This window comes from Hemitrygon akajei, chromosome 5 (genome assembly GCF_048418815.1).
Source record: "Hemitrygon akajei chromosome 5, sHemAka1.3, whole genome shotgun sequence".
In the NCBI taxonomy this organism is placed as follows: domain Eukaryota; kingdom Metazoa; phylum Chordata; class Chondrichthyes; order Myliobatiformes; family Dasyatidae; genus Hemitrygon; species Hemitrygon akajei.
In genome coordinates, this window is record NC_133128.1 from 190,623,372 (window position 1) to 190,767,550 (window position 144,179).

The 144,179-nt window shown below is 39.8% G+C and overlaps 1 protein-coding gene across 1 annotated transcript; it reads left to right on the top strand.

The window, feature by feature from the left end:
• Positions 1-92,982: 92,982 nt before the first annotated feature.
• en1a (engrailed homeobox 1a) lies at positions 92,983-97,112 on the top strand. The gene is made up of 2 exons (XM_073044697.1): positions 92,983-93,800; positions 96,395-97,112. Exons 1-2 carry the CDS (start codon positions 93,296-93,298, stop codon positions 96,712-96,714), a joined length of 825 nt encoding a protein of 274 aa, XP_072900798.1. The 5' UTR covers positions 92,983-93,295; the 3' UTR covers positions 96,715-97,112.
• Positions 97,113-144,179: the final 47,067 nt, after the last annotated feature.

A 144,179-nucleotide genomic window follows, 5' to 3' on the forward strand; every position in this document is an offset into this window, starting at 1 on the left:
CTTCCTCTGACTCCATGCATCCGTATCTTATTTATAAGTCTCTTGTGTAGCACCTTATCGAACGCCTTCTGGAAATCCAAGTATATGATATCCACCTGTTCCCCTGGATCCACTGCACTCATTATGTCCTCAAAGAACTGCAGTAAGTTTGTCAAACAGGACCTGCCCTTTCTGAATCAATGCTGCGTCTGTCTAATGGAACCACTCCTTTCTAAATGTTTCATTATTTCTTCCTTAATGACATCTTCAAGCATTTTCCCAACTATAGATGTTAAGCTAACTGGCCTATAGTTGCCCGTCTTTTGCCTACATTCTTTTTTTAAAAAGTGGTGTGACATTTTCTGTCTTCCAATCTGCCAGGACCTGCCTAGAGTCTACAGAATTTTGGTAAATGATTACCCACGTGTCTACTATAACCTCTGCCAATTCCTTCAGCACCCTGGGATGCATCCCATCAGGACCAGGGGACTTCAGGCCCTCTAGTTTGCACATCACTATCTCTTTAATGACAGTGTTTTTATTGAGGTCCTCACCTCCCATTTTGTCCATAACATCATTCTTTGGCATATTAGACGTGTCCTCCACCGTGAAGACTGACACAAAATAGTCTTTCAATGCCTCGGCCATTCCTTATCACCCAATATCAAATTCCCCTTTTCATCTTCCACGGGACCTACGTTGACATTAGCCACACTCTTTCGCTTTATATAATTATAAAATCTTTTGCTGTCTGTTTTTATATTTTGTGCTAATTTACTTTCATGACAAATAACAACAAATTTCATGACTTATGCCAATGATATTAAACCTGCTACTGATTCTGATACAATGATCTGTTATGTTGAAACTTCTGCTGGCTTGTATTCTGCTCACATACAACTATCAGCAATTACGTCACTAAAGATGCTCCATCGGTGAGAACGCCTCAATAACGCCCATGCCTTTTTGTATAGGTCTATTACCACAGAGCTCTGATGTGTACAAGCCCGACTTCTTGCATATGAAATAAGTTAATGGACAGAAGAAATATCCTAAATTTTGAGCTTGATCCATTGAGCATGTTGAGTGTATGGCTTTGATTAAAAATTCCTGCTGTATGGTGTACAAAGTAAATTTATTATCAAAATACATCAACATCACCATATAGAATCCTGAGATTCATTTTACTGGCGGGCATTCTCATTAATTCCATAATAGAATAATAATCATAATAGAATCAATGAAAGATCACACCAACTTGAGCATTTAACCAGTGTGAAAAAGACAAAAATCTATGCAAGTACAAAAATAAAGAATTAATAATAAATGCATAACCAATAAGTATCCAGAACATGAGATAAAGAGTGCTTGAAAGTGGGGGACATAGGTTGGGGTAACATTTCAGTGATGGGGCAAGTGAAGTTGAGTGAAGTTATTCTCTTTGGTTCTAGATCCTGATTGATAAGGGTAATAACTTTCCTGAACCTGGTGATGTGAGTCCTGAGGCTTCTGTACCTTCGTCCTGATGGAAGTAGTGAGAAGAGAGCATGGCTTGGCTTGTCAGGTCCCTCACGATGGTTGCTACTTTCCTGCAACAATGCTCTGTGTAGAAATGATCAATGGTGGGGAGAGCTTTACCCATAATGGACTGGGCCATATTGATCGCTTTTTGTGGGATTTTCTACTCAAGGGTATTGGTGTTTCCATACCGGGCTGTGAAGCAGCCAGTCAATACACTGTCCAACACACATCTGTAGTCATTTATCAGAGCTTTAGATGTCATGCCAAATCTTTGCAATCTCCTAAGGAAGTAGAGGTGCTGGCATGCTTTCTTTGTAATTGCACTTACGTGTTGGGCCCAGGACAAGTCCTCTAAAATGAAAACACAGTGGACTATAAAGTTGCTGACCCTTTCCACCTCTGATCCTCCAATGAGGACTGCCTCATGGACTTTGGTTTCCTCCTTCTGAAGACAATAATCATCTCCTTTGTCTTGCTGACAATGAAAAAGAGGCTATTGCTACGGCACCACTTAGACAGGCCAATATCTTAATGGAGATGTTCCTTCAGTTGTGTTGGGTTTTGCCTTTCATGTAATTATTTAATGGTGAAAGAAACTCTGCTTTGCAAAATCCTGCAGTTCAAAGCATACCAGAATGACACAGGAGTCTTTGACAGGACTATAATGCCGGATACCAGTTGACTAGTCAAAGCATTGAAAGCATTATTTTGGAATTTCTGTGGTGTGCTCAATTATGTTTCTAGTGGTTTCACATGCTCTGTTAGATTGGAGGCTCAGCTGGAATCCACAATGCCTGAATACAGAAAAGTCCTTGAGTGACCTTGCAATCTTCATTATGACTCAAATAATGATTGACATTTTTGGTTGCCTGAGGATGAAGACTTTATGGTTGTTGCTTGGTTAATTGAATTTGACCTACACAGTTCTATGCCTGTAGTCATTAATGATGCGCACATCGAGGGAACTCCCATGAAGTACATCAGAAGGTGCTTATCTTTCCAAACCAACTTTCCTCTGGTCCTGCTCTCCTTAGTATTGATATGGGGTGGCACGGCTGCACAGCTCTTTGCAGTACCAGTGACCTGAGTTCAATTCCCATCACTGCCTGTATGGAGTTTGTATGTTCTCTCTGGGTATTCCAGTTTTCTCTCACAGTCCAAAGATGTACCAGTTACAAGATTCACTGGCCATTGTAAGTTGTAACCATCAACCACCAGACTCTGGAGGAAAAGAGGATATCTACACTCATTCTATTTCAGGTGTTCCCACAACCGATTTAAGGACTCCTTATCTTGTTATTTCATACTCGTTACTTATTGCTATTCACTTATATTTGCATTTGCACAGTTTGTTGTCCATTGATCCTGTTTACAGTTACTGTTCTGTAGATTTGCTAAGTATGCCCATAGAAAAAGAGTCTCAGGGTTGTATGTGGTGACGTGTATGTACTCTGATAATAAATTTTACTTTGAACTTTGAAGGTTTGAATTTATGTACTCATAGTAGATGATCGCATTGACATTAGGCTTTTCCAGACGAATTATTGATTGACATATGGCCCTTCAGTGAAGCCTGTGTCCCTGGCAATACTTTCCACCCAGGCATCAGGGTGGCTCGTGAACTTTCCATCTTTATAGCACCTTTGAGCCTCCTGCCATTTCTATCTTTTTCACTTCTTTACAGTGTTTTCTTCCCACCCCTCACCATCAACATACTCTGCATTTTCCAGTGAGCTAATCTTTCTGCTTTAATTGAAACTTCAAAGTAAACTTGTTATCAAATTATATGTCACCACATGCTACTCTGAGATTCATTTTTTGCAGGCATTTACAGTAGATATAAACACAATAGAATCAATAAAGAGGTACACACAGTGTGCAAAAGATGACAAATGGTGCAAATACAAAAAGAAAATTAAAATAATAATAAAAAATAACTAAGTAATGATATGGAGAGCATGAGTTGTCAAGCCCTTGAACATGTGTCCATTGGCTGGAGAATCAGTTGTGTGCTGAGTGAGTGGAGTTATCCACTTTGGTTCAGGAGGCTGATGATTGAGGGGTAATAACAGTTCTTGAAGCAGGTGGTGTGGGATCTAATGTTTCTGTACCTCTTGCCCAATGGCAGCAGCAAGAAAAGAGCATGGCCTGGATGGCAGGCATCCTTGATCATCAATGATGCTTTCCTGGGGAAACAGTGTTCCACTCAAGAATTTCTCACAATCAGTCGTATCACCGGTGAAGAAACGATTCCAATTGCTCCATTCTTCATTGCAAACCCAGACTAGTCCTGTATCCCATAAAGATCAAAACTCAGAACAATTAACAAAAATGAACTCTTCAAGTAATCCAAGTAGACTTTTACATGTCTATAGCAGGTGCGGAACCCATACAGTGGCATAGGTACCCATGCGTCTCACTTCAATTCACATTCTCGTTCCCTTTACATAAAATTCTACAGGTACCCTTGGGAAAAGGGGTGTGTGGGGGGCTTACACTGGTCCCCTGTCACAGCAAAGCATTTATTTCTATGCACTCTACAATTTTTAGCCTATTAACTCTGCATATAGAGCAATTCTGACTGAGAATCATAACCTACACATTAAATCAAAACCAAAATTCTACTTAGCTATTTGTTCCAAAAGCTGACTTTATTTCTCCACTATACTGTATAGCTGAGGAATATTGCTTTCATCATGATGGCCAAATGAAAGCAAAGAAGTTGTGTCTAATGGTACAAAAATTGATTCAGCTTTATCCCAGTGATCTTCTTGTGAGTTGATTTTATTAAACTGCCTTCTATCAATCAAAATTGACTTTTCTTCTTCAAAGCCTCACTATCCAGTATCATAGGTCAATCTATATATTAAGAGCAATTCTTTGGGGATGCTTCAAAAAGATGCAGAGGACAGCTGACAAGGAAATTTATCATGACATGTGTCATCAGTATTTAAGTAATTGTTCTAAATATTTCCACAAAACTAGACGAATGATTGACAGTTACCTGGGGAAATCTGCTTCGAAGAAATGCAGGTGGCAATCTTTAAATAAATCTCAGTCATTATGAAAACCAAAACAAGGCACTCCTAAACTGCAGACAGTAGATCTATATTAAACCACAGAGAAAATACCAGGGAACAAAATTCATTTGTATCATTAAGAGTGTCATTGTGTGGCATTATTTTGTGTCAGCAGTTTTTGAGTACTTCTAAAAGTTTGTTTGTAAGATTATGCCTATGAGTGTCAGTAAATTTTAATTAATTGGATGAATGAATATAATTAAGATGCTAGTTTGTAGACTGGCGGTGTAGTGACATCAGCACCAGACTTTGAGGCAAATGGTTTTGGGTTTGAATCCAGCCTATTTTCCATCTGCGCTGGGTTGAGTGTTGAATTCCTTCTTATGGTTGCAAGACCCTGTTGGACATTATGTACTTAAAGTACTTTGCTTTCAGTAAGTTGCTCGTTGGCCGATTAGCTTAAGGAGCTGGACTTGGTGCAGATCGTGCTGCTGCCTGTGTCGGAGGAGCCAGGGCGCAGAAGTGGCATGCAGTCGAACAGCAAGTGATTGCCTTAGTCACTTTCCTTAAGATTGCTAGAACCCTACTGGTCATTGCTAATATGAAATGCTGCAAGTCTGAGTCACTGATTAGTTGGCAACCGGCCGGTGAGCTGTGCGGCCTCGGTTGTAGCAAGGACTAGGCCAGCCACGGTGTTGCTGGCTGGAAGAGTGGCATCCACTGGGGGCACTGTGGTGTCGCATCCAAGCTGGAGTCGTTGCTGCTCGCCACCACCCCCACAGAGTTCACTTGGCAGAGACAAGCTATATTGTGTCCGACTGCAGACGGCTGAAACATTCATGGACTCAGGGTCTTTTTTTTTAGAGTGACTGTATTTTATTGATATTTTATCTGTGCTTCTTATCTTGTATGTGCTATATGTGTGTTGTGCTGTACTTAGAATGGGGATTGAGTTCTTATTTACGTTATAGTACACCTTTTAACAGGAGCTTAACACCTGCAGCAGTTCTTTCACAATAAGCCCCTTTATATTGGACCAGAGGTCCGATCAGCGTCAGGAGCAGAGCACTTCAAAGTGTTTACTTACAGGTTGGTGAAGCTGGTGTAATAGGAGAGCTTCATGGGCATTTGGACATTCCAGTCTTGGGAGCAGATGTTCAAAGCCATGTCAAATATTAGTTTCATTATCATCACCATATTGTATGATGTGGTCAGTCATGGTCTTTCCATAACCATAATTATTCTTGGCAATCTTTCCTATAGAAGTGGTTTGCTATTGCCTTTTCTGTGTAGTATCTTTACAAGACGGGTGACCCCAGCCATTATCAATACTCTTCAGAGACTGTCTGCCTGGCGTCAGTGGCCACATAACCAGGACCTGTGATATGCACCGGCTGCTCGTATGACCATCTAATCCCCCATGGCTTCACGTGACCCTGAATCAGGGGGCTAGGAGGTACTTAATGAATACTTTGCTTGAGCATGTAGATATTAAGGAAGAGGATGTGCTGGAGCTTTTGGAAAGCATCAAGTTGGATAAGTCTCTGGGCTCTGATGAGATGTACCCCAGGCTACTGTGGGAGGCAAGAGAGGAGATTGCTGAGCCTCTGGCGATGATCTTTGCATGCCAGAGAAACAGGTTAGAGGGGTTGGTCTTGGTTGTCCATTGTACAGTGCAGGCAGGATGGCAGATATGGCAGTGGAATGCTCCTCCTGTAGGATGTGGGAATTCATGGAACCTGATAGTCTCCCTGATGACGACACCTGCAGCAAGGGCAGCCAGCTCCAGCTATGAAAGACCACAGTCAAGAGCTGCAGTTGGAGATGGATGAACTCAGGGTCATCTGGGAGACAGAGCATTTGATAGATATGACTTTGAGCAGGTGCTTACACCCAGAGTGCAGAATTTGGGGAGCAGATGGGTGAACACCAAGAGAGGTAAAGGAGAAGGAAGTCAGTGCGGGGTTCCCCTGAGCCATTCCCCTCAGCAACAGGTATACCCCTTTGGATACTGCTGAGGGGGATGACCTATCCAGGCAAGGCAGCAGCAGGCAGGCCAATAGCACTGTGGTCGGCTCTGGGCCTCAGAAGAGTAGGGTGAAGTCAGGTGGAGCAGTAGTCACAGGGGACTCGATAGTTACAGGGACAGATAGGAGATTCTGCGGCAGCAAAGGAGACACCAGGATAGTGTGTTGCCTCCAGGTACTAGGGTCCAGGACGTCTCTGAACGGTTGTAGAATATTCTTGGGGGGCTGGGGGTGAGCAGCCGGAGGTCGTGGTACATATTGGTACCAATGACACAGGTAGGAGAGGGGTAGAGGTTCTGCGGAGTAAGTTAGGGAGTTAGGAAGCGAGCTAAAGAGCAGGTGGCAATCTCTGGATTACTCCTAGTGTCAAAAGTTGGTGAAGGTCGGACAGGAAGATAGCATAGATGAATGAGTGGCTGAGCAGTTGGTGCAGGGGCCAGGGTTTCAAGTTCTTGGATCACTGGAACCTTTTCTGTGGAAGGGGTGACCTGTACAAGTGGGACAGGGCACACCTGAACTGGAGGGGAACCGATATCCTGGGAAGGAGGTTTGCTAATTCTATTGAGGAGGGTTTAAACTAGATTTTCAGGGGGGTGGCAACCAAAGTGCAGAGACAGAGATAAGTACATGGAGCTTAGAAAAATAGAGGGCTATGCGCTAGGGAAATTCTAGGCAGTTTCTAGAGTAGGTTACACGGTCGGCACAACATTGTGGGCTGAAGGGCCTGTAATGTGTGTAGATTTTCTGTCTATGTAAGTTGAGCAAATTACCTGGTTTTATTATGGTATTTTGACTTTAAGATGGCACTCAAAATTGACCCTAGTAAAATTTAATATAGTTCCAGGAGGACAAATAGTATCACCGTACTCAAACATTCTCAGAGACTCAAACATTTAGAATGAATAGAGTTAGACAAGGACCATGCATGATATCATTGAATAATGTAGCAGAACCGAGCAAGACTTGCCATCTACGAAACAGAACAAAATATGTTGGGAGTACTACACATAACCTTCAGTGGAGGGACAATTATAGGTTTATGACTTTGTCATTCCTCAGAACTGAAAATATAATCACAAAAACAAAATTAGTTAACTGGCTGCAGATTGCAAATCAATTGATAAATCCCCAGAACACAGTACTTCTTCACCATGTAATGTAATTGAATGAATCAAGTGCCAGTTATTATTTAAACGCTAACTTGCACTTTAATTTTTGGCACAATGCTCCTGCTGTGTATTGGGCTTCCTGAGAAGGGTAATTGAAATGAGTGAAGCCTCCAGTTTTTCAATTCTCACTTTTTAAAAAATGATTCCATATATCTCACTGCAACATAAATATCCAATTAGATAGAAACTAGCATTGAATAGAATGTATGAACAAATATGGAAGGCATCCACAATTAATCACAATTATGCTGGTTTGATAAAATGTTACAATTCATCTCACTTCACTTCTGCTGGCAGTTTGTTCAACACTCACACCACCCTCTGAGTGAAGAAGTTTCCCCTCAGATTTTCCTTAAATTGTTACACGAACGTGGCAGTGGACAAACCTAAGTGCAGAACACGGGCATGTAGGCAGAGTCGGGAGGCATTATTGATGAGGCAAGTGTGGAATCGGTATTCAGGAGTGACGCTAGACTTAGAACTAGCAGTCCTAAGAACCGTGAAATGAGGTTACTCACTCCAGAGCCGACCAACAAACTGGCAGCTCCTTGTTGTGATCACAGGGTCTTTATCCTGCATTTTCTGATGGAAAGCAGGTGTGTGTAGTTAGTGGAACCTGGGAATGATTGGAAACTAAACGAGAGGATTGAGGCCCAATTCCTGAGATAAATAGCAAGGTGGGGCATTGCCAGAAGGGACCATGACATAAATATTTCACCTTTCATTCTAGACTTGCCCAACCTCAAGGATAAAAGCCTTCAAGCATTCACCTTATCTATACACCTGATAATTTTGTGTACCTTCTCAAGTGAATAAAGTCCTACCTATTTATCTTTTCTTTATTATTCTGGTGCTCAATTCCTCGCAACACGCTTGTAAATTTTCATTCCACTCTTTCAAGCTTATTTACATCTTTCCTGTAGGCTGGTGACCAGAAATGCACACAATGCTGCAAATTAGGTCTCTCCAATGTCTTATACAAGCTTAACACATATCCTGTACTCAATTCTTTGATTTATGAAGGCCATTATGCCAATTCTTTCTTTATGACTCTATCTACCTGTGACGCCACTTTCAATGAATTATTCCCAGATCTCTTTGTTCTACCACACTCTTCAGTTCCCTACCATTTGCTGTGTGAGTCCTACCTTGCTTTGTCCTTCCAAAGCACGACGCCTCACGACTTGTCTGCATTAAATTTCATCTGTCATTTTTTGTTGTATTTTCCTGACTTCTCCAGATCACTAGGGAAAACTTAATAGCCATCCTTGCTGTCACCTATGCCCTCAATCTTGGTGTCATTCACAAACTTGCTGATCCATTTTACCACATTATCAACCACATTGTTGATATAGATGACAAACAACAATGGATCTAGCACCGATCCCTGCAGCACACAACAAGTCACAAGGCTCTAGACAGGCAACCATCTCCTATCACTCTGTGGCTTCTCCCACTATGTCAATGTCAAATCCAATTTACTGTTTCATTTTGAATGCCAAGTGACTGAACCTTCTAGATCAGCCTCCTGTGTGGAACTTTGTCAAAGAACTTTCAAAGCCCATGTAAACAATATCCACTGCCTTTCCTTCCTGGTAACCTCCTTAAAAAGCTCTATAAGATTGGTTAGACATAATTTGCCATGCACAAGTTCCTGTTGACTATCCCTAATCAGGCTTTGTCTATCCTAATACTTATATATCCTCTCCTTAAAGTACCTTTCAACATTTTACTGATGACTGACATCAAACTCACCATCCTATAATTCCCTCGCTTATTCTTAGAGTTTATCTTAATCAATGAAACAACATTATCCTACAATCTTCTGTCACCTCACTTGTGTTAAATATGTTTTTAAATACCACTGCCATTGCCCCTGTAATATGCTGTAGATTTCTATGTTTCTATGACCATACTGATCTTCAAGAGGACGAATTTTGTTCCTTACTATCCTTTTTCCTCTTAATATAGCTATGAAGCACTTGGGGTTCTCTTTCATTTTGTCTGCTGGAGCAACATGACAAAGTGGAAGAAGTCGCCTGGGTCTGCAATAACCGTTGACACCATTGTTCCTAGTTGTAACGAGCAGAAAAGAAGCCATATAATCATTAGAGCTGGGTGCAATACACTGCGAGGACTGAGGACTGACTGAAGGTGAGAAAATGGGGACAAAGGAGTTTGAGTCATTTCTATGTTGTGATGAATTCAGTGGCTCCTGGATTGGTGTTGACCTTCTGTTGTTCTTCAATCTATACGAATGATATGGATTCATGAGGGAATGAAATGCCACAAATGCTAACTATTGAATCAAAACATTACTCAACAGTCATTGACTTATTCTGTCATTTTTTGGAGGAGATAATGGCACACAAAATGACATACCAGGACCTAACAGTGAGCATAAGTTAATTGTGTAATGGCATTTTTGGGAGTAAGGCCTGTGGAGGAGAGCGTTCTCAACTTTTTAGGAAAAACAATTGTTAAAACTTCAGGAGACTGCCGTGTTAAAGAGTATACATATTCCTAACACTCCTCCTGGTGACTACATCTTATAAAATTTGCGGCCAGTGTAATCATTCCTTGATACATTCCCCTCACTTTCTCAAAACAACACTGCCATGATATCAGACTCACCAGCCTATAGTTCCCGAGCTTATTCTTAGAGCCTATCTGAAACAATGAAACAGCATCATTTATCCTCCAATCTTCTGTAACCTCACTTGTTGTTAAGTATGCTTTATATACCTCTGCCATTGCCCCTGCAACTTGCTCACTAGCTTCACACAAGGTCTGAGGTGGCACCTTGTCTGGCTCCGGGAATTTATTCACTCTAATTCGCCTCAAGACAAGGAGACATTCCTCTGAAATGAATATGTGATCCATGACCTCACTACTCCTCTGAAAGGACTGTTTGGGGCCCTGGAAGTCATTTCCAGGTTAGGTGACACTTCACTATTAAGTCTGCTGAGGCCACCTACTGTATCTGATGGTGCTGCCTCCTCTACATCCCCTACATAGATTGGAGGACCACATCATCGAGCAGCTTTGCTCCATCCGCCGCTGAAGGCTGGATTTCCTAGTGGCCATCTATTTCATTTTGACTTTGCATTCTCATTCCAACATATCAGTCCATGGCCTTTCCTATTGTCACAAAGAAGCCAATTCAGGTTGGAGAAGCAATGCCCTAGGTTCCATCTAGGTAACCCCAACCTGATGGCAGGAACATTGATTTCACTACCCTCCTCCTTCTCTCTTTTTCCATTCTGGTTCTACACTGACTCCTCCTCTTCTCCTCACCTGCCCATTACCTCACTCTCCTGCCCTCTTCTTTCCCTTTCACCCAAGGTCCCCATCGTCTCCTATCAGATTCCTTCTTCTTCAGCCCTTTACCTCTTCTACCTATCACCTCCCTCCTTCTTACTTCATTCCTCCGTCCCCCAGCCAGCTACCTTCCCCCTCACCTAGTTTCACCCGTCACCTGCCAGCTTGTACTCCTTCTCCTCCCCCCACCCTCTTATTCTAGTTACTTCCTCCTCCATTTTCAGTCCTGATGAAGGCACTCTGCCCAGAAGGTTGACTGCTTATTCATCTCCATAGACGCTGCCTGAGCTGCTGAGTTCCTCCAGGGATTTGTGTGTGCTGCTCTGGATTTTCAGCATCTGCAGAATCTCAGTGCTTATTATAACTATCATGACGATGAAGTGAAGAGATTCGTCCTGGCAGTGACCCACGGTTTAAACATAGACTGCCGGTTAGGTCACTTTGCATGTCTAGAAACTTCAATGCAACATATTGCTATGCTTAGTTTGGGTCTGATTTGGGTCATAAGGCATACTTCCCCTTATTTCAAACCCTAACATCTGCTCCAGAATCTGATGCAGCCAGGGAACCCATTGTCCAAAATATTCCATCCAATTTGACTTTGGAAGTAATTTCCACACTATTCAGACAGAAGAAGCAGGAGTTATTTACACACATTTTCCAACTGGGAAATGGGTGCAACATGTCCAATTTCTATGTCATTAACTATAAAGCCATAGTGCTATTCAATAAAATGTATATGAAAACACTTCCCCAAGAATTTGCTATGCGGACACAACTCCAGAGATTAGCCTATAGTTCATTTCTCCTTATGTACATTCTAACCATGTACTGAAATGTGCTGTGGATTTTGGAATTACTGGAAACACTCAACAGGCTGACAACATCTGCAGAAAGGAAAAACAGCCAATGTTTCAGACCAAAGACACTTTGTCAGAACTGGCAAAGATTGAAAACAATTTGTCATAATGATAACTGTTTCCCTTTCCACAAATACTGCCTGACCTAATGAAGTTTGTCAGCAGGTTCACATCTGTATCATATTGATTTCATCTCGTGTAAACTGTGTTTACATCTATCTGAATGTAAAATGATTGTATGTCAGTGCAATAGAGAGGCTGAAAGGATAAAACTCACACCATACATTTTTAGTTTTATAAAATATAGTTTTAATTGTATTTATTCATCAAGATATAGTATTGTGCAAAAGTCTTAGGCACGTATATATAGGTTGGGTGACTAAGGCCATTGCACAGTACTGTAGTAATTTTATGGATTTCACTGTACTATGGCAACAAAAAAACCTACTTTCATGACATATGTGAATGATGATAAACCTGATTTTGACATGGGTCTCAGTTGTGGACTGAGAGTGGGAAGGGGGCAGGGAGAGGGGGAACCATGATTGGGAAAAGGGAAGGAAGAGTGGAAGGAGCGGGAAGCACCAGAGAGACATTCTGTAATGATCAATAAACCACTTGTTTGGAATCAAATGAACTTGCCTGGTGCCTCAGGGCTGGATGTAGCTTCACCCACACCATGCCCCTCCCCTGGCACTCCTTTTTTACCACCTGTCCCACACCCCTAAACCACAGCGCTCCATCCTCACCATTCCCAACATCCTTTACTCCTGCCGGATTTACAAAATTGATCCCTGGTCAGAAATAGTCAAATATAGTACTGTGCAAAATCTTAGGTACACTAGTTATATATTCTTGATTGGTCAGGGCTTGAAGGGCTACAGGGCAATAGCAGGAGATTGGGGCTGAGAGAAAAATTGGATCAGCCATAATGAAATGGAGGAGCAGACTCAATGGGCCAAATGGTCTAAATCTGCTCCTATATCTAAAGGTCTCATGGTTTTAAATAAGTGCTTCAGACTTTTTGCAAAGTACTGTAAATATAAAATGATTATAAATCAGTGGAATAGAAAGGCTCAAAAAAAGTTTAAAACTCACACCACAGTTTTTCTGGTTATAAAAATCTGTTTTAATTCATTTATTCATCAAAATGCATTATGCATAGAATATTCAAGTGCATTTTGATAGAGTTATAGAGTACTTCAGCACAGAAACAGAACGTTCAGTGCATATAATCCATGCTGACTTGATCATCCTAGTCCCATCGACCGGCACCTGCAGCCCAGCCCTCCACACCTCTCTCATCCTTCTCTTCAATAATTGGACCCGCATCTTTACATTGATGACATAAAAATATAATTATTATGGTGTAGGATTCACTGTTGATTAAAAAAATGCAAACTATATTTCAATGATACAGTTGAAAAATTAATTTATTTTGGTATGGTTCAGCCATAGAGTCACAGAGAACTACAGAACAGAAACAGGTTGTCCAACCCATCACATCCATGCTAATATTTTTGCTCATCTATACAAATCCCATCTGGCTGCTACCTGTACAACTTCAACATTATAGCTAGAGACTGCATCTAGTCTCATTGACTGATACCTTCCATACATCTCCCATCCATGTACTTATGCAAACCCACCTCCACAATTTCTGCTAGCAGTTCATACTACACTCTCACCACCCTCTCAGTGAAGTTGTTCCCAATAATGTTCCCCTTAAATATTTCATCTTTGACCCTTAACCTATGACCTCACACCACCTCAGTGGAAAAATCCAACTCTGTCTTTGTATACTTCTATCAAATCTCTTCTCATTCTCCTACATACAAGGGAATAAAGTACTAACCTATTCAAACTTTCGCTACAGCTCAGGTCTTCATGTTTTGGCAACACCCTTGTAAACTCTCTCTGTACTCTTTCAAACTTATTTACATCTTTCCTGTAGATAGGTGACCAAACCTGCACACAATTCTCCAAATTTGGCCTCTCTAACATTTTATATAACTTCAACATAACAATCCAACTCTTGTACTCAATACATCGATTTATGAAGGCCAGTGTGCCAAAAAGCTTTCACATTTTTGGACCACAGCTTGAGTATTTGGTCCATTACAGGAAAGATATAATCACATTGGAGAGGGTTCAAGAGAGATTTAGAAGGTTGGAATCTCCTGGCCATGAGGTGAGATTGAATGGGCTGGAATTATTTGTCTTGGGACTGAGGAGGCTGAGACAAAGACCTAATTGAAGTATTTTTTGTTTGTTATGTGCCATGTTGTATGATGTAAGTGACCATGGTCTTTCCATGAACATAATTGTCCTTGCCAAATGTTTTCTTCTGGGCAGTGTCTTTACAAGATGGGTGACCCCAGCCATTATCAATACCCTACAGAGATTGCCTGCCTGGTGTCAGAGGTTGTACAACTAGGACTTTTGATATACAACAGCTGTTCATACAACCGTCCACCTCCTGCTCCCATGGTTTCACGTGACCCTGATTGGAGCAGGGGGAGGGTGGCCAAGCAGGTGCTACACCTTGCCCAAAGCTGACCTGCAGGCCAGTAGAGGGAAGGAGCACATTACTTCCTTTGGTAGAGACATACAGTATTTCCATCCTGCCACCCTGAATTATTTTTTATTGAGATACATCAGCGAGCAGGCCCATCTAGCTCTTTGAACCCCACCTCCCAGCAATCCTGCAACTTAATTCCAGCCTAATCACAGGGCAATTTACAATGACTGATTAACCTACCAACCAGAGTGTCTTTGGACTGTGGGAGGAAACCAGAGCACCCGGAGAAAACCCACGTGGTCATGGTGAGAACGTACAAGCTTCTTACAGGCAGCATGGGAATTGAAACCAAGTTGCCTGTAGTGTAAAACACTGAGGTAACCACTATGCAAATGATAAGGGCCCAGAAAGAAGATGGATCTATTTCCCTTTAGAGGCACAGATTTAAAGATTAGCTGTATTGTCGCATGTACATTGAAATATTGATACATACAGTGAAATGTGTTATTTGCATCAATGGCCAACACAGTCTGAGGATATGCTGGCAGCAGCCTGCAAATGTCACCATGCATCCTGCACCAATATAATATGGCCACAACTTCCTAACCCTAACTTATATGTCCTTGGACTGTGCGAGGAAACCCACACAGTCGTGATGAGCATGCGCAGACTCCTTATAGACAGCAGTGGGGATTGTACCTCATTCACTGGCAATGTAAATCTAACTGCCATGGTAAATGGTGAGAAAAGATTAGAATGGAAATGAAGAAAAATATTTTTACCCAAAAGATCAAAGGGTCTGGAGTTCATTGCTTGAAAGGGAGAGAGATGCAGAAATTCTCTTACTTTTAAGAAAAATGTGTGTGCATTTGAAGAACTGTAACCTCCCAGATGCCAGGCTCAATATTCCTCTAACTCTTTTTTTGTCACGACGGCATGGACCAACCATTGTTCTGAACAGGACATTTCTACGTAGCCTGAAAATGGCGCGGCACTTTAAATGTTTTTTTTGGTAATATTCATATAATGGTGTCACCAATCAGAGATCCAGCAAATTATTAACAACGAGCTACCGACTTCTGTTCTGTGTTTATTGTTACAATTTGTAACTTGAAACACTGACAATGTAAATATTTTGAAGCTCTAAAATGTTTCAAAGTAAAGGTTGTGATACATTTATTGTTTAGAAAATTTGTGGATTATATTCATTAACACGTAATTAATTACAGGGTACATAACATTATTTCAAAATTATATTCGCGTTATACAAAAGAAAATTCCAGCTGCGTGGCAACAAAGGCTATGTGCACGGGGGCATTTCAGTTACCGTGTGGCCACACATCCGTGCAGATTAGACGGAATAGTACTTGGTCTGGAAGGTTAGATTAGGCTAGGTATCGCTTTGCAACAAATATGGATACAATTGGTAGAATGGTTACCTCCTTTCCTTCTCTATCATTAACTTTCTACATTTCCTTAACTTCATTCTGTGCTGGTGTTGTAGCTGCAAAGAATCAAGGTGATAACTACTTCCCACATCTCTCTCATTGGGTTATGGGGGAAACCTTTTAGATTTCCAATATTAAATGAGCAACATCAGATCTCGCATATCTTCCCTTTTTCATTCAGGAGATTACAATCTCATTAGGATCCTACAGTGTGAAGGCCATATGGAAAAAACTTGAGCAATCTTGCAAACTTAGTAACGACTTTTTCCTCAAATTCGAGTAGTTACAAGAAGAGTGCAAAAGAGCACAGGGGAGATTTGCCATTAACTTTTAGTTCTAAATGTGAACCCGAGAGAAAACAGCAAATGAAAATGACTTACTTACTGACTGATTACTGAATTATTTTTCTCATAAAAAGTCATCACATATTTCATCTGAGATGCTAATTTTGCACAAAGACACAACTTGATTATTATATGTTCATCTTCAACTTACACCAACAGTATCTCATCTCTTATAATTGCTCCAGAGTATCACAGCATCTGTCATGTCAAGCCATTTGATATGATGTATCTTTATGTCACAATTTTGACATGTTACTAACTCTGGCATACTACAACACTAACACTTCACAATGATATAAGAATTATATGGGCTTCTCATACCATGTGTCAGAGTCATTTATCAATATAAAACTGTTTTCAGATAAAGTTCTTCCTTTTCCTTACGTTATAAACTCAGTCAACTCCATCATGGGCACTAGCCTCCCCAGCATCCAGGACACATTCTAGGAGCGATGCCTCAAAAAGGTGGCATCCATCATTAAGGACCTGCATCTCCCAGGTCATGCCTTGTTCTCATTGCTACCATCAGGAAGGAAGTACAATAGACTGAAGACACACATTCAACCTCCTTCTTCCCCTCTGCTATCAGATTTCTGAATGGACATTGAACCCAAGAACACTGCCTCACTAATATTTCTTCTCTTTTTGCACTACTTACATAATTTAAATTTTTAAATATAGATACACTAACTGTAATTTGCAATTTTTATTGTTGTTTTTCAATGTACTGCTGCCATATTGCAGTACAAATTTCACGCATATGACCCTGCTATTAAACGTGATTCTGATTCTCTGTTACTCTCCGTTTAAGATATCCTATGTATGTCCTTATGCCGATACACAATTTTTAAAAAACGTCCTTTTCTTTTTCTACTGCTCCTTTCATTTGTTGCTTTTCTGCTTTTGGTTCTGAGACACATTCTTCTCCAAGAATTCTTTGTTCATGAGCAGTCTTGTCAGTGTTTCTCTACCTTATTGGAATATAGTAGCACTGTCGCAGGAACACAGAGTCCATCGCCAGGGACCCCTACCACTCAGGTGCTCTCTTCTCACTGGTGCTATCAGGAATATCATGACTCTCACCACCACGTTCAGGAACAGTTATTACCCCTCAACCATCAGGCTCTTGAACCAGTGGGGCTAACTACACTTGCCCCATCACTGAACAGTTTCCACAAAGTAAGGACTCACTTTCAAGGACCCTTCATCTCATGTTTTTGATATGTATTGCTTATTTATTGAATTGAATTGAATTGAATGATCTTTATTGTCATTATACATAGGTACAATAAAAATCTGTTTGGCTTCCTCTCAGGCAATCAAACAAAAGCGGTAGATAAAAACAACACAGTAATAGAAAAATGGTACTAAATAGATAAGTAGAAAATAAGTTACAGCAGCACCAGAATGTCACAGTAATGCACAAAGTGCCATTAGTGCAAGTAAAATTATTATTATTATTTTCTTTATCTATTTGCACAATTTGTTATTTTTGATACACTGGTAGTCAGACCTGTTGGTGTGGTCTTTCATTAATTCTATTATGGTTATTGGATTTATTGTGTATGCCCATAAAAAATTAATCTTAGGGTTGTATATGGTAATGATTATGTATTTTGATAATAAATTTACTTTGAACTTAAAACTTTTTTAGAGATTATTTTTACATTAGTAAAATTAGCCATGAAAGTTTTCTGTTAGTCCCATCCCAACCCACAGTTGCTCCTTGACTATAATTCACTAAAGCAGCTATTTCTTAATTTCTACTGACATCTTAAGGAATTACAGAGGCAGTTGATGCGAAAGGTTGTACTGAGTCCTATAGTACCAACATTCATGAGCCCAGAAAGAAGAAAGACACATGGAAAACTTGGCATTTAGAGACAGGAAGACATGTGGGCAGGCAGTTTCTCTTTTTCTAATATATATATATATATATATAGATTGTTGAAACATTTGTTGACGTTTTGATCCTAAATCCCATCCTGAGCTGTTTCAGGATTCCAATATCTCTAACTTGATCAGTTCATTTCTGTTATTGTGAAGACTGACTCCTTACTTGATCCTGAAACAGGAAAATGGAAAGGGATCATGGCAGGGTTAGGAAGAAGGAATGAAATCCTATCATAGCTGAATTCTAATGGAAAGAGGAAAATCCAGGCCTTGTTTTACACGTAACTGTTTTGGATACTTTTTGCTCCCCTCTTTCATTTCATCTCTGTCCTCAAAGCCTAATCATGAAATCGTGCATAGGAGACATCTAATGAGCTGAAAATTGTGCCAGGCTGAATGGTTCAGAATTCTGCACAGTATTGGCTCATGCATCCACTTGCAGACTGTGTATCCCTTGCAGCAACTTAGGAAAACTGAAAATAATTACAGAACTTCCACTTGAATTATAATTTCAATGCTAAACTTGGTTTACAAAGTAAGCACATGGTCCACTGGGTATTTTGTGAGATTCAAATATACAGATGTTCTGAGAAATCAATTGTTCTTGCCATATTCTCAAAAGAACAGTTTGAAAGAGAGTTCAGGATATTCACATAAGATTGGCTGTGTAGAACTCTCTCCTGGTGACTGTGTTTGAGATTAGTAACTGCAGAAAGCAAGTTTTATGTAAATATATTGCCTTAATTTTCTTTTATATTTCAGAGGTATTTATTTGTGACCTGTATAACAATTATAGTTTTATTTTCATTTAGTGCTTATTAGTGTTAAAGCAATACAGAAATAACTATTACATCTAATAGCATGAAATTCTACCTTTACATAAAACAGTGCCATCACTGAGCGCCTGTCTGTCTGCACTCATTCATTTGTTATGTGTAGTGTTAAATGATGTGGGCGATCATGGTCCTTCCATAACCGTGATTGTTCTTGGCAAATTTATCTACAGAAGTGGTTTGCCATTGCCTTCTTCTGGGCAGTGTCTTTACAAGACGGGTGACCCCAGTCATTATCAATGCTCTTCAGAGATTGTCTGCCTGGTGTCAGTGGTCGCGTAACCAGGACTTGTGATCTACACCAGCTGCTCATACAACCATCCACCCTCTGCTCTTATGGCTTCACGTGACCCTGATCCGGGGGCTAAGCAGGGGCTACACCTGCAGGCTATCAGACAGAAGGAATACCTTACACCTCCTTTGGTAGAGATGTTTCCAGCTCATCACCCCTTATCCACACTATTGCAGCCAAAATGCTTAAATTTTCAGGAAAATGCTCAAAAACAAAATTTGGTTTCATTTAAATCCTGAGCTATATTTTACCATTGAAAGCAGCCTGAGCTAACAATCTAAGATCAAAGGCAGTCTTCATCGCCAACAGCAACCACGATATTAACATTATACAAAAAGCTGTACGAGGAATCCATAATCATCGGGCACACAACAGTGCAATGACGAGATAACAGAACAACTGCAAAACACCAATGAGATTAAATGCGTCAACATGGACTTCAAAAAGAGAAATAAGGTTTGAAAAGCTTCTAAAAGTTTTTGAAAATATAATTGGTAAAACCTGTAGATGTGAGGTAGTTAGTCTTCTCAGAAACATTCTGGGAAAATTCCACACACTGAGTTTATAGAGGCACCAAGAAATACATAAGAACATGAGATGGTGAATGTTCATCCCATGGGATCCCATTAGTCATCCCATGGCTTCACGTGACCCTGATTCGGGGCAGTTGGGGGGGGGGAGGGAGGATATTGGCTAAACAGGCACTGCACCTTGCCAAGGATGTCCTGCAGGTGTGTGGAGCAAAGGAGCACCTTACACCTCCTTTGGTAAAGTTACCATCCGGCCCATCGAGCCTGCCCCACCATTCACTAAGATCATGGCTGATCTGTCCGTAAACTCAGCTCCATCTACCTGCCTTTCCCCATAACCCTTAATTCCCTTACTATGTAAAAACCTATCTAACTCTATCTTAAATATATTTAGTGAAGAAGCCTCAACTGCTTCCCTGGGCAGAGAATTCCACAGATTCACCACTCTCTGGGAAAAATAGTTTCTTTTCATCTCCATCCTAAATCTTCTCCCCTGAATCTTGAGACAATGTCCCATAGTTCTAGTCTCACATACCATATAACCATATAACAATTGCAGCACAGAAACAGGCCATCTCGGCCCTTCTAGTCCGTGCCGAACGCTTACTCTCACCTAGTCCCACTGACCCACACTCAGCCCATAACCCTCCATTCCTTTCCTGTCCATTTACCTATCCAAATTTACTTTAAATGACAATACCGAACCTGCCTCTACCACTTCTACTGGAAGCTCGTTCCACACAGCTACCACTCCCTGAGTAAAGAAATTCCCTCTTGTGTTACCCTTAAACTTTTGCCCCCTAACTCTCAACTCATGTCCTCTTGTTTGAATCTCCCCTACTCTCAATGGAAAAAGCCTATCCATGTCAACTCTCTCTACATAATTTTAAATACCTCTATTAAGTCCCCCCTCAACCTTCTACGCTCCAAAGAATAAAGACCTAACTTGTTCAATCTTTCCCTGTAATTTAGGTGTTGAAACCCAGGTAACATTCTAGTAAATCATCTCTGTACTCTCTCTATTTTGTTGACATCTTTCCTATAATTCGGTGACCAGAACAGTATACAATACTCCAAATTCAGCCTTACCAATGCGTAGTACAATTTTAGCATTACATCCCAACTCCTATACTTAATGCTCTGATTTATAAAGGCCAACATACCAAAAGCTTTCTTCACCACCCTATCCACATGAGATTCCACCTTCAGGGAACTATGCACCATTATTCCTAGATCACTCTGTTCTACTGCATTCTTCAATGCCCTACCATTTACCATGTATGTCCTATTTGGATTATTCCTACCAAAATGTAGCACCTCACCCTTATCAGCAGTAAACTCCATCTGCCATCTTTCAGCCCACTCTTCTAACTGGCCTAAATCTCTCTGCTAACTTTGAAAACCTACTTCATTATCCACAACGCCACCTACCTTAGTATCATCTGCATACTTACTAATCCAATTTACCACCCCATCATCCAGATCATTAATGTATATGACAAACAACATTGGACCCAGTACAGATCCCTGAGGCACACCACTAGTCACCGGCCTCCAACCTGACAAACAGTTATCCACCACTACTCTCTGGCATCTCCCATCCAGCCACTGTTGAATCCATTTTACTACTTCAATATTAATACCTAATGATTGAACCTTCCTAACTAACCTTCCGTGTGGAACCTTGTCAAAGGCCTTTCTGAAGTCCATAAAATGTCAATGGAATTACCAATAAATTATAAATAAATTACCAATGGAAACAACTTTCCTACTTCTATCTTATCTATCTCTTTCAAAATTATGTATGTTTCTACAAGATCCCCGCTAAGTCTTCTGAACTCCAGAGAGTACAGTCCTAGACAACTCAATTTCTCCTCATAGGTTAACCCCTTCATCCCTGGAATCAACCTGGTGAACCTTCTCTGCACTGCCTCCAAAGCCAGTATATCCTTCCTCAAGTATGGAGACCAGAACTTGCACACAGTACTTCAGGTGCAGCCTCACCAGTACACTGTATAGTTGCAGCATGACCTTCCTGCTCTTGAATTCAATCCATCCAGCAATGAAGGCCAACATTCCATTTGCCTTCTTAATAAACTGTTGTACCTCCAAGCCAACTTTTTGCGATTCATGCACAAGCACTCCCAAGTCCCTCTGCACAACAGCATGCTGCCATATTTCACCATTCAAATAGTAATCTGCTCTTCTACTATTCCTTCCAAAGTGGATGATCTTGCATTTACCAATGTTGTAATCCATCTGCCAGACCTTGGCCCACTCACTTAACCTATCTATATCCCTCTGCAGGCTCTCCACATCCTCTGTACAATTTGCTTTTCCACTCAGTTTAGTGTCATCAGCAAATTTTGCTACGCTACACTTAGCCCCCTCTTCCAAATTATCAATATAAATGGTAAACAGCTGCAGGCCCAGCACCAACCCCTGCAGCACCCCACTCACCACTGACTGCCAACCGGAGAAACACCCATTCCTACCAACTCCCTGTCTCCTATTGGTTAACCAATCCACTATCCATGCCAATACACTTCCTCTGACTCCCTGCATCCATATCTTATTTATAAGTCCCTTGTGCAGCACCTTATCGTACGCCTTCTGGAAATCCAAGTATACAACATCCACCTGTTCCCCTCAATCCACTGCACTCATGATGTCCTCAAAGAACACCAGTAAGCTGTCTAACAGTACCTGCCCTTTCTGAATCCATGCTGTGTCTGTCTAATAGAACCACTCCTTAAATGTTTCGCTATTTCTTCCTTAGTGACAGCTTCAAGCATTTTCCCAACTGCAGATGTTAAGCTAACTGGCATATAATTGCCCATCTTTTGCCTGCATCCCTTTTAAAAAGTGGTGTGACATTTTCTGTCTTCCAATCTGCCGGGACCTGCCTAGAGTCTAGAGGGTTTTGATAAATGATCACCTACACGTCTACTATAACCTCCGCCAATTCCCTCAGCACCCTGGGATGCATCCCATCAGGACCAGAGGACTTATCTACCTTCAAGCCCTCTAGTTTACTCCTCACTATCTCTTTAGTGACAGTGATTTTATCGAGGTTCTCGCCTCCCTTTTCGTCCATAACAAACTTCTTTGGCATATTAGATGTGTCCTCCACCGTGAAGACGGACACAAAATAGTCGTTCAATGCCTCAGCCATTTCCTTATCACCCAATATCAATTTTCCCTTTTTGTCTTCCAAGGGACCTACGTTGACTTTAGCCACCCTCTTTCACTTTATATATTTATAAAAACTTTTGCTGTTTTTATATTTTGTGCTAATTTACTTTCATACTCTATCTTCCTTTTCCTTATTTCTTGTTTAGTTGTTCTCTGTTGCTTTTTAAAGTTTTCCCAATCCTCCGGTCTCCCACTACTCTTTGTGACTTTGTACACGTGAGCTTTTAATTTGATACTGTCTTTTATTTCCTTAATTATCCAAGGCTGGCTCTCCCCACACTTACTGTCCTTACTTTTGACTGGAATATACTTCTGTTGAGCACTGTGAAAAATCTCTTTGAAAGTATTCCACTATTCCTCAACTGTCCTACCAAATAGCCTGTGCTTCCAATCCACATTAGCCAACTCCCCCCTCAACGCGTTGTAGTCTCCCTTGTTCAAGCATAATACACTAGTTTTAGATCTAACTATTTCATCCTCCATCTGTATGTGAAATTCAATCATACTATGATCACTCTTTCCAAGAGGATCCCTGACTACAATATCATTAATCTTACCTGTCTCATTGCACAGGACTAGATCTAAAACAGCATTTTCCCTTGTAGATTCACTAACATGCTGCTCAAGAAAGCCATCACGGATGCATTCTATGAAGTCCTCCTCAAGACTTCCTTGACCAACCTGATTCACCCAATCTACGTGGAAGTTAAAATTCCCCATGACAACTGCTGTTCTGTTCTTACAAGCCTCAGTTATTTCCTGGTTAATCGCCTCTGCCATTGCAATATTTTTATTCGGTGGCCGACAGACAACTCCCACCAGTGATTTTTTCCTTTTACTATTCTTAATCTCTACCCAGCTGGAATCAACATTTTGCTCCGTCGATCTTATATCGTCTCTCACAATCGCCCTGATCTCGTCCCTAATCAAGAGCGCCACCCAACCTCCTTTGCCTTCCTGCCTATCTTTCCGTATTACCTGATACCTTTGGATTTCCTGCATTCAGTGTATATCCCTCTAAGTTCCCAACCTGGGCTTTACGGATCCCTCGTTTATTGGATGGGGTCCATGGCATGGCATAAAAAAGTTTGGCAACCCCTGTCTAAGCTCTGCCCCTCCATGTAATATTCAAGTGCTTCTTAATTGATAGTATTTTACCTGCCTCAGCTATTACTCAGGCAGTTCATTCCTTATACTCGCCACCCTCTGTGTGAAAAAGATGCCTCTTAGCTCTCTTTTAAAACATACCCCTCACCCTAAACCTATGCCCCCTAGTTTTGTACTCTCCTATCCTGTGGAAAAGGTGGTTACCATTTACATTATCCATGCCTCTCATAATTTTAAACACTTCGGTAACAGTGTCTTATCTTCCAAGAAATAAAGACCTATGCCAGTCAACCTTTCTCTAGAAAGCCTGATTCAACTCAGTCAGCCTTTCTAGTCTTGGCAACATCCCCATGAAGCTTTCCTGCACCCTTTCCAGTTTAGCCATATCTTTCCTATAACTGGGTGACCAAAACAGTGCACAGTACACCAAATGTAGCCTCATCAAAGACTTGGACAATTGAAGCATAATGTCCAAAGTTCAATGCCCTGACTGATTAAGGCCAGAGTGGTAATGGCCTTTATCACCACCCTGTCGACCTGTGCTATGCACCTATACCCCTAGATCCCGCTCTTCCATTACCACTCCTAGAGTCCTGCCATCCATAGTATAAGTCCTATGCTGGTTTGACTTTACAAAATGCATCATCTTACACCTATCTGAATGGAAATCCTTTTGACACTTTTCAGATCACTCCTGCAATGGATCAAGATTCCGTGTAATCTATGATAACCTTCTTCACTATCAACAACATTTCTTAATTTCACATAATTCATAAACTTATTGATCAAGCTTTGTGTAAAATTAACATGCATAATATTAAAGGTTAATGCACAAAATTAAAATAAAAGCATGATATTGGAGCTAATGCATTGGATTGAAAATTATCAACAGACAAGAAACAAAGAAGTAGATCTTTTTTGTGACAGTCGAAAGGGATACAGCATGGATCATATATCAGCATAGATAATATGGAGAATATATATGTACAAACATTTGTATATAAAATAGTTAAATTAAATGAATAGTGCAAAAAATTAGAAACCAAAAGTAGTGAAGTAGAGTTCATGGGTTCAATATTCATTCAGAAGTTGGATGACAGAGGGGAAGAAGCTGTTCCTGAATCATTGAGTGTGTGCCTTCAGTCTCCTGTACCTCCTCCCTGATGGTAGCAATGAAAAAAGGGCATTATGTGGGTGATGGGAGTACTTAATGATGGACACCGCCTTTCTGAGGCACAGCTCCTTGAAGATTCTGAATACTACGGAGGCTAGTGCCCTTGATGGGTATATCAATGATTTGGATAACAGAATCAAATAGATTGCTGACAATTCTGGACTGGGTGAAATAATGAATTGTGAGGAGAATGCAGAGTGGCTTCAAGGAAATATACCCAAACTGAGCACATGGGCAAAAACATAGCAGATGCAGAATAAAATAAGACAAATGTGAAGTTGTCACATCTCTCCCAACTCCTGTCAGTCAACTTCATATGCCCACAGCAATTGTGCCCAGCTTTATTCTGCTCTGCCTAAAATAGAAAACGATTAAACATTTCATATACATGTCCTGGATTACAAAAGACTAACTTGCTGTGGTATATTTCTAGCTGCTTCCCCAATCAATAAGGTGGCTTTAAATATCTATTTTCATTACTCACTTTGGATGTGCAATGGATAACATTATGCATTCCCACTTCACTCATTTCATGAACTGACTCTATTGTGTGAAAGGAATACCAACAGCTGGTTTATAACCTTTGTGTTTGAGTATTAAGGGGACAACCATCTTTACTGGCCATTACAGCAGATGCAGCATAAAACCATCTTAAATGGGCATCAAGAGAATGGATAGCTTGTGTGTTGCAATTCCATTCAGTGCGTCCCTGAAGAAGATAACAAATTTGGCCTTTTGTACTCACATGACCTGTAGTCATCCCATCTTTTGCATTCCTATGATCATTCAAACCAGAATTCAAACCAGACCTATTGGTAGCCCCTACATGACTTGGTAGCATGGATGAATTCAAGGTGTCCTTACATTCTCTTTGGCCTTGTTCCATGGTGAACAGTGGAACCATGTCTGCGTAAAGCTGACCCGTGTTTCCATGAGTATCCATTTCACCTGTTCCCTCAAATATTTTTTCCACTGCATTAAATGATTTCCAAACAAACCTCAAAGTAAATATATCATGGTGAGGAAATTATATTTTCCTCACCATTATGCATTCCTGGGTAGGTCTGTAGTCCAGTGTAGTTGTTTTTTTCTGTGTTATTTTCATGTAGTTCAGTCTAGTTTTTGTACTGTGTCATGTAACACTATGGTCCTGAAAAATGTTGTCTCGTTTTTACTGTGTACTGTACCAGCAGCTATAGTCGAAATGACAATAAAAAGTGACTTGACTTGACTTGACCTACCTGTTCCTTATGCTTGGTTTTATTTCCCTAAACTGACAAAAACTTCACACCAATTTAGTTTCTCTAAGTTTCTTTCAGTGGCTTCTTGAACATCAATTAACAGAGGTAGTGCTATACACAGATCACTCTTTATTGAAAGGAGACCTTTCTCTCAAAGTTCTCAATATCATCCCAAGTGTTTCTTCTCCAATTTGAATGTCATGGGTCTGGACTTCCAAGTTAATGGAGGTGTTGCATTTTTTCCAAGGATGCTCTGAGCACTTCCTTGTATATTTTTCTTTGTCTGCCTTGTAGTATCACACTGGGACAGAGTTCAGAACAATGTATATGTTTTAGGTATGGAGATCAACCAAATACAGTGACAACACGAAGGTGAAGCTGTACCGGAACTGTGTTCTGTCCATACTCTTATACAGGTCAGAATGCTGCCGCATGACAGATGAGATCTTGCCAAGCTGTCGTCATTCTGCACCACAAGCCTCTGGAAGATCCTGTAGATTTTTTGGCCAAGCAAGATCTCCAACCACGCCTCTCTCCGTCAGAGTCATCGAGAGGACATGGCTACAATCATCATGAAGAAACATCCATGAGATGGATTGGGCATGTGATGAGAAGGGAGGCCAACTTTAACATCAAACAGCATGTCATTGGATCTCTGAAGGGCAGAGGAAACACAGGAGACCAAAGGCAACTTAGCATTGTACCACAGAGGCAGAAATTAGGACAATGAACCTCATCTGGGGCACAATAGAGAAGATAGGCAAGACAGATGGTCATGGAGGATCTTCATTGCTGTCCTAAACACCAGCAGTAAGTAAGTTCCGGTATGTTGCATGGTTTATTCAGTGGACTTGAACATCGCCAAGGTGTTCCACCAGCATTTTGTGTGTGTTGAGAGGAGACTGATTTTGTTTATTCTTGTAGTGAATTTGAATGATATTACAGAGGTAGCAAATCTTTCCAGTGCCTTGAAATGCCTGCTATAAGCAGTCCTGGTCTCTGAAGACACAAGAAATATAGATCATTGTTGCCTGGTGCACAATAAGTTTGTGCCAGGTTTGAGGCCCTCAGCTTCCAGTATTCCTTTCCCTCAACTAACTTATGGCTGTGTTAGTGCATTGAAGGTGGAGATGAGTTTTATCACTGAAGAGTGTTTCCTGAGATTTGGAAAGTGCAAAGCATCCATGTTTTGTCAGGCCTTAATGTTGAACTGAGACAGTAATTCTCAAGTAACAGATGCCTGTAATATCAAGGTATCGAAGCCCTACCACACAGTGTATGCAGTTCTTAAGAACTGCAGTTGTGCTTACATTTGGGTTGGCTGAAGTCAATTTTTTTGGTGATTGTCGAAAACATCAAAAGCTGGTGGTCACATCTCTCTGTTGTTTGGGGTACAACACATTAAAGGAGAAGATTGCTATGATCTTCTTGAAAGATTCCCATGATTTTAAATAGGATTTCATGCTCAGAGCAACAGATAAATTTTCAGTAAATTAGCCAAACGGGAATGATGGACATCAAGTTGATTCATAATTGGAAAAATGCAAGAATGCATGACAAAGAAAAAAAATGAGAAAGTTAGGATAAAATTAAGCAGGATGAACAAAGAGAAGGAAATTATTTAAACAGATATAGTAGAATTCCTTAAATATGTACAAGCAGGGTGAATAGAAGGAGCCAGCAGCTGCAGTGTATTGGATTGTATTTATTTACTTGTAGTTACAGTGCAGAAAAGGCCCTTTGAGCTGTATTGCCCAGGAACCCCCGATTGAACCCAGGCCTAGTCAAGGGGCAATTTACAATGACCAATTAACCCACTAACCAGTACGTCGTTGGAGGAATCTGGGAAGAAATCAGAGCTTCTGGAGGAAACCCACGCATTCCCTGAGGAGGACATACAAACTCCTTACAGGTGGTGTCAGAATCGAACTCTGAACTCTGACGACCCGAGCTGTAACAGCACCTCGCTAATTAGCTGAGAACAATATTGGAATATTTGGGGCATATTCAGGTTGGTAAGTCTTAACTTTTGGGATAGCGCTGACATCTCAGTTACAATCAGTCAATAAATAAATTGTTAGATGATGGAACCTGAAATTCCTGAGGTTACATTTGCTGATGATATGGACAGGAACGAGAGCAAGGCATGAGGAGGACACAAAAAATCCCCAAACGGGCATGGGCAGACGTTTGGCTGATGGAGTACAATGTATGAAAATTGAGGTTATTCACATTTGTAAGAAGAGAAGACTAGAACATCAGAGTCACAATCAGATTTAATACCACCAGCATATGTTGTGAAATGTCTTGACCTTGTGGCAACAGTACAATGCAATATATGATAATAAAGGAAAAATGTGAATTACAGTAAGTATATATACTGTATGTATTAAATAGTTAAATTAAATAAGTAGTGCAAAAAAGGTAATTAAAAAAAAGTAGTGAGGTAGTGTTCATGGATTCAATGTCCATTCAGAAATTGGATGGCGGTGGAGAAAAAGCTGTTCCTGAATTGCTGAGTGTGTATCTTCAGGCTTCTGTATCTCCTCCCTGATGGTAGCACTAGCAAGGAGAAGAGGGCATGTCCTTATGATGAGCGTCCTTAATGATGTATGCCACCTTTCTGAGGCATCGCTCCTTGAGAATGTCCTGGATGCTGGGGAGTTTAGTTCCCATGAAAGATCTGACAAAGTTTACAACTTTCTGCAGCTTATTTAGATCCTGTGCAGTATATCACCCCTTCCCCCATACCAGACAGTGACATACCAAATCTCCTCAAACTCCCAATAAAATATAGCAGCTGTCGTACCTTCTTTGTAGCTGCATCAGTATGTTGGGTCCAGGTTAGGTCTTCAAAGATATTGACACCAAGGAACTTGAAAACATTGCTTAAATATTAAATGACTACAGGGTGTTAAGGTAAACACATCAATAACAACAACAGGAATAAGCACTTCGGTCATTCATGTTTGCTCTGTGTTCAATAAAATCATGACTAATCCTCTTTTGGCCTCTGCTCCATGTTCCGTCATGTTTCCTCATGGACCATAACGCCCCTATAGATCAAAACTACGTCTCAGACTTGAACATTATGAATGATTTAGTCTTGACAGCTGTCTGACATAAAGATTTCCAAAGATTAATGATCCTCTGATAAATTCTGCTTCATTCCAGTTTTTAAATAGCCAGCTCCTTATTCTAAAGCTATGCCTGCTAGTTCTAATTCAAAGTTCAAAGTACATTTATTATCAAAGTATGTATACTTTGTATTACCTTGAGATTTGTTTCCTTGCAGGCAGCCATAAAACAAAGAAATCCAATTGAACCTATTAAAACAAAAGAAGACTGTCAAACCCCAAATCTGCAGAGAAGAAGAAACAAATTGTGCAAACAATATAAAGTAAATGGTATTCAGAACTGAAAATAATGACAATGAATAGGAAATCACAGCAGCTGATTCTGAAGCCTGTTAGTTGCAGGCCTCGGCCTCAGTTCAGTGCAGAGATGAGTAAATCTCATAGAGCAGCAAGCTAAAGTTCAATGCAGGGATGAGTAAACCTCACAGAGCAGCAAGCTGAACCAGCCCATCCCTTGCCTCTGGCCCTGACACCCTGAACTTTTTAATCTGGCCTGATGCTTAAATCATCCAAACCTTGGATCATTCCCTGCTCTTGGACTGGGACCCATGTCCTGCTGCTTCAAAATGTGTTTCTTCATTTCCATAGACGCTGGCCGATCTGCTGAGCTCCTCCAGCATTTTGTGTGTGTTGCTCGGATTTCCAGCATCTGCCGATTTTCTATTGTTTGTGGTCACACATCAGCTCATTCCCCACTCTCCAGCCCGGACTTTGCCACCTTTGAAACTTCAGTTCACACCACACATCCTTCTCCCATGAAGGAAATCATCACTCAGCACCTGAAATATCAAGTTGCATCATGTTTCAAAAGGTTATCTCTCATTCTTCTAAACTCTAGTGATTAGCACCTTAAGACCATAGGAGAAATAAAATATTCAACCCATTGACTCAGCTCTGCCATTCAATAATGGCTGATTTATTATCCCTCTCAACTCCATTCTCCTGCCTTTTCCCCATTACCTTATTAACCTAGAACCTATCAACCTCCACATTAAATATACTCAATGACTTGGTCTCCACAACTGACTGTGGCAATGAATTTCACAGATTCACCACCCCCTATCAAAATTAATTCCTTCTCATCTCTTTTCTAAGGGAACATCCTTGTATTCAAAACGGTGCCCTCTGGTCCTAGACTCTCCCACTAATTGAAACATACTCTGCATATCCATTCTATCTAAGCCTTTCAATATTTGGTAGGGCCAACCGGAGGAACCATTTTCTAAGGACAATATACCAAGTATTTGAAAGCCTTCTCTGAACTGCTTCCAATGCACCTCTAACCCTCCCTAAATGAGGAGATGAAAACGTTAGGCAACTTGGGCACAGTCCATGCATAATTATTGTAAAAGGAATCGATCGAATTTGGTATAATTTATTCATGTAGAATACACTTAATTAACAAAGGGTGAAGGGTAATAAGTTTAAGGGGTTCATGAGGGGAAACTTCTTTATTCAGAGAAAGAGCTGCCAAGCTCAATTTCAGAATTTAAGTGAAGTTAAAAGGTTTCAGCATGTAGATGGGCCAAAGGGCCTGTTTCTGTGCTGTACTTTTCTATGGCTCTATTACTTAAATAGAATCGCCAAAAATTTAGATGATGCTCAGCTTTTATTATTGGTATTTTAGTATTACATTTAGGGTGCAAAGTTCAGAAGATCAAAGTAAATTTATTATCAAAGTACATATGTGTCCTGAGATTCGTTTTTTGTGGGCATACTCAATAAATCTTTAGAATTATAACCTATAAAATAGTAATCTATAGAATAATAGTTATCTATCTATGTATGTAATATAAAACTTTTGCTCAATATGGAAAGAGTTAATCAGTTCATAAACACATGGATAACAAACCAAACAATACAAATACATTTTTCTCAAAATGTATTTGGCAAATAAGAATATGCAATAATTATAGAAATTCAAAGTTCAATGTTCAAAGTACACTTATTATCAAAGTATGTATAAATTATACAACTTTGAGAATCACCTGCTTACAGGCAGCCAGAAAACAAGAAACCCAAAACCCAATTAAAAAAAGAGACCAACACCAAATAAGAGAAAAAAATCACAAATCACACAAACAATAAAAGCAAGCAACAGAATTCAGAATGAAATTGAGTCCATAGGCCCAAATCCTGGAGCAGCCGGAGTAGGCCCACAGCCTCAGCCTCAGTTTATCATACCGCGGGGAAAAGCACCATCAAGCTCACAGATGTGGAACCCAGACCAGCCGGAGCAATCTCACAGCCTCAGCACCGCAGAGAGAGGAGTAAATGTCACAGAAGAGCGAGCAGAATCGGCCGACCCTTACCTTCACATTCTGTGTAATTGTGTATTTGCATTATTGGTTTACAAGTGAGCTTTCTGTGGACTTTCTTCCAACATAGACATTTTCTTCCTGTTACCTTCAGTATCTTTATCAGATGACTGAATAACCTTTTACTAGCCTCCAGCTCGCCCTGATCACGGTCACATGAGACCCTGGGAGCAGGTGGTGGGTGGTCATATGAGCAGCTGGCACATATCACAAGTCCTGGTTATGTGACTACTGTCACCAGGCAGACAATTGCTGAGGAGTATTGATAATGGCTGGGGTCACCCGTCTTGTAAAGACACTAATACAAATCAATCTGCAGATACTGGAAATGCAGAGCAACACACACAAAATGCTGAAGGAACTCAGCTGGTCAGGCAGCATCTATGGAGAAGAGTCCTGAATAAGCCTCGGTGCGAAACGTCGACTGTTTACTCTTTTCCAGTGATGCTGCCTGAGCTGCTGAGTTCCGCCAGCATCTTGTGTGTGTTGTTTTGTAAAGACACTACCCAGAAGAAGGCAATAGATATTTATTCATCCCCATGGGGAAATTCAACTTTTTTTCCAATGTCCCATACACTTGTTGTAGCAAAACTAATTACATACAATACTTAACTCAGTAAAAAAATATGATATGCATCTAAATCACCGTCTCAAAAAGCATTAATAATAGCTTTTAAAAAAGTTCTTAAGTCCTGGCGGTAGAATTGTAAAGCCTAATGGCATTGGGGAGTATTGACCTCTTCATCCTGTCTGAGGAGCATTGCATCGATAGTAACCTGTCACTGAAACTGCTTCTCTGTCTCTGGATGGTGCTATGTAGAGGATGTTCAGAGTTATCCATAATTGACCGTAGCCTACTCAGCGCCCTTTGCTCAGCTACTGATGTTAAACTCTCCAGTACTTTGCCCACGACAGAGCCCGCCTTCCTTACCAGCTTATTAAGACGTGAGGCGTCCCTCTTCTTAATGCTTCCTCCCCAACACGCCACCACAAAGAAGAGGGTGCTCTCCACAACTGACCTATAGAACATCTTCAGCATCTCACTACAGACATTGAATGACGCCAACCTTCTTAGGAAGTACATTCGACTCTGTGCCTTCCTGCACAATGCACAATGGCAAACCACTTCTGTAGAAATATTTGCCAAGAACAATCATGGTCATGGAAAGACCATGATCACCCATGTCGTATGACAAGGCTCATAATGATGATGGTAATTTATGCACTGAGTACATGATGCTGACATTACTATATAACATATTTAGCATGAATGACCATGAATGAATTTCTAGATGGAATGTAATACATTTTCAGCTTTGCAACTATTTTAAATCAGAAGAGTATAAACCTAGAGCTAATATCTAATATAACTCCATATGGATGCTGAATGAGACTCTGTAGAAAGGATAAAGTTGCCCTGATAGAGTATAATTCAAATGCCAAAGTAACAAAATATGACCAGATCATAGCTGGTATTTGTTTATTCATTACGTGTTATGTTGTATCAGAATCAGAACCAGACTTTAATCGCCAAGTACCTATGCACATACAAGGAATTTACTTCCGGCAGATGTTGTCTCTCTGCTCATAACAATAATAATGATAAATATAAATGAAAATATAGATTATACATACAGGTAGTGCAATCCAAGTAATAGTTAGCCGACAGTTAACCGGCAGTTAACTGTTCAGCAAAGTGACCGCAGTAGGGAAAAAACTTCTCCAGTGCCTATTAGTCTTAGTCTGGAGGGATCTGAAGCACCTACCAGACGGAAGCAGATCAAACAGTCCGTGCGCAGGATGGGAGGAGTCCTTTATGATGTTCTTAGCAAATTTTTCTACAGAAGTGGCTTACCATTGCCTTCTGGGCAGTGTCTTTACCAGACACGTGACCCCAAGCATTATCAATACTCTTCAGAGATTGTCTGCCTGGATGTCAGTGGTTCCATAACCGGGACTTGTGATATGTAAACACCAGGAAATCTGCAGATGCTGTAAATTCAAGCAACACACACAAAATGCTGGTGGAACACAGCAGGCCAGGCAGCATCTATAGGGAGAAGCACTGTCGACGTTTTGGGCCAAGTCCTGACGAAGGATCTCAGCCCGAAACATCGACCGTGCTTCTTCCTATAGATGCTGCCTGGCCTGCTGCGTTCCACCAGCATTTTGTGTGTGTTACATGTGATATGCACCAGCTGCTCATACAACCATCCACCACCTGTTTCCATGGCTTCACGTGACCCGGATTCGGGGTGGGTAAAGCAGGAGCTACACGTCGCCCAAAGGTAGTCTGCAGGCTGGCAGAGAAAAGGAGAACCTTACACCTCCTTTGTTAGAGACATATCTCCACCCCATCTGAGAGATATGCTCTCAGTATGGAAGAAAGCCCTCCAAAGAGCTTAGTATCAGAAATTTTCTTCTTCGCAGTCCCTACATTGAATGGTACTTCACACTGCGAGTTTAGTTTCTTTTTGACATTAAACTTTCAAATATAAATTGAGAATCAGGTCTGACAGGAATTCGAAGAGTGTCAACTAACTTAACAAGTGCCTGCTGCAGAGGTTATGAGAATATTAAATTTTAAAAACTTGTAAAAACTCTTTGGGGGGGGGGGAATTTACATTCGATACTACCTACTCCATGATGTAATTTACAAGTTATCATGAATGACAATGTGAAATAGATGATAATACCTATGGAAAGGTCAAGGTAATTGTAGAAAGGTTCAGATATAAGGCAATATATACGTAAGACTCAAATGCTTTTCTTGCATATTATGAAACAAATTATTCTGCAAAACTGTATAACTACATTAAAGTGATACTGTGCAATACACAAGATGTCTCGGAGTATCTTCACAGGAATCCTCGATGCTTAGCTACAAGAATGTTCATTCATAATTACAAAAATATGGATTCATTGTTACACACACAAAATGCTGGAGGAACTCAGCAGGTCAGGCAGCACCTATGGAAAAGGGTAAATAGTTGATGTCTTGGGCTGAGACCCTTCTTTGGGACTGAGAAGGAAGTGGGAAGATGCTTGAATCAAGAGGTGGGTGGAAAAGAAAGAGGCGAGCTGGAAAGTGATAGGTGAAGCCCGTGGGTGGGAAAGATCAAGCGCTGGAGAAGAAGGAATTTGATACGAGAAGAGAGTAGACCAGAGGAGAAAGTGAATGAGGAGGGGAAGTAATAGGCAGGTGAGAAGAAGTAAAAGGTCAGAGTGGGGAATCGAGGAAGGGGGAAGGAAATATGTCAATCGGAAGGAGAAATCGATATTCGTGCCATCAGGCTGGAGGATTCATTTGTTTTTCAAAGCGATTACAAAACCACATCTGATTATAAGTATTAAAAGCTATTTCAACTAAGCTATTTACTGTATAGAAAAGATAGTCTATACTTCTATTGCAAATAAGTTGAATTTATGAAACATAAATATATAGGTATACAAACAACAAAATTAGTTAACATAAGGATTGTAAAGAAAACTTTCAGCACACTGGCCTTCATAAATCAACGTACTGAGTACAGGAGATGGGACATTATACTGAAGTTATACAAGGCATTGGTGAGGCACAATTTGAAGTTTTGTGTGATGTTTTGGTCACCTATCTACAGGAAAGATGTAAATACAGTTGAAAGAGTACCAAGGAAATGTACAATGATATTGCCAGGTCTTGAGGACCTGAGTTAGAAAGAAAGATAGAATAGGTTAAGACTTTATTCCTTGGGACATAGATTGAGAGGGGATTTGATATACAAATTATGAGGGGTATAGATATGGTAAATACAAGCAGGCTTTCTCCACTGAAGTTGGATAGGACTACAACCAGAAGTCATGGGTAAAGGGTGAAAGGTGAAAAGTTTAAGAGGAACATGAGCGTAAACTTCTTCACTTTGAGGGTTGTGAGAGTGTGGAATAAGCTGCCAGCACCAGTGGTGCACGCGAGATTGATTTCAACATTTAAGAGAAGTTTGGATAGTAGGGATATGGAGGGCCATGGTCCGTTGCAGGCCTCCGTAGAGTACTGCTTTCAGTAACCTGGAGTTGTCCATGTGAGACATGTGGCCTGACCAGCGTAGCTGATTGAGCATCAAAGTGGCTTCAATGCTTGGGAAGTTGAGCCTTCTCCAGGACCTCATTGTTGGAGACACAATCCAGCCAGCTGATACCCATGATGGAGCAGAGACATGATTTGCTTGCGGTACAAGAGCCAGGTTTTGGAGCCATATAGCAGTATTGCGACAATGGCAGGCCTGTACACCTGGGTTTTTGTGGACAGATGCAGCAGCTGGTTCTTCCACATGTTTCTCAAGCATCTGAAGGGACTACTGGCTCTGGTGAGTCGATTCTCAATGTCCATTCCTACATAGTGTCATTGGAGATGTCGCTGCCCAGGTAGGTGAACTGCTCAACCGTGGAGAGAGAGTGGTCATCAATGGTGATCCAAGGTGGGTTGTAAATGTCACGAGGGCACTCTGTTGAAGGATCATTGTTTTCTTCAGACTGACTTTTAACCTGAAAGTCCTTGCAGCTTTGGTGAACTGAGTGACTGCAGTCTGTAGTGTGTCCTCTGTGTGCGTGAGAAGAGCACTGTCGTCCGCTTATAGTAGCTCGAGAATGGGCTCTTGCATGGTTTTTGTTTGGTGAGAAGACGGCAGAGGTTGAAGATATTTCTGTCAGTGCAGAGCCAAAAGTCGATGCTTTCTGTGGTGGTCTCTTTAGCTTCCCGTAGCACCACGCTGAAAAAGATGGCAAAGAGCGTTGATGCCAAAACACAGCCTTGTTTCATACTGGTACTGATGGGGAATGGGTCAGACAGGTTGCCGATGTGTTTAACCTGACTGCTTTGGCCTTCATGGAGCTGCTTCAGGATGGTGAGGAATTTCGGGGGACAGCTGAGCGTTGACAGAATTCTCCAGAGACGATCGTGGCTGACTGTATCAAAGGCCCTGGTCAGCTCAATGAATGTTGCGTACAGTCCCATGTTCTGTTCTATTCATGTCACTTCTCCTGTATCTGGTGCAGGATGAAGATCACGTCGGATGTGCTTCTGTTCACTCTGAACCCATGCTGCCTCTTTGTGAGGTTGCTTTCGACAATGGTAGGGATGACTCTGACCAAGAGAATTCCGACGAGGACATTCCCGGTGGTGGACAGCAGGGTAACACCTCTGTAGTTTGAGCAATCTGATTTCTACCCTTTGTTCTTGTACAGGAAGACCACTACAGCATCGCATAGGTCATTTGGGACAGAACCTTCTTCCCAACAGAGTGGGAGCAGGTTTGTGAGTTACCTCAGGAGAATGTCTCTGACTATTTTGTATGCTTCTGCTGGGATCCCATCAATCCCTGGGGCTTTATGGCATTTTAGCTTGGAAATAGTGACTGTGATGGTCCAGGCGGGCCATTAAGCTGAAGCCTGACTTCATGCTGGGGGATCATTTCAATGAATGCTTCTGTTACTTGATGATTATCCCCAAAAAGGCTCTCATAGTGCTCTGTTCATCACCTCGTGATGGCTTCCTTGTCCGTCAGCAGGCTGGAGCCCTCGGATGAGCGTAGAGCGGCGTGAATGTGGTGCTGTCTAGACCCGACTACCAAGCAGCCAAGCAAGAATATAAAGCTGCATGCTGTGTTTTTTCTATATCTTCATAATACATAATTATTAGTCTGGTTTAATTTTTTCCCACAAATAATATTAACATTGAAGACAGTTACTAACTCTATACTGCCCATTATGCCATGGGCATTTAGGACAGTAGTGAAGGTCCTCCATCGCTGGTGGTGTTCAGGGCTTCCTCCAATGTGCCAATAGTTTCCTCTCAGTTTTCACTACTGTCAGTCGTGCAAGATTCTGGAATACCGTTGCACTCAGATGTAGAAGGATTCTTCATTGCTGTTTCTGTAACAATTTTGTTTTACCAGTTTGGGTTGTTAGCTGAGCTGAACTCCTGAACCTGGAGGAGCTGTGGACCACTCTTATTCTGGCTTCCAACGGGTGACCCTACCAGGACCCAAAGTATAAAGCCCTGACTCCTGTCAACATAGATAGCTCTCCAGGTAATTGAGGTGTGCAAACCTCCAAACCACAGTAACCACAGCCGTGGATCAACCGCTAACTATGTTTGTAGAGGAGAATAAGTGATTAATAAATGTAATGTATATGGTGATAATCTTTGCAGATTTAATTCCTTCTCATTAATGTGTTCACCAATGTCTATTTAAATACCTGGACCTTAATGATTTAATACCAAAATGGTATAATAAATGTTATTTATTTAGCAATATAGCATGGAATAGGTCCCTCCAGCCCTTTGAACTGGGCCACCCTGGCAACCCCACAAGGCTTATTAACCCTAACCTAATCACAGGAAATTTACAGTGACCAATTAACCTACTAACCAGTATGGCTTTGGACTGAAACTGGAGCACCTGCAGGAAACCCACGCATTCCACCAGGAGTACGTACAGAGTTCCTTACAGAACAGGACCGGAATTAAACTCTGAACTCCAGAACACCCTGAGCTGTAATAACATCATGCTAACCCTTGTGCTACCGTGGCACCCTGACTCATTCTAACTCAGGTCTTCTTACCCTGAGCACTAACTAACTGGATTATGGTAATAGGACAACATTCCAGTAGAATAATAAACACAAGAGATTCTGCAGATGCTGGAAAACTTCAGGAACACTCACAAAATCCTGGAGGAACTCAGCAGGTCAATCAACATCTATGGAGAGAAAAAAACAATTCACATCAAGAAAATAATGTTTCATTTAAAAAAATTGATCGTTGAAAAGCAATTATATATGTCATTTTGACAATCCATTAAACTGCCATATGTTCTAAAACAAGACTTGCAATTACAGTGGATTCCAATTAATTAGGACACAAAAGAGACCAGTACATTTTGGCCCAGTTAACTGGCTGCCCCAATTAGCAGAAGTTTCATAGAAGTGGTTAAAAGGAATCAAAAAGACAAGCTACCATGTAGCTGAGTAACAATTTATGTGTTTCAATAAAATACAGAACAAATTAAAACAGTACCAATATCTCTACAGTGCTATAAAACTGTATTAGTTGCTAATAGTTATTGACAGAGGAATTCACCTGCCATCTAGTTTTGATTGACTGTAAATGAACAAAATCAGTGCAGACACTCATGTAATGATTGCGTCCTCCAACTTTCCTTTTCATTGTTACATTCAAGATGATTGTCGATACCTTCACAATTCCTAACTCGTTAAAGAAGTGAAACCATTTCATGTTCACTCCCTGGCATCTCCAAGCCTAAATGTTTGAAACCATAGTGAACAAAGCAGTTCAGAATTGTCTTACTACTTATTTCTCACTAACTATCAATGACAAAAATCACTGTTTTTTTGAACTGAAGCTATTTAAAAACTGATCACTCTAAATACAGTGCAGTGTCTAATGGCCAGGCAAATGCATGTGACTGACATTAGTTAGAAACTGTTTGGCAGCAATCTTCTGTCCCAATTAAGTAACACTGTGTCCCAAATAAACAAAGGGAATCCCACCTACTTTCTTAATTCAGTTTTTGTGCTTTAAGACGTGTCCCAAATAAGCAACTGCTCTGATTAACCGATGGCCCAATTAAACAGAATCCACTGTATTGACAATTGCTTGCAGAATAGTTACCCAACACAGCACAAAATCATAAAGGAAAAAGAAATCAATATGAAGTAAAATCCTCAAACTGAATTACTCAAATTAGTGTTGAATCTTTGCCTTAACTTTTTATTGCGGGCTGAAGCAATATGTTTTTCTCATTTGTCCAAATGCACCAATTAATGTTTCCAAAGCTAAGAATGCCTATTTTTGTCATTTGTTAAGCTGAAACATATACCTAATATATATTTATTCTTCCTAAGATGATGAATAAATTCATCAAGTTGTAAAGGATCAAACACAACTGTTAAGGTTTTGTAACTTCAAAACATTAAGTTAATTCAAAGGAAGACATGGGAGTCTAAAATGTGGGTCTAACGTCAGGTTTACTTTAAGTGAACTGCGCGATATCACATGGTAGCGTGATGATGTATGCAATTCACGTATTTTTACATATAGCCCATAATGAATTATTTAAATGAACGAGAATGCTCACTCAAACAATATATTTACAATATTATTCAAATACTACTTTGCTATAGCTTGCATGGTGGGTGGGGTTGATGCTTTTGCTGGGGGAGGAGAAGGGGGAGGGTTGGTGCTTTTGCTGTTGCGTGTGTGTGTGGGTGAGGGGGGCTTTAGGGTTCTAACATTTTTCTGTCATTCATTCGTCGCAGTTTTTTCTCTGTTTCATGGATGTCTGTGAAGAGCAAGAATTTCAGGCTGTATACCGTATACATTCTCTGATTAAATTGAACCATTGAAATATTAAATATTCAACAACTGAACGCAGATTTAGATTAAATGATGTCGAATAATACTGCGGCTTCACTATATTGTTTTCAAATTGTGGAATAATAATTTATTAGAAAATATGGAAGTTTATAACATATTTTGCCTGCTGTATATAATTTGGAGAACATTTGAGTTGCAACCTGGAAGTCCATTCCCAAGCATGTTGATTTCAATGGAATGGACTTTGTGTCTTGGGGTTGGTGATACGTCTCTACCGAAGGAGATGTAAGGCGCTCATTCCCTGCACTAGCCTCCAGCTCACCCTTAGGCAAGGTGTTCACACTGATCACGGTCACATGAGACCCTGGGAGCAGGTGGTGGGTGGTCATATGAGCAGCTGGCGCATATCACAAGTCCTGGTTATGTGACTACTGACACCAGGCAGACAATTGCTGAGGAGTATTGATAATGGCTGGGGTCACCCGTCTTGTAAAGACACTAATACAAATCAATCTGCAGATACTGGAAATGCAGAGCAACACACACAAAATGCTGAAGGAACTCAGCTGGTCAGGCAGCATCTATGGAGAAGAGTCCTGAATAAGCCTCGGTGCGAAACGTCGACTGTTTAGTCTTTTCCAGTGATGCTGCCTGAACTGCTGAGTTCCGCCAGCATCTTGTGTGAGTTGCTTTGTAAAGACACTACCCAGAAGAAGGCAATGGCAAACCATTTCTGTAGAAATATTTGCCAAGAACAATCATGGTCATGGAAAGACCATGATCACTCATGTCGTATGACAAGGCTCATAATGATGATGGTAATTTATGCACTGAGTACATGATGCTGACATTACTATATAACATATTTAGCATGAATGACCATGAATGAATTACTAGATGGAATGTAATACATTTTCAGCTTTGCAACTATTTTAAATCAGAAGAGTATAAACCTAGAGCTAATATCTAATATAACTCCATATGGATGCTGATTGAGACTCTGTAGAAAGGATAAAGTTGCCCTGATAGAGTATAATTCAAATGCCAAAGTAACAAAATATGACTCAGATCGTAGCTGGTATTTGTTCATTCATTACGAGTCATATTGTATGATCTAATCATGAATGTTCTTAGCAAATTTTTTTACAGTAGAGGCTTACCATTGCCTTCTGGGCAGTGTCTTTACCAGATGAGTGACCCCAAGCATTATTAATACTCTTCAGAGACTGTCTGCCTGGATGTCAGTGGTTACATAACCAGGACTTGTGATATGCACCAGCTGCTCATACGACCATCCACCGCCTGCTCCCATGGCTTCACGTGACCCGGATTCGAGGTGGGTAAAGCAGGTGCTACACCTTGCTCAAAGGTAGTCTGCAGGCTGGCAGAGAAAAGGAGAACCTTACACCTCCTTTGTTAGAGACATATCTCCACCCCACGACTAGACTGTTTACACCATTTTGCTTATATCTACGGAGACATTAAATATCCTGTTTAGTTGAGGGCTCTGGATATGCTCTCAGTATGGAAGAAAGCCCTCTAAAGAGCTTAGTATTAGAAATTTTCTTCTTCGCAGTCCCTACATTGAATATTTAATGGTGATTCACACTGCAAGTATAGTTTCTTATTGACATTAAACTTTCAAATATAAATTGAGAATCAGGTCTGACAGGAATTCGAAGAGTGTCAACTAACTTAACAAGTGCCTGCTGCAGAGGTTATGAGAATATTAAATTTTAAAAACTTGTAAAAACTCTTCGGGGGGGGGGGGATTTGCATTCGATACTACCTACTCCATGATATAATTTACAAGTTATCATGAATGACAATGTGAAATAGATGATAATACCTATGGAAAGGTCAAGGTAATTGTAGAAAGGTTCAGATATAAGGCAATATATATGTAAGACTCAAATGCTTTTCTTGCATATTATGAAACAAATTATTCTGCAAAACTGTATAACTACATTAAAGTGATACTGTGCAATACACAAGATGTCTCGGAGTATCTTCACAGGAATCCTCGATGCTTAGCTACAAGAATGTTCATTCATAATTACAAAAATATGGATTCATAGTTACACGCACAAAATGCTGGAGGAACTCAGCAGGTCAGGCAGCACCTATGGAAAAGGGTAAATAGTTGACATCTTGGGCTGAGAGCATTCTTTGGGACTGAGAAGGAAGTGGGAAGATGCTTGAATCAAGAGGTGGGTGGAAAAGAAAGAGGCGAGCTGGAAAGTGATAGGTGAAGCCCGTGGGTGGGAAAGATCAAGCGCTGGAGAAGAAGGAATTTGATACGAGAAGAGAGTGGACCAGAGGAGAAAGTGAATGAGGAGGGGAAGTAATAGGCAGGTGAGAAGAAGTAAAAGGTCAGAGTGGGGAATCGAGGAAGGGGGAAGGAAATATGTCTATCGGAAGGAGAAATCGATATTCGTGCCATCAGGCTGGAGGATTCATTTGTTTTTCAAAGCGATTACAAAACCACATCTGATTATAAGTATTAAAAGCTATTTCAACTAAGCTATTTACTGTATAGAAAAGATAGTCTATACTTCTATTGCAAATAAGTTGTATTTATGAAACATAAATATATAGGTATACAAACAACAAAATTAGTTAACATAAGGATTGTAAAGAAAACTTTCAGCACACTGGCCTTCATAAATCAGCGTACTGAGTACAGGAGATGGGACATTATACTGAAGTTGTACAAGGCATTGGTGAGGCACAATTTGAAGTATTGTGTGATGTTTTGGTCACCTATCTACAGGAAAGATGTAAATACAGTTGAAAGAGTACCGAGGAAATGTACAATGATATTGCCAGGTCTTGAGGACCTGCGTTAGAAAGAAAGATAGAATAGGTTAAGACTTTATTCCTTGGGACATAGATTGAGAGGGGATTTGATATACAAATTATGAGGGGTATATATACAGTAAATACAAGCAGGCTTTCTCCACTGAAGTTGGATGGGACTACAACCAGAAGTCATGGGTAAAGGGTGAAAGGTGAAAAGATTAAGAGGAACATGAGCGTAAACTTCTTCACTTTGAGGGTTGTGAGAGTGTGGAATGAGCTACCAGCACCAGTGGTGCACGCGAGATTGATTTCAACATTAAGAGAAGTTTGTATAGATACATGGATAGTAGGGGTATGGCGCACCATGGTCTGGTGCAGGTCAATGGGAGTGGGCAGCTTCAATGGTTCGGCCTGGATTAAATGGGCTGAAGGGTCTGTTTCTGCACTGTGCTCTTCTATGTCTCTAGTACTTTGTTATAAAGCAAAAATACCTGTCTGAATAAAATTAATTTATTTATCTTGGCACATATATTTTTCCATGTCTATAATTTGCCAAATGATTTGAATGTAATACAACTTCATTTTAAAGGCTGTCTTCTTGTTCTCTCCTTTGAGAGAGAAAGAGAGAAAAGAATCTTGGGCTTCAAAGATATAGACACAAGGACATTGTTACTAATAATAAAGTCAAAAGAAAGACAGCAGATGCTGGAATTCTGAAATCAAAACACAAAATGTTGGATATACTGAACAAGCCAAACAGAACCTGTGGAAAGAAACAGAATTAATGTTTTGGATTGAAGGTCCTAGAATTGGAAAAGAGAGAAAACGAGTTATTTTTAAGTTGTGTGTAGGGAAGTGGGGAATGTAAAGGGCAAAAAAACATCTCTGAATAGATGAGGACCGGATAATGTGGAATCCATCATCACCATCATTACGTGCTGTGTTGTACAACATAGGTGATCGTGGTCTTATCCATGACTGTTATTGTTTTTGGCAAATTTTTCTACAGAAACGGTTTGCCATTGCCTCCCTCTGGGCAGTGTCTGTACTAGACAGGTGTCCCCAGCCATTATCAATACTCTTTAGAGACTATCTGCCTGGCATCAGTGGTCACATAACCAGGACTTGTGATCTACACCAGCTGCTCATACAACCATCCACCCTCTGCTCTTATGGCTTCACGTGACCCTGATCCGGGGGCTAAGCAGGGGCTACACCTGCAGGCTATCAGACAGAAGGAATACCTTACACCTCCTTTGGTGGAGATGTTTCCAGCTCATCACCCCTTATCCACACTACTGCAGCCAAAATGCTTACATTTTCAGGAAAATGCTCAAAAACGAAATTTGGTTTCATTTAAATCCTGAGATATATTTTACCATTGAAAGCAGCCTGAGCTAACAATCTAAGATCAAAGGCAGTCTTCATCGCCAACAGCAACCACGATATTAGCATTATACAAAAAGCTGTACGAGGAATCCATAATCACCGGGCACACAACAGTGCAATGACGAGATAACAGAACAACTGCAAAACACCAGTGAGATTAAATGCGTCAACATGGACTTCAAAAAGAGAAATAAGGTTTGAAAAGCTTCTGAAAGTTTTTGAAAATATAATTGGTAAAATCTGTAGATGTGAGGTAGTTAGTCTTCTCAGAAACATTCTGGGAAAATTCCACACACAGAGTTTATAGAGGCACCAAGAAATACATAAGAACATGAGGTGGTGAATGTTCATCCCATGGGATCCCATTAGTTATCTCATGGCTTCACGTGACCCTGATTCGGGGCAGTTGCGGGGGGGAGGGAGGATATTGGCTAAACAGGCGCTGCACCTTGCCAAGGATGTCCTGCAGGTGTGTGGAGGGAAGGAGCACCTTACACCTCCTTTGGTAGAGTTATCTCCACCCAGTCACTCAAATGTGGAATTAGATTATGAATTAATCAATTTGTTTGATAGATTAATGAAGGCAGATAAAGAGAAGAAACAAACTAAGGGACACATAAAAGATGCGAAATCATGATCAGTTTTGGAGATTTGAGTATAATGCATCCACCTTCATGCTTATGAAGCTATCTCTGAACAAAGGCAGAGGGCGACATGCTATCTTGAATGTAACAGAAATATCCCCCTTCCAAATGAACAAGATGTGAATTTTATTTTTTTTTTGGAATGAATTTTAATCTATTGGGAAATCAGAAGCAACAAAAAATAAAAAAGTTATTGGTTTTATACATGATTACTGGCCATTACAGTGCTGGTATTTAAGGCAGCAGTGGAGATTCTCCATCTGTCTGTCCTTAGCTTCTCAGATGTGAAAGGATTCTTCATTGCTGTTTCTGTGATAGTGTTGTTTTACCAGTCAAGATTGTTAGCCCTGAGGTGACCCCGAACCTGGAGCACCAGTGAACCACTCTATCTTTTGACCTGTTTGGCATAGCTGACCCTACCAATAGACAAAGCTAAAAGCCCTGACTCCAGCCAATATAATTCTCTGGGTTGTTAAGGCACTCAAGCGTCCAAAACTGAGACAATGTTGTGGTCCTCGAGGAGGATTGGTTTCATACTCTACCTAGTTATTTTCTTTTAATAACCAGGGAAGCCATCAATTATGCAGTCTGCATTATCTCTGATGTATCAGCCCAGTCATTGGCTTCCCCACTGAATAGAAATTCAAGCACCTCAAACACAACCCAAAACTTATGGCCTACTGAAAAACAGTGATTCCTTTATTCTGCTTGCTTTAGTCGACTTATTACATACATCTTCAAGCTGTGGAGAGGTGTCACAAATGTTTTCACTACGAACCTTCTTCTGCAATTGAACCCTTGACTTCCTAACCAGAGGACCACAATCTGTGTGGATTGGAAATAACAAATCTACTCTTTGTTGACAATCAACTCTGGAGCACCACTGCTCTACTCTCTATATACCCATGACCGTGTGGCTAGGCATAGCTCAACTGCCATCTATAGATTTGCTGATGATACAACCATTGTTAACAAGACCAGGGGAGCTGATTGTGGACTTCAGGAAGGGTAAGATGAAGGAACACAAACCAATCCTCATAGAGGGATAGGAAGCTGAAAGAGCGAGCAATTTCAAGTTCCTGGGTGTCAATATCTCTGAGGACTTAACCTGAATGCAACATATTGATACAGCTATAGAGAGGGCGAGACGGTGGCTACATTTCATTAGGAGCTTGGGGAGATTAAGTTTGTCACCTAAAACACTTGAAAACTTCTGTGGGTGTACTGTGGAGGGTGTTCTGACTGGCTTCATTGCCGTCTGGTGTGGGAGGGAGGAGAGCTGCTGCACAAGATCTAAGTAGTTGCAGAAACTTGTAAAATTAGTCAGCTCTATCATGCGTACATCTTCAAAGAGCGGTGTCGTAGGATGGCAGTGTCCATCACTGAGGTTCCCTACCTACCACCCAGGACATGCCCTCTTCTCATTGTTACTGTCAGGAAAGAGATATAGAAGCCCACACTACTTATTTTAACTTAACTATTTAATAAGCATATATATACTTAATCGTAATTCAGATTTTTCTCTATCATGTGAACCTGCTGTAAAGTTTATAAATTTCATGATATGTGCCAGTGATATTAAACCTGATTCTGATTCTTATTCTGAAAATCAATTGGCATAAGAACTGCACTAACATCAGAGTCATCTCCCAGGCCATCAGCCCCAACATTAAGAGTCCATTTACACTCAGTTAACTCCCTAAATCAGGCTACATAATGTGTATGCCTCCTGAAACAGGATAAAATGCTACAAGGAAGTTCTCAAATCTTTCTTGAAAAAAGTAATAGCAACTGGGCTAACGGGAAAATTGGTCTGAAAATGACAGATGGAATTAAATGCAGACACGTATGAGGTGTTGCATATAGGAAGGACAAACTAGGGTAGGACTTACACAGTGAACGGAAGGGCACTGAAGAGTGCACTAGAATAGAGGAATCTGAGAATTTATACTTGTTACTGTGTGGCTAATGACAGATTCAACCATATTTAAGTTTGCTGATGATACCACTGTCATTAGCTGAGTAAAAGGTGGTGACGAACTAGCTTATAGGATGGAGATTGAAAATCTGTCTGAATGGTGCCAAAACAACAACCACTCACTCAATGTCAGCAAGACCAAGGAGCTGATTATTGACTTCAGGAGGAGGAAAGCCAAGGACCATGAGTCAGTTCCTCTTCGGGGGAACAAAGGTGAAGAGAGTCAGCAGCTTTAAATTCCTTGGTGTAATCATTGCAGAGGATCTGTCCTGGGTCCAGTGCAAAGAAAGCACGGCAGAAGAGTGCAAAGTTTCGGCATGGTATCTAAGACTTTGACAAACTTCTATAGATGTATGGTGCAGAATATATTGACTGACTGCATCAGAGCCTAGTATGGAAACACCAATGCCCTTGAATGGGCAATCCTACAAAATGAATTGGATGTGACCCAGTCCATCACGGGTAAAGCCCTCCCATCACTGAGCACATCTACATGAATTGCTGTTGTAGGAAAGCAACATCCATTATCAGGGACCCCCGCCACCCAGGTCATGCTCTCTTCTCACTGCTCCCATCAGGAAGAAGGTGCAGGAGCCTCAGGACTCAGACCACCAGGTTCAGGAACAGCTGCTACCCCTCAACCTTCAGACTCTTGAACCAAAGGAGATAACTTCACAGCTTCACTGAATGGTTCTCATAGCCTATGAACACACTTTCAAGAACTCTTCATCTTGTGTTCTTAATATTTATTGCTTATTTATTTATTATTATTATTTGCATTTGCACAATTTGTAGTCTTTTGTGCCTTGGTTATTTGTTCATCCTGTTGGGTGCAGTCTTTCATTGATTCTAAAGTATTTTACTTAGATTTACTGTGTATGCCCACAACAAAATGAATCTCAGGGTTCTATATGGTGAAATATATGTTCCTTGATAATAAACTTACATTGAACTTTAAGAATACAGATTCATAATCAAATAGTCTTACCCTAGAAAGGGGCACAAGACAGGGTTGTGCATGGTCACCGCTACTCTTCGCATTATATCTGGAACCATTAGCTCAATACGTCAGACAAAATGAAGATATCAGCGGAATTACTTTTAAAGGGACAGAGCATAAATTGGCTTGTTACGTGGATGACATTTTGATCTATCTGGGGCAACCAACATACTCTTTACCTAAATTGATGCAATCCTTTGAACAATATGGTCAATTATCAGGTTACAAGATCAACATAGATAAAACCCAATTACTTTCATATAACTATAGCCCACCAAGAGAAATTGAAAGTAGATATCCTTGGGCATGGCAAACAGAGTCTTTCAAATATTTGGGCATCATTATGCCAAAAGATTTGGCAAAATTATCAGAGTGCAATTATCAGCCTTTATATAAAAAAATTAAGGAAGATATGTCAAGATGGAACCTGATTCTTTTTTTAGTCTCAGTTCAAGGATTGAGTCTATTAAAATGAATATACTGCTCAGACTGTTATATCTCTTTCAGACCCTACCAATAGAGATTAATCAAAATCAATTCAATGAATGGAACAAGATGTTATCAAGGTATATTTGGCAAGGTAAAAGGCCCAGAGTTCATCTCAAAACTTTGCAATTAGCAAAGGAAAAGGGGGGATGGGACCAACCTTCTCTTAGAGATTATTATTTTGCAGCACAGTTGAGAGCTGGGCTATGTTGATGCAACCCATCATATGACACTCAATGGAAAAACATTGAGGAGCAGGTACTTCCCATCCCCATACAAGCAATTTTGGCTGATAACAACCTGCAAAGGTACATAAATACTATTGATAACCCATGTGTGAAATTGCCTCTTAAAATATGGAAAACTACTATAAAAGAATATAATCTAGAAGGAGATATTGCAATTCTTAAATGGTGTGCATATGACTCAGATTTTACGCCGAATAAACTGGATGCTAGATTTAAGGACTGGACAGCTAAAGGAATAACAGTTCTTTGCAACATAATGAAAGAAGGAACACTGTTCAGTTTTGAAATGCTTAAAGAGAAACACATATTAGAAAAACAAGATTTTTATCGGTATTTACAGATGCGACAATATGTTAATAGGATGCTTAAAAATGTAACCAAAGCAAGTACATGCTTGATAGAGCAATTTAGAAAAGCATATCATTCAGATAATGGTAGTAGAATCATTTCAAGCATGCATAAGGGTTTGTCAAATCTTAAAACACATTTGACTTCATACATTAAAACAAAATGGGAGAAGGAAGGATGGATAGTTATATCTGAGGAAGAATAGACAATAATATGGAGGTATCAATGGAAGTGTACTAGTTCACAGAAATGGAGGGAGTTTGGATGGAAAAACTTGATAAGATATTTTATTACACCCTCTCAGAAATCCCATTATGATAGTAACCTCCCTGTTTGCTGGAGAAATTGTGGAAATCAAAATGCAAATAATTATCATATTTTTTGGGACTGCCCTGTTATCAAAGACTATTGGAGGGGGATACACATGCCCTACAAGACATCTTTAAATGTGAAATACCCTTACAGAGTAAGACCATATATTTTGGGTACATACCTCAAGAATGGTTGAAAAGAGATAAATATTTAATAAATATACTGTTGGTGGCTGGTAAAAAGACTCTTACTAGGAAATGATTATCACAGGAGAGCCCAAATGTAAATACATGGATGGAAATTACAATGGGCATTTACAAAATGGAGAAGATAACAGCATCTGTTAATCATAAGCTGGAACAATTTGATTCATACTGGGAAAAATTGTTTAACTACATAATGCCTCATAGGCCTGATTTTATTCTCACAAATCAATGAATATGTTGTAAAAAAAAGATCACTCCCTACTTGTATATAGTTCTTTCCTTTTGCTTGTTTTTTCTTTCCACTCTTTTCTATAAGTGTATACCTCAGATAAATACTATGTGGAGATTTGTGACATGTATGATTATATGATATATATGTACAATGTCTGAAATACATCTTATGGAAATGTTTGTTTGATGATGAACTTCAATAAAAAAATAAATTACAAGAAAAATACAGATTCATAATTCAGTGAAAGTGGTGTCACGGGTAGATAGGGCTGTAAACCGGGCTTTATGCACATTGGCCTTTATAAATTGAAATCGTGAGTACAGGATAAACACAAGAGATTCTGCAGATGCTGGGAATAACACACAAACTGCTGGAGAAACCCAGCAGTCAGGCAGCATCTATGGAAATGAATGAACAGATAGTGTTTCAGACTGAGTCTGTTCATCAGGACTGGAAAGGAAAAATGAAGATGTCAGAATAAGAAGGGGAAGGAGGACACACTAGAAGGTGATAGATATGACGGCAGGTGGATGGGAGAGGGGGATGAATTAAGAAACTTCAACATAAAAGGTGGAAAAGGTAAAAGGGGTGGTGATTGGCAGGTGAGGAGAAGAGGTAACGGGCCAGAGTGGGGATCTGAAGAAAAAGGAAATGGGAGAAGAAAGAGCATACCAGAAGTTGGAGAAATCAATCTACATTGGACCTCACCAATGTGGTGAGGCCACATCAGGAGGACAGAATAAAGTATATGACCCCAACACGTTTGCAGGTGAAGTGTTGTCTCAGCTGGGAGGACTGATTGGGGTTCTGAATGGAGGTGAGGGAGGAGGTGAATGGACAGGTGCAGCATTTCTGCCCTTGCAGGGATAGATCTCAGAAGGGAGATTAGGGGGGAGGGATAAATGAATAAGGGGTCAGTGGGGGGAGCAATCCCTGCAGAAAACTGAGAATGGGGAGGGAGGGAGGGAGGTAAAGATGTGTTTGGTGGTAGGGTCCTGGTGTAGATGGTAGAAGCTGTGGAGAATGATGTGTTGGATGTGGAGGCTCATGGGATTGGGGAGGGTGAAGATTAGAGGAACTGTTAAGGCAGCAGGAAGATGGGGTGAACATGGATGTTCTGGAAATGGAAGAGATGCTGGTGAGGGCAGCGTCAATGTTGGAGGAAGGCAGAATAGGAATTGGGATGTTATGTTGAAGTTGTATAAGATATTGGTGAGGTCTAATTTGGAGTATTGTATGAAGTTCTGGTCACTTACCTATAGGAATGGTTACAATAAGATTGATGAGTACAGATGGACGTTGCTGAGACTTGAGGACCTCTGTTATAGGTGCAATGCCCTGGTTCACGTGGTTCAGATTTTTTCTCTGTTATGCTTTTCTGTTCTCTGTGTGAGCTGCTTGTTTGGTTTACTGTTGAAGATAAGAGATAGGAAAAATGTGTGCCATCCGATTGGGATGAACAGATTCAGGGGAGGTTTCTCTGGTGAGCGACACTAAGGTTGGGCTTGGGGCTTTTGAGGGGGAGAAGAGAGAAGACGCCGGAGAGAAGAGGTTGGAGGAGTCGACCCGGAGAAGGGCTGGGATTCGATGAAGCCCGAAGAATCAAAGGAGGATCGGCGAAGAGGAACCCGTGAGCTCCGGCTTGTGCACGTTAGACTGCTTCATTAAAGTGGGCCCTTTTCCTTTGTTGATTTTTCTTTACTAACCCTTTAGTAAAATTAAGTATTGTAAAGCCAAATCTTTTAATTGTATGCGGTGTACTGTATATTATTTTGTAGTACTGATTTGTAACAGGGTAACGAATCAGGCAACATCCACACAAGAAGGGGATTTGGGGATTGCACTTCAATCTCCCACATTTGGCAGGGCAGGAGGTTGTCTTCCCTAGACCTACGCAGCCAACGGAACCAGAGTGTTACACAGGGAGGGTTGAATAGGTGAGGACTTTTTTTCCCTGGAGCATAGGAAAATAAGGGGAGATTTGATAGAGTATACAAAATTACGAGGTGTATAGTTAGGGTAAATGGAAGCAGGCTTTTTGCATTGAGGTTGGATGAGATGAGAACTAGAGTCATGGGTTAAGAGTGAAAGGTAAGGAACAAGAGGGAGAACCATGCATCAGAGGGTGGTGAGAGTATGGAACAATTAACTGTGGAAGTGCTGCTTGTGGGTTCAGTTTCAATATTTAATAGAAATTTGCATAGGTACATGTTTGGGAGAGGTATAGAAGGCTATGGGCCAGGCACAGGTTGATGAGGCTAGGCAGATCAATACTTCAGCACAGATGAGGTGGGCTGAATGTATGTGGCAGTGCTCTATGACTCTATGATTCAGCTTATGTGACTGATCATCACAGCGTCAGGCCCTTCTGTCTTGAATTTGGCAGAGACAGCAGCTCACACATAGGCCGTATTAGCCACCTCAGAAGCCAGAATACTGGAGGGGAAGCCAGTTACCCTTGATCCCAACAGTCTGCCAAAGAAGAAACAGTTCAAAACCACCACTAGGCAGCATTTATTTTCCCAGCTGTAATTTTTTTTGTAGAAGGATGTTTCATGTTAAAATTAATTATAAATTACTTCCTAGTTCTTTGCCTCATGTAACCGAGCAGCAGGACTCTCTCTCTTCACTATTTGATTCCTCATTGAAAGAGATCGGTTTTGCAAGGGTTTACTTCCAGATTCTACCAAACTCAGGCCAACAGCAGAGCAGCCTCAACAGCCTCCTTTCACTCCACCCACTTGTCGACAATATCCCAGATATTGCAAACTCGAAGTTCCATCCAAGTAGTTGAAGACTCTAAAGGGTACTGGATCCAAATTTTTGAAGATAGAGACCATAATTCAATGCATTTTAGAATTATTTTTATGGAGTTGTTTACGGCAGAATTTAAGGTTTGGAACTGAAAGAAAGTTGATTTCAATTTGATTAGACAGGTCCTTGCAGATAGTTAGTGGAGTTGTGGATGGGGTAGGTTGTCGTAGGTTGATAAGATGCAGAGCTGGGCTAAGAAGTTGGAAGTACTGTAGATAGTGTTTGGACAGAAGTTAATAAAAGTGGATAGAAGTTGAGGTGATGTGGATAGTGTAGAAGGTTGTCGTAGGTTATGCTGAGACGTTCATAAGATGCAGAGCTGGGCTGGCAGGTTGCAAATGGAGATCAATCTGGGAAAGAGCAAAATGATTTGCTTTGAAAGGTCAAACTTGAAGGAAAGTATAGAGTTAATGGCAGGATTTTTATAGTGTGGAGGAAGAGAAGGAATTTGGGGTCCAGGTTCGTACATCACTGGTTAAGAATGAGCATGGTGTGTTGACCTTCATTAGTCGGGGATTGAGTTGAAAAGCCAAGAGGTCATGTTGCAGCTTCATAAAACCCTGGCTAGGCCAGACTTGGAAGTACTGTGTTCAGTTCTGGTCGCCTCATTATAGGAAGGATGTGGAAGCTTTAGAGTGGGTGCAGAGGAGATTTCCAATTGTAGGTCTAAAGGCCTGTACTGTGCTGTACTGTTCTATGTTGTCTGTTTTAATTGGAATCAGAATGAAATTTATTGTTGCTTTATGGCAGCAGTATAATGCAAGACATAAAATCTTTAAATTACAAAAATGAAGAAAAAGGAATAATAAGGTAGTGTTTACGTGATCATGGAGTGTTCAAAAATCTGATGGAGGAGAGAAAGTAGCTGTTCATTGTTTAGAAATTGTTGAGTGTGGGTCTGCAGGATCCTTATATATCATTCTTGGCAGTTGTAATGAGAAGAGGGCATGTCCGGGTAGTGAGGGTCCTTTGGGTGCTGCTGAGTTGAGGCTCTGACTTTTGAAGGTGACCTTGAAAGCAAGGAGGGTTATGCTGTGATGGAGCTGGCTGAGTCTACAGTCCTCTGCAGCCTCTTGAGTTCCTGTGCATTCGAGGCTCCACACCAAGCTGTCGTGCAGTCATTCAAAGCACTCTCTACTGCACGTCCACAGAAATCTGTAAGAGTCTTTGATCAACTGGCAGCAGTTAATTGTAGGTAAGTTGATATACAATGAGCAAAGAGCATTCAGACATGAAGCAGTGACCACCTCTGACCACAGAAAAGGTTCCCGAAGACTGGAGGGCAGAGAATGTGATCCCATGTTTAAGAAGGCAGCGGTGTTTATAGATACTGAGTAGGGAAATTGTTGGAGATGGCACTGGTGAAACACAGTGATGACTTTCTGGCAGCAAACAAAACTACTAACTACTCAATTAATCACACTCTTTGTGGACAATGATCACTGCAATCAATAGCCTGTAACAAATAAACTCTTCTTAGGTTACCAGTGGGCTACAGTTATCGATTATAACCGAAGTTCTGAAGGCAAACTCTGCCATCTTCATCAGGGTTGTTGCTGGTAACTTCCCTTTTGGTGTTGAGCTTTTGACCCCCTGTACCACTTTGCATTTCGGAGGTATGGACTGAAGACTGGAAGGAGCAGGATGGTTGTGACATGGTGTGTACGGGCCGAATCGAGACGGTGGGGCCCAGGCCTGAGAGCAAGGAAAGAGCAAATGATTGGCCGTTGCTGGAGGCTATTTCAAGCGGCAGAACTGAACTGAGGCATTGCCAAGGCAACGGGGCCCGGGCCAATGACTGACTGATTTAAATCCCAGGCCAGATTATGTGCCGAATTGAGGTCGCTGGTCTCAGGTCAGAGCATGTATCAAAGCAGCAGGGTCCAGTTCCGAGGGAGAGGAACAACCCACAGCTTTGCCAATTTAAACATCGGGGCAGATTGAAGAGATCAGGATGTCATGGCTAGAGGTGAGGGATGGGCCACTGTTCAGCTCTGCTCACGAGGTTTACTCATCTCTGCACTGAACTGGGGTTGTGACCTGCAACTAACAGGCTCCTGGATTAGCTGCAGTGATGACTGGCTTCATGGCTGTGGGCACACTTTTGAGAACTTCAGTTCTGAATGTTATTTACTTACATTTATTGTTTAAGCAATTTGTCTTCTTTTCTGCACATTGGGTGTTTGATGGTCTTGTTTTTTAATGGGGGCTATTGGGTTTCTTTGTTTTGTGGCTGCCTGTAAGGAGACAAGTCTCCTTTGATAATAAATGTACTTTGAACTTTGAACTCCAGCAGGTCAAATAAGTTAGCATGATTTTGTTGAGGGGAGGTCTTGCCTGACTAATTGAACTTTTGAGGAGGTTATTGTGCTGATGAAAAAGGGACATGGGGCATGGGTCAAAAAGCTAATAGTCTAAGGAATCCAGAGAAATTTGGCAAATTGTGTTGGAGGTAAGGGGGATGCTTGAGGTTTGTTTATCTGTTGGTAAGCATATGACCAGTGGCGTACCACAGAGACTGATTGTGGAACCCTTGCTGTTTTATATCCATTAATGGATGTATGTATTTGTTTTATTGATTTAGCGATACAGCACAGAGTAGGCCCAGCCCTTTGAGCCACCTCCCCGTCCCCACCCCCAGCAACCTCTGACACCCTAAGGAAATCACAGGATGATCTACAATGGACAATTAATCCACCCGGTACGTCTTTGGACTGTGAGGTGAAACTGGAACTCCCGGAGAAAACCCAGGCATTCCACATGGAGAATGTGCAGAGACTCCTTACAGAATGGTGCTGGAACAGAACTCTGAACTCTGGAACGCCACGTGCTGTAATAGTGTCTGATGCACCATCAATAACTCTCGGAGACGGGAGGTGAACGATAGGCTTTTATTAGCAGCAAAACGGAGCATCTCGGAGACTGAGGGGGGAGCAGTGCCTCCAATTGCCTTTATACAGGGGTCTGTGGGAGGAGCCACAGGAGCAGTCAGCAGAGGGGCGTGTCCAGACAGGTATACATAGTTTACCACAGTGTCATGCTAACTGCTGCGCTGTGGTCTTAATATGAATCTGGGGGCTTGTTATTAGCAAGTTGGTTCAGGGCTTTGTTGATCAAGAGGATAGTCTTTGGTTACTGAACAATAATAGTGAGTTGCTATGATGGTCATTTGAAGAAATGGGGGGATGGTATTCAATCCTAAAGAATGTGCTATATTTCATTAGGAGTTTGAGGAGATTTGGTTTGTCAACTATAACACCCGAAAACTTCTACAAATAAAATGTGGAGAAGATTCTGACTGGCTGCATCACCACCTGGTATGGGGTGGGGAGCTTCTGCGCAAGATTGAAATAAATTGCAGAAGTTTGCAAAATTAGTCAGCTTGTAAAATTAACCACGAAGCAGAGAGGCAGCTCGATAGCGTAGTGGTTAGAACAATGCTTTACAGTGGAGGTAAGGCGGGTCCAATTCCCACCGCTCAAATATTGTTGAAATATTAAGTATACAGCACCTCATTCTTTTTGTTGATACATTTTACCTTCCAAATCTGCTAAACTTGGACATCAGGTCCAATTTCAAATCAGTGACCCTGACACAATATCTTGTTCATGACATTGCCAAACATCACTATTGTAGAAAAAAATGCATTCTTTCATCCACTGTGTTCAGTTCTTTGTGTTTTGTGTTCTGCTGGTATATGGTAAATAATAAATCAATATAAAATCTTAGACCATGAGACCGTAAGACACAGGGGCAGAATTAGGCTATTTGGCCCATCGAGCCTGTTCCATCATTTCATCATGGCTAATCTATCTCCCTCTCAACCGCAATTTCCTGCTTTTTACCCAAAATTTTTTATGCCCTGACTAATCAAGAACCTATCAATGTCCACCTTAAATACATCCAATGACCTGAGCTTCCTGTGGCAGTGAATTTCACAGATTCACTATCTGGGTCCTGAGTGATGGCAGTCCTTAATAATGGGCGTCACTTTTTTTAGGCACTGCTCCTTGAAGATGTCCTGGAATCTCTGGAAGCTAGTACCCAAGATGCAGATGACTAATTTAACACCTTCTGCAGCTTCTTTTAGAACACGAGAGTTTTAGTTTATCGTGAGCTGACTCAGGAACTCAGTCAAATGCGAAAATTAAGGCCGACACTGGTAAAGCAAACTTAGTCTGATTTCATTTGACAGTGCAATTTCAGCCTCACGTGCAATAAAAAAACTCTGTAAACACTTTGCAGGCCGAGCAGCATCTGGGGTAATTGAAACAGAGTGGATATTTCAGGTAGTGGTCCCTTTGTCAGAACACAGGCAACATTTTAATAAATGCTTAGACTTGTATATTAACCACATTTTTAAAATCACTTTTGTGTTATAAGAATCAGTCCGTCTTCCCACATTCCCTCTATTTTACAACAGCTGCATGGACCACCATTGCTATGGGCAGAATTTTTTTTTACACAGCCTGAAACCTGCATGGCGCTTTAATAAAATATTATATAAAAGAAAATTCCAGCTGTGTGGCAACAAAGGCTACTTTCGCGGAAGCATTTCAGTTACTGTGTGGCCGCACACCCGCATTGCTTGGAGGGAACAGTGAAGGCTTCTTCCTGTACTTACATAGTATTAGAGTTAGCCACTCATGTGGTTGAGCTTCATCTATGCATTTAAGGAGACACTCGAGCTTAGTGTGAGATATAATCTACCAGATGCTTTAAGCATGCAAGTTAAGCTTTCTACCCTTCAGTTACCGCATAGCCACACTCTGTAATTTGTAGCCCTACATTTATGGTAAATTTGCAAAGGTTAAAATAATTTACAGTGTTATAATTAAAAGCATGGAAAGCCATTCATCTTTTCTTATACTTCTCATGCAAAATCTTAAAGAGAAATAATGAATGAATATTGCAAAAGTGATTAATACAAATTGAATAATAAAAAGGCTGAACCAATACAGAATTAATTTAACCTAGCTTGTGTTTTGTTTTATGTGTATGAATACAACTTAACATTCATGAACAACTTCTGCTAATAAGTAACTGTAATGAATGCACAGTTACTTTTCATCAGAGACTTGAAATGACAATAGTATTTTGTTGCCACCTACAGGAGGAATCTACATTTCATGTTAGGATGTCATTATTCTTCAAACCCAATGCAAGTAAAGTTCGAAGTTCAAAGTAAATTTATTATCAAAGTACATATATTTCACCATATACAGCCCTGAGATTCACTTTCTTGTGGGCATACTCAATGAATCCATCATAGAATAATAATCATAGTAGAATCAATGAAAGACCACACCAACAGGATGGAGAACCGGTGTGCTCAAGACAACAAACTGTGTAAATATGAAAATGAAGAAAAAAATAATAAATAAACAGTGAAAAATTATCGAGAACGTGAAATGAATAATCATTGAAAGTGAGTCCACAGGTTGTGGGAACATTTCAATATTGGAGAAAAGTTGAGTGAAGTTATCCCCTTTGGTTGAAGGGTCTGATGGTTAGAGGGTAAGAAATGTTCCTGAACATGGTGGTGTGAGTCCTGAAGCTCCTCTACCTTCATCTTGATGGCAGTAGCAAGAAAAGAGCATGTCCTGCATGGTGGAGTTTCCTGATGATGGATGCTGCTTTCTAGTGACATCGCTTTATGTATGTGTGCTTAATTGTGGGGGGAGGGGTCTTTACCCGTGATGGATTGGGCTGTATCCATTACTTTTTGTAGGCTTTTCCATCCAATGGAAATAGCATTTCCCTACCAGGCTGTGATACAACCAGTCAGTATACTTACCACTGCACATCGATAGAAGTTTGTCAAAGTTTTAGATGTCATGCTGAATCATTGCACACCTCTAAGGAGGTACAGGTACCGCCATGCTTCTTATGTTCTGCTGTGAAGCACGTACCAGAAAATCAAAATTATATTCAGACAGCCATTTGAAAGAACTGGTGTTGGCTTTATGCCAAAACTTTTGTGTATTTGCACTATGCGAGCAATTTTTATTTTTGAAATTTTGAAGTGTTTTTACTTCGATCCAAGAAGATGCCTGGATTTAATAGCTCATTTTTCAGACTATGAAATAACTATATATTGTTGGCAAATGATCTGAAGTAAGCTGGTGCAAGGCTGTAGTGCAGGAAACTCAGAGAAAAAAACTATCGGCATACGATGCTCGGCATTGCGCTCTTCCAAATTTCATCGCAGAAATTCAGGTTAGTTTAAAAAGGTGAACTAAGAGCTCAAAACAAACTAACACTAACATGAATAACTGAAAGGGAAAATTACACACTTTAAAATGTTTGAAGAACTGCCTGCTCTAACATTGATCCCTAGAATATCTTGTTAATTTAGCATTCACAGAAGAATTATAAGTAAAAGAAAAATCTCATCCACATCCGAAGAAGAAAGATTTCTTGTATTAGCAGCATTGAAATTCATAAACTTTGAACAATTATGGTAAAAAAATGCTCAATAACGTGTGAGCATCTAAAACGGAAGTTGTTACACCCTCTGTGCCTATGGATCATGTATGTAGGCATGGAAAGATTTTTGTTGTACAACATAAAAGTTTGGGTTCTCTGAAATGAAAATAAAAGTATAAAAATTAAAACTGTCATTGTCAAACTGCGGCTGTGAAATGGTAGCATTGAAATTAATGAGTTAGCTGCAGGAGAAATTTTTATATCAGTGCACTTAAGAATCATAAGATCATTTTCTTCTGATTTCCAACAGATACAAAGCCCAATAAAACAACAGTACCATTATTCTAAATGCAGAACTGGGTACAAACATATTGCAGATGCTCCAACACCTCGTGCATCACTAAAATGCATGGCAAAACTAAAATTGCTACACAAGGAGAATAAATAAACTCACACTGGAAAGCTAGGATATGTCCATGAAAATCACTGCTAAGCAGCCTTTCGAATCCAGCGTTTCTGGAAGTTATACACCTGAGAAAGACTGCAGATGCTGGACATCCAGCAGCACTCACACAAAATGCTGGAGGAACTCAGCAGGTCAGGCAGCATCTGTGGAAGTACAATACACAGTTGACATTTTGGGCTGAGATGCTTGTTTAGGACCGGAAAGGGAGGGGAAAGATGCAGAATAAGATGGTGGGGGTGGGGAAGGAGGTTAGCTAGAAGGTGATAGCCGAAGCTAGGTGGGTAGGAAAGGTAAAGGGCTGAGAGGAGAGTGAAGCACAGAAGAAAAGGAAAGGGGAGGTCATAGGCAGGTGAGAAGGGTGAGGGGCCAGAGGAGGAATAGAGAAGACGGGAGGGGAAGAATACTTTTGAATGGAAGGAGAAATCGATATTCATGCCATCAGGTTGGAGGCTGCTCTGAAAGTTAACACTTCACATCATATCTCATCTAAACCATATCGCAATATCAAAGAACAGAAGCCAAATGGAAATCACAGAATATGGAACTCGCAATAAACCCCATCACTCAAGATCTTACAGCATTTCAATAAAATCTTTGAACCATCTACTCCCAAAAAGAAGTTCTAAAATTTACCTTTTGTCTTTTATTGAAATAGAACAGGACAAAATATTCAGAAGATAATTCTCACTAAGTGTTAAATTAATTTTAACTTCATTCTTCCGTGTTCAGAATCAGAATCAGAGTCACTCTATTGCCAGTATGTGAAACAGGCCATAATTGATTGTGGTTCAGTGTCGAGCATAAAATACCATAACAGACCACACAATAGCGACCAACAGTTTACAACAGTGCAAACAGCCATGAGCAATCAACAATTAGCAGAATGGTCACATGAACAAACGTCAATAATCGAATGTAAATAAATGTGAACCTATGAACAGACTCAATAATTATCAACAAAACAATAAATATGAAAGGCTATGTAAGTCGCAATAAACCCCATCACAACAGAACAAGTTTAAGGGGAATATGAGGGGAAACTTCTTCACTCAGAGGGTCGTGAGAGTGTGGAGTGAGCTGCCAGTGCAATTGGCAGCTCTATGCTGTGCAGGGACAATAAGAGGACGCTACAAATAAAACAGGAACATCTTTAAGATACGTTCACAATTTTATGACTGAAGGTTCTTATTTTGCCCCATTAAATGACACAAAAAAAAACATATTTCATGAGTAGATTGTAACATAGTGCACTCAGAAGTAAATCTCACCTTGTTGCAATAAACACAAAATGCAGGAGAAACTCAGTAAGTCAGACAGCATCTATGGAGGGCAATAAACAGATGTTGTTTTAGAGCTAAAGCCATCATCTCCTTGATGACAAGGTTTCATGGCTGTGCATCCAAATTTATTCAATTTACAATTTATCTCATAACCAGGAATATTCTTCATTTAAATGAAGATGCAGAGAAACAATTTATTTAAGTGTAAGAGTCAAAATGATAGATGATTTTCTTATAAAGCTAAGGTATATTGGCAGGATGTGAAGGCCTGCCATCTAATGAAAGGCTCAAGCAACTTTATAATGAAAGTAAGTAATTTATTACTTCTGTCTCTGCTAAAGTGACAGTAAGATTATGTTTTCTGGTTTCTTTTTACAGATCTTTGAAATAGGTTTAGCAATCAAATCTTCAATCTACATTTAATAGAAAATCACGCTGTGTTGTGATGCACCATCAATAACTGAGACGTGGGTTAAGGTAGGCTTTTATTGGCTGGAAGAAAGCACAAGCAGCAAGTGACCATCACACAACATCCTGGAGACTGAGGAAGGGTCTGTGCCTCCAATCGCCTTTATACCGGGGTCTGTGGGTGGAGCCACAGGAGCAGTCAGCAGGGGGTCTGTGGGAGGAGCCACAGGAGCAGTGGGTCTGTGGGAGGAGCCACAGGAGCAGTCAGCAGGGGTCTGTGGGAGGAGCCACAGGAACAGTCAGCAGGGGTCTGTGGGAGGAGCCACAGGAGCAGTCAGCAGGGTCTGTGGGAGGAGCCACAGGAGCAGTCAGCAGGGGTCAGTGGGAGGAGCCACAGGAGCAGTCAGCAGGGGGTCTGTGGGAGGAGCCACAGGAGCAGTCAGCGGGGGTCTGTGGGAGGAGTCACAGGAGCAGTCAGCAGGAGTCTGTGGGAGGAGCCACAGGAGCAGTCAGCGGGGGTCTGTGGGAGGAGTCACAGGAGCAGTCAGCAGGGGTCTGTGGGAGGAGCCACAGGAGCAGTCAGCAGGGGTCTGTGGGAGGAGCCACAGGAGCAGTCAGCAGGGGTCTGTGGGAGGAGCCACAGGAGCAGTCAGCGGGGGTCTGTGGGAGGAGCCACAGGAGCAGTCAGCGGGGGTCTGTGGGAGGAGTCAGCAGGGGTCTGTGGGAGGAGTCACAGGAGCAGTCAGCAGGGGGTCTGTGGGAGGAGTCACAGGAGCAGTCAGCAGGGGGGGGGGGGGGGTGTCCAGACAGGTATCTGTAGTTCACCACATGTTGCTTAGGTAAATCCTAGGATGCATTGAGACACATCATCAGTGACTCTGATAACCTGGGGTCTTTCAACATCAGATGCCCTCACCCAGGCAGCACAGCCAGGGTTGATCGAGCCCTGGCTTGTGACCCAGCAGCACCAGCTGACAGGTCACACCTCTGGATCCACAGTCATCTGCCAGCTCCATCCAGCCAGATCGAGCCATTTGACAGTCCTGATGGCTCCTTGCTTTGCAGCTCCTGTAATGCCAAGGAGAGAGTAGGGTCTGCACAGCAAACAGCCAACAAAACCCAATGAAATATTAGTATGTTCAGATGAAATTCCACTTCCCCTAACTTAAATACAAATATTCACAAATTGAAGCTGCAGAAAATGGAATTTCAGATGGACTCATATTTTATTTGACAAAATGAATTAAGAATCGTTATCTGGAAAGAATAGTAATATATTATTTGTTCATTATGTGCCATTTTGTATGACATAGGCAAACATGGTGACCATGATTGTTCTTGACAAATTTTTCTACAGAAGTGGTTTGCCACTACCTTCTTCTGGACTGTGTCTTTACAAGACAGGTGACCCCGGCCATTATCAATACTCTTCAGATATTGTCTGTCTGGCCTCAGTGTTCACATAACCAGAACCTGTGATATGTACCAGCTTCTCATTCGACCATCCACCACCTGCTCCCATGGCTTCATGTGACCCTGATCAAGGGGCTAAGCAGGTGCTACACCTTGCCCCAGGGTGACCTGCAGGCCAGCAGAGGGAAGGAGCACCTTACACCTCCTTTGGTAGGGAAGTATCTCTACCTTGTCACTCAAATATATTATAGGAGGATAAATAAATGGGGAGACTATTCCACCAATGAAGGTGCTATCTAAGCTTACTGGTTACTTACCCATGAAGTGTGTTCTATCTTGTAAAAATACCCTCTTTCTCTGGGAGTGAGACCCTGTATACCATATGGCCACTGTGAGTGCCAGTGCCTGACTATGCTCTCAGAATACCTTTGTCAGCCGGTAAGGTGCCATCTCCAGTCAATGAAGAATTCTTATAAATGGCCCTGGTGTTCCCAAACATTCAAGAACTTGGAGGTGAGGGCCTCTGTTGGTCTGAGTTGACCATGGGTCCTAGCTGTCCAGATATGCGAGCCTGGGCAGTATAATATGGAGAGCAAGCTGTTGCCCATGTAGCAAGCTCCCCCTCTCCACGCATCTGATGAACCCAAAGAAACGGCAGAGACTGATATAGTTCAGTACCAGCAGCATTACAGGAGTTGCCAGTCAGCACTGAACTCAATGTGGGACTGCTTTAGGGATTTTTCCCTTGGGGTTTACTCCTGAAGCCTTCCCCATGAACCATAAGGCAGCCGAAGCTTCAACTCAGAGCTTCACTCTCCGAAGTGAGCTGCCAGCAACAGCCGACGAGCCCTATCTGTCCAAAGTGGCTGCTTTTAAGAACTATGCAATAATAAAAATACTAGCATAAAATATCTTTAAAAATTAAAAATTAAATTAAAAATCCTAAAAATAACACAAGGAAATATATACACATTTAAAAACAAAGGCATAATTTTAAAATGACTGAATTGAATTCAATTAAAGCAAGCATTTTCTGCAAATTGCATACAATTAAAGCAAGCTTTTTCTGCCGAGGTGGGGTGGAACTACAGGTCATAAGTTAAATGTGACAGATACATTCAGATACTGTTCATAGACTTCAGTTCAGCTTTCAACACAATCATCCCTCAGAAACTGATTGGAAAGCTGAGCCTACTGGGCCTGAACACTTCCCTCTGCAACTGGATCCTAGACTTCCTGACTGGGAGACCTCAGTCAGTCTGGATCGGGAGCAGCATCTCCAACACCATCACATTGAGCACAGGGGCTCCCCAGGGCTGTGTGCTCAGTCCACAGACAATAAAAGTTGACTTGACTTGACTTGACTTGAAAGGTGAAAAGTTAAAGGGGAACATGAGGGGAGACCTCTTCACTCAGAAAGTCATGAGAGTGTGGAATGAGCTGCCAGCACAAGTGGTGCATGCGAGCTCCATTTCAACATTTAAGAGAAATTTAGATAGATCTGTGACTCTAAATATTAAGTATGTGATTTTTTTTAAAAGTATTTGGAGAATATAGATATTACCAAGCATAATGAAAGAGATAGGGAAGAGCTTTCCATTAGAAAACTGCTCTCATGATGACTGCCTGCCCCCTAGATGCTTCTTAGCCAATAGAGAAATTTAGAAATTTCATCATTATTGTCTTGTATGAAGTATGGTTGAAGCTAACCAGGATCCCAAAAGACAAAACACCACTGAGATGAAAGCTTTCTAGATATGCTCACGTACAGCTTTATCCAAAGTCTTGCTATAGTTGTAGGATTAATAGTGAAAGACATAAATTTCCAGTGAGAAATCAGACATGGTTACAGAATTTGTAGGGCTGGATGAAGTTTAAAGACCATGAAGGGATTGAAACATGAGGATGAGAAGAAGAAAATGGAGGTGATGGATGGGATAAAGGAAGCCAAGCATTGTACGAACTGAAGTTTAATGAGAGTGAAGATGGGAGGTTGCCCAAGAGAGCACTGGAATGCACTTAGTATTTCCAGAAATTGAATTTCTGAAAGCAACATCTGCTCTAGCTGTAACACATTTTCTGGATAAGATCTTTGTAGTTCAAGGAATTCCTAAAGCTGTCAGGATTGATAAAGTACATTACTTAACTAAGTAGAATTCAGCCAATGTGAGTATATCCTAAATTTTATCATTGAAGATAACAGCATATTCACAGGTCACTGGAGTGGCGGAAAGATTCTTGGAAATACCAAAAAAAAGCTGTTTCATCTAAAGTTGAAAGGAAAGCATGCATTGTGGGGATTTATGAAGAATCAGTGTACCCTAACTACACGGGAGTATAGATGCGTTACCCACAGAAGCTGGGTGTACTTTTCCTGCTATTACTCATGACAAACTATAGGTGAATGCCACCATTATGAAAGACAATTATTAATTTAAGAACAACATGAAATAATCTGGCAAGGCAATCAAATCGCCCATAGGAAAGAATTTCCAAGAAGTTACAATGGAATCATAGTTTGGAATTGTGCCAAGCTCATCCAAGGTAATTTTTGTGTAAGTGTTTTAAACTGATTTGTATGCCAATACATAAATCATCATCATTATCATCATATGCCATGTCATATGATGTGGGTGATCATAGTCTTTGACCATGATTGTTCTTAACAAATTTTTCTACAGAAGTCATTTGCCATTGCCTTCTTCGGGAGACCCCAGCCATTATCAATACTCTTCAGAAATTGTCTGCCTGGTGTCAGTGGTCACATAGCCAGGAGATGTCATATGCACCAGCTGCTCATACGACCATCCACCACCTGCTCTCATGGTTCTACATAATCCAAATCAGTGGGGGAGTGGGCGGCTCACCAGGTGCTTCACCTTGGTCAAGGTTGACCTGTCGCCTAGCAAAGGGAAGGGGCATTTTCTGTCATTCATTCTTTGAGGTTTTCTTCTGTTTTGTGGAAGTCTGCAAAGAATAAGAATTTCAGGTTGTATACTGTATACATTCTCTGATATTAAGTGGAATTATTGAATCATTGATCTTCCAATCTCTTGTTCAAAAAAAAAATTACTTTACCTTTTCATTAGCTAGACTAACACTATTTCATGTACTTTTATGTGCTTACTATAACAGCTAACTAAACCCATGCTGTCTCCTGATCAGGCAGGCAAATCTTTCAAAAAGTTTGTGTTTTCTGAATGCCTCTGATATAATGATATTAGACCATATTATAAAGTGACAAGCCTTCACAAATGCATTTACTTAACGTTAAGTGCTTATACTGTATGAAAGCATATATTTTTCACTAATTACTTGAAACACAAATGATCAAACTGATGTCTTCTTAACACCAGTGTTTACATTGCCACATATTGGACCAGAATTTCTTCCAGAGGCAATCCATCTGTAATGCTGACGAATAAGCCAACCTGCTATGCTGCTGAGTGCAGACCGGGCTCACAAGAGTGAAGTATGACACATCAGCAAAACCTGCAAGAATAAATGCTGTTATGTGAAGGAAGAAAAAGCTCCACCCACAAAACAGCTGACAACCTACTTAACCAGCACTTTAACCTTTGAAGACATCTGAATCGTTTCAAGTACAAAAATTATTAAATCTATTTTAAAAAACTATTAAAATGTAAAGAAAAACAAAAGCTAATGTATTGAAAAACACTTAAGAAGGCTTAGGAATGACTGAAAGTATCTAACTACCATCAATTTGAAATATAGTTATTTCATACTTTTCTATTCTCTCTTTTCAGATCATCACTTATATATTCTGTGAATTCGTCCTCTACATTCTTGCTTACCCAGTAATATATAGAGTAGGGTGACCCCATGGTTATCATATCATTTTTTTTTACATGTACCTCTAATTTTGAGAATTCTACAAAGCCCTGCATTGCCACTCCTGATGGCCTACAAACAACTTTCCGTCCCTCGCTACTTCTTAGCTCCAACCAAAATGATACTACTTGTTGATTTTTCTGAGCTGAGATCCTTCCTCTCCAATACATTCATCTCATTCCATAAAATCATCACTTCTTCATTTCACACTTTCCACACAGTGCTGCAAAAGTTAAGTCCTGGAATATCTAATTGCAAGCCTTGGTTCCTTTGCAGCCACATCTTTGTAATGGCTGTTAGACTGTGCTCACTGGTTTCAAGTTGTACCTTGAGTTGAGGGACCACTTCGTTGAGCACCTCCACTTCATCTGCCACAAGCAGAACTTTCCAGTGGCCAACCATTTTAATCCCCATTCCCATTTTGATGAGTCAATCCGTGGCCTCCTCTTGTGCCAAGGTGGAGGAGCAACACCTTATATTCCATCTGGGTAGCAGCCAACCTAATGCCATGAATACCAATTTCTCCTTCTGGTAAAAAAAATTCCCACCACCACTTCCTCTATTCCCCACTCTGACCTTCTACCTCATCTCACCTGCCTATCACTTCCCCCTGGGTTCCCTCCACCTTCCCTTTCTCCAATAGTCCACTCTGCTCTCTCAGAGTTAAATCTAAACAAAATCCAGTGGGGGGAGGGGGCTTGAGTTAGAAAGTACACTGTGTGAGAAGGATTTGGGCAGACTAGTAGACTCATCACTATCACTAGACTATCATCACTAGACTACCATGCATAAAAGCGATTAGAAAGGCTAATAGAATGTTGGCCTATATAATGCAGTCAGTGCAGTTCAAGTCAAGAGACATTCTCCTTAAGCTGTATTACGCACTTGTGAGGCCACACATTGAATCCTGTGTACAATTCTGGTGTGAGGGATGTGAAGGCACTGGAGAGAGTCCAGAGTGGGCAACAAGACTCATTCCAGGTATATGAGCTATGAAGGAAGATTGAAAGAATGAAATCTTTTTAGCCTAAGTAGGTGCAGAATGAGAGGAGACATGATGGAAGTGTTCAAGATCATTAAGGGTATAATTAAGATGGATACCAGCTGTTACTTCAAAATTAATTCAACATCAAGGACACGGGGCCATAGGTGGAGACTGGTTAAGGGAAGATTGCAGACTAACAGCAGGAAGCATTTCTTCACACAGCGAATTGTGGACACATGGAATAAACTGCCTAGAGGTGTAGTTGAGAGTAGCACCTTAGAGACTTTCAAATCTCAACTCGATAGCTAATTCAGCACACTATGTGAACGGGAATTTGTGAAGCTTTGTTGGGCTGAATGGCCTGTTCTTGACAGAAACTTCCTAACTTTCTAATGTTCCCTCGGAATCTTTCTTCTCCGGCCCTTGAGCATCCCTACCCACCTGGCTTCACCTATTACCTTCCAGCTGGCCTCCTACCCTCCCCCCACCTATATTCTGGCATTTTCTCCCTTCCCTCCAAATCTTGAAGAAGGATATCTGACCAAAACATCGACCCATTTCAGCACGATATGACCCATATTGTGTCATATTGTGAAATAAATAAGACTGCTTATTTATTTCCATAAGTCCTGCCTGACCTGCCGAGTTCCTCGGAATTTTGTGTGTGTTACCTTGTTAGGAATGCTGCCTGCATTTCGCTTAACAAGCCTTCAGTTCTGCCTTTCTATCTCTTTTCCTTCTCTGACTGGATGGACAGAGTGATGCGTCTGCCCGATGGATTATCAGATGATTATGTCTGCCTACAGTGATCCTTCCTGATAGAGTTTATAATTACCCATTCTGACACCCTGTGTCATGATTGTGACGTCACTTTAAACTTCAAAATTTCAAAGTTCAATATTCGAAGTATATTTATTATCAAAGTATGTATACTTTCTACAACCTTAAGATTAATCTCCTTACAGGCAACCATTAAACAAAGAAACCCAACAGAACCCATTAAAACGAAAGAAAACTATCAAACGCCCAACGTGCAGAAAGGGAAGAAAACCAACTGTGCAAACAATAGAAGTAAACAAATAGCATTCCTTCTTCAAAAAGAAGCCAGAGTGTTGATAAAGAAAATGGAAAGTTGTGAATAGGGTGGCAAGAAACATACAGATGAGCTTCTATAGCTATGTAGTAAGAAAAGTTAGCTACAGTAAACATGGGTCATATCGTGCTGAAATGGGTCTTCAGGAAATTGAAGGAGAATATAATAGAGATGTAGTAGAGTCAACATGTAAAAGAACAACCAGAACAACAACCAACATAAACAGTAGAAAGCCCCACCATTTAGTCAAAACAAGTTAATGCAAACCAGAGGAAGTCATAAATGAAGAGTGTCCTCATTTACAAAGGTAATTCTGCACAGCATGGTAGAAGGAAAGACAAAATCAGATAATTGCCTAATGGTTATAGTGCAATGGAAGGTCATTTGGCCTGTTGCCTGGAACAAGTCTATATAAGAGGAATCTAGCCAGCCCCAATTTTCATTCTCTCCCAATAGACCTGGTTTTGTTTTTGGATACTTGTACAGCTTGAATCTGCTCCACTCTTATCCCTGGCAGTCACTCCAGACTCTAACCATTCATTGTGTAAAAGAATTGTTTCTTATGTCAGTTTTGATATTTTGCCAAGTATCTTCACTCCGTGTCTTTTAATTTTCATCCCTCTGCCAAATGGAGCAATTGCTCTCAATCTAAACTCTCTATAAACTTTGTGGTATCAAAAAACTTTTTAAGGCCTCCTTGTATCCTTCTGTGTTCCAAGGGGATCTCACTGGAATTCAGAAGAATGACAGGAGATCTCATTGAAACCAATCGAATGTTGAAAGGCCTTGATAGAGTGGATGTGGAGGAGATGTTTATTGTGGTAGGGGAGACTAAGAGCAGAGGACACAGACTTAGAACAGAGAGATGTCCGTTAAGAATGGAAATAAGAAAGAATTTCTTTAGCCAGAGAGTGGTGAATCTGTGGAATTTGTTGCCACAGATGGCTGTGGAGACAAGTTACTGAGTATATTCAAGACAGAGGTTGATAGATTCTTGATTAGTCAAGGCATGAAATGATACAGGGAGAAGGCAAGAGATTGGGTTTGAGAGGGAAATGGATCAGCAGACTCAATGGGCCAAATGGTCTACTTCTGCCCCTATATCTAATGGTCTTATGAGATCAACACTAACTACATCTGTCTATGCACATAAATAAGGACCCTCATCTCAGGAAACTTTTTTGTTAGATCTCTTCTACACCATTAAACATTTCTTAAGGTATTGTGTCCAGGAGTGAGTACAATAATTCAGCTGTGTGTGAGCTAGTGTTTTACAAATATTCAACATGACTTCAATGTTCTGGAAATCTATGTCTCTATTTATAAAGTGTCCATTTCTATATGATTCCTCCATTTTAACTACTATATCACTTTCACAGATCCATTCTCCCTCTTCCCTGGTTCCTGGTTTGGCACTGAGGATGTATTCCCGCAAACAAGATGGTTCTGAATGGAATCCAAGGTAAATGTAACATTACAGGGAACCTGGGTTCAATTCCCACCACCTCCTGTAAGAAGTTTGTACGTTCTCCCCATGACCACGTGGGTTTCCTCTGGGTGCTCCGGTTTCCTCCCACAGTCCAAAGTCCTACGGGTTGGTAGGTTAATTGGTCACTGTAAATTGTCCCATGACTAGGCTCGGATTAAATCAGGGGATTGTTGGGTGGCACAGCTTGAAGTGCCAGAAGGGCCTATTCCACACTGTATCTCAATAAATAAATACAGTCCTCTACAGAGGTCTGAGGTGCATATGTATAGCTAGGGTGCCTAAGACTTTTGCACAGCACTGCATTTGTCAACATGGAGTGCAGAATGATTTTGTAAACCTCTTGAGAGCAAAGGATGTTTAGAATAGCTGTGAGACAGGTGGCAGAAAGGAACGCCACAGAGTGGGGCAACGTGGGTGCAGACACGCCCGACCCTGAGACACTGGGAAAGCTCATTTTATTCCAAACCATTGCTTTATTGATCATTACACAATGTCTCTCTGCTGCTTCTCGCTCCTTCCCTTCTCCCTTCCCTTTTTCCCTACCATAATTCCCCTCTCCCTGCCCACTTCCCACTCTCAGTCCACAATAGAGACCCATATCAGAATTAGGTTTAACATCAACTCACAGATGCTATAAGATTTGTTTTTTTTAGGATAGCAGTGTAGCACAATACATAGAATTACTTCTGTACTATTGAAAAGCCTTAGGCACTGTAGCTATATATATGTGGGAAGCACAACTGGCAGTGCTGAACCCATGAGAAGCCATGCCCTCTCCATCTCTGTGGGCTGTGGTACTGGGAACTCCCCCGTGGCTCGGTATGGATAGACTGTACTGTACCGGTTGGGACGAACAATAGCAGCAGCATTAACATGTGAGGCTGAGAGGTGCATCCTGGCCAGCGTTGTGAGTGTGGACATGAACTGCCTGGATCAGATGGTTTCTCTTTCTACATCCTGTTTACCTGGCATTCTTCTGTGATGTCTGGCACTCACCATTCCGGCTATTTTAAAGCCATATGGAGAGCAGGGACTCATACCTGGTTACTAGTACCCAGGTTCCTTACACGGAAGCACGCAGCCTGAATGGATATCTTTTTCTTAAATTAGACTGGGCGGCACATTTTTTCAGAAGTGGTGCTTCCTCAGAAATCTTCTCATTTATGATAGACCGCCTGAAGCTGAACACAAGAATAATTTCAGTCTACATGATTCATGCAGGAATTTAGAGAGATAAGAAATTAACTTTTATTGAATCTAATGTGTGTAACACCCTGGGAAAGGTTTCCTCACAATAGGAGTGTTTATCCCCACAAGAATTGAAACTCCACCCCTCTCGACAGGGTCAGGACAAACCAGTGCTAATATATTAAGGACATGAGTCACTCCCACATCTGCCTCCAAAAACTCCTGCTTCACTGACAAATAACCATCTTACGGATAATCACCTGCACTAAGACCCCAGACCTCTAGTGCACTGAAGGGCATCAATGGTAAATGCCTCAAATACTGGTTGTAAAACGAATGGTACAGCATAGTGACCTGCAAACCTGTGTCAAGTATAGCTCTAGCAAAATCCTGCTTTCTCTGGGCGTGGAATTAAAATGTGTGGCCACAGGATCTCCCAGTGGCCGCACATTTTAATTCCACGTCCCATTCCCATTCTGATATATCTATCCATGGCCTCCTCTACTGTCAAGATGAAGCCACGCTCAGGTTGGAGGAACAACACCTTGTATTCCGTCTGGGTAGCCTCCAACCTGATGGCATGAACGCTGATTTCTCTAATTTCTGTTAATGCCCCTCCTCCCCTTCTTACCCCATCCCTGATTTATTTATTCCCCCCCTTTTGTTTTTCTCTCTCTGCCCATCACTCTTTGCCTGTTCTCCATCTCCCTCTGGTGCTCCCCTCCCCCTTTCTTTCTCCCTAGGCCTCTCATCCCATGATCCTTTCCCTTCTCCAGCTCTGTATCACTTTTGCCAATCACCTTTCCAGCTCTCAGCTTCACCCCAACCCCTCTGGTCTTCTCCTATCATTTCACATTTCCTCCTCCCTCTTCTACTTTCAAATCTCTTACTAGCTTTCCTTTCAGTTAGTCCCGACGAAAGGTCTCGGCAAAAAATGTCGACAGTGCTTCTCCCTATAGATGCTGCCTGGCCTGCTGTGTTCCACCAGCATTTTGTGTGTGTAGCCAGTAAGTTGGTGCTTGCCCTCAGCAGTGCCATGTTAAACCGGAAGACAGACAGACAGATAAAGGGCAGAATATCATGTGGCTAATGAAACTCCATAATAACTATTCTCCAACTACGTTTGTAGATATTCAAGCTTGCAGCTCACTGTCTTCTTGCATTCCCATTAAACTCGTATTATTTAGCAAGTGTTACCTCTGCTTATTCCTCTTAATAAAATGCAACATCTTCAATTTTTCTGCATTGATTTCATCCACTGTACACTCAGTCATTCCACCAGCTTCTCTGACAGCCATTACTATCATTTTCATATTTTAGTGGATTTCCAAGATTTCCATGTTCTGCAAATTTCAAAATAGTTTGCATCCACAAATATGACAGACTGTACATCAATAACAAGAGTTGTCCTAGTAGTAAATTCCATGTCCAAAAATTAATGCAATCAGAGAAGATTTTTTCATGAATGACCTGAGATCGTTCAATCAATAAATTCAATGAATTTACTTGCCACCAAGCTCACATAAAGCTTCTCAACAAAGAGACTGTTGTGTGTCTCAACACCATTGTGGATTTCCCATTTCCCAATATTAACTTCAGTCTGGGACAAGGAGGCTCAGGCAGTCAGCAACAGTGAGGTCATCAAAATAGCTAATTAGCCAATCACATTTTAACTCTCTTATAAAGCAAACATTATACATTTTAATTATATGTTTAAATAAGGAAGTCGAACAATAATTTGAAGGAAAATGTGAAATTATACTTGCAGTGAAATATAAATAAACATTAAAATTATTTTTAAATAATTAATTTTTAAGCTGTTTATTCTGAGAGTACTGTACTTCATATTTAGTTTCTCATCACTGGAGAAGTACTGGGTTCTATTTTTAGCTTTATAAACTGATTACATGCATCCTGATTCAACAGGGCTGAACTCTTTTGCCACTTTGCATAGGGATTGTGCTCTACATGACTCCCTCATTCATTTGTCCCTCCCACTGATCTCTCTCCTGGCACTTATCCCTGTAAGCATGGCAAGTGCTACACCTACCCCTACACTTCCTCCCTCACTACCACACTGGGCCCTAACAGTCCCTCCAGGTGAGGCGACACTTCACCTGTCCATTTGTAGAGGTCACCTATTGCATAGGTGTTCCAGGCATGGCCTCCTCGACATTTGTGAGACTCAACACTGATCGGAGGGCTACTTGGTCAAGCACCTTCTGTGGAATAGGCAGGATCTCCTGCTGGTACTCGTTTCAATTCGACTTTCCTTTCCCATTCTGACATATTCTATAGAAATCTTTGCCACAGGCAGCCGTGAAGGCCATGTCTGTATGTATATTTAAGGCAGAGGTTGATAGATTTTTGATTGGCCAGGACATGAAGGGATATGGGAAGAAGGCAGGAGACTGGGCCTGAGAGAAAAATTGGATCAGCTATAATGAAATGGCAGAGCAGACTTGATGGGCCAAATGACCTAATTCTGCTCCTATAGTTTATGGTCTTATACCTTTCCATGGCCTCCTCTACTGCCACATCCCTCTCATCCCTTCTCTTCTCCTCATCTGCCAAACACATCCCACTGGTTCCCCTCCCCCTTCCTTTTCTTCCATGGCCCATTGTCCTCTCCTAGTAGATTCCTTCTCCATCATCTCTTTACCTCTTCCACATAATACCTCCCATATTCTTACTTCACCCTCCTTCACTTACCTATCTTCCACATCACCTGGTCTCACTTATCACATGCCAGCTCCTCCCCCTATTTTCTTATTCTGGCATCTGCCCCCTTCTTTTCCCTATCTTGATGAAGGGGCTCATCCTGAAACAATGATTGTGATTCCCTTTCATAGATGCTGCTCCAGCATTGTGTGTGTGTTGCTCAGGATTTCCAGCATCTGCAGAATAATGCACCAAGAATAATGTAATAAGTGTTTAAGGTCTTGCAGATTCAGTAATTTTAAAACGCAAAATTTCTGCAAAGAAGTCAAAATCGTACCATATGGCAGGATAAACTAATGGTGACAACACTGTCTGAAATTTTATATTTAACTTCGCGAATATAAAGTCTAGAAGTTGCTGTTGGTTTAATGTAATGACATGAAAAACCAACAATTTAGAATTCAATCCGAGGACAAAATCTGGGCAAAGTTGTTAGGACATATTCTGGAAATATGCAATATAGCAAATATAAATTTCAAAAGCAACCAGTCTTTTGACCTGAATGTGGATTGTAGATTGAAATTAAAATGCAGCTCAGAACAATGGTCTTCCTGGAACGGCAGAGGGGGGTTGACTGCAAACCAAGAGGATAAGATGTGAAAGAATAGGACCTATCAAGTGTAACAGTGGGAAAGTGTGTATGGAACCAGAGGAAATAGCAGAGGTACCTAATGAATACTTTACTTCAGTATTCACTATGGAAAAGGATCTTGGTGATTGTAGTGATGACTTGCAGTGGACTGAAAAGCTTGAGCATGTAGATATTAAGAAAGAGGATGTGCTGGAGCTTTTGGAAAGTATCAAGTTGGATAAGTCGCTGGGACCAGACGAAATGTACCCCAGACTACTGTGGGAGGCGAGGGAGGAGATTGCTGAGCCTCTGGCGATGATCTTTGCATCACCAGTGAGGATGGGAGAGGTTCTGGAGGGTTGGAGGGTTGCAGATGTTGTTCCTTTATTCAAGGAAGGGAATAGAGATAGCCCGGGAAATTACAGACCAGTGAGTCTTAATTCAGTGGTTGGTAAGTTGATGGAGAAGATCCTGAGAGGCAGGATTTATGAACATTTGGAGAGGTATAATATGATGAGGAATAGTCAGCATGGCTTTGTCAAGGGCAGGTCGTGCCTTACGTGCCTGATTGAATTTTTTGAGGATGTGACTAAACACATTGATGAAGGAAAAGCAGTAGATGTAGTGTATATGGATTTCAGCCAGGCATTTGATAAGGTACCACATGCAAGGCGTATTGAGAAAGTAAGGAGGCATGAGATCCAAGGGGACATTGCTTTGTGGTTCCAGAACTGGCTTGCCCACAGAAGGCAAAGAGTGGTCATATTCTGCATGGAGGTCAGTGACCAGTGGTGTGCCTCAGGGATCTGTTCTGGGACCCCTTCTCTTTGTGATTTTTATAAATGATCTGGATGAAGAAGTGGAGGGATGGGTTCGTAAGTTTGCTGACAACACAGAGGTTGGAGGTGTTGTGGATAGTATGGTGGGCTGTCAGAGGTTACAGCGGGACATTGATAGGATGCAAAGCTGGGCTGAGAAGTAGCAGATGGAGCTCAACCCAGATAATTGTGAAGTGGTTCATTTTGGTGGGTCAAATATGATTGCAGAATATAGTATTAGACTATAGTACAAGACTCTTGGCAGTGTGAAGGATCAGAGGGATCTTGGGGTCTGAGTCTATAAGACGCTCAAAGCAGCTGCACAGGTCGACTCTGTGGTTAGGAAGGCATACGGTGTATTGGCCTTCATCAACCGTAGGATTGAGTTTAGGATCCAACAGATAATGTTGCAGCTATATAGGATCCTGGTCAGACCCCACTTGGAGTACTGTGCTTAGTTCTGGTCGCCTCACTACAGCAAGGATGTGGAAACCATAGAAAGGATGCAGAGGAGATTTACAAGGATGTTGCCTGGATTGGAGAGCATGCTTTATGAGAATAGGTTGAGTGAACTTGGCCTTTTCTCATTGAAGCGACAGAGGATGAGAGGTGACCTGATAGAGGTGTATAAGATGATGAGAGGCATTGATCATGTGGATAGTCAGAGGCTTTTTCCCAGAGGGGAAATGGTTGCCACAACAGGACACAGATTTAAGGTGCTGGGGAATAGGTACAAAAGAGATGTCAGGGGTAAGTTTTTTAGGCAGAGAGTGGTGAGTGCATGGAATGGGCTGCCAGCAATGGTGGTGGAGGCGGATACAACAGGGTCTTTTAAGAGACTTTTGAATAGGTACATGGAGCTTAGAAAAATAGAGGGCTATGGATAAGCCTAGTAATTTCTAAGGTAGGGAAATGTTTGGCAAAAATTTGTGGGCCGAAGGGCCTGTATTGTGCTGTAGGTTTTCTATGTTTCTATGTAAACACCCATTCAACTGGAACATCTACATACAATATGCATGAATGCAGCTCAGATTAACACTCATTTTGAGTGTGTTGGTGTGAAGATCTAGGTGTTTGAAATTACATGCAACCCAATGGAAGCATTCTGAATGCATTGTAACTATGAAAATAGTCCTGTTGTTACTTTTGTTCTTTAACATAAACAATATAATGCAATATTTGGTCAGGAGTCACTCTTCTTTCAAGAGTGTCTCCAGTATGATGCCTGCTTGTACTGAATGAGGACTTCTATATCAGTGTCTCTCCAGTGGCTTTCTTTGCCAGTCACAACAACTGTTATGTGTATATAATTAATATAGATGTAATGGAATGAATGCAAAATATAATAATCCAAAGATGACCAATAATATTCTGAATATTTTATAGATTTATAAAAGTAACTACAGCTACCTAACATGCAAATCCTGGTTTCATAACTTGAATTTTTAATTCCAAGAGTAATTAATGTGTAAGCATGACCAGATTTTATTTCTGCATTATATTGGATTTTCCCTCTGGCCCTATCTTCGATTCTGTGCAATCGTGTCTAAATTTCAGCACAGCATTTTTGTGAAGTCTCCATCAAGTTATTTGTATTCTTTTAACAACTTGTATTGAAACAGTTTAGTGCTCTTTAATTTGAGCTTGTTTTCTCATGACTTGCCAAATTTTCTGACTAGAATAGACAGAACACATTCTTTGTAAGATACATTTTATTTCCTATCATCTCCTTTGTATATTTCTGAATTCTCCACCAGCAACACTAATGTTAGAAATGCACAGTGATCAACTATTTTCACACCTGCCATTAGATAATATCACAAAACTTTTATTAGTATTGGTACTGGCATTAATGATTAAATATGAAGACGTGTGTAGAAGAAGGTACAAGATCCTTAGGAGGATCTTTGGCTACAGAGGCCATATGGGTGGAGCTGAGGAACGGGAAAGGTGTGACCACACTAATAGGGTTCTATTATAGACCACCCAATAGTCAGAGATAAATATAAAGGTAGATAAATCCCCCGGACCTGACATGATATTTCCTCGGACCTTGAGAGAGACTAGTGTAGAAATTGCAGGGGCCCTGGTAGAAATATTTAAAATGTCCTCAGCCACGGGTGCAATGCCGGAGGATTGGAAATAGCTCATGTTGTTCCATTGTTTAAAAAAGGCTCCAAAAGTAAACCAGGCAATTACAGGCCGGTGAGCCTGACATCAGTAGTAGGTAAATTATTGGAAGGTGTTCTGAGAGATTGGATATACAAGTATTTGGACAGCCAAGGACTGATTAAGGATAGTCAGCATGGCTTTGTGCGTGGTAGATTGTGTTTAACGAATCTTGTAGGGTTTTTTGAGGAGGTTACCAAGAAAGTAGATGAAGGAAAGGCTATGGATGTTGTCTATATGGACTTTAGTAAGGCCTTTGACAAGGTTCCACATGGGAGGTTAGTTCAGAAAGTTCAGACACTAGGTATCCATAGAGAGGTTGTAAACAGGATTCGAAATTGGCTGTGTGGGATAAGACAGAGAGTGGTAGTGGATTGCTTCTCAAACTGGAGGCCTGTAACTAGTAGTGTGCCTCAGGGATCTGTGCTGGAACCATTCTTGTTTGTTGTCTACATCAATAATCTAGATGATTATGTGGTAAATTGGATCAGTAAGTTTGCTGATGACACTAAGATTGGAGGCGTTGTGGACAGTGAGGAAGGCTTTCAAAGCTTGCAGAGGGATCTGGACCAACTGGAAAAATGGGCCAGTAAATGGCAGATGGAATTTAATGCAGACAAGTGTGAGGTGTTGCATTTTGGAAGGATAAATCAAGGTAGGACATACACAGTAAATGGTAGGGCACTGAGGAGTGCGGAGGAACAAAGGGATCTGGGAGTTCAGATACATAATTCCCTGAAAGTGGCATCACAGGTAGACAGGGTTGTAAAGAAGGCTTTTGGCATCCTGGCATTCATAAATCAAAGTACTGAGTATAGGAGTTGAGATGTTATGGTGAGGTTGTACAAGACATTGGTGAGGCCAAATTTGGAGTATTGGATACAGTTCTGGTCACCTAACTATAGGAAGGATATCAGTAAGATTGAAAGAGTGCAGAGAAGATTTACTAGGATGTTGCCAGTTCTTCAGGAGTTGAGTTACAAGGAAAGATAGAACAGGTTAGGACTTTATTCCTTGGAGCGTAGAAGAAAGAGGGGGGATTTGATAGAGGTTTACAAAATTGTGAAGGGTATAGACAAAGTAAATGTGAGTAGGCTCTTTCCACTTCGATTAGGAGAGATAAATACGAGAGGACATGGCTTTAAGGTGAAAGGGGAAAGGTTTGGGGGGAACATTAGGGGGAACTTATTCACTCAGAGAGTGGTGGGAGTGTGGAACAAGCTGCCATCTGACGTGGGGTAAATGCGGGCTCACTCTTAAGTCTTAAGAATAAATTGGATAGATACATGGATGGGAGAGGTCTGGAGGGTTATGGACTGGGTGCAGGTCAATGGGACTAGCAGAATAAAGTTTTGGCACAGACTAGAAAGGCTGAATGGCCTGTTTTCTGTGCGTAGTGTTCTATGGTTCTATGGGATAACTTCATTCAACTTCACTTGCCCCATCGTTGAAATGTTCCCACAATCCAAAGAGTCACTTTCAAGGGTTCTTCCTCTCATGTTCTTGATATTTATTGCTTATTTATTATTATTGTTTCTTGTTTTTGCTTTTGCACACTTTATTGCACCTTATTTCTCTCTGGTTGAAAGCCCAAGTTGAGCAGTCATTCGTTGATTCTGTTATAGTTCCTCTTCTATAGTTTTATTGAATATGCCCACAAACTTGAATCTCAGGATTGTATATAGCGACATACATACACTTTGATAATAAATTTTGGATTTTCAAAATTTGTTCACTGCAAGTAGAAGAACTTGTGCTGATGTAGCACCAGATATGACCCCAGTGGATCTCAAAGTTCTTAACAGCCAAGCGACCTTTGAAGTCTAATCAGTATTCCTAGGCAAAAGGTTGCAATTGTCCACTTGTGTCTGGTCAGATCTCATAAACATCAAGGAAACTGGATGTTTTGGTGATATAGTTAACCAGGTTGAAGCATGGTTTCTCCATGTTTTAGGGCTGAGTTTCTTTGTGTTTTTTTATTCTTGTTTTACCTTGAAATCTCATAAAATCCCTTCTTAGAGCAGGTAGGAATACAGTGTAAATTTTTATAATATCGAATTGCACAATTGTAAATTTCTGAAATAGAATCTAAGAAGAAAGACAGTTAAGTTGTCACTGCCAACACCAGTGATGACAACAACAACAACAATGGCAATGAGCGCAATGACAATGATAATGACATCAACAGTAACAACAATGACAACGGCAACGCAAACAATGACAATGAAAATGACAGCACCAATGACAACAACAGCAACGACAATGACAACAACAACGGCAGCAATGACAATGACACAGCAGCAATGACAACAATGACAACGACAACAACGGCAACAATGACAATGACAACAACAACAATGTCAACAATGATAATGGGAACAACAACAAGAACAACAACAATATTTCTAACACTAATATTAGGCACGTCATTTCATAGTAGTGTTTACAAACAAAATAATTGTTTCCAACTCACATTGTTAAATATTAAGGATATGAGGAACATTTTGTCTGAAGGATAAGATTGATGAGGTTTACTGAGGATCTTAAAGGAGGGTGGAAAGTTTTAGGAAGGTAATTCTAGAGCTCAAAGGCTTTGGCAGTTAAACATAAATACAAGAGATTCTGCAGATACTGGAAATCCAGAACAACACACACAAAATGATGGAGGGGCTCAACAGGTCAGGCAGCATCAAAGGAAATTATTAAACAGTCAACGCTTTGTGGCAAGACCTTTCTTCGAGACTAGAAATAAATACACCAGCATAAGCAGGTGGAGGAAGGGAAAGGAGGACAGCTAGAAGGTGATAGGTGAAGCCAGGCTGGTGGGAAAAGTTGAGGGCTGGAGAGGAAGGAATCTGATGGGAGAGGAGAGGGGACCATAGCAGAAAGAGAAGGAGGAGGGAACCCAAGGGAGGTGATATGCAGGTGAGATGAGGTAAGAGATCAGAGTGAAGTTTAGAAGAAGAGGGGTGCGAGAAGGAATTTTCTTTACCAGAAGGAGAAATTGATATTGATGCCATCAAGTTGATACAAAGAGGGTGGCCTCATTTTATCAGAAGAGGAGGCCATGGACTGTCAAATTGGAATAGGAATGGGAATGGGCTTTAAAATCTTTGCCACTGGGAACTTCTGCTTTTGGCGGGAGGAGTGGAGGTGCTCGATGAAGCCATCCCCCAATTTATGACGGGCCTCACCAATGTTGAGAAGGCTGCATTGGGAGCATCAGACACATAGACAGCTCCAGCAGATTTGCAGGTGAAGTATTGCCTCAAGTGGAAGGACTGTTTGGGGCCCTAAATTGAAGTGAGAGAGGTGAATAGGCAGATGTAGTGCTTTGGCCACTTATAGGGACAAATGCTGGGAGGGAGATTAGTGGGGATAGATGAATGGACAAGGGAATCAAAGTGGGGGTTGGTCCCTGCAGTAAGTAGAGAGAAGGGGAGGAAACAATGTGGTTGGTAGTAGGATCCATTTGGAGATGATGGAGAATGAAGTGTTGGATGCGGAGCTCATGGGGTGGGATGGAAGGACAGAGGAATTCAATCACTGCTTAGAGGGTGGGAAGATCGGGTGAAAGCTTATGTTCGGGAAATGGAAAAGATGCAGGTGAGTGCAGCATCAAAGGTGGAGGAAGGAAAATCCAGTTCTTTTAAGAAGCAGGACATCTCTGATGTCCTGGAAAAGAAAGCCATGTCTTGGGTGAGACGAAGAAACTGAGAAAAGGGAATAGCATTTTTCCAGAAGACGGGGTGGGCAGACGTAGAGACAAAATAACCATGGGAGTCGGTAGGTTTGTAAAAGATGTTGTTCGATTGCCTCTCTCCAGAGGTGGAGACAGAGATCAACAAAGCAAGGGAGGTGTCAGAAATTGACCAAGTGAATTTAAAGGCAGGGCAGAAGTTGGAGGCAAATTTGATAAAATTAAGAAGTTCAGCATGGGTGCATGAAGCAGCATCCATGCAGTCACCAATGTCGCGGAGGAAGCATTGAGGAGCATTACCATAAGACCATGAGGCCATAAGACATAGGAGCAAAATTAGGCCATCTGGCCCATCGAGTCTGTTCCTCCATTCAATCATGGCTGATATTTTTCTTTTCTCCTCCTCATCCCCAGTTCCTGGCCTTCTCCCCATAACCTTTGATGCCATATCCAATCAAGAACCTATCAATCTCTGCCATAAATGCACCCAACAACCTGGCCTCCATGGCTGCATGTGGCAAAAAGTTCCACAAATTCACCACCCTTTGGCTAAAGAGTTTTCTCTGCATCTCTGTTTCGAAAGGATATCCCTCTATCCTGAGACTGTGCCCTCTGGTCCTACACTCTCCCACCATGGGAAGCATCTTTTCCATATCTATGTCTAGGCCTTTCAACATTCGAAAGGTTTCAATGAGATCACCCCTCATCCTTCTCAACCAGGGAAGGCTTGGAACATGAAATGTTCTACGTAGCCAGTCAAGAGGCAGGAGTACCTGGGGTCCATGCAGGTGTCCATGGCTATCACTCAAGTGTGGAGAAACTGGATGGAGCTGAAGGAAAAATCACTAAGGGTGAGGACCAGTTCCGCCAGACAGAAGAGAGTGATGGTGCAGGGGAAATGGCTGGTTCATACATTGAGAAATACGTAGAGAGCTTTAGGGCCTTCTTGATGGGGGATGGAAGTGTTTCAGGACAGGATATCCATGGAGAAAATGAGATGGTCAGAGCCAGTTAGTGAGGAGATGGAGAGCATGAGACAGATGTAGGTAGGAAGGGACTAGACCAAGGAAAATAGAATGGAATCAAGGTATGAGGACACTAGTTCTGTGGTGCAGGAGCAGGCAGAGACCAAGGACAGTCAGGTTTGTGGATCTTGGGTAGGAGGTGCAGGGTTAGGGAACTGTGAGCCTGCTGGCAGACGAAGGGAGTTCTCAAGAGTTGATGAGGTCAGTGATGATGTTGGAGGTGGTCTTCTGATAGCAACTAAAAGTCTGTTCATTGTGATGATTGAATTTGGGTTAAGCAGATATCACGCAGCATTATACGCTTGGAGAAGATCACAGAGAGAAGTAAGGCAAAACAGCAGAAAGGTATGAAATTAAAGATGAGAACTTAGAAATCATGATGTTATTTAATCAGGAGCCAGTTGAGTCAGGAAATGATAGGTGAATTGGTCTTGGAGCAAGCTATGAGGTCAGTTTTTTAAAATTTATTTATTGGGATACAATGCAGAATAGACCCTTCCAGCCCTTCAAGCCACGCAGCCCAGCAACCCCCGATTTAACCTAATCATGGGACAATTTAGAATGAACAGTTAACCTACAACTGGTTTGTCTTTGGACTGTGGGAGGAAGCTGGAGCACCCAGAGGAAATCCACATGTGGATACAGGGAGAAAATAAAAACTACTCACAGACAGTGGCAGGAATTGAACGCGGGTCGCTAGCAATGTAAAGTACTGCTCCAACTATTATGCTACCATGCTGCCCTAACCATGTGAGTGAGTTTAAGCTTCTGAGGAGTAAGTTATGAGAATTTGGCTGGAGATCTATTGGAAAGGTCATGTCGGCATGTAGCAGAGACAGCAAGTGTGCTAATGACATAGACACAAAAATTAGTGGTTTTAATGATAACAAACATGAGGAAATCTGCTGATACTGGAAATCCAAGACACACACACACACACACACACACACACACACACACACACACACACACACACACACACACACACACACACACACACACACACACACACACACACACACACACACACACACACACACACACACACACACACACACACACACACACAGAGTTCATTTTGAGTGTGTTGCTTTTGGTGATAAATTTGATAGGTTCCAGCCAACAAGGTTCCACTTTAAAGGACTCTTCATCTCATGTTCTTGATATTCATTGCTTATTTATTCATTATAATTATTGTTTTTTGTCTTTTATATTTGCAAATGGTGTTGTCTTTTGCACATTGGTTATTTGCCCACCTTGTTGGGTGTGTTCTTTCATTGATCCCACTGTGGTTCTTGGATTTACTGAGTATGCCCACACAAATACAAATCCCAGAGTTATACAGGGTGACATATATGTACTTTGATAATGAATTTACTTTGAAGTTTGAACAGTGAACACAATCTGATTCAGTTTCAGACAGATGCAAGGGAAAGAAATGAGATTCCGTGTGGCTAGGGTACAGAGTGTATGATAGTAATGATGTATTTTCCCCCAGAATATTTATTTTGGAGGAAGTTCTGCTCACCTAGATCTAAAATTGATCAAAGTGTGGAGGGTTTAAGAGAAGTATTAGTTAAAAGGAGAGCTGGGTGTTGTCATCATCTGTGTAGAAGTTGGTGCCATATGTATTAGGGGGTCACAAGGTAGATAAGGAAAATTAAGCATCCATTGGATGTTTTATGGGTAACAGAGCCACTGAAAGAGAAGGCTTTGCTGCTGGTGTGCTTACAAGGGATGGGTAGGAGCTGTAATTAAGCAAACACCAAATTACATTTCCAGAATTGGTATTTTTAATTGACTGCTCTTGATATTGCAATAGTTAATTCAACCATTAATTACACTTTATAAAAGCTTGTATGTTTTTTTTCCGAAGAGGAATGTCACCCTATGGAGATCAGAAGAACTTTGAAAATATGAACCATATTTAGAGGGAATTGTTGACTAAAATCATAGGATTGCTGAAGAAGCTGGAGACAGAGTACAGACGTTATTTTAGGAATTGCTACGCCGGCAACATCTTTGAAAAGAGACTAACGGGAGTGACCTCGATAATCTTCACTGGTAAGTGGTGCCTTAATTTCAAAATGACACCATACTTAAGACTGGTCTAATGCTGGAAGACGCTTGTGGGTTGCACATATGGTTGTCAATGATGGACTACAGTATATCCGGCGTGCTGTTAGTTAAAGCATACTCGCAACAAATCAGATAGTTTGCTAAACTTTAAAATTGGATAAATTTGCGCGCAATCGGGAAATGAATCCTGATCAGAAATGCCCCCCTCACACAAAGTGAGACTGCAACTTTGGCAAAATCCGCCGAAGCGAAGCTTGTAGAAGAAACCCGACTCCAAGTCAACACTAAACATCCCCTAAATCTCAAAGATTTCAGTAGTTACTGGTGACCTAGTATGGTTATTGAGTTGATACAAGAATTAAAAGTATAGATATGTCGGCAGGGATGTCTGCAGTTAAAAAAAAAATCTGTACGTGTTGACGGAATAGGAAAATCATCGTGCATGTCTCTGTCTCTGGAACAACAAAATGGCAGATTGGGTGTAATTAGATATTTACAGTATCTGGTTTAAAACAAAACCTGTTGTAAATTTAATGTATCTGCACCCTTCCCGTGGTAAATACAGTACTAATCTGATAAACAAGACGCGACTTTACGTTTCAGCATAGCGGTGGCGCAGAAAGCATTATAACTCATTCGAAACTTAGTGATTCACCATGGATAAAATACCCTAGATCTGCAGAAAGTATTCTGAACTCGGTTGCCTTCAGTGAGTCGATGTTCTGGCGCCAACACTGTCTACGCTGAAACAGAAATGAGTACTTCAGCCATCTCCTTCAAACAATAAAAACATAATATAAAACAGTGATTTAAAAAATCCAGATCAAGCTGCCCGTGGCATACCTTTTCAGCCAGAAAAGAATGCCCTAATTTATCAGTATCATACGGAGGAAACCCTTTTCTGCTTTACACGTTTCCTGCACGCTCGCGACCCAGACACTTCGGAATTCGCTCTACAAATGTAGCACTCAATGGTTTGCACTTTACAAAGGCGCTATATCATCTTAATATTTCAAAATATTGGAGGAGAGTCCTGCTGTGGCTCTTAATTATGTAGAAGATAAACTTATACAATTTTGTTCTGGGAGTTGTTACACTGCATAGGAAAACCAGACACGTTCCTCAAAACTAGCAAAGTATAACGTTTCTGTGAACTACGAAGCTTTTAGGCCATGTGGCAATAATAAGTTAGCTATTGGTGGTGGAAAAGCTGCGCGTGGGGGGGGGAGGAGGAGTGGGGTTGGGTGGGGGGGGGGGTATGAGGAACAGATTGCAAAATCTACAAATGGAGCTTATTTTGAAGGGCCCATCTTCGAGAGTCCTGTTCAAATATTGTCCTGACCTCCAGAGCATTCACTCACAAAATCCGTCCTTTAATTACTAGGTTTAAATAATGAATCTGCAAAACAAAAATAACATCAAATAGATGTGCATGCGGATAGCGAGATACCACAAATGGACCTTACAATACTGAAACTTTGTAGAAATTGGAATGATACCGAGCAATCAGATTTTCACTGAGCTATCACATTTGAAACAGTAGATTACAATAAGAAGTGAGTATTGTCACATGCTGAATTTATGTACCTGCAATTAGTACGAATTGAAAATTGCGAATTGACAAAAGGAATGAGTTTGTAACCGCGGGCAGCAGGAATCTCATCTCGAAATATTCGGTGAGAGCATATTGCGCGCCCCCTTGGGGTTTACGGCCGGTACTACACTAATAACTTGCTCATCCGATATACAGTAGTTGCTGATTGATGTATATTACCGAAGATTAAGCATATTTATTCAATGATTTGATAGCACCATTTACATAGACTGTAAAATGTATATACATTCTCCCCAGAAGAATGGAGTTAAAATATATCTGATCGCAGTTGATTGTGGTCGCTACTCTGCCAATGGCTAATAAACATTGTACTCTGGTGCTAGACGTGTCATTAATTTAATTCACTAGAATATTTTAAAGAGCAAAGTATATTTTTACTGATTATGACATATGGTAGTTTAACGAATTCGCCACATTGCTTCAATAGGAGTATTGAAAATCGTGTATATATTTTGTGTGTCTTTTGCAATGAACTGTCTACGCGGAAGGACTATTAATTTATTTCAAATTAAAACAATTGACCATGAATTGTAATTACACAAAAAGTCATCTGTTTATAACCCGCTATAAAATTGATGTTAATTTATTTGTTGATGAAATGAGCCTTACTTTTCCAAACCGTGATTCAGTTTTGCGGCTTTTAATCGTTGACGTTCGAAAGTTTAGAAAAGCTCAAAACTTTTCGCAAACCTCGCAACGAGTAATTGTAGCACAATCGATCCAGTGGGATTTGTTTATTGCCTTCCTTTTCTATAGCGATAGCTCACGATATTCACATCAGCGATATAAGGCTTTTTTTTTACAGTCCTTTATCAGAAAACAACATTGACCTACCTCAGCAACACGCACAAAATGCTGGAGGAACTCAGCGGGGCTGGCAGCATCTATGAAAAGGAGTAAACGGTCGACGTTTCGGGCCGAGATCTCTCTTCAGGACTGACCTGCTGAGCTCTCCCAGCGAAATGAGTGTGTCGCTTTGGATTTCCAGCATCTGCAGAATTTCTCGAGTTTGTGATTGACTTTCCAAATAAGCAATAGTGAGTAATAAGCAATTGCAACAGCATTAAAAGATGATTTGATTTAATTTGTAACCAAATCGATATGTTTTTTGTTCGAATGGTTTGGATGGCGTATGTTGTAAGTTAAAGCATAAATATGTAACCAGATTCTGTCCGAAACACGTCAGTAGTTGAAGTGGAATACATACTAAGCGCAAATTTGAAACCACAAGATTGCAATCATCTATCCAATGCAATTGTGTAAGTGTTCAAATAGATTGTGCTCTACACTGCCAGAAACATCTAACATTTTATGTGCCCTTCGTACTGTATATATTCTTTCAAATAATGATTTTAAATTGGTTTAACGCAGATGAATTGCGCTAGGTGGCGCTTCGGGTCTTCGAGCCGCACCAGTAGATGAACAGACTTGTTTCACCTAATGAAGAGCAAACACTTTTTAAGGTATCCTAGTTCGCACGAATTATTTTGAGAAGATAGGGCAACGCATATATTTTCCTTTATTATTATTAATAAACTCCAGACTTAAGTGGCTGATTTCCTCGACCGAAATGAAAAATATACAAAATCAACATGCAACGAATCATACAATGCACCTACAATGCATCATTGTCACCGCCCTTCTCAGCGGAAAAAAAAACTTTGGAAATTCAGAAACGGTTCCGAGGTTTCCCGCAATATTTCCATTCCGGTCAAATAAATCTGCCACGTTATACTGAATGAAGTGCACTGTCACAATTCGCCTCAGGTGAGGTAAAGAATTTTTAAGCCTACCTTCGGAATTCCGCGTGCCTCTCTAACTACACGGGGAAGATGTTTTGATAAAAAAAACCCTGTAATTAAACATCAAAGTTTGAAAGGGCTGGAGGAAATGCTTTCCGATTGTAAATTATCGTACATGGCAAATTGGATCTATCGTCTGATTTTTTTTTGTGTTCCTCGTAAACCCCGAGTTGGTTATTTCGCTTGATTACCACTTACCTGTGAAGCGTAATCCCAACCATGATTTCAATACCTGAATCTTGTGCATTGTTTGTGAAATCAAGAGAAAGTGAGAATGGTGGCCTGCAGCTATTTACGGTTTCTTTTCTCATGCATCCATAACCGGGATGATTAATTCCTTGAGCTACCACTGGGCCGCAGCAGAATTACATCATGAAAAAGTCAGCTCCGACGCAGACTGTTTTATTCAACATCAATGGACTTTTTGTTTCTAAAAAGTATCACATTAGTATCAGTTTGCAAAACTTTTGCGATAAGTATTGAAAGGAAGTCTAATAATATGCGTGAAAAATCGCCGCAGCAGCTTTAAATACTATGGGCTGTATATAAAAAAAAAATCGCACTGTAGTTCATTTACCGTTCGGTTTGCCTGGTGCTAATTTGGTTACCGCTGCGATAACGAAACAAGGGTAAAACCTTTTGAAGTTTGTCTCGCAGGAACGATTAGTGGATACACTTAAAACTAGCAAACCAAAATTCAAATCTTTTACTCATTAGAGTTCAGTTCAAAAACAGTAATTCGATGAATGAGCAATATCATAAGAGAACTATTTCCAAGCAATTGGTATATTTATGGACTCCTCATCTTTTTTTTTCGGTCCTGATGAAGGGTCTCGGCCCGAAACGTCGACTGTATTTTTTCTATAGATGCTGCCTGACCTGTTGCGTTTCTCCAGCGTTTTGCGTGTGTTGCTTGGTATAATTATGGATTTTATTTAAGAAGGTCAGCAAACATTTTGGCACGAAGCATCGTCAAAACAAAGCGATCGTGGCAATTTGGACATCGACGTGCAGTTGACCCACGGACTGTGCGGGTTACGCCAATACACTCACTTCGTGTTATTTTGGCACTTTTTGGTGAAATTATTCATTTATTTTGTGTACTTCACTGCACGCTTCGTTTCTTTTGAGGTTTGTGCATCAGTACCATGAAGCGGCGGATATTCAAACGCGAAAGACACATGTAAGGTAAATGCTGGTCTGAAGCCACAGTTTACTTAATAAGCGTTAAAAAGTGTCGCCTGAATCGTCGCATATACCATTCACTGAAAACGTAATGCGTGCGTAAGTTTATATTTTGAACTCTCAAAGTACATGTTTCGCGAAACTCGGGGCTCGTCTGCTGTGCGCTTGGAGATGAAGCTGAGCGTTAAATGATTCGTTAGCTACACATTTTATTCAGAACTGAAGCCAGGCAGTACAAGCAACAAAGTCACAAACCGCGGCACGTGACTCTCGTATTTCCATACCGATCAGAGCTGTCCGGCTTCGGCTTCGTACTTCCAAAACACATTTACCGTCAGGGTGCTCGTTTGCAGACTAAATAAAAGCTTGAGCTCCCGTTGTAGGCTGAAATTCAAACCATTCCATCAAAATCAACACAAGAGGATGATTTTTAAGTATTTGCAAACTCTTATACAGAAATTAATGCAATTTGCAAAGGTATTTCTTTGCAAGCCCGAAAGCAAAAATGGCGACTTGATTACTGTAATCCTGATATATTTAATATGCACAAATATTTTGCAACAACCAAGTAATTGTAACGGTGCATATAATCGCATCAAGATTGTTCAGACAACGTAATTCTATTTTCTCAAACGTGCTATGTAATTAGATTGCATGAACACGTTATTACACTTTCTTAAACTAATGGGGTCTAAAGGTTCCTTTACAAATTGGTACCAAATCATTTGGATCCGAGTTGAATTAGTACAATGAAAGGACCGGCAGGTAATGACTTGCTGCCCCACACATTTCCGATGTCTAGCGTTAGGACATAGAATGTGTTCAGCTTGACCTTAGAGCTCCTAATTAGAATGGTGCATTTGTGGGAGAAATCCATTCGCATTCAGTTCAAACAAAAGCCCGAGTCACCGATTCGCTGTAGGAGCGACGAAATCCATTGTATGGCAACAACTCATTTACGTCCTTCAAGGAGTAGCCGAAAGTGATTTGATCACGACCTTTAGATAGGTTGGAAAGAGAAGTTATATATATTTCAGTGTCATAACGGACTGGTTAATAAGAAGAAATCACTGGCAAGAAGGCAAATTGATGAAAATATTTGCACTATTTTAGAATTACTGGTTTTAATAGTGATTTACTTTACGTGTCTTGCATAACCTATAGTTTTTATTACAAAGTATGTTCTACTCTGTCACGCAGACAGCGGAACACGCTCACTTGGAACCTATAATTTACATTTTGTATTTTTCATATTTAGGAGTAAATCACCTGACAAATCTCCGAGTCTTTATGTTATGATACACAGCTAAAACGTTTTCCTTCTTAGGGACCTCTGTGTATAAATTTCCTCGGCGGTTGTTGTACTTTCCTTAGCTCTAGGATGTATATATAGGATTTGCAATGGGTGTGTGCATTATATTCAATAATAAAAGCTATACGCCACCAGTGCATTTATCACCCCATTACTGTAACAAATCAAAGTTCCAATACGTGAAAGGTAAAATGAATTACCGACGTTAAGCCGTCAATAAAGTCATTTCTGTAAATGGTGTCTCAAAAGGCTGGGGCATTATTCAACCAGCTTTATCAGCAGCTTCTAAATTACGTTTAGGATCTCTCAGCGTGTAATATCGCCCTGCTTACTTTGATTAAGCGTCTTGCCAGGGAATACTGACAGTGCTTTTGACCAGATTTTATTCAGTCACATGTGATGAACGCCAAGCTGATCAGGCGGAATGAAGAGTAATTAAAACCTATAAATTATCTTTTGCAGCGCTTCTCAAGGCGTCTCTTGCAGTCGAGATAAGCCACCGATACTCCATTTACGGCATGAAAAGGACTGAATCCAACAATAGCTACGTGGCTAAATGGGATATTGATAGTGTCGTAATTAGAATTTAATTAAGTACCCAGGCTCGCTTTTGGGATAAAGATTTCAATTTTGCTAACTTAAATATAAATAAACCTTTGATTCCAAAGGAAGCTTGTTTTTGTGTGAAAAAGGCACCGTATTTAATTGCTGCTTATTGTTCGCCTACTTCGAAACAACGCTTTCATTATTTCCTACTTTTTAAAAGAATAGTGCACAATTTCAGCGGCTGCTTTGTACTCTTAACTTCTTTAAAAAAAAAGAAACTTTGAAGTGGCGGTATTGAATATTTGGCCGTTCGTTCTTATCTTTTTTTTGTTTATAGTGGCTGGTGTTTAGAATGTTTTTTCTTTAAACTTCTGGGGTCCTGTAACACACGCAGATTTATCCAAACGAAGGAATACCTGCGGCATGGCTTGCTTCATCTATCATTGTTCCACAATTGTTCGATTCTGAATATTCAAACGATCTAGCTTATTGTTTTGTAAAAAATGATTACTGCGATCTGAAACTGCATATTTCTATTTCATTCAAAAAACTCAGTGAGCTAAGGAAACATCTTTTCCCCCTGACTTTTGTAACTAGTGTCCTTTACAATTAGGTTACCCTGCTGTCATTTCGAGACTGTTACCAGCCTTAATACCATAAAACTTGCTGGTAGATTACCAGCAATTAATGGTAGATAATTGCTGGCAAGTTCAGTGGCAAGATCGTGTTTGTTTAATTTGGATCACTATTTCCTAACGCACTTGCACGCATTTTAAAATGCCCGGCGTTATACTGACGCCGAGATTGTTGTTGTAGGACGGGGAGCAAGTATTGAATCATTGCTTAGGTACAGGTATTTCGTCGATCCCTAACAAACACGTATATAATATTAATCAAGAATCATTGTTTTAAGAGTCTTGCTAATATTATTATTAGCTTTAAATTCTCTGCAGGTTTAAGTGAACATAAACCTCTATATAAAAAGAAAAATAAATGTACATTTCACTGAAGAAACAAGGAATTCTGTCATGATATATTCTTCTGTGATAAAAGAAATATGCAGAAATGCACCCTAGCTGCAAGTTAGACGTACTAAATTGCTCTGGAAAGAAAAAATGGTGCCCCATTTTCCGGGGATAATGTCTACCTTGTTTAGTTGCTTGGCTATCTTGAGTGAGCTTGTAATTTTAACTTCAGCATCCAAAAAGAAGTCAAGATACATCTTCTAACAAGTGGAAGAGGCATTCTATCTCACAATCCCATGACAGTCTTTCCAAGAAGGTCACTCTATTTTAACTTTACAGGTAAGCATGATCGAAAACTTAACAATCTTATTTGACTAGAGCTACCGATACATCAGTGTGTGCCGGTACTTCAGCACGGAAACCGGAGGGCCGGGTTTGTAACGATGAGGTGGAAAGTTACAACATCTGTGAAAGTCATTTTCCAATTAGTTTTACCTTGAGCGACGTAACTACATTGATAAACATATAGAGATATAAATCTATATAGTACCGTTTAAAAATACGACTGGCGTCACATCGTTAACGGAAGTACGTTTTGAATCTTGATTTACATTGAATTAATGAATTAAATCTGGTAGTTCTTCCGCGATGAAGCTCACAGCAAATATTGTACTCACTGTTTTTTTAAAATTAAAAGAGAATGCTGCTTCAGTTCTGTAACGCAAGTTAATATATTGCCCAAATTTCAATTATGGAAACCTAGGAAAACAACAAGACTTTTTATAGCAGTTTTGTAAGAAACTTTGCTTCAAAATGCAATAATTAATCTTTGGACGTCTCTTAGAAGTTTAGCTAAGATTGAAGTGTTCGTTTTCGTATGACCTTTGTTTTTTTCACGTTTGCTTATTGCAAAGACTCTGGGAAGTGGATCTGCAAGACCCAACGGAGAACCCCCTTATTACGTCTCATCTGGGTTTTTTATTTATTTGGGAAGCGACGTTTGCGATTGGCCAGCCCCGCCGCTGGCACAGGGAGTCCACCCCCGGGGGCCTGACGCTGAGCCCGCTGATTGGCGGAGCGCACGTGCCTGCCATTCACGTGCTTCCGGTTGCTGGAAAAAGTGTCTGAGAGAGGCTGCGATTTAGGAGTTTGCAAAAGCTCGCCCTGTCAGAGAATCGCCACGGACTCCAAACAAAGATCAGTGCAGTGCCAGCTTTGCATGGCACAGTAAGGATGAAAAGTGGAGGTGAAAGCACTGAAACACCCACCATGCCAAGTACATAGTGCAGCTGTCCTTCAAAAACGAGGGGGGGAGAAGACTGCCAAAAGACATCGAAGAAGGTGTTTGGCTTTCACCGTTTTGGATACGTCGCCGATCAAGTGGGGCAAGGATCAAGCCGGTGCAATTGACAGCTCGCAATATGGAAGAGCAAAAGGATCAAAACATTCATGTGGAGAGTAGGGAATCGAGCGAGGCGGATCGCGTTTCGCTCTCTCCGCCCTTCCAGTCGCCTCAAATACAGCCCCATCCAGCGGCGCAGCAGCCGCACAGAAACACTAACTTTTTTATTGATAATATCTTGAGGCCGGACTTTGGGTGTAAGAAGGAGCGAGATCGGGCGCAGACGTCCGGCAGAGAAAACGTCAATCCCCTTACGAGGCCGTCAAACACATCGAGTCTAAGTGCGGATTCAGATTGTAGTGACAGCTCCTCGCAGCCGACCAAGCAGTCCCAACCAAAGCAAAACGAAGGCGATGGAACTAATTCGACAAAGTATGCAGAAAACACTGGCTCAGCGCTTATGCTTATGGGGGCTAATGCAGAACCTTTATCCAACACGGAGGGAGTCAAAACGCCAACATCTGCGACTCTAATGTGGCCTGCCTGGGTTTATTGTACGAGATATTCAGACAGACCGTCTTCTGGTAAGAAATTATAATGCCTGTAATGCAAGCAAGAAAAAGTACAATCGGTCAACAATAAACAACTTTTTCTTTGTAAATCTACTGCAGGCAAATGGCTGTTTTTTAAAAAAAAATCTATGAATTCTGAAAGCAGTGAGCGTAGTTTTTAACCTTATAGAGTATTTATCCCACGCTTTTTGTGTGTGTCTGAACCAAGCGGCGCAATAAAAGAATGGCTTGTCACAATCCTAAAACAGAGAAGATTGTACCAGAAGTTAAACTTTTGGGTATTTCAGATCAATAGTGTTGAAGTTAAGTGACCTAAACAATTGGCAAACACAACGGTGGAAACAGTGACACGAAGCAGGACTTGAAGGTTGGGGCCTTGGCGTTGGTTAGTCTTTGCAGGCCGGGGAAATGAAACTATATCGTACAACATTCGCTGCAGATTCAGCCCGTTAACGACGATAAAATTAAAATAATCGAAATTTAGAGAATTTGGATATTTTTTCTTAAACCACGGCGCTTACTGCTTCAACTCATGAATGCTCGGAAAGGTTGTTCGCCGATGCAGATAGAATTAATTCAGTTCAGAGCCTACTCTGGCTAAAAAACTATAATTTGGTAATCATTTTAATTATGATCAACGGCCCGCTCTAGATATATTTTTATTATGTCAGTTCCCGATTTATTTGATAGCCGAGACAGTCATTTAATTATTATTTTGATGGTGTTGGGACCCAGTAAAGAAAAGGCAAATTCGAATTTTAATGATTTAAACTCTTCTTGAACGCTTATTAATTCTTGTTCATGAATATATACTCACATTTGCCCGCTCGAGGTTCTCACTGTACAAGGGGGAAAAAATAATGATTTTACTGAAAATAGCAGATTGAGGAATTTCTTATGGTCAGAGTAAAATCAAAAGCAGCAAGGAATCACATCAGGGTATAAATAGCGTAATCGGGACAGACCCTTCCTCAGAAAGTCGGGAATCGGAAAGCATCGATTAAGGAAGGTTTCTGGTGTATACGTTTAGTAAAGGTTTAACCGGCTGATTTATGCATTGGCCGCTGTGTGCGGCGGCCTGGCGGGACGGTTACGCTGGCGATTTGCAGAAGACGAAGAGAAATGCCCTGTCACTGAAAGCGATCCTGCAAACTTCTGCCTCCATGTAGTGTGAGTTTCAGCTAATCATGGCGCCGAGCTCCACAAACCGAGAAAAGCCAGCTTGATTGACTAGTTGATTGATTGATTGAGCTGTCAGGCTAAACATTTAGCAAAACGTCACTTTTTAGCTTTTCAGTCAAGGAGTAAAATGATTTTATTAACATTTACCAGCGCTGTTTAGGCTCGTTGTTCAATGAATGCGATAATTGTGGGAAATATAAAAAGTGATTTTACAGTCGTCTTAAATATTGACAGGGGGTTTTAACTGTAATCACACCAAGAAAACACAAAGCTGCTTCTACTGTGTTTATGTGCTGTTTCCCCCCACAATATCCTCTGCTCACACATTGCTGGTTAGTATAATCTTACATCAATGGTTGTAGGAGATGTTGTGACAGGATGTTATCTAATTTGGTATATCTGGATCGTATGAAGGCAACCATTCCAGCTGAAAGAACAGATTTCCCCGTCTCTGAAGGCGCTGTAATATTTTCTGTAAAATTCATACAAAAGTACTGTATTTTGTTACATGTGACTTTGGTTCTTTTTTTTGATTTTTGGTAAACTTCAGTATACAGGTAATAGTGAAAATTTACAGGATCTTCTCATTTTATTTAAGAATAGCCGATTTTAAGAGGGTAACAAACTGTGGGCAACACACCTAGAATGTGAATTGTAAAGAACAGTAGCTGCAGCCTAGAAGTTGAACTCTCTCCCGTTCTAACCAAGCCTATTGTAAACCACAAATTATACTTATTGTTCTTTAAAAGGCGGCGCAACTTACTCTTGTTCAGGAACAGAGCTATCTGCTCACTATTGTCCACTGGCAGACAGTACACCTCCACCGTATTTGAAAAGAACCGACTTAAAAGAAAATGCCTAATTTCTGCTCAAGGATGAAAATGAATTGGGGGTGGGGAGTTCCGTCCATGGGCAATGATTTGAATTTTCAGTTATTTTACCTTTACTGAAAAGTCATTCGTGCCTTTTCGCTATCTCCTAAAGAAACACTGCAGTGCTATCTCCTTCTTTGCACGCAGATGTACATCTAGTAACCATTGGTTAGCCAATGAGACTAAAAGTGCAAACCTTTATAATGTTAATAAACTTGTATATATCGAATGCCTTAAACAAAAAATAAGCGCACCCTGGCAATTCCTGCAGGACAAAGGATCAAACGTTGCTACACAAGATTCCGTACACGATTAAACATTAAATCAAATACGGATTCCCCGTGGCAGCATTGTTTTGTGGTGGGATATGTACTTTGCGCCATTTTGTTAATTTTAAGACCATAAATATGGCCGCCTATTTAAAGGGCGGCCGTACTCATTGATTTGTATATTTAGCGGTATAGGTCTCTGAAAGGTTTGTGGGAATAGATTTGAAAGGAAGAGTTTGAAAGCGTGACCATGTGTGTGTTTTTATTTACTGTTTCCCCACAGGTCCCCGAACTCGAAAACTGAAGAAGAAGAAGAGTGAGAAAGAAGACAAGCGGCCACGGACGGCGTTCACAGCCGAGCAGTTGCAGAGACTCAAAGCAGAATTCCAAACCAATCGCTACATCACCGAGCAGAGGCGGCAAACGTTAGCACAAGAACTCAATCTGAACGAATCCCAGATCAAAATCTGGTTCCAGAACAAGAGGGCGAAGATCAAGAAAGCCAGCGGCCTGAAGAACGGCTTGGCTCTGCATCTAATGGCCCAGGGACTTTATAATCATTCCACCACAACAATTCAAGACGAGAAAGAGGACAGTGACTGATATTCCGTTTTATTCTGTTGAAATAAAGGACTGTGACAGGTGCTATTTAAATTGGATCTGCGTGTATCTATATGGACTGAATTATAATACAAGCATTTTAAAATTATATATAACCAAACACATTATGACGTTGTATATATTTAATTTCAGGTAAGGAGATGCCGAGAGATCCCTGCTTGACCGAGATTTTATCATTTCCGTTCTCAATGTTGTCGCTAATCGTTTTAGTCAATGTCAGGTCTAGAGATTTTATGTGAACCCGGTCTTTTCTGAACTTGTTCAGAAACATAAACAGACTACGTAATGAATCGCCGCTACATGCCAAAGATTTTACTATGTTGAGAAATGATGTAGCTTCAAATAAAGTGTAGACTGTGCTCCGTGCACATTCTGACTAATAGTTTGGTATCGTACTCTTTTCTTTCTCTCTCAGCTCTGTATTTGAATTAGAGGGCCCGCAAAGGTGCGTCAAGGAAAGGAAAAGATAATTAATGATAGTAATAATAATTAAATACATCAATTATAATTCTTGGCTCATGTGACGTTTTAAATAGGAGGGAATTCTACCCTGTAAAATGTAGTGGATCTAACATCTTAAATATCTATTTCTCCAGAAGTGCGAATCTTATAGGCACATTGTATCACCTTTAATTCCTAATTGTCAGCTCGCTTCCTAAAAAAAATAGTCTCTTTTTCTGAAGCACCCTTAGACACACTTAATGGAGGGAAATCTGATGTATACAATGGGCAGAGTGATGTGGTTTCCCTCTGATTTTTCACATTTTCGAAAAGGCGTGCATCTTAGGCACTGTATGTTACCGCTAGAGCTCAGATTGCACCGCCTTTGCATTTAGGGCGTACATTTAAAACTACACCAAGGAGCTAACAGGCTTTTTTTCTGTATTTAAGACTGACAATAATTACATTTCAATTCCTGAAACAAATTAGTTCACAATTAATGAAGCACGTTTAGCGGTTGCATGATCATGTTTGTTTTGCACAAAAACTACACCTAAATATTTACAAACAAGAGAAAAACTGCGGATGCTGGAAATCTGTGTGTTGCCTAAATATTTACTTCCGACAGAAAATTACGTGTAAAAAACATTCGTACCCCTCTTTTCTAATCGGTATAAGCAGGACAAATAACCCCCATGGAGCGTCCAAAAAGAAAGAGCAGTAAGGAATAATATAATTAGATCGTCCATATGATTCGTGTGAAGTTGACTTTTTGGATTAATACAGGTTGTTATTTTTCAATCATTGTGAGCTGCCTCTTCATTAAACAACGATATAAAATATTCGATCCAAACTTCAGGTCAGCAAAGAGTGACGTGTCGCTTGCATTGAATCTGATGTTAGCTCCCTAACTCTATCATCTCATAGATTCCACATCACCGGTCCTTAGATGAGCAAAATAGCAAACTATTTACTACGTGGTGACGTGGTCAACATAGCAAATAAACAGGAAGGTCCCTTCTGATAATTATGTGTAGCCAAAATTGACCGATTTTTAAAAAATACTGTACAGCGATCAGGGGAAATGCTAAAATAACCACAATCGCGTGCTTACTAGACAGAAATTGATGAAATCTGATTCACTTCCAGCAACACAAAAGCAATAGCGTTGCTAGTTAACAACTGGAGAATGCTGAAAGACAGAAAAAGGAGATCGAATGTTGAAAATAAATCGTACACTATTTCGAAATGTTACTTGCCTGGGCGATGTTACATTATGATTCAGTAATCACTATGACAAATAATAGTATGGGTTTCTACAAATTTCCACATTATCGATTGACTAACGAAACCAGCGATTTTTGCATTATTTCACACATTCTGTGTCAGAAAATACTTTATGAACAGGAAAATCTGAAATAAATATGCAAAAATGCATTACCATCTAATATACAAACACGTAGATTGAAAATTGTAATAACCACAGTAAAATAAGCAGTTATACCTGATCCGTCAGAGAAAAAAACCCGCGTCTTTGTTATTTAAACTCTGGCATAAACAACTAAAATAGAAAGATGAATACAATTCAGTTCATTAGAAAAATTGTTTATACAATTGCCTCCCCATTACTATTAGATTTCTGAAGCGAATACAGACAACTGTAAAGATTCTTTCATAGACTCGCATTTTCTTAATCTATTGTGCAAATACAAAAAAAAAGTTCTACCCAAATCTGTTTAAATTATCCCCAATAATTTCAGTCAAAAGTCACAACCTTCTCGGAACGTAAATGTTCAAAGAGGAAGGGGGAATTAACAGTGTACTCACGGCAAAGGAGCACGGTATCTTGTTGACTCGCAACTCACGGAAATTACAATTTGCAAAATAGCCCGACACCTGTGGAATAGAGGTGCGGTGTCCTGAAAGATAACTTCCTTGTCTTGTTGAGGGTAATAATTGCTGCCTTCGATATTTGTGACCAACAGTGAAAAGTAAAGGGGGGAGGGGGGCGTAATATATTGTATTAAGTTGCATTTGATTTATTTTAGTTCGCGGAGAACATATAGTAACAGGCTAGCATCATGTTTTTGGCTGGATACATAGCCTGTTTTCTGAAGGATAGTAAAACAAAGACCTTCGTCATATTTCGTGCATATTTTCTGATTTGCAGGAATTGCTGCTTTGAAGCATTCCCAACGAGTGGGTGACGCATTGCTGAACATGCAATCTGCTGCTTCAACGCAATCCTTAAAAAACATCTTGCAAGGAATTGACAGATTTAGCCAATAAATACTTTAGTTCCTATTTAAAAGCAGTTCCATTATCCGAGAATTCAATTTATATGTTATGGGAACATTGGCCGGAATAAAGAAGAGACCTTTTGCTGGATTTCATATCTGTAGATGCACACACGAGGCAATTCGAATCAGCGCCCTCTAGCTTTGGTTGAAATCAAATTTTGTGCCACGAGCGGTGTAGCATATTTTCTCAATCCCACTTAATAATGCAAACTAACTTTCAGCTGTTGAGTTATTGTAGATAAACAAAACATTATGCTGATTAACAATTTAGTACAATGTTTAACACTTAGAACAGATGCTGCAAATTATCTTGTTTTCGTCGTTTTCTCTTTGTAACCAAAGGTTTATACACGAATGAAGTTTTTCCCCCCGCAAATTGGAGCTTTAAATCTATGTAGTGTACATTTTTAAAAAATAGACTACCTAAAATTTAATGGCTTTTAAATAGTTTCATGAATTTTAACGGGAACGGTCGACGTTTTCCAAGGAAGAAAATTAAATGTGTTAACACGTGTTCCCTTTCGCAAGAGCTTCAGATATTATGAAATGGACAATGTTCTATTAGAAGAGAAATGTATGGATTCCTGTCCACATTTTGATTAGTTCGCAGTCTATTTGTTTCATTTATTAAGACAACCAAAAACAAAGGGAGAAAGAAGGTCAGGTAAGGGAGTTTACGACAATGAATTTGTCAAAGAAGCTCACGTGCACTATGCCGTGAGCTCCAAAAAGATTAAACGTACAAGAGTTGATTCAATTCTTTATTTATGTTAAAAGACACAAGGTCTTAATTCACTTTTAATATTTTCCAATGATCACTTTTAAGAGAATCTTGAGAATTAAAACCATGCATACTGTGCGTTTTCAATATTCTTGTCATAAAGCAAAAAAAAATCATGTTCCGTGACAGATTGGTAAAATAAACCTAAGCAAAATAGGCTGGAATATAAAGTGGAAAGTGGATACTGGTCTCATAACGCGTTGAAGAAATCACAATAAACCTGGTTAGTATAGTAAAGTCTGAACAGTGACTCTTAGCTAACGACGGTATAATTTGTAGGTTTATGTGGAGAACCACGGTGCAAAATATGTAAGATTTATTTAATATCGTACTGAAATAAATAATTGTATTTTCACTGGGCTCTAGCTACATCATCCGTACAAAGTGAATGGCATCTCCTGTGGAACGTCTTAGTGAATATTACACCGAAACTGAAGTTGTCAAATAACATTCTGTTAGGTACTAACCAGTCTTCAGCTGCATGCCTAGTCTGAATAATACAAATACGTCCACTTATATGAAGGGTGTTCAAGGAGAAAATAAAGTTAGATAGCTCGGGAAGCGTCCTTGCCGCTTTACGTCCTGAAAGCCGGACTATTTTACAGTAATGTTGTGGGCGGCATTAGTGTTAACTGGTAGTTTGAATATTAATTCACGTTATGATCTGCAGTTATAAATAGTTATCATCAGAATCATAAATATGAGAATCTATAAGCCCGAAAACATTCTGTTTGCATCTGTCCACAGATTTGTAACACATGCGCAAATTTATTATTGAGGGGAAACAAGTTAAATCACAGCTAATACACTACAAACTCTGCAATTCAACTCTTCGGTCAAGATTATGTTCGTATGCTGCCAAGATATCCTTTGGAATTATACTCATATCATGTATTATATATAATAGATAGATGGATAGATGGATGGATAGTTGGATGGATAGATGGATGGATATATCCATATACTACAGGCCATATGTATATATTCAGTTTGATATTAATGTCAATATTCTTAGGGATATTATTGTCATATCTCAAGATTAATAATTTATACATTATTTGATAATAAGTATGCATTGAATCATTGAATAATTATATCACAGTGTACAGATTGAATATCTAATACACAGCGTGTGTAGTTATTTCCGTCCACTGGCAAGTATCTTAAGTTAACATGCCAGTTCCACTTTTAAAAGGCGCTCTGGAGGGTCCAATCTTATGTCTTCTGTCAGTCACCTTGTCGTTTGTGGCCCTTTCCCGGAATAACACTAGACGCGAGGAGGGGGCGGGAGCGGCGGCTTTCCTTTTGGGGGTCAAAGAGCAGATTCTGGACAAGTAGGACGCATTAAAAGAACACACAATGTCTGACGGTTATTAGTCTAATAAGAATATTTGGTTGGTGGTACAGTTAAAACCAGATCAGAGTTAAATAAGCAGTGGAAAACTGAACACGTTGGTAATTTATTGCTTACATATTTTATTTCTGGCTTTACAAGAACAATAATAAACCGATTGGACATATCTGGAGAGCTGCGCGTGAATGCATACTTTCATATTAGTGGGAAAATCAACTTTAGTTTGATTGTTATAGAATAATCAGATTCTTGAGCATCCTTCCTAACAATTATTGAAGAGAAATTTCCGATCTCCTAATTCTGAGTACTTCAGATTCCAACGTAATCTGGAACACCTATATATTTATAGTTTGAAATTTTTCCACGTCAAAAAAGCGACTTCCGGTTGCTCTACGAGATATGCAAAATATTCTGGGCAAATCAAAGTTACCTCGACATAGTTTGTTCTAAGTAATATGACTCGTGCAAACAGAAGCTTGGTTTTTGTGAAGGACACACCAGCAACTAAGCTTTTGCTATTGGAAGCGAAGAACTCTTCCCTACGTTGAATGGATGACTTCATGTCGCATATTATAAACTTTACACCAATGATACCTAAAAACCCAGGTGAAGAAAATATTAGCTATTTGATAGCATGTGAAGGTTGCGGAGCAAGATGCACTGTTAATAACGCACATGCTCCCACCCGTTCTTTCAATTTAAAAAAAAATTCTGGAAGTCAAATATATGCAGACACAGTTGAAACTAAAAGCTGAGGCAATCCCGCCATCGTATCGAAATATATTCAATTGGTACTTCCGATTTTCCGAGTTTTCCAAGACCTCATTTACTTTATTTTCGGCGAATGGTTGCCCAAATCATTATCGAATTGTGTATACAGAGCGCGTTTCTTTTAGCCAAGTCACCATTTCATGTAGTGACGGGGTTTTATGTACATTCGAGATAAACACCTCGACGTTAAAATCGTTTGTTTCGGTTCTTTCAGACCATCTGGCTGGTGGTTTACAATTCTCTGCTAATTTAACATTATTATGGCCGATGCGTTCAAAGAATGCATGATTTCAGAGAATCAAGGATCAGACGATTGCTCCGCTTTACCTGAAATCTTACATTTATTCAACTAGCTTGGTTGGCTACGTGCTTCTGACTGACGTGGTATAAACTACAAAGCAACGTGGCTGGAACTTTTTTTCTAAAACAGTTTCAAATCGGAAAGGACCTTCTCCCCACCTAATACAGTATATCCTACAACAGTTAAAAATGAACGACGTTTGTGAATGAAGTCTTTGGAAGGGTGTGTGGGTTAAAAGGCATAGGTGAATACAAGAACATCCTGCTCCACTTTTTCAACGCCCTTCCTTTAAATCCTGCCATTTAAGAGTTTCTCTTTAGATAAATGACACTGACAGAATTTCAGACAGTAGCAAAAGTTATCTAGGTTTATTTCTGGAAATGAACAACTGGTAAGTTGATTGGAATAAAGTAGTTTTCGTCGGCGCAGTTCGTATTTGCTCGTTCTGCCCAGTGAACCAAAAAAAAAGAGGTCACTCTGTTCGGAATTGTGTTCCAACAATTTCTACTTGCAGCACCAGCCGAAGAGGCGTGCTCAGGTTTATATGCTATCATTTGTCATCTAAAAGAAAGCACACAAATTAATGGGTCATATTAGTTAGAAATTTTAAATCAAGATGCATTAGTACGACATAATGGAACAGGTGAAAAAAGATTATTTTTAACTGCAGACATTTTACTTTTAATGAAGTATTTTAAAGTATCATAAATATTACGAGACAACTATAATATTAGAAACATGATTTTCCCTTAGAGTACAATAATTGTAGATATATGTTATTTGACGGTACTTATATAATTTGGATAAATTAACTATGCGAACTGTATTTGTGTCATTTTTACATTTTCATTATTTAAATGCAAAGCTTATTGCGAGAGAGACTACTTTGTGCTCCAGAAATGAGACCTGTGTTTTTTCTATTTGACTTAGAGCGATAATAAAAAATAAGGCAATCTCAATGAATGTCACGAACTGAATAATTTTCTGTTAGCGAAACGCTGGAATTAAATCCACCGGATGAGCAATCATATTATCTGCTTACATAATAAACTATTGAATTCTCTGCCATTCTATTTTTCTTCCACTGTTCGGTCACTTCAAACTTTTTCTAAGATTACGTCAAATTCCTGTAAAGGCACTTTTCTAATAGCACATATACTTTCCGTAAAATGGCATTAGCTCATTTTGTGAAGGAAGTATTGCAATTCCAATGCTTAGTTGCAAAGAGGTTACAAATTATTTTTTAAAATACCTTGTGTTGGCAGCAGTTCCGTCATTTGAAGTTTCTCTTGAATAACATTGCAAACGGCAAACGAATTATTGCAAGGTCTTGCTAAAATTATCAGTGACACCATTAATCAATATTGGAACGCAGTTACAGGTTAGAGGTTCAGACTAGCTAACCCAATAAAAGTTATCCAGTGGGAAGGTCAATTGTACAGCATTTTAAGTATAAAGGACACAATAATCCTACAAAAAAAAACTTTGGTTACAATCCCATCACAAATCATTAATTTTCAAAACTTAAAAACAAATCGACGACAAAGATGAGAAACTTTTCCGTGGCAGAAATTGATCGAAATGTAGATCACTATTGCATCGGAACAAGCAAGCACAGAAACGAGGTGGGGGGGGGGGGGGAATCATTTAAATTCACCTCACCATTGCAGACTGGAGAAGAGTAATTACTGACCAGGACAAAGTGACCCATGAATATACATGTGCTTCTACACAAAGGAAGAAAAAGTATTACTAATAATTTTCACGACAGTTGTATATGCTGACATGCCCTAAGGTGACCCGTTGTTGGCCACGTGAAATTTGCTACACAAATTAAGAAACATTTAAAAGTCAGATTTCAGAAACAAACACTTCAATAAATGTCATTATCATGCTGGAGAATACACTCTTATGCAGTCTATTGCAAGCGGCATAATAAGTGGCCAAGCAGTATCACTAAATATATATGTATATATATGTGAAGCGCAATTTGCAAATGGCTCGAGTTTTTGAGAGCAAAGAAAATTTGTAAATCAAATATCCTCCGTATTTTTGTCCGTATGGTATTCTTCGAAGAATATGTTAGAAATTATTTTTAACGAAAAATAATTTAATTCAAATCTTTCAAATAATTAAAAACAAGAGAAAACCCAATTATTTCTAAGCAAGTTGAATAACATTTTGTATTTGAGATGACGTTCAGATCAGTACTCTTGGTTGTGAATAAAGCAACGTTAACTTTGGGCGATTCAGTAACCTGCAACAGAATCTGTCCCATTTTCCATAGATATTTAAATATCCCTTGCAAGCAAACGGCGAAGAACCATAGAAGTTACACACGCATTAAAAAGATATGCTGTTTTTTGACTTCAACTTTGGTCCAACCAGACTAAAAATAGAAATAACTGGCCATCAATTGACTTCCCAAACATTCCGTCCAGAACGTCGCAGTTGACACGGTTGAATGCTAAATTGATATTGGCCTTTTCAATGACTAAGTATGAACACGGCCCTCAACTGATAAACAATTCTTTTAGCAACCTTATCCCTTGTATATGTAATAATATTCTTCAAACTTTATTGACTTATCAGAATATCAACTTTGACCGTACACCAGAATCACGGTAAGCTCGTTGACAAAAAAATAATTCGGTTTATTTCGCTCCATAAATAATAACAACTGGTGTTGAAGAATCACTCACGGAGAAACGGCTGAACATTCAAACAAAATACATCAACTTTACTAATTATAGTTATTTATTCTAGATCTGCCACTTTATTACAATAATATGCACAAACTGTATATCGTCTTTTGTTCGCACGACGTGAGATTTTAATACATTTTCCCTTCGTGAAGTTAGAATTCCAAATTGAATCTCGGCATTTGTTGTCATTAGGGTACTAAAATGTTCTTATAGCCTGAACAGCCTAGATTAGACGGAAAACTCGAGAAATACCACCAACGAAATACTTACGACATAACACACATAATATTAAATCCTAAAAATCATTTAATGCATTTAGCCGGCCTTTCAAGCGTTTTATTCGGACTGGGCATTTCGAAATTACTCACGTTGCAAATACAGTTTATTGTGACTAGCTGCGGTTTAAGTATTTGAACAAAGCACTACTATTTTCAGTTGAATTTTTTCCGGATGAAATGATGGATAAGTTTAACTGTCTCTAATGAGTTACAGTAGTAAATTGCGCAATGAGAAAACGTGCATCCCAACGAGTGATACATGTACAAGGTCAAGGTAAAGAAACAACTTTGAAGAGCAAGCCAGTAGGTTTACTTGTCTCTATGCTGGCACTGCAGTCTTGTTTGAATAAAATAGTCCAACAAGTAATAATCGCAGAGATTCTACACGCCCAGCCTTTACATGTTACTATTTATAAAGCCTTGCTTTATTTTGCTCGGTTACACAGAAAATTAAAATAAGCTTTATACTTAGGATTGTTTCCAGAGATCACCAAGGCATTGGCGAGAATTTACATTCTATGCCTGCTCGTTGTTCACTGATTTCAGACAACTTACCTGATTAAAAAAGAAACATTTGAATCAGTGCATATATACTGAACCACATGGATTAAATATAGTATTAGTACCTATATACCAATCCGCATTTATTAAACCAGGCTTGCGCAGAGGTTTAACTTCCTAATGAGATTCTTAAGATAGTTTGTTAGATTGCAGTTCAGGGCCACCATTTCGCTTCTATCCATGTGTTTTATCGTTAATTTTATTTCATCCTTAAAAATGCAGGATCAAAGGAGAGGATTGCGTGTTAATTGCAGAGTTAAAATTTCAGTGTTTAAATTAAACTAAAGATTTTTAAAAACTTGCATTGTTATTACAAATTGCAGTACAGTTGTTTGTTCAACTGCGGTGCTGTAAATGATGACGCAGGAAAGTACTCTTGTACACTTGTGTGTGTAGTATTCTGGCTGAAAAAAAAACAGAGACAGATCCTCGAAAGCAGTCGGAGAGTTCAATATTGAAATACTCCAAGCAATAATCAAAGGTTGTTCTCAATACAAATGAAGGGGTTTCAGAGGTGGGAAAAGTAAATTTAAAGAGGACAAGAATTCCTTCCTGATTTCACCAGCTTCTTTGATGATTTCGGATGCTGCCAGAACAGCTGAGTCTGTTTCTGGTAGCAATGCATCACCAGGATGCCATGTGCAGTGCATATGGTCACATACTTCTGAAGTGACTCCAATTTTCAGTTTCCTTGCAGCCATTTCTGTATTAGATGCAAGAAAACAGAAAACACAAAGATAAAAATAATTTTAAAACCATAGTCACCAGGATTGACAAATATCCTCATATTCCCCATCAATAACAACAAATTAATTTCATAACACTTGACAAGATTCATGAAAGCATTAAATGATTCAGCAAATAAAATGACTTGCTCATCATATTCTGCTTACAATAATATGGTTTACAATTTGATTGAGGAGAAGAAACCTGGCTCCCTTCACTCTCTCTGTAAGATGTTTAAAATCAAATAGACCAAGCTGATATGAATGGTACAACATATTGCTTCTCTCATAGATCTCCGCTCTGCTTGATTTCCTACACAGTGACTGCAAGAACATCTGGGAAGACACCAAGTGGAGAGCATTTCTCTTCACAAGGGAAGAGGGTAAGAAAGAAAGTCAATGCGGGCAAATGCTCTTCCTGATTCTAGGACTGATGTAGCATTGGGATGGAGGCAAGCTTATTTTCTTCACCAAGCCACGACATTTAACTCCTAATTAATATGAAGCTGGATACAGTCACACCAGCATAAGACTTTCCATTTAGAATGCATAATTGCTTTAACTTCAAAGCAATCATTTTATTTATGATGTTTACATCACATTGTCTGCCCTTTTAACTAATTGAATGCCGGAAGCTTAACCCATTCAAAAATACAGTTGATAACATTTTCCTAACTTGTTTTGTCTTTTTGACAAAAGTCTTGATTACAGGCTTTGGTTTATTTACATTAATAGTTTCAAAAGTAATGGTATTTCCATCTTAATGTTGAACCAACAAGTAACATCAGTGAATGGACAACAAAATATGTTTCCCTTGGCACTACACATTGAGTCCAGTACTACAGACCGAGTTGTAATTCTGAGTGGCTGTAACTTGTAACTAGGGAACATGGTTAATAGATTATTCTATGCAAGTTTTCGTAAAATGATGCTGGCATGTAAATGTATTCATGTCTGTTTAACAAGGGAGTATGCTGGAGTCTGCTCCATGATGCTATCATGTCAAGTTGAATGGACCATTTGCTGCTCTATATCCAAACAGGTGAAGATTTAGTAGTTTCTGTATTATTAGTCCTCTCTCCATGAATTTAGCAAATAACCTGGTAATTCTCCTTCTCAAGATCTTGCTGAATTTACTTTCTATTTTTGATCCTATTTTACAAACCAGTGCAAAAATCTTAGGCCAGGGTTTCTAAGACTTTTGCACAGTAGCATATTTGCTCATGTGGAGCAGAGTGTGAGTTTATAAATCTGGCAGGAGAAATGGATGTTAGGAATGGTGAGGGTGGAACACTGCAAGAGGGGTATGGGACAGGTGGCAGAAAGGAGTTCTGGGGCATTGGGGTTGGCGCAGGTGCCAATGCACCCAGCCCTGAGACACCTGGCAAGGTCATTTGATTCCAAACAATTGGCTTATTGATCATTACAGAATGTGTCTCTGGTGCCTCCTGCTCCCTACCCTCTTCCTTCCACTTTTCCAAACCATGATTCCCCTCTCCTTGCCCCCTTCCTATTCTCAGTCCACCAATGAGACCCATATCTGAATCAGATTTACCATCATTCACATATGCAATGAAATTTGTTGTTTTTTTCCAGTAACAGTACATTACAATGCATAAAGTAACTACAGTATTGTGCAAAAGTTTTAGGCATCCTAGCTATATATATATGCACCTATGAATTTTGAACAGTTTTGTGTCTATTCGAATCTTTTCCATTCTTCTTCTTTATTTCCTGAATAGTATTTTAGAAAATCTTACTTGGTCTTCATATTATGATCATTGGATGCATACTTTTAGCACTGGTTAGTATTTTAGCTTGCAAATGTAGTGGTTAGCATAATGCCTTACAGTACCAGAGACTGGGTTCAGTACCTGCTGCTCTCTGTAAGGAGCTTGCACATTCTCCTTGTGATCGTGTGGGCTTCCTCTGGGTGTTCCGGTTTCCTTCTACAGTGCAAGGTTGGTTGGTGAATCGGTCATTGTAAATTGTCCTGTGATTAGGCGAGGGTTAAATGGAGGGTTGCTGTATGACACTGCTTAAAGGGAAGGATGCTGTATTCCATGCTGCATCTCAATCAATCAATCAATCAATTAATTAATTAATAATAGATTAAAAATATACATAGCAATGTTTTTGTTTCAAATTATACCTTTCAGTGTATTTCTTCCCAAGATGGAGCCAAGAATGAGATGAGGTAGTTTAATAAGTTGCAAAAAGTATGGAATCAGAATCAGAGTCGGGTTTAATATCATTGGCATATGTCGTGAAATTTGTTGTTATGCAGCAACAATATATTGCAATACATAATGATTAAGAACTATATATATATGTATTTAAAAAGTTAAATAAATTTTGCAAAATGAGAAAAAAAAGTAGTGAGAGAGTGTTCATGGGTTCAATGTCCACTGAGAAATCAGATGCAGAGGGGAAGAAACTGTTCCTGAATCATTGAGTGTGTGCCTTCAGGCTCCTGTACCTCCTTCCTGATGGTACCAGTAAGAAGAGGGTATGTGCTGGATGATGGGGGTCCTTAATGTTGGATGCCGTCTTTTTGAGGCATTGTTCTTTGAAGACGTTCTGGATGCTGGGGAGGCCGGTGCCCATGATGAAGCTGACTGAGTTCACAACTTTCTGCAGCTTATTTTGATCCTGTGCAGAAGTAAAGATTAGATAGATGCTTTATTGATCCTAAAGGAAATGACAGTGCCACAGTAGCATTACAAACGTACAGATATACTAATGTTAGAAGAGAAGTAAGAAAGAATAAAAAGTATGCTACCTCAAACAGCCTAACAGGAGGGAGTCATCACTTCCTCAGCTTTAGGCTGACTCATCATAGAGCTTAGTGGCTGAGGGTAACAATGATCTCTTATGTGGAGCAGTGCAGTTGTCTTAGTCTATTGCTAAAAGTGTTCCTCTGTTCAGCCAAGTTGAAGTGCAGAAGGAGAGGAACATTGTCCAGAATTGTCAGGACTTTCCATAGGATCTTTAAGAACATAACCAAATACAAAATAACATGATAAGAGCATTGAATAAATGAATGTAAGAACACAAGACAAATGTAAATGTGCAGAATCACATGTGAGGTGTAAATGTGAGGTAAGAAAGTGAAAACAACAACATAAAGGCAAAAATGTATTTTCCTACAATGTTTTGTTTTTCACCCTTTCCAAGAACTGATTTGTTGTACTCATTACTTGATAATTCTCTTTGAAGTTGACATTACCTTTGCAATGTAGCCATTATAATTGCAGGTTCAGTGCTTAGGATATAATTTTCTAGCTGCGTTTAGGAATAAAACATGACAAATATAAGTTTGGTGAACAAGACATGGTGAGCTACTGCATTTAAACAATGAAGTAATTGTTGTTTATGACCATTGTGCGTATGATCCAACACTGACTCTGACCACATGGCACTATTTATACAATGTCCTTTTAACATATTTTTAGTTTTTCTCATTTTCCTTGCTTTGTGGTTGCCGATGTCAAAATATACAGTAGTTAGGTATTTTAACCAAGCACTCAGTTTCATGTGCAATGCTTAAGGGCAGTGTCAGAAAAATATTCAATTATGGATGTTAGTGTAACAGAGATCTACCCTGCCTCAACCAGGATCTACACATGCACACTCTTCAGAGGAAACCCATTGGCTAATGATTAGTGTGAGTGCTAAAATCATTTAAAATAGATTTGAAATAAAATAATTTGCCTAAACTGAAGTCAAATTCAATATCCAAATAATGGTATTTCATGCAGATCATTTTTAACTCTGCTCATAATATTAGCCCAGACTAAAGGTTTTTCTGAATGTTTTCCTGAAAAGAAGTATGAAACTTATGTAAGCAATATAGCTTGTGGTGAATATGTAGCTTATGGAAATTTCTTGTTTTTGAACTTGAATGGACATAGTGAAGTGGTCCTTTTGAATTCAATTTGGTAATTTTTGAAGCTTTTAAATGGTTTTCATGTATTTAAGATTATTCCAACACATCATTGTTAGTCTTCTTGCTTTTCTTTTTTTAAAGAATGGCAGAAACATTGTGATACCTGGTCATCTCGTAAATATTATGATGGATAAAAATAGTCCCATGGTTCACTACATACTGCCTTTCTACCTTTGGGCCATGGATTTGATTGCAGACTCAAATGATGGAATGAAAATCTCTTCTCAAAGCTGGCTATAGGGTTCACATATAAAATGAATTCCCATCGACCCATGAATCCACTATAAAACTGACTCACATCTCTACATAAATTAGCAATCTCACAGGAATGGCAAGGATTACGCAGGAAATGAAATATATAAAAAAACACTTGTGGGGGTTGGTTGCTTTTATAAGGTTGGGGAATAAGACAAATTATTACAGCAGGCAGGAGGAAGTTTTATATTTGATATTTGCTTTGTCTGACGCCCGATGCTTTGCTTGGTTACACAGTGTAGCTGAAATTCTAGCACCGAGTTAGTACTTTAAGCACTCCAACATTTGAACAATTGCACCCATCTACAAAGTCTATCTGTGTTATCATAATGAAGGAGTGTGATATGCATTGATAGGACATAGGAAATGAAATCTAATATATTTTGCAAAAATCTTCCAACATTGTTAATAATGTCCTTGAGGTAATACAATATAATACAATTCCACTTGTAGAAACTATTCACAAAATTCAAGTAACAAAATTATTTATGATATGAAAGGTATTTTAAATGCTGAGGTGTCAATTACTTTTATGAATTTTCATTTCTGAGACTGAAAACACACAGTACAACTTTAAAAGTTATTTCTTATTTGTTCTGGATAATTTACACATGGAATGCTTCAAACACATGATATGAATTAAACTTTAATTGAATGCAACTAAGTAGTACCAAAATAAATTTGCAGAAGTACAAATAAGTAAATAGCATTTGACTGTGACGTTCAAAGTAGAGGACTGGAATTGATCAGAATCAGGCATTGGTCACCAGCATTGGTCGTGAAATTTGTTGTCCATGCAGCAATAGTGCAAGGCAATACATAATAATAGAAACAAAACAGTAAGAACACACACACACACACACACACACACACACACATTAAATAGTTAAATTAAGTATGTAGTGCAAAAATAGAAAAAAACGTAGTGAGGTAGTGTTCTTGGGTCATGAAACCATTCATATTATTTTTATATTTTGCTCTATAATTTATTGTTATAAATATATTTTGTCCTTTTACAAAATATATGCTTCATATTTTAAAAAATAGATTATCTCTCACTGAATTTAGTTCAATTTCTATACTCAATGTCATCTATTTTTGTCTAGATATTTTCTAAACAAATGTAGCTGTATTCAATTATTATAATTCAGTAATTTGTTCTGTCCATTATCTTAACAAGTGATTAACCAAATTAGGCAATATTTTTATTAAAGTAGCATGTACAGGAAATTAATATGATTATGTCACCATCTTAGCAGGGCAGCAGAATCTCTGAAAGGCAGCAACACAGGAAGCCATTTGGCACTTTGAGACCATACTGCTTCTATGCCACAGCATTCCAATCATCCTCAAAATTTTTTTCAAGTAATTATCCATTTCTCTTTTGAACATCACTCAAATCTGTATCTATGCTCCACTATCCTGATAAAGGATTCCAAATGTAGTAACTAGTTGTTTTTCTTTCCATAGATGCTGTCGGACTGCTGAATTTATCAAGAATTTCTGGTTTTATTTCAGATTTTCAGTATCTGCAGCTTATTTTTTGTTTCATCCAGTATCGCATCTGGTGCTTTTGTGATCCCAGCCACTAACTGTATGAAAAATGCCTTTTCTCATGTCATTTGTGGTGTCTTTGCCAGTTACCTTGACTCGATGATTTCTGGTCCTTAACCTTGCAGCCAGTGGAAGAGCTTCCTTCCAATTAGTCTGTCTAGAGCAGGAGTTCTCAACCTGGTTTATGCTATAAACCCCTACTGTTAGCCAAGGGGTCTGTGGACCCAGGTTGGGAAGATTTGGTTTTAGACACTTCTTGAGTTTAATTGTCAGAGCCCTACTCAATCACCTCTGTTCCAAAGGAAAAAAAAACATTTATTTATTGTATTTACTTATTTAGCGAAACAGCGTGGAATAGGTCCTTCAGGCGCTATGAGCCACACTGCTCCAGCTTCCCCTGAAACACTTAATTAACCCAAAACTAATCATAGGACTATTTACAATGACCAGTTAACCTACAAGCTACATCTTCGGACTGTGGGAGGTAACCAGAGCACCTGGAGAAAGCCTATGCATATCCTTACAGAATGGCCCTGGAATTAAACTCTGAACTTGGGAATACCTTGAGCTGCAATAGTGTTGCGCTAATCACTACATTGCCATGGTGCACATCCATAGCATCTCCAGTTAATCTATGTAATTAAGTCTTCAGTCTCCACATCCTCTCTAAGGTCTTCAAATCTTCTCTAAGATGTGGTGCTTAGAACTGGAGCCAATAAGACATTTATTGGTTGAGCATGTGTTTTACAAAGACTCTCTGTCCTTCATAAAGAACTTCTTGCTCTGATACCCTTTTTGCAAAGCCTAATTAGTGTTCCATATGTTTTTGATTGCTTCCACTGGCTGGTTTATTCCATTAGAGCAAATTCCCTGCACCCTTTCTAGAACTACGCCCTTCTGTTCTACTTCCTCTCTCCTGATCTTCCTCCTAAAATTTAACATATTTTGCTTTTCTTCTTTATTGTGTCACTACCAATTCCATCACACAGCCTATATCCTCTTGAATATTTTAATGCAACTTATTTAATTAATGTTTAGTTTTCCATCTTTGATGTTGGACATAACCAAGGTCACTCCACAGTCCCTTAGACTACAAAATTCTGAAATAGAATATTATGGAATTTTAATTTTAATCCTATTAGATAACCATATTCTAAATCAACATTAAACACAAATGTTACTTCCAGTGACAGATTTTTTAGATGTATAAGTGTGTATAAATGAAGATTTCTCCACCTAATGCTAATAGGAATCCCAAGTTGAGGAAATTACGAACAAAAAGTCACCAATACTCAAACTTTGTAAATATGCCCTCAGCATCAAATACAGAAAAGGTACAATAATGTTAATAATAATATTTTCAACTCCAATTATTGGAGGTGATATATGTTTTGACTGGTTTAGCATTAATTGATTACTATTGGAACATATCCAGTAGATATCAATATATTGCATTACATACAGAATAATCTTTCCTTAGGAAAGTACAGAGACACCATTGAAAATATAATGCATTTAATTGTGCTTATTGATTTTATTGTGAATAAACAAAAGGTAAAGGAAAGTTCTCAAATGTACCATTTCTTGCTAAATTGTTACCACGCACAAGAGTAGACAATTGCATACGTAAGGAGGAAAATCTTTCCATGCTACTTTTAAAATAAAATGGTTAAGAGTATTCTAAAGTAATTCAATCCTAACTTTGATATTGAAATAAGTGCATTTCTCCAGTCTTGCAAAGGTTACATCCAAACATTCAGGATTCAGTATTTCTCCTTTACAAACAATAACAGGATAATTCTTGGTTTCTGCCATGGCTAATAATATGAAGTATGTGGTTATGAAGTCTGGAAATTCTGAGAATTAGCAGTTATTAAACATTTTTTAATAACAACAGGATAGCTTTATGATTAGGGAATTGTTTTCATGAACTTAAAAGGGTAGCAAAATAACTTTCAACTGATTGCTGAAAATGTTTTATATGAATCTGTAAGAATTCTTAAACCAAAAGTAAGAGTATTCTAAAATAATTTCAACCCTGATTTTGATACTGAAAGAGTTATGTTCAAACATTTTTCGATTCAGTATTTTTCCCTTATAAGCATGTTTTTCCCATCATGATTGTAAAAAAGACCACAGAAAATGTTAATGTTTGGCTGAAATCCACGTATTTACAATTTACTTCCATCATATTTTATTGTAAAAATGTCCTTAAAAGCATGAGTAAATGGCCAGGCTGAACAATATTTACTGAAGCATTATTTTAAAACATGGATAAATGGAACACTACACAAGTTAAGTAAATATTCTTTCTGCAAAATATCCAAATCACTTTGGGTTTGAATTACAGTTCATTAACTATCTCGAAAATTATCTCTATCTATATTTAACGATATATATTGAAAGCTACTCAGCTATAGATCTAATATAATCATTTTTTCATGGAACACCTAATAAATTCTTATAATTACACTAAAAAGATAATAATAAGTTAAATATCTTTATCATATCTTTTGTCTTTAAACCATCAAAATTCACCATGTAAAAGGTGCTAATCTTATTTAATTATCTTCTGGTATCTGGACTAACATCAGGAAGCATGCTTTCTAAATAGTAAATACTGTAAGTTCTTCAGCTATTCCATTTCAGTGACTTTCAAAATTTAAAAGTAGCTTGCATACCACAGATGTACAGTACCCTGTCGTGTTATGAAGGGCTCGTGTTGCTTGAAAACCATCCATCTTGTGAATTTCTGAAAGATGAAACGTTAAGAAAGTTTGACGAAAAGGTTTTTTTTCTTTTGTATTTTGTTTCTTTAGTTATTTGCACATACATATTGTAAGAGTGAATTCTTTCTTTGTATTCTTTTATATGGTGGTGATTTGTGAATTCTTTAAGGACAAATTTACATACCCAAACATAGGGTACACTGTATTTATAATTCTGAATAATTCCTTAATAATTCTTTCCACAGCAGTTTTTCTCAGTGGGTTGATATTGAAAATATTTGAATACTGTTGTATTTTCCAGTTTCTATGTAATTTCGGTCATGTTACTTTTTGACTAACAATGTGCAATTGTTATAAAATACAGATATTAAAAGGATAGTTGGAAAACAAACAAGCAATTAAACTGGTACAAATTCACTCTAGTTTCACCATCCTACCATTTAACTGCTGCATGGAGAATTAAAACAAAGAACTCTGGTAAAGTCTATGTTCTCGTGCACAACTGCCTTGAAGCAACAATGCAGGTTTAATTTATATGCAAATGAATACATAAATGGGAGAATAAGCTCTAGAAATAGCATGACAAGATGATAAAAATGAAATACATTTCAAAATTCCTTTTCTTGAAATATATACTGGCTGACTGGCAACTGGCCATCTTCTGATGAGATCAGAAGTAACTTTCACAGAATGGGGATGTGGACTGTAAGGGTGTTCTCTGGAAGTGGATGAAAGCCCCAACAAACATTTCTTGTGAGATCCAACATCAGGATAATTTCACAGTCTCGCTTCTGACTGCTTCGTCCTGAGTTGACCAGCACCATGCAAGGCTGATCAAAGGCCATCGGAAACATCAAGTAGGAGTGAATGGGGTTAAAGTATGCTAATACAGGAGCTAAATTTACTTTAATCCTGTTATAATACAAGTTAATGCAGAAGTGGTGGAGGGGCTTTTTGCCTCTCCCCACTGATTCAGTAGGACCCCTGCAAACCATGAATAGACTCAGCTTCCTATTCTTTCTGCTGTTGGGCTTACTCTTTTGCAGATGCACACACAAGCCCCTCCTTCTCCGTTTACTAAGTGTCAACACTCGGATGAGCAAGACTTCACAGTTCCTTAGATCAGTACTGTGTGACCTTCCACATTTAAGTACAGGACATTAGACTAAGCTTTCCATCTATTGTTTGAATTTGATTGTTTTTGGGGGAGGGTATTTCCAGATTGAAAAAATAACTTACCAACAGTTCTGTAATATGCATAACCATTTGTGCCTGTTGCCTTTTCAGAAATACTTCCAATTTTCTTTATTTTTGTTAAATTTAAGATTTTTTGTTTTAATTTTAAGCTTTATTTTAGTTAAATATAAGATTTTATTAATTGTAATTGAAGCCTAAAGATCAAATTTATGAATGTTTCCAATATTTCAAGAACAATTAAGGGCCAAATTGCTGCATTTTGTTTTTCAGATGTAAAATATGCAGGAATTGTCACTTTTGGGAGCTAAGGTAGAATCATGCCTGAAATATATTCATTAAGGCATTGACTCGGGTACGACTCAGGCATTCTTCATGACCACCTTAAACAGACATAAGACCCTTGCATGTGTTAACATCAGATTAAGGATAACTCCAAGAAATTGGTAAAAAAATGTAGAGTTTGCAGTGGATAAATTCAGCTAGTTTCTTAGGGTCTGCAGTGGCCTTATCAATGGAGTTTTAATGAACCCTCAGAGGCTACCTGAGACATGGTAAGTGAACTTTATTTTCATTTAAATGAATATAGAACCAGGAGAAGTAAATGTGCTGTGCAGCAATACTGTAGACCACTTCTGTTCCAGGATCATTCCATTCAAAATACACCTGAATTCACTGTCATCAGGATACCTAAATGGCACCCAGAGCTTACAGTTCTATGTTAATGAAATCCAAAGACCAATATTAAGTGATTCTTGAGTAAATCTGTCCAAGTTGGTATTGCAATAAATGCACACACACTAGTTCTCCACTCAGACTTATGAAATAAAGTGTTAGATGTACTTAAGTGAATCCAATCATGCTACAACGTGGAACGTTTAACTCCATTTGTGCTTTCATGAATTAGTGAAACCAACAGCTCATCAAATTCGATTCTTGAAATAATATTGTTTCTATCCCAGATATATCAGAATCAGGTATAACATTACCAGCATATGTCATGAAATTTGTTCTTTTGTGGCAGCAGTACAATGTCGTACATAATAATAGAAAAAAACAGTGAATTACAGTATGTATATATTAAATTGTTAAATTTAATAATCAGTACCGAAATAGAAATAAAAAAGTAGTGAGGTAGTGTTCATGGGTTCAACGTCCATTCAGAAATCGGATGGCAGAGGGGAAGAAGCTGAATCATTGAGTGTGTGCCTTCAGGCTCCAGTACCTCCTCCCGGATGGTAGCAATGAGAACAAGGCATGACCAGGGTGATGTGGATACTGCCTTTCTGAGTCATGTATGTGTATAAAAAATGTGTGTGTGTGTGAACTATTTTATTGGCATGATAAATATATTGAAACTTATTGCCATTCCATAACATCTCAAAGTTGTGTTAAGAAGTAACTAAAAGGAGAAACTCCAGACCAATTTAGAACATATATTTATATAATGACAGCGAAAGAACCTACTATACAATGGAGGCAAAAATAAATTTATATTTCTATATGTAGGAAAATTATTTCCATCTTTATATAAAATTCAAATAACTTACTACATCACCCAGACTGCTTTAGCAGAAACATTTTGTGACACATGTCTGCCACTTAGTGGCATATGTTAATATTTTTCATTATAATTCTCAATTAATGTTTCATGCAAGAAGATTGGTTATATTTTGGACAATGCATTGAAATTTTATTAGTATCTGTTTAAATGAAAATGCATTTGGCAGCTTGTTGTCAAATCTTGTCTTGAATTTTCATCAAGTAGGCAATTTTTGCCTAGGCTTTTCTTATACTTGAAGTTTCATAAATGAAGAGCAGTACATACTAATTTTCATAGGTAACATTCCAATAAAATTTATAGAATTATGGGCCACAAAAATACGAAGGAAAATGTGAAACATATTTTATTTGTAATGAGAGATGAAACTGGGTGCGCTTCCATTATATATTGACAACCTTCTTATTCATGGTTCTTAATATCTCCTAGCCCGTCTTCACTGCTGCTTTTGTCCAATAATTAAACATAATTTACAGATTGGATGCTATTGATTGGAACCTGATGAGGTTTTTAATTAATGGCATTTGAATCCAGACTTTATTGTCTCACGTACAGTGGGTAGTGAAGATGTAAATGATATGGTATTTAAAAGACTTTTTAGATTATAACTCGTTTTTTAATTGTGCAATCATTGACAACAAAATAGATAGAGAACCATTATAATGGGGTAAAATAACAGACAATTTAATTTTTATATTCAGCTTTAATTAAAATGAATTAAACAAGGTGAATTGTTTTTAGATTGTATTTCAGAATTAATTAGTTACGTGGCTTATTTATTTTAAAAATGTATCAGTTATGCAGTCACAAGTCTATTACACAGCATATTATAATCAAATACATACTGTTAATTTATATAATTCAAAATCACACATGATATCTTAGTTATATACTGAACAACAGATGGTTTGAGCATGATACATCCTGATTGTGTTGGGTTGTGACTCACAGTGGCCTAAAAATTATTTACAACATGATTGACAAGGTTGTAGGATATAACTTATAACAGGAAACAATAGCTTAGTAGTGTTTGAAGATCACACCTTTAGCTCTGTTTGACGTTGGGATGAAAGGTAAGATATTTTATTTGTTTGTCTACTCCAAGTAATGCAATTCCATCATGTTTCAATATTCAAACAATCATTTAGATAATGATTCATAAATCATAATATGAATAGTAGACCGTCCGATGATGGATGTTGCGCCCTGGCTATCTATGCAAGCCAGAACAGAGCGATATGGAGAGCAAGCTGCTGCCTATATAGCAGGCGTTCCCTCTCCACACAGCTGATGAAATCACAGGAACAGCAGAGACCGATAGAGCTTGGCACCAGCGGTGTTGTAGGAATGGCCATTTAGCATTAAACTCAATCTAGGACTCCAGCTTCAGATTTTTCCTCAGGGGTTTACTCCTGAAGCCATGAGTGGGTATAGACACAAGGCGCTGGAGGCTGGAGGTCAGTTTTCCTTCTCCTAGATGAGCTGCCAATCATAGCTGACAAACCTTATCTGCACAAAGCGACTGGTTTTAAGGCGCCAATAACCCATATTTTCCCCTTCTCCTGTCCGTAGTAATGGTTCCACTGGGCACAGTACCTAAGCCACACATGAAGGCCTTGGTTATTAGAGGCTATTTGAGATGCACGCCATTGGGGCATTTAATAGGCAGTGGGAGCTTATCCGCACTGCCACCCCGGCTTAAGGAAGCAACCATAGTATCAAAACTATGGGAACTATACGGACACCCTTGAGGCTGTCCATATGAGGCCGGAGAAATAATAATGGGGGCCAAAGAGATGGCAGATGAACTGAATGAGTATTTTACATCAGACTTCACTGTGGGAGATACTAGCAGTGTGCCAAGTGTTGAAGGGTGCAAGGGAAGAGAAGTGGGTGCGGTTACTATTACAAGGGACACGCTCCTCAAAAAGCTGAAAGACCCAAGGGTACATAAATCACCTGGACCAGCTGAACTGCACACTAGGATTCTGAAAGAGGTAGTGGTAGAGATTGTGGAGATTTGGTCATGACCTTTCAAAAGTCATTGGACTCTGGCATGGTGCCAGAGGGCTGGAAAATTGCAAATGTCACTCCACTCTTTAAGAAAGGAGGAAGGCAGCAGAAAGGAAATTATAGACCAGTTAGCCTGACCTCAGTGGTTGGGAAGATGTTGGAGTCAATTGTTAAAAATGATGTTATGGAGTACTTGGTGACACGGGACAAGATAGGACAAAGCCAGTATGGTTTGCTTAAGGGAAAATCTTGTCTGATGAACCTGTTGGAATTCTTTGAGGAGCTTACAAGTAGGCTTACATAAAGGGAATGTAGAGGATGTTGTATATTTGGACTTTCAGAAGGTCTTTGACAAGGTGTCACACATGAGGCTGCTTATCAAGTTAACAGCCCATGGTATTACAGGAAAGTTACTGTTCTGGTTAGAGCATTGGCTGATTGGTAGGAGGCAGCGAGTGGGAGTAAAATAATCCTTTTCTGGTTGGTTGCCAGTGACTAATGGTGTTCCATAGGGGTTAGTGTTGGGTCTGCTTCTTTTTAAGCTGTGTATAAATGATTTAGATGATGAAGTAGATGGCTCAGTTGCCAAGTTTGCAGATGATACGAAGATTGGTACAGAGGCAGGTAGTGTTGAGGAAACAGGTAGGATGCAGAAGGAATTAGATAGATTAGGAGAATGGGCAAGAAAGTGGGAAATGAAATACAATGTTGGAAAATGAATAGTTATGCACTTTGGTAGAAGAAATAAATGTGTGGACTATTTTCTAAATGGGGAGAAAATTCAAAAATCTGAGCTGCAAAAAGTCTTGGGAGCCCTTGTGCAGAACACTCTAAAGGTTAACTGGCAGGTTGAATTGGTGTTGAGGAAGGCAATAGCAATGCTAGCGCTTATTTCAAGTGGTCTAGAATGCAAGAGCAAGGCTGTGATGCTGAGGCTTTATAAGGCACTGGTGAGGCCTCACCTTGAATAATGTGAACCGTTTCGGGCTCCTCATCTAGGAAAAGATATGTTGGCATTGAAGAGGGTTCAGAGGATGTGCATAAGGATGATTCTGGGAATGAAAGGGTTATCATACAAGGAATGTTTGATAGCTCTGAGTCGGAACTCACTGGATTTTAGAAGGATGAGGGGGAGGATCTCATTGGAACCTTCAGAATGTTGAAAGGCCTGGACAGATTAGATGTGGAAAGGATGTTTCCCATGCTGGGGGAGTCTAGGACAAGACGGCACAGTGTCAGGATAGTGGGACGTCCATTTAAAACAGATGTGGAGAAATTTCTTTAGTCAGAGGGTGGTGAATTTGTGGAATTCATTACAACAGGCAGCTGTGGAGGCCAGTTCGTCGGCTATATTTAAGGTGGAGCTTGATAGGTTCTAGATTAGACATAGCCTCGAAGATTACAGGAGAAGGCTAGGGAGAGGGGCTGAGGTGGAAAACAAAAAGATCAGCCATGATTAAATGGTGGAGCAGACTCGATGGGTCAAGAGACCTAATTCTACTCCTATGTCTTATGGTCTAAATAAAAAACTACATGAATTTTGATATTTAATATATCGAATCTCATCACCATTTCTGTGAATTTTTTTTCTTTTTGGTGTTTAAGGTGAGTCTCATCTTCTACTTTCCGCTTTAGCAACTACTGTTAACATCAACACATCCTAAATTACATTTTACATGGGCAGAATCGTAATAGTGTTTCCCAATCCTGGAAATAATAAACAGTAATTGACATACATCAGGCCTTATCACACTGAAACACCGCAAAGCCATTCCCATAATGAATTATGGCCAATAATTCATTGCACTAATGAGTCTTAACACCAACTTCAGAAATGCACCCCTGCTGTACCAGTGTGAATTTTCCCACTTCCAATGTTAGCCATTCTAATGACTCTGAACGTGAGTGCCAATTTAATGCCAATTTATGTTTGAACTCACAGGAAACTTGATTGTGAATGCCCAAAGGCTTTTCATGTCTAACCCATACTGCTAGGAAGGAAAGGAGATATTTCATCCCATCTGTCTGCACTGGATTTGAGTTGGTATCCCAGATGAATGCTAACATAGTATATCATGCACGGACCCTTGTTAATCAACTGCTTTTTAAAGTTTGCGAAGGAATCAGAATCAAGTTTAATATCACTGGTACATGTTGTGAAATTTGTTATCTTTGCAGCAGCAATACGATGTAATACATAATAGAGAAAAAACTGAATTAGAGTAAATATATAAAATTGTTAAATACATAGTGCAAAAAATGGAAATAACAAAATAATGAGGCAGTGTTCATGGGTTCAATGTCCATTCAGAAATCGGATGGCAGAAGCTGTTCCTGAGTGTGTACCTTCAGGCTCCTGTTGCTCCTTTGCAATGGAAGCAGTGAGAAAGGGGCATGTCCTGGGTGATGGGACTCCTTAATAATGGATACCACCTTTCTGAAGCATTGCTCCTTCAAGGTGTCCAGGATACAATGGAGTCTGGTGCCCATAATGTTTACAACTCCATATGCAGTAGTTTCCTCCCCCCATACCAGACAGTGATGCAGCCAGTTAAAATGCTCTCCTTGGTACATCTGTAGGAATCTGTGAGTGACATAACAAATATTGTGTCCTCAATGTTATTTCTACAGCATGCTAAATGGACCTTGCTTCATTTGGAAAGATTACATCTAATTAATACTACATAATCCTCACTGATTAAAAAAAAAGATACAGCTGAAAGTTGAATGAAGACAAGAAATAACGTATAGAGAGCCCATAATCTTTAGGTGTGGGGGTTTATATTTCACTTTAGCCAATAACATGACAAGAAGCAGAAAGGAAAGGGCCTGAAATTAGGAATTAATATCAAGCCGCTCTCCTGGTAAATGGCACTGGACCACAACCTTAGAATTCACAAAATGCATTCATTTGTAAAGCAGTGTAGAACATAAGAATAATGAAGTACTGAAATGAATTTGCAATTTTATCTTAGTTTCACATCGCAGCACTTATTTCTGTTAAGAGGTTTACCCAGGCACGAGCACAAGCAGCTGAACTTAATGGAAGTGCAATTTGGTAAGTGTGCTCTTTTTTTATACAACTTTAATGCTATCAATTTTCTTATAGATAATTGGTTGTATATAAAACCCATCAATATTTAAGAAAAATATCTTTTGTAGTGTAAATGTATACTTCAGAATATAATAACTGAAATATTGTGCTGATCTATTGCAATTAATTGCATTGTAATGATAATCATCATATGCCTGGAGTTTTGTTATTAATAATCAGGTATTTTAATTCATTCTCAACTAAAATTACTAACTCTAATTGATTGTAGGGTTTAATTAACATTAGCAGCAATCTTCTATCCTGAACTTAATTGGTGTTATTGTCCTGCACTCAGATTGTAATTCTTTTAGTGTAGGGTTGAGGGTTTTGGATTTCTTTCAGTATATTGAGCAACATTCATGAGCTGATACGAATTAGGACAGAAGAAAGGGGTCGTCTCTTAGCTAAACAGATAGGAGGAGACTTCCAATCACAAAGTAGTTTGAAAAAGTAGGTGCATGTAAAACGTTACCTTGTGTGAGGAAACTGAAGTTAGATGTTAGTACACAAGAAAGTAACACATTCAGGAAGGGCTGGAGATCAAAGTTCTTCCCCAAAGAATGGCATGTAGTTCGGGGATTCCCAACCTGGGGGCTCATTCACCCTCCTGCTTAATGGTATTGGTCCATGACATAAAAAAGGTTGGGAACCCCTGTTACAGAGCATGCTACTATAGGTTATGAGACATATAGTATTGGGACGGAGAAGGGGAAAACAGATAAGCACATGAAGGAGAAAGGAATACATAATCTTGATTGCACATGTTAGAGTCAAAGGAAGATTAGTGGCAGGAGTGATAGCATCAACTACAATGCTGTGCAAAAGCCTTAGACACATATATACAGTGTGCATGTATATATACACTGACCCAGACATTTGCACAGTACTGTATTTGTCAACATGGAGTGGAGAGCGAGTTTGTAAATTTGGCGGGTGCAAAGGATGTTGGGAATGGCGAGGGTGCAGTGCCACAGGTTTGGCGGACAGGTGGCAGAGAAGGAATGCCAGCATGGTGGATTAGGTGCAGGTGCAGCCACACCCAGCCCTGAGACGCCAGGCAGGGTCATTTGATTTTAAACAATTGGTTCATTGATCATTACAGAATGTCTCTTTGGTGCTTCCCACTCCCACCTCTCTCCCTTCCCCTTTTCCTTACCATGATTCCCCTCTCCCTTCCCTCTTCCCACTTTCAGTCCACAATAGAGACCCATTTCAGAATCAGGTTTATCATCACTCACGTGTGTCACGGAATTTGTATTTTTTGCGGCAACAGTACAGCTCAATGCATAAAATTGCTACAGTACTGTGCAAAGCTCCTAGTCTCCCTAGCAATATATACTGTCTATGTGCCTCAGACTTTTGCACAGTACTGTATGGAGAGGGGCATCACTGTTGTTCCTGAACCCATGAGAATACCTGCCCTCTCCACTGCTGTGGGCTGTTTTACTGGGTACATGAACCCAGCAATCAATGTTTCCCTGGCTCGGTGTGGCTCAGCTGGTTTTGTACAAAAAATTACCACTATACTGTGCAAAGGTGTTAGGCTCCCGATCTATATTTCTTCCTAAGACTTTTGCACAGTACTATAAAGGAATTACTCTGAATGATATATTCCTCTGGTGTACTGTTTATTAAACTCCAAATAACCTTTTTAACTGCACATGATTTCCTTTTGGAGAGTTCGGGTAAACTAACTCAAACATAGTCCTCATTAGATCATGTACGCCTTAAATATACTATCCTGTATGTTACAAATCCCAGATCTAAATTTGGTAAAAATGCTTAGAAACTATTTTGCTACAATAAACCACAAACAATATTAGATATAATTGGTTGAATATTGACCATATGGTTCATTTACAGTCAATGTTTGAATACCAATCCCACAATTCATTTTATTCACTTCACCCCAGTGAATCTCTCTGAGACAATGGCTACATTCAATTAAGCGGCATAGTAGTATAGTGGTTAGCACTATGCTTTACAGTACCACGCAACCGTTCTTTGTACGTTCTCCCCGTGACCGCATGAGATTCCTCCCACAGTCCAAACGTGTACCGGTTGGTAAGTTAATTGGTCATTGTAAAATGTCCCGTGATTAGGCGAGGGTTAAGTTGGGGGTTCGCTGGGTGGCACAGCTTGAAGGGCGTATTCCATGCCATAGCTCAATAAAAAAAATTAAAACAATTAAAAATAAAGAGAGGTTGGCGCAAAATAAATAGTGAGACATTAAAAATAAAATAGTGAGACATTAAAAATAAAATAGTGAGACATTAAAAATGAACAGAAACTTTCGCAATTACATAGGTAAAAAAAAGTCTCTTTAATTAACCTAAATATTTATTAGTAAAATAACATCAAGCAAATTAAAACCAGAAGTTTAATAGCCAGGGCTTCTCCCCTTAATACAATTTTTATGTAAACTCAGTAATTTCTTAAAGCTAAAATTATCAGACTCTAATACTTATAATAATGATGCTTTGAATTTTGGAAATTCTAGTTAAGCCTAACCTATAATTTAAGAAATAAGTATTGACTTTGTCAGAACCACACACCAAGGATTATTAATGCTTGACAATTCTGGATTGATTCTTCAGTTGTAAGACAAGTCAATACTAGAATCACAGTATGCTAAAATATATTCAAACATACTTCATATGATCAATTTAATAGACAACTGTTAATATGAGGCACTTTGTTCAGACCTGTTACAGATGGAGACACCATATTTTGAATGATTATATTAAACAAAGAATAAGTGAACCTATTTATTTGTGATGAACTCCATATAAATGCATATGTTTGATATTTTAACGTTTATATTTTTTGAGGAATTTGAATCAAGCATGTAAGAGCTAAGCATATTTGAAATACATGTCACATAAAAGTCCACAATGGGAGAATTTAATACACTGCGTGAAATTATTAGTTGCTCTGCTGCTGAAAGTGTAATTGAGCTCAAAATGATGTAAAATAACTTGACAATAAATGAAGTGATTTAACTGAAGAAAGAAACAATATAATTTACATTTACTTTCTCAATCAATGGCTTACTGATATATGATTGGAGATAAAAATTCTGGAAATATTTTCTAAGTGATAATGTAGTCCCATTGTTTAACTGGATGTTAGAGGGATAGTCTGGCCTGTTTACTTACAGTACATATTGACTGCCCATTATGCTGCTGGTATTTAGAGGGGCAATGAAGGTCCTCCATCTCTGGTGGTGTTCAGGGCTTCCTTCACCATGTCAGTAGCTTCCTCTCAGTTTTCACTACTGTCAGTCATGCAAGCCCTGGGTGGAGACTCGGGAATACCATCACACTCAGATGTCGAAGGATTCCTTATTGCTGTTTCCGTAACAATTTTGTTTTACCAGTCAGGGTTGTCAGCCCTGAGCTGAACCCCTGAACCTGGAGCATCGGTGGACCACTCTTAGTCTGGCCTCTACCCTTTGACCTGTTTAGCATGGGTGACCCTACCAAGAGCCAAAGCATAAAGCCCTGAGTCCAGCCAACATGACCCTCTGGGTTATCGAGGCAGGCAATCCTCCAAACCACGACAAGGCTGTTGCCTTCCTGGAGAGTATGGCCTACATTTTATGCAGAATTCCTATGCCTTCACTTTTGAATGTGTGAACTGGCTGCAACGATAGTACCTTCTGCTTGAAGGGTATTTCTTTACAATGTCTATTGACTTATGAGAACATAACAGTGGACTTTTAAATTCCCTGCAATCTAACTTCAGTTAGACTGGATAAATTTTGCACCTCATAACTGATGCTTCCATTCCACCTAGCATACATCATCACACAGTATTCTGTGGTGCTGCCTTTGAAGTCATTAGTTATGCTCAACAGCAATGGAGACTATTTTTTTCCCATAATATCAAGAAAGAGGTACAGGAGCTTGAAGACAAACACCCAACATCTCAGAAACAGCTTTTTCCCCTTTGCCATTAAATTTCTGAACCCATAAACTCTTCCTCAATATTTTACTTTCACTCTTTTTTGCACTACTTAATTAATTTATTTTTATATACTTTCTATTGTATTTTATAGTTTTCATTATTATGTACTTCATTGTACTGCTACCGTAAGACAACAAATTTCACAAGATGTGCCAGTGATATTAAATCTAATTCTGATTACTTACATGTAAACTGTTAATATATACAAGGTATTGACCATTTTACATTTTTGGAATTATTTGCCCACATTATGGCATTTGTTTGTGAAGTCTGAGCCTTGCTGACAGGACAGGATTTATTACTCATGCTACTGAAGATGTTGGAGGGTTGCCTTGGTGAGTTGTTGCGGTGTTTATAGTGTGGATTCTCTCATCGTGCAGCTGGGTATGGAGCTCCAGGAATGAGGAAAAACAATCTTGTTCAAATCAGCATTGCAGGCATCAAGGAATTTGTCAGAGATGATCTCAGGAATATTGATGTGAGGTTCTGGGCAAGTTTATCACAGAGAAGCTATATTAATTAGGAGATTGAGGAGATTTAGTATGTCACCTAAGACTCTTACAAATGTCTATAGATGTAAGATGGAGAGTATTCAGCCAGCTCCAACAGGCAGAACGTCAAACAAGAGAAAATCTGCAGATGCTAGAAATCTGAGCAACACACACAAAATGCTGGAGGTACTCAGCAAGCAAGGCAGCACCTAGGAAAAGGCCTGAAACGTCGACTGTACTCTTCCTAGATGCTGCCTGGCCTGTCGAGTACCTCCAACATTTTATGTGTGTTGTACAGGCACAATCTCCTCACCATCAATAACATCTTCAAGAGGCAGTGCCTTAAGAAGGTGGTATCCATCACTAAGGACCCACACTATCCAGGACATGCCCTCTTCCTGTTGCTACTGAAGCCCCACACTCAACAACTTAGCAACAGGCTCTTCCAAGGATTACGCAGAAGGACTTTACTATGTCGTCTACACTGTATCATCCTTTGAAAAACTTCTCTTAATTTAGACTTGTTTTTCAGTAGAACCGGGTTGGGAGTGAGATTGCAATGTCTAAATGCATTGTATGGCTTAATGTAGGTTGCTCATATCATTTCATTCTTTCTCATTTCATCACAACAGTTCCGCAGAGTTGACTAGCTTGCTCAACCAGTCAAGAGTCAATCACATTAATGGTTCTAGAGTCTCATACAGGTCGGTCTGGATAGAATTCCCCCTCAGGAAAGCATCTGTGAATCAATTGCATTTTAATGACAATTTGATAATTTTGTAGATAATCTAACTAATTATTGTTTTGGTTCTTTTTTATTCCGAGTTATTAATTTGTCACATTGTAATCTACACTCAGAACTGGATCACCAGCTCTGTAACAAACACTGAGCCACCAACATGCCCGTAGTGCCAAGACTAAATCTGATGCCTTGTTTGATGTAAGTGGTTACCTATTTTTGATCGTAATGTGTTTTGATGTGGTGGCACTCAATGTTGTGATAAGGTATTTCTCCGGGGAGGTAGGAGTCAGCACTTTGCTGCTATGTGAACTGAGTCTGAGGCTATGGGCCTGCTCTGGCTTCTCCAGGCTCTGGCTCTATGAACTATATTTCGTTCTGAATGGTGTTGTTTCATGATTGTTTCTTTTCTCTCCCTCTCTGCTTTTAGTCTTTTGGTCTCTTTTAAAATTGGATTCTTTTGGGCTTCTTGTTTTGTGGCTGCCTGTAAGCAGAATCTTAAGCTTGTTTAATTTATACAAACTTTGATAATAAATATACTTTGAGCGTTAGTTCTGGGATGATGTAAAGACCTGGGTGGGTTATGATGGCAGATTTTCTTCACTGATGGATATTAACTAACAGTAATCATGTTCACTATTACTGGGGGTAGTTTACAGATACTAGTTATCATCTGTAAATATAGATTTACTTTGCATTAATGTAACTATGCACTACTATTCATATATCAAATTTGAGTTTTTCTAAATATTAGCTTTTAACACTAAAATTAACAGTGATTTATAACATACAACCATTACATTAATCATGCTTCCATATTGTATTTGTTTCATTGTTAAATACCATGATTCCAATCATATCAAGATTGTTGGTTCATGCCTCTGAATAACTGATTCAGTACAATAGTAACTTAGCTTTCTTTAATGCTGTATTTTTCTCTGTCAACTATCAGCTCAGATTCTCTGATTTATAAATCTCAAACAATTTTGTAGATACATATTGCTTTTCCTTTTGTTATCTCCCTCCCACGGTGCATCCCCCAAATAATCAATATGATGTTTGCTTTGTCCTCACCGGTACATTTACTCCATGTGCTCACATCTTAGCTGTACACCTGCTATTTCCACAGGCTTCTGATGCTCCAGAAAAAAAAATAGGCACAAAAATTATTTGTAAGTTGCAAACTTAAATCTTTTAGAATACTGTTTGATCATGAATGCATAGAGAACTGGGATATAGTGTGTACTACACAGACAGATGACCAGGTTCCCTACAAAACCCATTTTAATGTTTTGAGGTAACTTTTCCCCCCTCAATGGTTTCACAATAATTTCTGAAACAATAAGACTGGCACTATTTGGGTTGTAGGAACAAACCTTGTACTGAAACAAGTAAGTTTAAGGTGAATTGAATAATGCACCTTGGACCTTTCTGGATGGGATTGGTAAACTGTGAGTCCATAAGACTGTAAGATTTAGGAGCAGAATTAGGCAATTTGACACATTGAGTCTGCTCCACCTTTTCATCATGACTGATCCATTTTTTTCTCAGCCCCATGCCTTCTCCCTGTAGCCCTTCATGCCTTGTCTAATCAAGAACCTTTCAACCTCTGCCTTAAATACAACCAGTGACTTGTCCTCTTTTGCCACTTGTGGCAATGGATTCCACAGATTCACCACTCTGGCTAAAAACATTCCTCCTCATCTCTGTTCTAAATGGGTGTCCCTCTATTGTGAGGCAATGCCCTCTGGTCTTAGACACTCCCACCATAGGAACCATCCTCTCCACATCCACTCTATCGAGGCCTTTCAACATTCAATAGGTTTCAATGAGATCCTCCCTATTTCTTTGGAATTCTAGTGAGTCCAGACAAAAAGCCATCAAACGCTCCTCTTATGACAAGCCTTTCAGTCCCAGAATCATTTTTGTGAACCTCCTTTGAACTCTCTCCAATATCAGCACATCCTTTCTTAGTTAAGGGGCCCAAAGCTTTTCACAATACTCCAAGTCAGGCCTCACCAGTTCCTTATAAAGCCTCAACATTACATCCTTGTTTTTATACTCTAGTTCTTTTGAAATGAATGCTAACATTGAATTTCCTTCCTCACCTCCAACTCAACCTGCAAATTAACCTTTAGGGAATGCTGCATGAGGACTTCCAAGTCCCTTTTAACTCCTCAGATGGTTGAATTTCACCCTTGCTAGCCATCCCAAGGGATTCAGTGATAAAGAGGATTGAAGCTTTTATTGCTGTGTTGTTGGTGTCAGGCTTCCAGGAGAAAGGATGTGATCAGGAGAGAAGGAGGTGTTTGGGAATTGTTTGCCATTTATTCCACACAAATTACTGGCATAGAAAATATCCATGAACACAGATCCAAACATACCCTGATTTTATTTTTATATATATACATTCAGAGTTAATGCTTTTCTATATCATACATGGTTAAGCTTCCTGTTTGTTGTGTGATGCACCATCAATAACTCACTCTGAGATGTAAGAAGCAAGGTATCGGCTTTTATTGACTGGAAGAATGAACAACACTACATCCTGGAGAATGAGGCCGGGCATCAGGCCTCAATCGCCTTTATACAGGGGTCTGTGGGAGGAGCCACAGAAGCAGTCAGCAGGGGTCTGTGGGAGGAGCCACAGGAGCAGTCCAGACAGGTATATGTAGTTCACCACATTGTGATAGCCAGCATTGGATTGCACACATAGCACCAAGGAGGATTAGCGGAGGTGGAACTATACAGTAATGATACCTGTTAAGTCTTTGCATAGTGTGCCTGGCAGCATGTGCCTCTGAATCTTTGTTTTCTGGTTACTGTCTTCCATATGGTGAACAGCAAGGAAAAGGTTAACAAACCAAAGGGAGTCTTGAACTTACACTAACTGCGAGACCTGCTCATTCCATCTCAATATTCAGCAAAGCTGGTTTCTAAACCTTATTTTTGGTGGAATCTAGCAGTGGACTTTCTAAGATTAGGCTGGAAGTACAACATAATTTTTAGAATTGATATCAATTATGATCAAGCAAGCTATTTATCTAATAATCATGGATATGATCAGACCTACTTTGTTGTTTTCATACTTGGAGCAAAATGATGAGTTGTTTATCTTTGGTCCAGAGATGTCCACTTATGTTACTTGTCAGATAACTCTTACTCTTACCAAGTGGGTCCCCTAAGAGGACCATAACCTTGTCGTGGTTTAGAGGCCTGCATGCCTCAATGACCTGGAGAGCGATGTTGGCTGAGTCAGGGCCTTGGAAAGGCCACCCATGCCAGACAGGTCAAAGAGTAGAGGCCAGATTAAGAGTAGTCTACTGGTCTTCCAGGTTCAGGAGTTCAGTTCAAGACTAACAATCCTGACTGATCAAAAAACAATGGTTACAGAAACATCAATGAAGAATCCTTTCATATGGACGGAGGTGGAGGACCTTCATGTCCGAAACTCCAGCAGTGTAATGGGCAGTAAGTTAGTTATAAGGTGTGGGTGCTGCTTCATTAAATTTCCAGGCCATGTTATCCATAATGAAGCAGAGAAAATTATAGACTGTTCTGTAGGAAATTATCGGAAATGAGTAATTTTTGATTCTTTAGATAATTTAAAGAGATTTTACGTTATACAATGCACACTAAGTGCTTTGCAGAAAATTGTTTATAGTTGAACAAAAGTACAATCTGAAAACTAGAGTCTGCAATATGAAGTATAAATAATGTAACAGCACATAATGGGTCAATTATCCTTTGACTGATTGCCTTGTGATTAAAATTTTGCCTTTGAACAACATGGTAAAAGTTTTAACCTGGAATATGAATTTTCAGTGCTTTCATTGGATACTAATTTTGGTATTAACATTGTTTTAAAATTTTAATTTGCCTATTGGGATACAGTGCTCTGGTCCTTTGAGCCTGGCCACCCAACCTAGCCTAAGCACAGGACAATTTACAATGACAAATTTACCTACCAACTGGTAGGTCTTTAGATTGTGGGAGGAAACTGGAGCACCCAGATGAGACCCACACGGTCACGGGGAGAATGTACAAAACCCTTCCAGGCAGAGGTGGGAATTGAACCCAGGACACTTGTATTGAAAAGCATTGAGCTAACCACTATGCTACCATGCTGCCCTTTGTAATATGACAATAATCTGACCTATATGCAGAAAATTCAATGGAATGGTCAAGAATCCAAAGGTTCAAAGTATCATTTTATTGTTAAAGTATGCATGTACTATATAATTCTGATATTTGTCTTCTGCAGATAGCCATGAAAATCCATGGAAGTCATTGAAAGAAAAGGAATCAATCACTCTCCCCACATGAAAAGGCAAGAGAAACAAACCTCAAAACCCCCCCACACCCTCCCTCGCATAAAAAAACTAAGAGATTGCCCACATGGAAAACAGCAGCTGGAATATCAAAAATGTCATACCACCAATCTCTTCCCTTTCAAAAAAACAGCAACAACATCAAAACCCCAAATCCCTCCCTCACATAAAAAGAGTGACATCAAACGCCCAACTCACTCCCCACAAAAAGAACAGTGCCAACAGCACCAACGCCCCCCACACAAAAACAAGCAGACTGTGCACACTGAAAAACCAACAAAGACATCAGACCAAGAATCCTCTACCCCTTCCTCGCACACAGACCAACGCATCACCCACGCGGAACCCCAACCCACCAGTCAGCAACCAGAAAGAAAACACAGAAAACTGAAGGAAGTGATGTAAAGCTACAGTCCAATGATCAGATAGATCTTAGAATTTCAAAAACTCAGTCCTTCTGCAAAGAGTAAAAGTTGTAATGCTGACCTGGGGGCTTCTGAATGCTGCCGACCATGTGTGAATCCAAACCTGAGATTCAGAAGAACTCAAGTTCACCTCATGGTACATTCAGTTATAATTCATTTTAACTATTCAAAGCATTTGAAATTGAAAAGGCAGACAAATCTGAAACACACATGAATTACACCACAGACTGAATTGCAGGAGAGTCAATACCCTTTTGAAGAGCATCCACTACAAAATTTTCTCCCTGAGCACAAGTCTATTTTCCTCAAATTTGTGAAATTTAAAGTACTGGGCATTATTGTTCACAATGAGCTTCAAACCCCAAAAAATATTTTGGTGTGTACAGTAATTGCAGATATGTCTTGTGGTTGCTAAAGATCAGAAATCCAAGTCCCACACCATCAGGGCAATGATCTTAGCCCAACCTTATTCAACTTCTTTATTCAAAGACCATCCATCAGTATGGAGATTTGAATTTCCATTCCACGTGATGAGAACAACCATGAATAGGTTGGTAAAGGAAAGGCAAAATTTGCACCACAAAAATTCCAGTCAATGGCTGTGTCTATCACAAGAAAGTCAAATCATTCACCCTTGACATTCAGCGGCAGTACCAAGTTCCCTGACATTAATATATTGGCATTACCACTGGCCATAGCCTCAATTGAACCAACTGCATACAACTGGTGACAAGGGAAGGTCCAAAACTGAGTATCTTGAAAGAAGTACTTCATGTCCTACCATCCTAAAGTCTTTCCACCATCTGCAACACACAAATCAGCATGGGGATGGAATACTCTTCAGATGCCTGAGCAAGTGTAGTACTTGTTAGAAGCTCAATACCATTCAGGGGAAAGCATTGCTTGATTATCACCCCTGTGACCACCAGAACCATTCATCCTATCATCACTGGTGCATAATGGCTGCAACGTCGACCATTTGCAAAATGCACTGAAGTTGCTTGCTTGGTCTACTCTGCCAACCTATTACATCTGCCATTGAGAAGGACAAGAGCATGGAAACAACACCCATAAACATCATCATAATTAGGAAATATATCACTGGTTCCTCATTGATGCTGGATCTGAATCCTGGTATTCCATCCCTAACAGCTTTACAGTAGAATCTTCTTCAGATGATCTGCGCTGGTTTAAGATGGAGGCTTCCCACCACCTTTTAAATAGGGGTCCCTAACTCGGGGTCCACGAACTCCTTGCTTAATGGTTTAGGTCCATGATATAAAAAAGTTTGGGAACCTCTATTCGAAAGGGAAATTAATGAGTGTCAATAAATGATGGCCTTTCACAGTGATGCCCAGATATAGAAAATTCTACAAATAAAAAAAGACTCCAATTTGCTTTCATACTTCTGCCACTCTTAGATGTAATTACTTCAATACTTTCTGTCAGTCCTTAATTGTCACCATCAATCAGCTCCAGTGTATCTAAATCTCACAGTCTCCCTTTCATCTTAAGCCAAGTTCTGCTTGCCATTATGCAATCCTCTCTCTTTTCTGTCCTCCAGTTTAAATTTGCCAACTTGTCTTCCCATTCCTTCACCCAGAGAATGCATAAATATGCAAACTCCTCCAGCTTTATATGACATTCTTTATGTAATGTCTGTAGGTTCTTGTGTATCAACTTTCAGTTAACAGCAGTAGCGGATATATCAAATGCTATACGAGATGGTCTTAAGCATACACTTATATTCACATGCCAGAGGATGGTGTCTGCATATATCTCTTCCCCTCACTAAATGCCTTGCATTCAAATAATCTCTCTCTCTCTCTCCCTCTCCCTCTCCCCTTTGATGCTGTCAGAGATTGTGCCGAGCCAGGTTTAATCAGCGTGGTTTGTGGATGGTGGACTCTAGTTCATGTTTCTGATGTGTTTCTAGGTTTTCTGGTTGATATTTCTTTTCTTGTTGCTAGGTTGGGCAATTTTGAATTGGGGCAGTCTGTGGATAATGAACACTGAGCTGAACTGAATTTGCCTTTGATTTTGTAAGACCATAAGACTACAAGACATAGGAGCAGAATTAGGCCATTCAGCCCATCAAGTCTTCTCCACAATTCCATCATGGTTGATCCCGGATTCCACTCAACCCCATACACCTGCTTTCGTGCCATATCCTTTGATGCCCTGACCGATCAGGAAACAATCAACTTCTGCCTTAACTATACCCATGGACTTGGCCTCCACTGCAATCTGTGGCAGACCATTCCACAGATACAGTACTTGCTCGCTAAAAAATTTCCTTACCTCTGTTCTAAAAGGTCGCCCCTCAATTTTGAGGCTGTGCCATCTAGTTTTGCATACTCCCACCATAGGAAACATTCTCTCCACATCCACGCTATCTAGTCCTTTCAACATTCAGTAGGTTTCAATGAGATCCCTATGCATTCTTTTAAATTCCTGTGAGTACAGGCCCAAAGCTGCCAAATGCTTTTCATATGTTAACCTCTTCATTCCTGGAATCATCCTTGTGAACCTCCTCTGGACCCTCTCCAATGACAACACATCCTTTCTCAGATATGTGGCCCAAAACTGTTGACAATGCTCTGAGTGCAGCCTGACTAGTGTTTTATAAAGGCTCAGTGTTATCCCCTTGCTTTTAGATGATAGATAGATAGATAGATAGATAGATACTTTATTCATCCCCATGGGGAAATTCAACATTTTTTCCAATGTCCCATACACTTGTTGTAGCAAAACTAATTACATACAATACTTAACTCAGTAAAAATATGATATGCATCTAAATCACTCTCTCAAAAAGCATTAATAATAGCTTTTAAAAAGTTCTTAAGTAGTTTACTTAAATACATTAAATACAATCAACCCCGGCACTTTAACATATCTTACTCCTGGCGGTTGAATTGTAAAGCCTAATGGCATTGGGGAGTATTGACCTCTTCATCCTGTCTGAGGAGCATTGCATCGATAGCAACCTGTCGCTGAAACTGCTCTCTGTCTCTGGATGGTGCTATGTAGAGGATGTTCAGGGTTTTCCATAATTGACCGTAGCCTACTCAGCGCCCTTCACTCAGCTACCGATGTTATACTTTATATTCTATTACTCCTGAAATAAATGCTAACATTACCTTTGCCTTCTTTACCACAGACTCAACCTGTAAATTAACCTTCTGGAAGTTTTGCATGAGGAATCCTAAGTCCCTCTGCACCTCCAATGTTTGAACCTTCTCTTCATTTAGATAATAGTCTGCACTATTGTTTCTTTTACCAAAATGCATTATCATACATTTCCCAACACTGTATTCCATCTGCCACTTTTTTGCCCATTCTTCCAATCGTTTAAGTCCTGCTGCAATCACATTGCTTCCTCAGCACTACCTACTCCTCCAACTATCTTTGTATCATCAGCAAACTTTTCCACAAACTTATCAATTCCATTATCTAAATCATTCACAAACAATGAGAAAAGTAGTAGTCCCAACTGACCCCTGAGGAACACCGCTAGTCACTGGCAGCCGACCAGAAAAGGCCCCTTTTATTCCACGTGTGTTATATTGTATTTTATATTCTGTGTTTCGCTCTTTTTTTTTTGCCATTTGCGTGATTTTTTTGCGCGTGGGGTAAGGATGGGATTGGTGTTTTTTCACTTCCTTGAATGGGTTCCATAGTTCTTGTTTGTTTCATGGCTGTCTGAGGGAAGACGAATCTCAGGGTTGTATTCTGCATACTTACTTTGATAATAAATGCACTTTGAATCCTTCTGCATACTTACTTTGATAATAAATGCACTTTGAATCCTTTGCATATGTCATGGATTCTCCTTAAAGCGGTAACACCCATCAGCTACTCCAAATCACAGAATTACAGTGTTAGATATTTATAGATACGGGAATGTACAATTACATAATTTATCTATTCACAACAACATATGGACACATACATTTACTCAGTCTCTTAATCTTGTCAACTACAGCACTCATCAGCTGTCCTTATCATCTTCATGCTTTTCTCTCCAGGCACTTGTAATTCTAGCGGATCACAGCTTCTAACTTTAAATATTACCTTAATGTAATTATCTGAATAACTACTATTAATATATAATGTTCAAGTTTTTCTAAATATTAGCTATTAACACTAAACTTAACCACGATTTATATTAACCATGATATCAGTCAAACATATATATTGTATTTGTTTTATTATTAAATACCATGATTTCAATCACATCTGTTTCTCCTTTGGTTTTTACATAAGATCCTCCATCTTTGTTCCTCTGCTTTTACGCAGTCTTGCATCCTGACTTCCACTTTGACTTCTCGTAAACATCGGAATTTTCTATTTCCTGTCACCCCTTTTGAAATGAGAAATCTTCTGACTCTCTGGATCATTTCCAAAGCTTACAATTTGGCATAACTGTTCTCAGCCTCTCTTGTCACACACTGGCTAAATGGTTTGTGCTGACATGGGATCTTCAGACTTTTTGAATCACCTCCACATCACAAACAGCCCTCCCTCAAGGCACTCGGCTCAATCTGAACTTGATTTAGTCCATTTGGAAACACAATGAACAACAGGAGCCTTGTATGCTCCATTCTCTTCTTCATAACGTGCACAGTCTCATCCACTGCACAGGCATCATATGACTCACTGAAATAAACTCAGTACTGCATCCCAAGCCAACCTTGCAACCCTCTACCTTGCAGTGACTCAACCCTGAAAATCTAGTGACTCACTATGTTGCACTGTCCGCGTAAATATGAATACCCAAATCTGAGTGTTGGAGTCCAGCAGGTTTTGTATATGCTTTTTTTGGTACTTTTTTGGAGAGAAATTATTTTTTTTGCTGTCTGTAGTGAAATTATAAAATGTGTGCTTTCTACTTTAAAAGCTGCAAATGCATTTAATAAAATCAATTTTTCAGCAAAACCAGTTAATTCTTCCCACGTTTGCCTCTCTGAAAAATGTATATAGGTGGGAATTACTGCTTTTCTTCCTCTTCAATACAGTTCAAAGATAAAAGTTAGGAAGCACTGGGGAAATATGTCTGCCATACTTTTTAACAGGATAGCCTGCATGAACCATGTAGTTTTGAAAACCTCTGATTACATTATTCATGAGGTAAAACAACTGCTCTGGTTTTGGATAATTGTATTGAACAGTAGTGCTGGAGTAATGCAGTGTAAGTGAACCAGAGACAATCAGAGACAAGTGAACCAAACATCAAGAAAGGACAAATTTGTTCATAATGCCTTTTCATCAGGACATTATCAATAACTATTATTCAATGTTATTGCAAACAGTTTCAGATTCAGATTCCAAATGAGAAAATCTGTAGATGCTGGAAATCCGAGCAACACACAAAATGCTGGAGGAACTTAGCATCTATGGGAAAAAAGTACAGTTGACTTTTCAGACCGAGACCCTTCGGTAGGACTCCAACCCTCTACTACAGTCAGGTATCCTTCCTGGGAACATGTCTTCTTCACCAGCTTTTACCACATGGCTTCCATTTTCGTTTTCAAGCTTCTCGATTTGGACACTCTGAAGACCCCAGATGCTCACATTCAAGCGACTGCTTCTCCTGTTGTGTTCTACACATCATGTTTCTCGTGGAGTTACTTGGTGTTCCTATCCCAGTCACTTCCACAACTCCGAGATTCTCTCTTGGCTGCCTGTTATGGACCTGTCCGCTACTTTATCCTCTGCCGGCTCCACGCTTTCAATACCAGTTTTTTGACTTTCTCATGTCCTGCAAGGATCGGAAGATTGACCGTCTATAGACCACAGGCCTGGATGTCTCCAGACCACGATCCTTGCTACTGACCTCAACAGCTCTCATGATCCAGAGCAGATTTAAAGCCCGGACTCCACTGCCATCAATGTAGGTTCCAAAAACCCTGGACACCTCCGAAGTGATGATTGCACAATCTCTAACTCTGACTCCAGCCTTGATCTCCAGGCAGGGTATTTGTGCGCTGCCACTGGAACCCCTGTCTCCCCTTCCCCACTACCACTCCACAATCCTGTCTCTCCCAGGTCCCACTGCTAGCTCTTGGTCCCTTTGAGACTCCATCTTCCTGTCTCCCCACCATTCCTGAACACCTCAACCTCCTTTCTCCTTGGACACTACCAACACCCTCCGCCCCCTCCGATCCCAGCTCTCATCCAGCTGTGCCTTCACCATTCCCTCTGACCTTCCCTCTCTGAGGCAGAATGTGCTGTCCTCAGTAAGGGCCTTACCTTCATCCCCCACTTAGTGAGTTCCCCACTTGCCATGACACTGAGATTTTCTTCTGTTGCCGCCATCTCTGAGTCTATTTCTTTGTCAAGGTCTCCCCACCCCACACCAATGACCCCTTCTGCCATCTTCAGCAAATCTTCCTCGTCCTCAACACTCGCCCTGGTCTTTTGCCTGCTCCAGACTTTTTCATTGCCAATTGCTGACGGGACATCAATCATCTCAACATCAACACTCCTCTCTCCAATTCCAACCTCACCCCTTCTGAACGCTCTGCTCTCCACACTAAGCCTAACCTGTCCTGATGAACTTTGACTACTTTTTTCCCATAGATGCTGCCTACCCTGCTGAGTTCCTCCAGCAGTTTGTGTGTGTTGCTTGGATTCAGACTCATTTATTTATCACATGTACATTGACACATGCAGTGAAATACTTCACCTACATTAACCAACACAGTTTAAGGATGTGCTGGGGCAGCCGGCAAGTGTCGAGACACATGCACACCTGCAACCCCCAGGACAGGCCATCTCTGGGCCTCTAACATCGCACACTTGCAGCTCTCTGACCCAAGGGCTTCAACATCGAGACTTGTATGGAATTTGACCTCGTGCTTTGTCCTCTAGGCTTTGCCAGTCTCTAGGTATTGATCCCAGGACTTGCTGACCATGGGGCTTTGAACTTCGGGTCTTTGTCTCCGGACTTGCAGAGGCGTCCAACCCTGGGACTTCCAGACCTAGAGTTGCTGTCACCAGCCCTTGACCTCTGGGCTAGCACCTGACCTTGGACATTGGCTGCAGGGATTGCAAGCCTTCAACTCTGACCATAAGCTTCTGCCCATAATTCCTGTTCTTAATGCTAACCATAGCTCCCCATGCTCTCCCCAAAAGCATTCCTATGAACCTAATATATAACTAAGTCTGAGTTCATATCAAGCTTTGTTGTGCATAGCCCATTGGTTCATCATCATCATTATGCGCCGTGTCATGTGACATGGGCAATATTGGCCTCATGACCGTGATTGTTCTTGGCTAGTTTTCCTACAGAAGCTGTTTATTATTGCCGCCTTCTGGGTAGTGTCTCTACAAGAAGAGTGACATCAACAATTATCAATACTCTTCTGAGGTTGTCTGCCTGGCATCAGTGCTCACATTACCAGGGCTTGTGATATGCACCAGCGGCTCCCACCTGCTCCCATGGCTTCACATGACCCTGATCGGGGTCTAAGCAGGTGCTACACCTTGCCCAAGGGTGACCTGCAGGCTAGTGGAGGGAAGGAGCACTTTACACTTCTTCGGCCGAGATGTATCTCCACCCCATCACCCTAGCCCATAGATTATACATGGAATCACCATTTGTCTTAGGAAAATATTTATACTTTCACAACATAATTCTAAAAAAAAGTGTAAGGGATAAACATAAGCTGTCACATCCATGCTGAGAATAAACCTACATACGAGGGGTGGGGGTGACCTAATTGAAACCTATCAAACGGTGAAAGGCCTTGATCGAGTGGATGTGGAGAGGATGGTTCCGATGACGAAGAGTCTAAAATCAGAGGACACAGTGTCAGAATAGAGGGGTCCTTTAGAACGGAGATATGGAGGAATTTCTTTAGTTAGAGAGTGGTGAAATTGTGGAATTTGTTGTCACAGGCAGTTGTGGAGGCCAAGTCTTTATGTATACTTCAGGCAGAGGTTGATTGGTTCTTGATTAATCAGGACATAAAAGGATATGGGGGAAGACAGAAGATTGGAGTTGAGAGGGAAAGTGGAACAGACATGATGAAATAGCAGAGCGGACTTGATGGGCCAAATGGCCTAATTCTGCTCCTATAGCTTATGTATTGAAACTCAGTGAAAAAGTTGTTAATGTTGGAAATCTGAAATAAAATTGGAAACTATTGGAAACTCTCATCAGGTCAGGATGCATCTGTAGAAAGAGAAACAGTTAAAGTTTCTCTTTCCATAGATATGCCTGACTTGCTGAGTAATTCTATCATTTTTTGTTTTTATTTTAGGTTATATTGATCTTCACCATTATAAATATACCTTAATTTTCATAAATACAATAGATTTAATATATTTCTATCTGATCCCCAAATTGAAAGCCCTAATCAAGCCTTCCCTATAAAGCGATCACCTCAACCTTGTGTAAGTTTGGTACTTTGTTGTAATAATTCAAGATTCAGGGTTTAAAGTATATTTATTATCAAGGTATGTTTCCACAGACAGCCATGGAACAGAGACAATCATGGAATCCATTCAAAGAAAAGCATGAAACTTGCACCCCCCATGCAAAAAAAAAATCAAATCAAGATACATTTATTATCAAAGAATGTGCAGCGTAAAATATACAATCTTGAGATTTGCTTGCTCACAGGTAACCACAAAGCAAGAAACCAATTTAAAGAAAAAAAAGAATAAAAAATAAAAATAAAAGATTAACACTCGATATGCAAGAGAAGGAGAAAAAGTACAAATAATGCGAACAATTGAAGTGAACAACAGCATTCCAAACCAAAATGGAGTCCTCAGATTCGAACCCCAGAGCAGGCCGGAGTAGGCCCAAAGCCTTGTTTATCAGTTCATCTTGTTAGTGGCCACGGAGCACAGCAGCCGGGGCTGTCTCCATAGCCTCAGCACAAATACAACAAGAAAAAGTGAGAAACACAGAATATAAAATACAAAATCGGAAGAGTCCCAGCATATTCAGAACAGCTCAGTTTGTTATCTGCAGGCCACCCTGACAAAATCATAACATAACATTAAAATTTAATAATTGATGATTGATTCATCTTTTGTATTTTCTATATTTCAGGTGAGGTAGTTAAAAGTCAAGCACAGGTAATATAAAAAGAGGTATTCCCTCATAGCATTTAAACAAAAAACTGCAGAAATTTAAGTAATTTCAGTGATTGTATTCGTTTTCTTGTCAGTGAGACTTAATACTCCATATGGACCATAGCTCACCTTACAACCTGAGATCTACATTAAGTTTCAACCAGAACAGAATTTTAGCAAATTCTCTCAAATTGACTCAAGAGCTTACTTTTAAAAAGTCACCATTAAACAATATTTGTTACACAACATGATTAGAAATATTATCAGTGAGGGGTGAGTGGTGGAAAGGGAGATTGCCTTGGAGTTCATGGGTATCATCACCTCAGAAGATCTATCCTGGGCCTAGCACATTGATGTAACATGAAAAAGCCATGGCAGTTGCTCCACTTCATTAGGACTTTGAGGAGATTTAGTATGTCACCAAAGACCCTTGCAAATTTTGACATGTATACTGCAAAGAGCATTCTAACTGATGCATCTGAGCCTGTTATGGAGACTCTAACGTAGAGGATTGAAAGAAGCTGCTGAGCTTTGTAGACTTCGTCTATTCCATCATGAGAACAACACTCTTTGAAATTGAAGAGCTCAAGAAGTTTGCATCCATCATTACAGATTCTCATTTTCTAGTGCATACTCTCTTCACATTACTACCATCCGGAAGGATGTATAGACTCGCATTCACCATTTTAAGAACAGCTTCTTCCCCTCCACCATCAGATTTCTGAATGGTCTGCTAACTCATTATTTGTTTTTGGCACTATTTATTTATTGTGTAACTTTTTTATGTTTTGCATTGTACTGTTGTCATACAGCAACAAATCTCAAGGATGGCAAGTTAAGAGAAGCTTGGATGTAGGGAGAGATGATAAATTTAGTAAAGAAGAAAAAGGTAAGTATGTGAAGCTTAGGAAGCTAGAATTAAACAGAGCCCTTGAGGATTATAAAAAAGCCAGAGAAGAACTCAAGAAGGAAATTAGGAAAGCCATGAGCGGCCATGAAACATCCTTGTCAGGTATGATTAAAGAGGCATTCTGTACACACATCAAGAGCAAAAGGGTAACTTGGAAGAGGGTAAGAGCACTCAGATAAAGGGTGGAACATTTCCTTGGATACAGAGGTCGTGGATATGGTCCTAAAGAGTTCCTTGCATCAGTATCTACCAAGGAGAAGTATGTAGAGTATAGGGAAATCAGTGCTGAGCATATTGAAATGCAATGGCATTTAATGTAAAGGAGGAGGTTGTGTTAAAGAGCATGAAGGTGAATAAGTCGGAGGGCATGATGGGATATGCCTCGGGTTATCGAGGGGGGCAAGAGAAGAGATTGTTGGGGCTTTGACCAATATCTTAGTGTCTTTTCTAGCCAAAGGCAAGGTCTTGGAGGACTGACGAGTTGCTAAAGTTGTTCTATTATTCAAAAACAGGACCAGGGATGATCTTGGAAACTATAGCCCGATGAGTCTCTTGTCAGAGAATCAGTACAAAAATCAGATCATATGAAAACATTGAATAAAAGGTTGCCAGATTTCTTCAAATTTAAAGGATGTGTAAAGGATTTAAAGGAGTCTCTCTTCTCTTGGTTTTTCTCTCAGGATGAACTGCCCAGTCTTTTTTTTCCTGTTTAGAATATTTTTTTTCCTCTTTTCTTTTATATAAATATTTCTAATACTACTTTGTTTCTTCATAAATTGATTAGAGGAGAATTATACATTCTATATCAAATTTATACTTTGTAGATCAACACTATGTGTGATTCTGATATTGTTTATTTTACCTTCTGTGTGTACTGCTACTGAGATATATACCAGAGATATTCCCCTCCTGTTTGTATACAC

What these genes read in the sequence shown, in the direction of transcription:
- en1a (XM_073044697.1), top strand. Translation starts at nt 93,296, where the DNA reads ATGGAAGAGCAAAAGGATCAAAACATTCATGTGGAGAGTAGGGAATCG. An exon ending in TTCAGACAGACCGTCTTCTG is followed by an intron (nt 93,801 to 96,394) that starts GTAAGAAATTAT and finishes GTTTCCCCACAG; the next exon opens with GTCCCCGAACTCGAAAACTG.